The 124056-nt window shown below is 38.5% G+C and overlaps 1 protein-coding gene across 9 annotated transcripts; it reads left to right on the forward strand.

Annotated features, from left to right (window-relative positions):
* The first annotated feature begins 23319 nt into the window (after nucleotides 1–23319).
* Nucleotides 23320–117363, forward strand: tox2 (TOX high mobility group box family member 2). Of its 9 annotated transcripts, none has more exons than XM_056751518.1 (10): nucleotides 23320–23536; nucleotides 62055–62147; nucleotides 71411–71470; nucleotides 84612–84872; nucleotides 99621–99854; nucleotides 102678–102908; nucleotides 107795–107875; nucleotides 110975–111361; nucleotides 112901–113037; nucleotides 115443–117363. In XM_056751518.1, the coding sequence occupies exons 1-10, from the start codon at nucleotides 23489–23491 to the stop codon at nucleotides 115483–115485; spliced, it is 1575 nt and encodes a 524-aa protein (XP_056607496.1). In that variant the 5' UTR covers nucleotides 23320–23488; the 3' UTR covers nucleotides 115486–117363. The 9 variants fall into 9 exon arrangements, with proteins under 9 accessions (XP_056607496.1, XP_056607498.1, XP_056607495.1 ...); XM_056751517.1 differs by lacking the exon at nucleotides 23320–23536 and adding an exon at nucleotides 23984–24417 and having other exon boundaries at nucleotides 84615–84872; XM_056751516.1 differs by lacking the exon at nucleotides 23320–23536 and adding an exon at nucleotides 23985–24417.
* The last annotated feature ends 6693 nt before the right edge of the window (nucleotides 117364–124056 follow it).

The following is a 124056-nucleotide window of genomic DNA, read 5'->3' on the forward strand; positions in this document are numbered from 1 at the left end:
TATTTTTTATTATTGAATTGTTATATATTTGTCCACATAAAACTACTTCAGTTAACCAGACTTTTATTTTGGCAGGTCGTCGGAAGATGCTTATTTTTTAGTGCATGTTTGATAAAATCTTCTGAAATAAACTCAGACATGCAAAACAGGATTCGGCGTCCACAAGTCCGCATCTAGTTATATGAACAACAAATTTCGCAAACTAGACTTAAACTAAATAAAATAGCGGTGCTCCATATCATCACACAGAAACAAGCACAACAACAAACGCACTAATAAAACAAGCCGCTTTTTCATGCACCTGCAAACCGTATTGTGTCATTTCCTGAAACTTAAATTATGAACGAGGAAATAATCACAAATCTTTCATTTTAACTCTTAAACGTTCTCCACCGCTAAATCTTGTGCACGTGACCAAAAACAACAACAGCAGTTGAGTGCTGTTGAAGGCCGTATTATCTAGGACAGCACATCGTGACCTGGATGCCACCGTGGAAGATTCCAGACTTGAATTATTTTCCTTTTCTGTCAATTCATCTTTTTTGAAAGGTAAGATCAAATAGAGGTTTAATAAAGAGGTAAATTGCGATGCTAATGCATGCGTTGTTTTTGTGCTTGGGAACAATGCGGCACAATGGAGCGAATGTGCGAGTTTTCTGTCGAAAATGAAGCCACATGTTTGGATGATTACTGTGGGGAAAAACTGAAAGAGGTTTAATTGTACTGTATACATATGGTAATTATGATGAGAAGGATTCATAAAAGGAAACTGCCTCCCCCGTTTTACTTCACTCCAAGCTGTTTGGTCTCATCGAAATATACCACAATTTCAAATGAGACCGGCGTTTTATATTACGCTAGGCAGGTATTAAAGCCACAAATGTTCTCATGAAACACTAAGTAACCTGGCAAGACGTGAGATATTCTTAAAACCCTGACATTGCAAAGGTGGTCTTGGCTTCTAAACCTCATATTTAGCAATGCAGTGTGTCAAACTGAAACCTGATGGTGGTTCTTCAAAGCCATTTTGACCTTTAAGACACAACTGAAGTTTGCCGTTTGCTAACAGGCTAAACGTTTGCACTTCAATAATCGATCAGTGTTAGCATCATGCTAATAAAGCAGCGCCGGAAAGCCCCGGCCCGTTGGACATATCTGAAGTACAGCCACAGCGAATAAAGGTTAAAATAAACCGTCACATTCATTTAGCATGTTTCACTTCACAAATGAGATAACAGAGACGTTTAACCTGGTTTTCACACTCACGTTAAGCTTCTTTTTTGTTTTTCAGATGAAAAGTGTTAATTATGTATTTGTGGCACGTGGGGTTACTGACCTTTTGATGCTGTTCAACATCAGATTTTCTGATCAAACGATAATATCTGCTGTTGGCGGATCAGTTATCAGAGACGCAGAATTCACGTGTGAACTTGTGACAAACACATCACATAAGTGGGGAAAATAACGGCCCTGTTGTGATTTAGTCAGCCAGCTTATTAACAACATTCAAAAACATTTTGTGAGGTAGCTAAATAATTAGCAATTATTTTAATCTTAATCATTTTAGAGTATTACCATCTAGTAAAATATAGCTACAAAATCGGTGAATGTTACAATGTTTCATTATTAGATTAAAAATTTATATTATTATAATTATCAAATCTTTATGGAGCAATTTTTTTAAAGTTTGTCAAATAGTACATTTTGTGTCAAATTGTAAACTGATGCAAATATCTTCTTGACAATAGACTAATAAAGCCTGTATTTTATCTTTTATTTCAACAAATAAATGAAAATAAAGAGACAATTTTTCTCTATTCCACTATTTCTATTCAAGTTTCCTTTTAGGTGTCGAACAAACCGATAAAAAACTTTTCAAAACAAAGTGCAAACATCTTGTTTTTTGTCGTCTTCCCGTCTGAAAGGGACATTAGCAGAGAATGTGCGTGTAAGAAAATGTCTGTGTGAAATGTGTGTGAAAAACAATCAGGCGTGTAATTTCTCTGTTAGGCCTGAACAACACCGAGGTGTGAAAGAAATGATGCAAAAGAGATCAGAGTTTGTATTTATGTCTGTAAGAGCTGCTCGAGGTGTGACTCGCACATACCAAATCTTTTATATCTTCAGCTTTGTCATTACTCCTTTTTCATTAACTTAGCATAAATTGCAGCCACATGGAATATTCATGCATTTGTCACACATCAGAATTATTTATATAATATATATATTTAATTAATATATATATTAATTTAATAAATATATATCAAATTATATTTTTTTAATTGATTTCTATAAAACGTGTTCTTCTGGCCCAAAGCAAACACATAGAAGCTTTATTTTGGCAAATGTCTCTTTAAAGAAGATTCTATACAGCAACACAATCTGAATTCAGCAAAACATATAAACAATCTATATAGCATGAATTTATGTCATACGGAGGACGGACATGTTGACAATCAGTTGATATTTCCAAGTTGAATTATTTAAATCTAAATAATTTATTTTTAAATCTAAAACATTAGATTTAAATCGTCCAGACCGCCATCGACGCATTTGTACTGTGAAGCTGTTGCAGCGATATGGATTTTAAATAACTCCTGCAGAACTGTAACTAAAGACATTTAAAAGCTGTGCTTTCAGTAAAACTACATTTCCTCTTGAATTAAAAGAGGAAATCCGCGAGATAGCGTCCCTTGCTTTAAATGAAATTAAAACTGCACCCTTTGATGTTTTGCATCCTCTTTTTTTAAACCATGCCCATTTTTTCCTCCTGCTCTTTTCCATGCTTCTCTCTTTGGTTTGTTCCAAATTTCCGAGCGTCTGTGGGTATGTGATACTTCTCTTCAGTACAATACGAGCGGGCAGGGAGGCAGTGTTTCCCATAATCCTCCAATTCATTCAACTCTCACATCATATCATGCAAATGGGGCCTGCTGTCTCACGACCCACAATCCTGTTCCAGCCGCACGCCTGAGCCTCGCGCGATACAACGCATTTATTATGCATGCAATGCACTAGGCTTATGGTAATAAGGTATTAAATTAGTACTGGACATTATTGCTTCACCGGATCATTTCTGTTTCAGAGATTTTTCATAAAAGACGTCGAATGTGAAAGAAAACTGATGAGGGAAATCTTTATTCCTTGACGCCACTGTTTGACATTTCACATGACTGCAGGCAGATATTTTGGGGGGTTTTATGCGTCATGTTTGGACCAACAGTCCCGCCAAAGTTTCTCACTGTTAAATTGATGTGAAAATCAAACTTGTCAGCAAAGACAGCGGCAGATTTTTCCGTGTTAAATGGGTCAGCTCGGCCAAAAATGAAAATGAATTCATCATTTATTCACCCTCGTGTCATTTCTAACCTGTTTGACTGTATCCTTTCTTCAGCATTCTTCCAAATATCTTCTGCAGATAACCAAACAACATTGAACCCCATTGACTACCATTGTACGAACACATATCCACTGACACATTTCTCCAAATATCTTCTTTTGTGTTCCACAGAAGTAAAATTGAAAGAACAATTGCATTTACATCGCATAAATCAAATAAATGATATAGATGGTCTTTCTAGACTTTCGAATTTGATTCTCCACAAAGTACAGATGCAATGCAACTAAAAATGAAATCATTACATTTTTTTGTTAAAAGTTGTAACAAAAGGCTCTTTCTGTCATTGTAGCTACGCAAAGATATTGAATGGCTTTTCTTTTACTCATTGTGTCACACAGAAGCCCAATAAATCATTTGTCATCATGAATATGCAACACATTATTGATCACTGTTTTTTATGAAGGCGACTGACACTGATGCATAAAGAGCACACAATATTAAATATAGTCACATACCATAAGCTCAATGCAGAGCCTCTCAAACCAATTTTTTCTCATCATAATTTTATGACAATCACACAATAACAACAGGAGGAAATCCGTTCCAGCATCCACTGGGAGTCCTGCAGCAGCGGGTAAACAATCATTATAAAAGCAGAAGTTCCTGTGGAACACAAACGCTTGTTTTATAATATAATGCAGCATATTTTCTTTTCTATCGTGCCCACCGTGGCCTTGAACGGAAAGTACAGTTTTACACTCGAACACTTTTAACTTCATACTATACGAGGGAGATTTTAAGGACAGTCGGAGGTGGGTTTTTAGAACAGACCTGAAAAACGTCTCCGTGGTTTTGTGTTCATCGAATGGAAGTCCACTATGTGGGGAAATAACATTCTTCAAAACATCGTCTTTTGTGTTCTGCAGAATAAAGTCATACAGATGACTGTGAATAATCAGTAGTTCTCAAACTGGGGGCCCCAAGATGGTTCCAGGGGGCCACAGATTTTGTGGCGTTTTATGAAATATAGTAATTTATCATCAATTTTGTGCAATCAAACATCAGAAAAATAACACCACCAACCAAAAGAATTGATGTTGCTTCGTACGACTGAATTTGGTTTTGGTTCAACTAAAAATATAAGTTTAAGATTCTAAATCTTTTTTTGGGGGGGCCCCAAAGAAGTGCACTCTACACAGGGGGGCCTTACAACTTAAAAGATGCGAACCACTTCTGTTAATGATTAAAGAAGTTTCATTTAGGGGTGAACTGTCTCTTTAAATAAAAAAATGGAATGACAACGCATCTGATGCATCTTGTTTTCAGGAGTATTTCATAACTCCTGTCACTCAAATTAAACTCTTGAATTAATAATATTTTCATGTCTAATTAATAGTTTTCACCTTGCCAAGAATGGTTTTCTTCCACTACTATTACTAATTGGTCCAATTAATCATGCAGACGATAATTAGCATAGTCAAATGAGACACGCAGCCCCGCATGCTCCGGGGAATCTGCCATGTTTTTTCCTCTTTACCATAGAAATAAAGAATTAGTCAAGGGTGCGGGTAGATGGAATCCCCGGCATTCGCACCATAATACTAATGACCGTGCGCCTTTGTGGCGCGGCGCGTGGGAATGACAGATGCATTCATGCAGAGAACTGGCACGACAATAGAGGGGGGGGAGAATAGCGCTTCTACTGAACCGTGAACAGGAAAATGTAAACAAATCTGAATTTTGACCTTTTTCTGCTCACCAAATTTATCGGATTGCGGAGCATGATCACCATCATTCTCAGATGTTGCTCTTTTTTTCTTTAGGAGAGTAGATGGTGTTCTCAATTGTGTTTGATTTAAGTCTCAAAGTTGTCTCTGATGTTCTCTTTAAACTTCAAGGATATTAAAAGTTGTCTCATTTGTTTCTGTTTTTGGAGGTGTGAAATGAATGTAGATTGTAGAGGTCTAATAATCTGGATTTGAGTAAATCTCATGAGAAATGTTTGAGTTCATATTGAGATCTTCAATAATATTGACGTGACAAATCCAAGCTCAGTTTGAGACACCGTTGACATCTCTTCCAAAACTCTAATGAATTTCCAGATTTCTGACCTATTTTCAGGAGAAATTTCTGAGATGCTGATGAGATTTGAGCTAACGTTTCAATTTGCTCTCATTGATGTCACAGACATTTTTTCTTCTTGTTTGGAAAGCAACAAGATTAAACAGAGATCTAATGGAGATTTTTGTCAACTGAGAGCTCTTAAGTCTCTTGAGTGATGAACGAGCAACTTTTGAGCAATAATTTTCCTCTCAGCTATAAAAGCGGACGTGATGTAACCACAATAATGTTGGCAGAAGTTCAATGAGGTAAGAGGAAGTGTCTCTCTCTCTCTCTCTCTCACTGTGCAGGTGGTTTGAAATGTCACAGAATCAAGAGGCAACCGTTGAAAACACTTCAAAGTCTTATGGTTAACTGTGTTATTTAAAGCAGTTACATACAGCAGATCAAGATGGACAAGTGTGTCTCACTTCAAGCACATGAGGAAATTTATGAAAGCGAAGTTGTTCCGAGCGCTTTCACTTTAATTACTGAGAAAAGGTTGCAGACCTGCAGTTTTCAGTGTAACTGTGAGCATTGGAAAATAGCAAACAGAAATGAACATATAACAGTGAAATGAATAGTGTCAGATCTTTGTTAGTTTGTGTTCTTATGAGTCCTAATGACTATAACCCTCGACTTTCCACAGTTTAACTGGTCTACTTTTCCTTGTAAATATTGCTTTATTGTTGGCACCCAAGACAAAATGTTAAATGCTCTTTCATATGCCAGTCACTTTGGATACTCGTCTGCTGTATAAATTAATGTACATGTACACGTAAAAATTAAAGGACCGGAGGCTTTTATTTAAACTTGGACATTTAGACATTAGTGTTTAAAATACACATGATAAAAATTATATATCCCGGTGTTTATTTGTGACCCTGGATCACAAAACCAGTCTTAAGTAGCACGGGAACATTTTTGGTAAAAGACAAATACAGGGTATGGGTCAAAATTATAGATTTTTCTATTATTCCAAAGATCATCAGGATATTAAGTAGGAGTCTATGGGGTCCACCTGTCTTAGAGTTCCTAAAGCACATAATTCCACAAAGCGGCTCCTGGCGACATGTTGACGTTTGGTGAAGTGACTCGCTCGATATCTTCATAAATTTGAACTTCATTTTTAATAATATTAGCCATACTGTACAGCCTCAACACTCCCTTCCTGCAGGTGGCGCTAAACCGCTGCCATCCGCCACCAAATACTACAAGAAGAAGATTGTGATTGTGTGCAGAGGCTGCACATTTGGCTAATATTATTAAAAATGACGTTCAGTTTTATGAAAACATCAAACGATTCGCTTCACGAAACGTCAACATGTCGCCAGGAGCCGCTTTTTGGAATTATGTGCTTTAGGAACTCCAAAACAGGTGGACCCCATAGACTCCCATTATATGAAGCAGAGAGGGATGCGGATTTACCAAACAATCTTCTTTATGGTTCTACTCAAGAAAACATGTCACATACATCTCGGATGTCCTGAGGGTGAGTAAATAAACGGCAAATTGGAGTTTTTGGCTGAACCATCCCTTTAAGGTCGAAAAACTACAAAGTGTTGCTTCAATGAAGCTGCTCTGTGATCACTAATGAACTGTAAACAGAACCGTGACCCTGAACATTAGAACCCTAATACAAAAGTCCAGATGTTCTGGTCTCCTGTGAAGCTCACGAGATGCTCTTCAGAACATTCAGAGATCCTGCAGGAGAACACGAGTCTTCAGGTGTTGATTCAGCGTCGCTGTATATCTGAAATGATTATTCCGATAATGTAACAGAAACAGAAGTGCACTCGCACTTCACACTCAAATCTAAACATACACTTATTTTCCGTAGCTGAACCGATTTGAACTCAATCCAGCGTGAAGAAATATATAGGCAATTCTTTGTATACTTTCAGTGTCTTGAGTTCAACGATGCACAGAGATCATTTCTGACAGTATATCTGTGAGTTTCTCTCTCCTCGCCGTCTGTGTGAGCTATCAGCAATGCAGGCAATTTAACAAGAACTCCTGTGTATTGATCAAACCGCCGCAAAATAAATAAACTGCCAGACTCGTGCCACTCACAGCTGACAGCTTATGAGAAGCTCGACCTGTTCTCCATGTTACATCTCACAGCCAGAAATGAGACAAGAAATAAAGAAATAAAATCACGCTCGGTTGATTTCAATCTAAAATAAAGCCAGTCTGGATGTCCTCACACTGTTATGAGACTCGTCTTTACGTGACCCCGCGAAACACATCTTGATGATCGTTGAATTAATTGTAGTTATATTCCTTTATCTAAAGGTTATCTTTTGGCTCTGGCCTAAAAAGTTTCATGAGGAATAAAGCAGACACCAATGAGTCTATCGTTGACAAACCGTCAGTTAAGAGTTGAGAGAAGGACGTTTTTGATGAGAAATATCAGAGTTCATATTGACATTGTTACCTGACATGAGACCTTGGAAAATCTGAGAATACTTTGAGACATTGATGAGCAGTGTTGGGCAAGTTACTCTGAAAATGTAATTAATTACTAGCTCAGTGGTTAGAGCATGGCGCTAGCAACGCCAAGGTCATGGGTTCGATCCCAGGGATTGCACATACTCATATACAAATGTACAGTATCATTCAAAAGCATCTGCCAAATGCATCAAAAAGGAAAAATGTAAATGACACATTGAATAGTGTAATAAGATTACGGTACAAATCACATTTTACAAAAATCACTTAATTACTTATTACTCATTACTTTCTATATCCTACATCAACCTTGATTAGTAAAGTGATTCAAGAACAGACATGAAACGCCTCTTAATTCATTGAAACAAATAATATAACATTACATGAAGCAGTATTATTAACTGACCAAAGTATTACAAATTTGAGAATTTTACATTAAAGCACAGATTTTAAACTTAGACTTTGAATTTTGATGTCAATATATTACACACTTATGTAGTTTAATTACTTCAGAAGTAACTGTAATTGATTAAATTACAGAAAAAATTTAAGTAATCCCTTACTTTACTTTTTCAAGGGAAAAGTAGTTATATGACAGTAACTGATTGCTTGGTAACTAATTTCACCAACACTTTTGTTGAGATCTCTTCTGAGTACTTTGACATTGCTGGGTTAAACAGATAAATGTATATGGGTCAAAGACGTTATGATGTCCCCATCAAAATAAATTTACAACAGTGATTTTATGTCCAGAGAAAGATAATTAAATGTAAAAAGTCTACTTTATGGTTTCAATTACATTTTTGGAGAATAAAATGTCAAAATTTGGTTCAAATACGATGTTACATTGTCATTCAGTGTAACACAATATTTATGTACAAATTCAAACAACGTGCTTATTCTGACTTGTACATATTAAAATATATAAAATAATAAGGGAGCATATTTCATTTCATTGTGCATTAAATGAGTAAAAAATTCTTAATGACAAATAGGCAAAACCTAGAATGGTGGCGAATTTTGTAAAATTACAAATAATAAGCATTTGGGGTGAAAGTTATTAGTCTTCTAATGTCATAAATTGATTTTTGTTATAAAAATGCCTGTCAAGATTGTTACACTGAATGGAATTTTATTGTGCGTCTTTTGTAAATCAGGGGAAAATAATTTAATTAATATTACTTATTAATATTAATCTAAATTTACATGTTGATATGAAGTAAACTACATTTCTATGAAAAAGATTTTCATAAAGGGATGGACAGTTCTCCTCATACAAATGCAACCGTCACAGAATGCCTTTTACACGTCAGCTAAACAAAAAATTGCCAAACTTTTTACAGAAATGCTTCTTGATAAATGAAATGATGGAAAATATAACAAGGTAGCAACTTGTAGATGTGAGCTGCTTCTGTCACTGAGCTCGTCTTACTGTAAACTGAGCGTACATCCTCCGGATTCGTCCACTTTTAGACCCTCTATTGAAACTGAATTGAGTTTTTGTAATGTCCAATAAATTAAATAAATGTGGAAATAAATATTTAAAACCTGACTCAGTAAAATACAATTATTTAATTTTGTGTTACGGCCATTAAAACTGAATTTAGGGTATTAAAAGAAAAGAAATTGTTCTGGTGCATTGTCACTGAACGTTTTTTAGTAAAGCAGTTAAATCTTAAAAAAAATATTTTTATCGGCCTAAAAAAGCAACTCACCTTATGCTCTCATCGTGTGAAAATAACAACGTGGATACGTCATTGTTGTGTCAAACAGAAGAACAATGCAGGTTAGTGAATGATGACCAACATTAATGATTGTCCGTCTGATAAATTGACCGAAGCGTGTTGCATCTCACTTCTTCAGACGATCTGTGTGTCCCGCTGTGTACACACCTCTTAGACCTTCAATTCTTTTTTAATTAACTCGCTGATGAAAATTTCCAGAGTAAATCTACACAAACACTGATATAAAGACGCCATCACCACAAGACTAGTCATGTTTTCTTTCCTAATCCCGTCTGTGCATTATATATGACTGTACAAAGCCACACCTTTACAATGCAAATATACCCGATGAAGTCAACATCATTTTGAAATACGTGGCATGCATTGAACAGCGTCCACGTTTATCCAAGCATCACCTGGACGGTGACTTCCCATAAAACTACAAACAGTAATACTAAAATGAACTTGTGTTAAGGTTATCTGGTTCATTTAGCCGTGCTTCTGTTTTATTGCTCATTTCACCGAGAGACGATTAAAGTGCACGTTCGGATCAAGTGTGCAAACAGAAACCTGCAACAAACCTCTAAAAAACCTTCACAACAGAGAGCACGAGCGGCTCTTATGAAAGGATCCTCGGCTCTCCGCGACTCATTTCATTAGACTGAAAGCTTGTTTCACTTTCTCTAATGAAACACTATAAGACTTGTGTGGCACACATCGGCTCGGTTGCCTTTTTTTTTTTAGGTTAAGGAAACAAATGTAATGAAACGAATGCACACGCAGCCCTCTCTACTTCTGCTTCTCTCCCTTTCCTTCCAATCGTTTCACCTTAAATAAGTCCCATCATCTCCATGACAACCCATGCGCCGGCAACACAGAAACATATTAATGTAAAACCATGGCAACGTTTTCCAATTGAATTAAGCAGCACCTGTGCACATTACAGGAGCAGATAAAAGACTGAGGCTGTTACGCACAGCTGTGCCCACACGCCATTATTTTCCAGCAAATGAACATGTTTGTGTTGTTGATATGCACACATGTCCTGCGCTTGTGACCAGAGGACCTTAAAAAAGAAAAATGTCTGTTTCAGATTGTGGTGACTACACGCTGGCAGGTGTTTTACAAGAGTAAAGTGTTGCTCGTGGGGTAAATAATCGCCCCGGGGAGAGAATCTTCTTTATTTACATATACTTTATTTTATATTTCATTTTATATTTTATTTTTAAATTTAATTTCACTTCAATGTTTGTACTTATTGTATGTCTTTTGTTGTATGTTCAACGGTTTGGCAATATTGTAAGAACACGCAATCCAATAAAGTACCTTGAAATTGAGAGAGAAAGAGAGAGAGAGAGAGACAGAGCAAAAGAAAGAGAAATAGAGAAATTAAGAAAAAAAAAGACTTTCATGCTGTGTATGTGTAAATATCTTCTCTATAAACATTCATAACATTAGACCAATGTTTCATAAAATAGATTTTTTTTCCAATTGAAAATATAGCAATAATATTGCTTTATTACACTATTGCATATATTTTTAATGAAGTTGAAATTGCATTGACTTTGGGACATATTTAAAGCATCACCAACAGCCTTTCATTAACATCACAGCCATAAATCATTGTTATTCAAAGGCGGGTATAATTATGGGGCGGGGCATTCTCTTTCTAGAGAGCATTGGATTGGACGTGAGAGAACAGCTGTACAGAACACTGAAGTAGTTGCATAATTTCACAATTTATTACATTCACAAATTGATTTATACATCGACTCAGAAATACTACATATACAGAAATGTTCTCATAGGGGTCTTGGGTTTGATTCCCAGGCAACAGAATAGCCTAATAAAAAATATGATAAGATAAACAGATAGATAGACAGTAAATGGCGTTGCATACACATGTATTCAAAATGCATAAATGTATAAACTTATATAAAAAATATATAAAAAATAAATGTTTTTGCGCTGGTCTCGGCCATTTGAACTCCACTTTTACGAATATTTCAGAAGCAAAACTGCCAACAGATTGTGAGCCCATATGGCTAGACATGTTGAATAAAACTTAAGTTCTAGTGTTAGCGTGACTTCACAAAGTTTGATGTCTCCATTTTGATACAAAAATATACGCATAAAAAAAGAAAAAGCGAAGTGAAAGTTCAATACGCATTTCACACATATTCAACATTCAGCGGCGTTTGCAAACCCCAAATACTGAGTGTTAAACTTTGCACATGACAGAGATATGGCTCACATGTGTAAAAGATGAACCATGAAGCCCGACGTTTAGATCACAGCCGCCACGTTTGCTCCAAACGAACGGAAAACCATTTCAAACTAAAGATCTCAAGCATGCCTTCGTTTCCACTGCAGTGTAATCGCTGTATGTTATGCTCCGCATGCTGAAAAATAACAGCTGTATCTTATGAATATTTATGATAAATATAGCTATGTGTGATAAATATTTAATTGTAGCTCTTTCAGAGGGCTGTTCATTTGTACAGACTAAGAGAGACTCTCTGAACCCATTTAACATCTATAACTGACCAGACACCGTCTCAATCATGTGCAAATCTGTCCGTTTATATAACACGTCTATATCTTATAAATGATAACCTAATCTTTGTTTATCAAATGAAGCTCATTGGCCTCCATCTTAAACTTCAAGATGCTTGATGAAATAATATGGTACTTAGCCACAGCAGGAGAAATCTTCATAGACATCTCATCTGTTTGGCCATTGTTCCATTCTGGCACTGACCCCAAATCTGAAAACGACAAACCACAATGTAGTGGATGAGAGAGAGGATTTCTGAGGGCAAGAGAGAGAGGGAGAGAGAGAGGACCAATGTGGTAACATAGTCATGTGAGATAAAAGGAAAATCCTGTTACGCTCACTAACACACAGCTTACATCAAGAGCTGCGGGAGAAATGGGAAAAATGTACTTCTGATAAAAAAGCCATGTTACTCGTAAAACATTAATGCTTCAATGAAAGCCTGCAACACTTTGTGAACCCCCCCTCTGAATCCATAAGCAGGGGCCGCCCGCATAATGCTGAAAAACATCTCTCTCTCTTCACTTAGAGACACATAAAGAGCTTGATGGCTTTTGTGTATCGTGTTTTTCAAGCTTCACTTTTCCCTTTTGCGGCTGCGTTCTCAGAGTTTATTTTTCTGCAGACTCTCCTCGTATTTTTTTCCTCTTCTTACTTCCTGCCGTGAGGGAGGAAATACCATCCAGCCGTTCAATGCGAAAACAGTTTTTAATGTTCAACACAAAGGCAGGAATCTGCTGGGCTGTTTTCTCACCATAAATTCCTGCACACCTGCTTTATTTCTGGTTCTGATTCAAAGGCGCCTGGCGTAACCTTCGCTTATTTAAGTGTGCCGTGAACTGAGAGTGGCTTATGTAACTTTATTCGAAGGCGAAAATCTGTAAGTCCACTGCGCAGCGCATCTCTCTGTGATGTGACATGCGGTCTGACAGGCTCACTAAAAAGATCATTTTTCTCGCCCGTCAACAGTGCGAGCTGCTTTCTTTGTCAAAGCCGCATTCAGAGCAGATGTGATTAGTAGCGTCGCTCTGTGTTGAAAACATATTTCAGGTATTTTGTCTCAGATGTTTCTTCACATTAAGATGTTGGCGACACAACAGCAAAACAGCTTATGGTACTAAAGCAAAAGAACCTTCCTATGTTTCATTGAAATTAATTGATATTAAATATATAACAGATAACAGTTATATAACAGACAATTTTGTAACACTAGGCCAAATATTGTATTATTGTATAGAAAAGAGCCCTGCGTGATCATTAAGAGGTGTCACAATATATCGCAACCATGCTTATCGAAACCGTGTTAATTCTACAGATATTATAATATCGTAAATAATTCAGCACCCGTTTAAAGTTTTGCTTTAAAAGCCACAATGGTTACAAACTCTCTCTAATCCTTTCATTCACATTTTAACTGTGATTTGTTTGGGACGAAGAACACGGCCACGATAACCGTAAAGTGAAAATATGATATCATGACAGCCCTAGTTTACAAAATACTGTTTAAACACTTAAATTAAGATTCATGTTTCATTCCATTATGATTACTTCACTCTTTAAAGAGTACATGACAAAGGATTTTAAGGTCCGACTTTGGATAATGGAGTGTCCAACAGCACGTTCATGTACATACTACATAGGTGTAAAAACAGTATTATTTCATTATAATAGGTAATCATTCTTACCTTACTTCTTGACTGACTCTCAAATGATTCGTTCCGCGATTCATCGGTCTAATCCCCTCCTTTCCGCTAACCTAGTCTGATGTGATTGGTCTACCGCGAATGAGGTTCACGAGTAAAGTTTTTGCGGGCAGTCCTAGCAAAACATAGGCTATGTAGTGACGTAAATCCGTGTCGAGATGACTTGTTTGCGTGATTCAGAGTCGACTCCCTTTTTTCCAAGCCAATAACCTTGTTATTCATTCACCTTCCGATTTACAACTTGGCAGACTGTTTACTTTCAAACACGGCAACATTACACACTGCATGAAATGTCAATTTCATGATCTCATGTTTTGTACTCTTTAATCAATACAAATATTAGGAATGCAGAATAAATTATCAGCAACATCGGTATCGGCCGATAAATGGTATTTTTCTATGTTATCGGCCGATGATACAATTTAGGCCGATAAATTAAAGATGATAAATCATTCAGCTGCTCACAGTTCAAATACAGTACAGTATTCTTTCTGTCGTGATCATTCACTTACTGCTATTAGCAAAACATGCTACATGTTGATGTAGGTACAGTATTTATGAATGTGTAAAGTATAAGAACAAAAGCATATTGTTTGAATCAGACAGCTGTCTGAATGCGTCTTGAGACCGGTTAGACATGTGGCTATTAATAAAAAAAATCTGGGTTGTTCTGGAAGAACATCTATAATTTGCTTATTAATTAAAAAAGATACCAGAAAAGTTTGAAAGTTAAAGAATCGTTAACTAGTGTAAAGTAGGCTTGGTACATGACTTTCAAGGGGGAAAGAGAACTAATGGTTACCTTGTTTTCTACAGTGAATGTTTTCAAATAAAAGCAGCTGTCCACTTTTTGCCTTTTGTTTCAGTATTAGGGAATTTATTATGAATGTTTCAATACTATATATCGGTTATCGGATTCCAATGTTTAAGAATTATCGGTTATGATTATGATTAAAATGTACATATCGGTGCATCCCTAAAAAAATATAGAAATGTAAACGTATTTATATATAAAAGCAATATACTGCAACGTCATTATTTTCAGAGAATCTTCTGTTCAGCGGTGCTATTAATTTTGAGGTATGTAAAAATACAGCAAACAGCGCGAGATTTGATTTCACTGGTTCTCACAAAGATTTCATCATGGATTGTAGACACATGTGAAAACTTTGGAAGACTAGAAAAACCAAGCATCAGAAAATGTTCAGGCAGGTTACCGGAAAATTTATTAAAATCTAAAACATTGTTTTATATGACAGACTCAACCTGTACAGAAATTACAATAATTATCAAGCCTCAGGTTAAGCCTGCTTACTCACAAGTGCTCAGTAGATGATTAATAACCCGTTTCTCTTTCAGAAATAATTCTTCAGCACATGGAATGGGGTGATGTTGGTTTGTTGGGAAGAGATCTATCCAAGTCACTGTCCTCAGAGAACGCTGTGATGTTTTCATTTTATATTCTTCTAGATGAGCTTTTGAAACATCACAGACACGTTACATAACCCACACAGCATTCTTTCAGACGCGATGAGAGAGGATTCCTTTAATCTATAGTGCTGGATGAGGGAGAGAGATGCTCTTCATTGTTTGTAAATGTGGTTGTTCGTTAACAGCAAATTGAATAAACTTTTGTGAATTATTACAATTTATAATTCAACAGACAAATTGTACTTTGAACAAAACTATGTGTATAAATATACAAAAATGTATAACTGTCCCACATCAGCTGTCTGTCTGTCTAGACTCAAGTATGTTTGAAATTCAGATCGTCTGTGTTGGATGGACCACAGCATTAATTTTATAATTGCTCAGGTGAAATTCCCACAGGAGGACACAACAGGGCGTCTTATTTTGTCTGGATATGTTCTCATCCAGTATATTTTGCTTGTGTTTTAATATCTATGATGGATTCAGATTAAACACGTGCATTAGTTTTTAGTATAGCCAACAGATTTTTTTCTGTATTTTCAGGGCCGAATGAGATTACATTCCTTGTTTTTTGGTAGCCAGAAATCTAATTTAGCTGCAATCCAATCAGAGATATCTGTATTTAATTTGATTGAATCCCAGAGAGGCCGGTGCGTTCTTTTCATAATGCGATTACAAATATCACAATTCTTATTTTCTGTGGATCTCAAAGAAGGTTTACTGGACAAATTTGAAGATGTTGACTGTAAGAGGAATTCATTGGGTCATGGCATGTATTGTCATTTCAACAAAGGCTGGGTCAGATGGTTTTATAGTTTGGGTTTCAGAAAAAGCGCATGATGTACAGAACAGTTTATCTTCAAATCAGATCAGTTGTGGTAACCCTTGCGCACTTGTTACGCACTAACAACCATATAGCAACAATATGCCAATCGCCAACACCACCTTAGCAGCCACAAACATACCCTAGCAACCACTTAGCAACACACATCACTATAGAAACACAACTGCAACTGCTAAGCGACCACTAGCCTAGCAACGTGCTTCAAAAACACCCCAGCAACTGCATAGCAACATGCTAAAAACAACTCTAGAAACACCATAGAAACACCCTGGTAACCAGCACAGCATCAAATATGGTGCGTTCTATAAAAATGTTTTAAAGTAGCTGAAAGTGGATTATTTATTAAGATTTCATGTTGTTTCCAGCTCAACCTTCATCTTCATCTTCCTCCTCGTGTGACCTTTATGGTTTCAGACTGCGTGTTTGGTAAAGGTCAGACTTGTTGTGATTTCTGGATGTGGATTCTGATGCTCAATTGAAAATGCCATGAGAAGCCCCGTAATGTATAAATATTTCTACTATGCTGTCAAAAACGTGGAAAGGCCAAATAATCATGATGAGATTTATGATTTCTTATTAACGCATCTCTATTCTCTTGAAAAAAGTGCAAAACGACAACATGCGTTCATAATGCTTCGAAAGCACATCATCTAAACCACAAGAAGTGAGTTTGAGCCTAAAATGCTGCATTTTACACAACAAAACTAAATGGAAACATGGTGAATGGCAGAAGTGCTATACTCTACTGAAATGCAAATCTAATTCTGCTTTTCCTCGTGAAGTAAACGTGAATTGATTTAAAAGCTACACAAACGCTGATGAACTAATAATAACAATCACACTTCTGCAGCTATTGTTCTTACCAACCGTCTTCGCTGGCTGTGTATTTTCCTCAGGGCTGTTATTGTGAGTACGTTACAATTATGTGTAATTATGACCAGCTCATTATAATGCACCGCAGGGTTACGCGTAAATTGAGATTCAGTCTCTTAGTAAACTTAGTAACCAAATTATGAAGAAGATAATTGTGGAATGTTGCCCAAACATCTCATATCGCATGCGGTGTGAACCATACTTGTGTTACGCTTAAAAACCTGAGAGCTATTGAAAGCTCACATGAAGTTTGTCGATTAAGTCTAGAATTTTATTTATTTAAAGGGGTCATATGACACGGTTAAAACATATATTATTGTTTTAGATGTAATGGAATGTGTATACACGATTTAGGGTCAAAAACGCTGTATTTTCCACATTTTCAACATGAACACCGTTCATGTTTGTATATCCTCTTTGCTCCGCCTCTCTGAAATGAGCAGATTTTTTACAAAGCTCATGGCTCTGAAAAGCACGGTGTGCTAAGATTGGCCAGTTAACCAGTGCGTAGTGATTGGACGAATACTGCAAGTGTGTGACGGAAATGTAACGCCTCTTGCCATATTTGGAACATCAGGTTCCTCTTCAATTGTACTGACAGGTACACCACCTTACTTGTGTATACATTTGGACGGTCTAAGTCAAATCAGACCACCAACTGATGTAGATTTGTGGGGGTGTGGTTACACGAGGCGTTTCAGGCAGGTCTGTGTGAGCATTCACTTTTAGATATTAATTTTTTGATCTAATACATGCGTGAGCAACACTCCAAAGAAACATGTGTTCGCACTCTATGACCCCTTTAAGACTTTCAAGTTTTTAATTAAAAATTCATTATTGTTGGCGCCAAGTGACTCTGCGCTGACATATTGTGCAGTAGCACTTCCGGCGACCTGAGTACAAGTCCTCGTGGTCCTTTCCCGGCTACCGATTCCCTATCTCTCATCCCATAATTTCCTGTCTCACTCTTCACCGTCCTATCCATACAAACTGGCATAAAAAAAAATACTAAATTAAAAATTCCTCATTTTTTTGTCTCACTGACAACTTCTTAATTTAACACTACAATAAAATGCCACAGATGAAAACAACAAGAATTTTTACCTTAAAAATCAATAAATATCGGTGTTATTTCAAAGTGCTGTCAATGCTTTTTCCGACAAGCGGATGTAACGTGACATGTTTTCCAGTCTGGTTTGGTCATGTGATGTTTGCCAAATACCCAATTAAAACTCTTCATAATATTAATGGTAGTATTGAAAGCTTTAAAAACAGTACTTTATACACATGTAGCTGGAGATAGAAAGAGACAGACAAGACAGACAGACAGACAGATGTGCTCCATTTATTCATTTGAAAGACAGGAGGAATATGTTTAAACCAACAGCTAACACTCTCTCTCTCTCTCTCTCTCTCTCTCTCGGGTTGACAGAGTGGATTGTGCTGGAGTCGAGTGTATGAAAGGAAACACAGAAATGACAGAGGGCCTGATGATAACCAAAGTGCTGATCTTAGTCATTCTGCTGGCTTCAAGTCAAGTCTTTTGTTGAGGGAAAATGTTACTCTTCAGCAAGTGAAGTGTACTCGTTTTGATTTTAAAATGTCACAATCATTACGAAGAAGCGCTGCCTGTTCTGACATTTATTATTTATAATGCAAACGTGACGTGATGAGGAGGACCTGATTGAAAACTGTGCTGTGCTGATTTAACGATTTCAAATAAGCAACGCAAACATGAAACAAACTCTCTTCAGCGGCACACGTCTGAAGGCGTTTAGAGTAAATGCACGGCCATCGCTAGATATTTAAATTATTTACAGTAAATACAGTCTTTGCCGATCTCTTCAAAATCACTTGATATTTCTAATATAAATGACACAGGTGAAATCTACATATGCACATTCAAAAACAACGTAAAAGGTTCAAAACCTCAAGTTTATCAAAAGAGAGGATTCTTTTGTTTATTGAGGTGGTTCGTGACGAGAGCTCAACATGACGTGTTCAGCTCGAATAAGCCAGCCGTCTGCTGACACGGTAATCATTTTGACATTTAATAACACTTGTGTAACCTCCTTTATTTATTGGGCCGCGCTCATTATAAGAGAACACGCTTACGGTCTTCTTCCACGCACGTATCAAGTCATACACCAACACGCCAAATCAATGCTAAAGCTTGTGTAATTCACCTAATGTAAAGAACGCAGCGATGGCTGTCTCAATTATTCTCAACGGTTTTTGTGACCTAAATACGGTCTGTTTGTTTTCATGCGAACTGTGAAGAGATGACGTGTTTTTTCCACTGATGTTAATTGGTTAAGTGATTCTCATGAAAACATTTCTGTAAAGAGAAAAAAACTGAAATTATATTGTGCATACAGAAAAATTAAGCGTATTGCAATCTCAACAACGCAATGTTTTATTTAAAGCAGCATTATTGAAAGGCACTCCAACGTTGTTTTTATTTTGTATGAACATAATGAAAATAAGGCTTTTTTATTACAGTAATTAGAATTACTGAGGTCAATCTGCTTTAATGTGCAATCAGTAACGTTTTGGGGTTAAAACACAACAAAAAGTAATTATTATATTATATTATTATTATTATATATCTGTGTTTTATAACAATTTTAAAACTCTCCTCATCTTACCCCAATTTATGACTGTAATAATAATAAAGTTATCATTTGTTTTCCAGGAAATGTCTCAACACATGTAAAGATAAGTATTTGAGCTCAAACAGTGATGGCAAACTTTATATTAAGTACTTTTCAGTATTTAAGGAAAACTATTTTTTTCAAAAATATGTCAATTTTTCATATTCAAATATAATATATTGACATTTCTTTAGTAAACCACGGGGCACTCATGTTCCTGACAGATTTCATGAGATTCAACCAATTACACTGGAGTAAAGTTGTGCTTGTAATTGGTTTCTCATGTGCACCGGCAGCTTATCGATGCTTCATAAATAAAACAAATCTTTGTACAACCAAAGTTTTTGTCCCCGTGCTCTTTGTTGAGCACAAGAGGATGCTGGGAAGGGAAGCACTACACATTCCAATGTTGTGATGCAATGGAATCCCGGAGCCCATTAACCCCTAAACACACACACACTTCATAAAACATGCATGTGCATGCACATAAATGCATAACCGCATATGTTCTCTCTTTCTCTGAATTGTTGCAAGCGTTTACTCCGCATGCCTGTTGAGTTCTCCATCTGTGGCTGTTATTAAACAAGTTACCACCCCAGGACCCTCTAAAACACACTCACACACACTGCATGCGGTACAATAAGCATGTTGACACGCACACAGTCCTGGAGAGACAACAAGTGTCCTACTGCGATGACAATGACAGCTCACTCACAACCCCCCAGCACACACAAACAGGCACCAATGAAAACAAACACACAATCCTCTTCGTAGGGCTATGGGCACGAATACACACGAATGAGTCATTAAAGGGCAGAATGCGCAAATATGCACTTGTGTGCATTAAAAGATCAACTGATTATGTAGAGAAAGCACAATGCAGCTTTGTGGTTAAATTAGCGAGCTCTCGGTAATGTACATTAATTTCTTTTGCCTCTTATAAGGCTTAAGCAGAGAAGTGCGGTTGCCTGTCTCGCTCTCTTTGCTTTATGTGATGTGTCTTTTGTTATGTTTAGCTGTGAAAGCAAACGCAAACTTCATACATCAGATAAATTAATCCGTTTATAAGCTTTGAGCTTGCCACATCAACTTGTGTTAAAAGTAAAATTGCTTAGAAAAAAAATTTAGACAACAGAAAGACGGATAACATGTCACATTGTCACATTATAACACAAAACAATAATAGTAGGTGAATTAATGTAGCGATTCCTAAACGGGTCATAAACAAGTTTAAAATTAAAACAATAATAATTTCAGTTTACATGAACCGAGTCCATGTAATAGTAGATGTGCACACTGCTGGTATCAAAGTAAATACAAGGCCTGATCAAATTAGAACATTGGTTCTCAACCAGGGGCGGCGTCCCCCAAGGGGGGGGTTGCAGAGGTACTGCAGGTGGGGCGCGACGGTTCCCCCAAAACCCCCAACCTTTGAAACTCGATCGCGAATACACAGAGGAACGCGACTGCAAATCGACGGAGAGCAATGTTCTGTCTGAAGCTGCACGCTTGAGCGACCACGCACACTCATTGTAGGTCCTGCACAGTGCAATTTTAGGCTGCGCACAAAAGGTTAATATCTACAAAGTATAAAAACGTCCAGCAATAGCTCCCACTTCATCTTAAGAAACAGGTGGATCATATAAGTTAAGTATATTATGTATTTATAATTATATATCCCCAAAAACAGAGGATGCCTACCTGACGACACATTGAAGCCTCGGACCTCATACCTATATTCTTGACTGCTCCTCTGTCATGCTTAAAGTGTAGGACATGTCTTATTGGGCAATTAAACTGTACTGAAATATTAGGATTATAACACACAGTCCTACTTAACAAATCTGTCTTTCAGACTGTAATTTCAGAATTATCGCAAGTCTATCTCTCTCCCGATGAGATCAGATTGTATGTGAAGGGAGTGGCGTGTAAATAAAGTGCCATTTTATATATTTCTGAACTTGGACGGCTGTTCAAAGCTGTTGACAGTTATCAAATAAGAAAATGCTATTTTGAACAGGCAAATGACACCACGGCGCATCTGTATTATAACGAGCGAATAATCTCTCGCTTGTGTTTGAATCCATGAAAACAAGCACCGTTATTGTGATCTGGCAGTTTAATCTTTTTGGAATAATGCCCAAAACAATACAATTTTGTAATGGTTTTATGCAAAAAGGTAATGGTTCATAATAGTATTTCAATGGAAACCATTCATTTCTGTTTTAATCAGCAGATTTGTTTTGTAATCTGATGTCATGAGATCATCTGTCATATAAAGGTCTTTTCTGCTTCTTTGTATACAGTTTATAAACTATCTTTTAAACATTATCTTATCTATCTTCAATGTACAGTATGCGGGGAGGGCGCCAGTTCTTTAAATGCGTTTACAAGCGACCATGAAAAGGTTAAGAATCACTGAATAAAATCGAACAATACCTTTGAGTTACTGTCATACGTTCATCATTCCTAAATAACTGCATTTGCTTCATATTCTTTGTTAGACCTTTGTTAGATGCTTCTCACAATGCCACAGATTTGCAGTCAATCCCACAATCCACCTTGACAGCAGAATGCTCACAACCCAAAGCATCATCGTCTATCCCACAATCCCATGTTCAATACGCCAGACACTACCCTTCAAAAAACGATTTTAGTTCCGTTTACATGTATTTGTATAGTCCTTTTCACAATACATATCGTTTCAAAGCTGCTTTACACAAAATGGAGAAAATTAAACCATAGGCTAACACAAATAACATCAAATAAAATCCAATGTAATTGACTAGTTAGCATTATAATCAAATATCAACCATGGTTGTGAAAAAGTAGTCATAATTAATCCATGTTGTTTGTGATACAATCTATGGCTACGCAAGTGGTAATCCATCTGCCAAAAATCTTTTACTTTAATAAAACCATGGTTAATAGTCACAAAGCCAATTCCACTTGGAATCAAACTTGTCTCGAATGGTTATAAACCTTCAAACATTTAGCTACAATACACCTGTGTGAACTCCATAAGGATTTACACTCATTGGGAAAACATTCCTATGACTAACAATGACAAAGTTGGCATTCGTTGATGCTGACAGACAAAACTGATCCTAATGTTGTTTATTGGTCCTAATATTGCAAGTTTACACATTGTATATAAAAATGTGTTTACCCAAAAATTGGTCGCCGCCATCTTGGCTTTAAAGCGTCCTTCCTGTGAGGCCGACTAATCGATCTGTCGCAACTTCGAATGTCCGACTTTAAGCGTCTTTTCAGTTGTATTTACAAGTAGATGGTTACATTTGTATCAGTTGTATGAAGTGCACAATTAATTACGAGCAAACCTCTAGCATAATTTCCTAGTAAACAACGTATAACCTGTAAAAATTCCCGCTCATGTCATGTACCACCTGACCGCTACAAAGTCACTAACGCCAGGAGTACGTTAGTGAACCATTGAACTCGTAATATGTCGTTTTAAAAATGTCTTTGTGCAAAATTAATGTGAACTGCATACAATAAAATGCGTTACTATAGAAACGGATCATTCAAAGTCCGAGGATGGGAAAGCACCTAGAATAACGTAACTGTAGAACACGGGTTGTCATCTCGTCATTAAAGTAAATGTGGCGTAAACGCCGCTCATCACGACACACTTGTGTCACTGAAACTGCCGGGGACAGATGGAGCGCGTTATTAAATTTAAGACAACTTTACATCTCATTTGGGATCCGCTGTATGTGCAGCGAACCAGATGTCTTAGCTCACATCCCTCATTCCTCTCACCATCGGCAGAGGTCGCCTGAAATTTGGCATGAACCGGACCTTTATGAGTGAGCGCGCGCACTCGCTGAGAAAACAGGTAAACACTCTGTCACCATTCAAAGCAATGCCACCTCTCTTCACAGACACCGCGATATCTTTATAACAACTACACAGAACAAGCAGTTTTTACTTTATACTTGTTTTTCCAAGTAAAGTTGAAGGGTAGCTATTTATTCTTTCCACATAAACATATCTGACAGCTTTCGGCAGAAACATCACAGCAAAAACACATTTACGATTACACGGAAAGTGTTTTGTTGGCTTGTATACGTACTTATAGGCTACTTGTATAGCCTACTTAAAAATAAAAAGTAGGATTTTAGGTAAATATGTTTTGTATAATAAAGGCAGGTCCACATTCTGAGGTAACTTGCTTCTTAAAACAGACTTAATTTGTTTCCTTTTAGGTGCCCGTAAGGCAATTCATAAGGCTACTCCATACATGTTAAATTAATAAAACGTGTCACAAAAATGCATACTTTGCTGTTTTCGCTAGATAATTAACGTGTTTACAGCGTGCTCGAGCTACTACGCGCGCTCTTACAGTTAATAATTCCCCAAATATCCCGCGAGCATCACTTGTACGGGTTTCTTTCTGGAGGAGAACCGAGGGGAGCGCATTTAGACAGGCTCAACCCCTTTTTCTTTCAGTCGTTCTGTTGCTTTTTGTTTAGGTTAACAATAGAGAGTGAGTGAGTGAGCGAGTGAGTGAGTAGAGAGAGAGAGAGAGAGAGAGAGAGAGAGAGAGAGAGAGAGAGAGAGAACCGAACACAAGCGCAAGCGGCTCTCCATGCCTTCAGTCTAGCGGAGCGGGCGATGGATGTGAGATTTTACCCTGCACCTCCTTCAAGCGTGGGGTCGTGTACATTACCTACCGATACCAGCCTCTCCTCTCTGGACTATTACCACTGCAACAAGGTAAATTACCACACAATGCGCTTTTCTTCTCAGTTTAGTTTCTTTTTCACAGACGGACAACCTGCTTCATTCACTTCAGTATAGTTTAATGCGTTGCAGACCATCGGTTATGCACGGGATGCGCGTGATGTTTTACTTTTCAGTGTATATTCTTGGATTCTGCGAAAGCTCGCTCGTGCATCCCCGAACAGGGCATCACATGGTGCTGATGGTAAAACAACAAGAAACTTAGTTCGGTGTCTTGGGAATCGTGCACTTGCAGCTCCGTAGCTATTGGCACACTTATGTATCAGAAATTCGGTTAAATGTGACATTGCGCCTTTGAAGCATCATGTCGAGCGGACAAAAGTCTATTAAAGACGCGCCGCTCGCTTTTTTCCCGAGGGAAGATGGAGCGCGCTCTCGCACCGTGCGCGAATCATAAGCGCAGGAGCACAAAATTGTCGCATGGCTATGTGAGAAACACAACCCGGTGTATTTTATCGTTGTGTTTGGTTGTGCATTCGGTGCGTAATTGCTTTGTTGACACGGTGGCATCCTTACGTGACGTAATTGCATTTCCACGTGTTACAAGTGAATTAATTAGTTTTTACGCGCGTTAATTATTTATTACCGAAACTCCGCTATGATGTTCTCTGGCAGGGAATAAATAGGTTAGTGCGAGCAAGTGCTTTTGTAGGACAAGGCTGGAATTTAACCAGTAGAGAGCTCATTTTGTTAGGGGTGTAGACCGGACGACTGCGGGCAATGCATTTACTTATAACAATAAGTATTAACATTCACGATAAGCATGTGTGGTTTGTGCAAAGTTGCCATGAAGCTGCAATGGTTCGCAAAGATGTAACTGGTCATGATGCATGAGATGTAGTACGGAGTAAAAATAGGATTTGCATTTAGATTTATCTCCCTGGATATAGTAGATGCGTAATGGACATTTATTTAAAAATGTACGCCGACTCGCGATTTTTCTGTGTTCACTCGTCTTTGGTTGTGTGCGATACAGTGAATTAAAAATAATCCAATCAAATCTGAGCCTTGGTTGCTTTATTATGCAATTTCATTATATTGGACTGTAAAAATATTCAGAATATAAAAATAAATTTAAAAATAATTATTGACTTGTCGTGCAATTATTTTGCAAATTTTTGTTTTTATGGTTTACTTTGTTTGATTGCATTAATGGTTTTTTTGGTCATACCTAGTATAGTAGCTATAAGATATTTTGTGTTGAGGTACTGTATTACTTTATTTAATAACCATTGACGTTTTACCACATACTGATCTACATTCATATGTAAGAACATTTACATTAATTTCGTTTGTCAACTCTACAGTGTAATTTTTCATACTGTAATAATCTCACAAAAGTTGCAGAGTCACTAGCCATCATGTAAAATGGCAATCGAATCATTGGCAATATAATAGTGCAAACATTGGCTAACTGTATTCCGTAAATACACATGATGAAAAACCAAAGAAGCGAAGACATTTTAGTAAAGATATGCCATGCCTGTGATGTAGTTTTAACGTCGGGCTATCATGACGGAGAGTAACTCATAATTTGCTGATGTGTGTTTATAGAAGGTTGTCACAGAGTTAAGCTTGCGGCTCAGAGCATATGGAAAAGATCAGCCGGCAAATGGAGAGCAGAGTAATCCAAGCCAAGTCCATACGTTGAAAAACGATCCTTTGCAAGTGGACATTATGAAACAAAATTTTAGGGGGAAAGCCTGCTCTCCTGCCACAATGGCCCTCTTTATGTGCCCCAGCCTTAATAATGCATGTATTCTCCAACATTCTTGAGAGGCCCCAATCAAAGGTTACGTATGGAGGTCTCGCATTAATATGTAACGTCTGAGAGTTCGTGTAAATGCGCGCGGCGGTTTACAGTGGTGCTCGTGAACCGGAAATGGTTCAGTAAAACAAGGCCATCCATGATAAGTGAATATCATTTCCTGTATATCAAAAATGCGTATGCATGTTTGATCCCTTACCATCCTAGCGTTTGTGCTATCCACTATTATCTTTTATTTTCTATACATTGAGTTGGGGACCATAACCAAATTATTACAACTTTTACACTGGATTACATAAAGACAGTTGTGAGTAAAAGAATAGACTGGACATCGGTGGTTTATTAAATGAGCAGGTCAATCGTTTGAATGCTGTTTTTAATGGCAGAGCTTAGTTTTTATGTGATGCTGAATCCACACCTATAGGTGTCAGTATAAAGTACAGATCATTAAAATACCAGTTCAGAAAAAATATTAACAAACAAAACATTGGCTGTGTTTGCAGTACTTGTTCTAAATGAATTTTCCTAAAAAGTGAGTTTGGGAAACTGAATGCATTATGCAGTGATGGGTACACTGTTATCACACGGCCCCATTACAGTGAAACAGCATGTTTAATTCAGTGATTGCCTTCCAGATTTAATCTAGAGATTATTTGATATCTCAAAATAAACTATGTGCTGTAGAAGCAACCAAAGGATAAGATGTTAACAATCAAAGTGGATATCACATCTGCGAAGCTCGGTTAACACATTGCATTATGGGACAGTAGTTCAGTCACTGGGCTCTGGTTATATTCTGAATCTGCACATTTGGGCAATTTAGTGGGAAAGCTGGATTTTTACGCATATAGAAAATTCGCACTGTTTATAATAGTGTGCTATTTCAAACCCCACCGATAACATAATTAGTGCACACTTAAGGTTGAGAAGAAGACCCAAGAGATAATGTATGACCTTCAGACACACTAAAGTGTTTGTCAATTTTCTGTGTTTGTCATTTTTCTGTCAGCACGTACCTTCCTTTTGTGGAACCTTGTAAAAATACTTTTTTCTGTCTCAACAAATGTGTTAGTTAGTTAGTAGCACATGAGCGTTTCAGCAGCCTTATGCAATTCAGTAGTTAGAATCGCATCAGATTAGGGAAGTGACTTCTATAAGCTGTCACAAGCAGACAGTCGATAATACATTAACCAATGTCATCATGTCGCCCTGCTACAAACCTGACAGATCCATACTGCCAATACAAACACACCCGCCGCTACGCTAGCATCAACACGTCTGAGCAAATCTTTAGCATGTGCGAGTGTTAATGTATTAATTGCATAAATGTGCAGGATTTAGGCCGCAGCATTCTTCTCTCACACTGAAGTTTTCTCTCGAGCGGTGACTCATTCGCACTTTTAGCATACTGAGTCTCTATCTCTGGTTTTCATGAGTGGGTGTATTGTTTGTTAAGCATACGCTCTGTGCATTTCTCTTCTAAAGGGCATCTCTTCATAAATGCATGTTTCACCCAGAGAATATTTGTCGAACGCATTACGGCTTGCGCGTCGCCCCGGGCTCATTTACTGCGTTTAAAATTGAAGTTGGATAGGTTAAGAGAAGATGGACCACTTCCCCCCTCTTCTCCGGCGTTACTGTATGAAAACAGGCAGAGCACAGTTAGCCGTGCTCGACGTGACTCATATGAGTTTTAGAGTGATAGCAAACCACTTTTGACTTCTAGATCAAGAAAATGTATAGCACTCCATGTCGAGAGAGTTCGGTTTTCAATATAGAAATAATCCAATGTGATACGAATCGTAGCATTTGGCAATCTGATGGAACCTGTCGAAGTTATTCAATATATTACTAATACATTTTTACCCGTATTAGATCTTTTCATGATTTTGCGCTAAGATAATTTATTTGTTTGTAAGCAACGCAACCTCAAGGCAGTTTGTTACTTTTTAGCACGGTGGCTAATTTGTATAATTTCATACAACTGTGTTCAATCGGTTTTCACGGCAGTGATGGTTATTTCTAATCATCGTATGTATTTTCTACGATTCACATCGTAAAAATTCCTACGAATGAGCCGTTTCGTAAAACAGTTACGACTTCCCGTGACATCAGATTGGATCTAAGATTCGCAGTTGCACTTCGATGCGAAATCGTGTTTCCGTTTAAAAGAATTCCAAATGAAATCCTATAAAATTAACATTGAATTTCGGCTGTACATCAAAAGAAACAAAGCTTGAGGCATTAAGCGGCAGACACATAACTTATCAGATTCAAGTCGCTGTAATTAAAGGCCTGTTATATATTAGAAGTTGTGTGACTGCAGAAAAGCTCGATTCATTTGGAGAGTTATGATTTAGTCTGTTCAAAGAGTCTCTGTCTCTCTCTGGGTTGCTCTTTGAGCTTCTACATCACTGCTTAAACCGTCTAAAAATAACTTGGAGGCCTAGCAATTACTGGAAATGGGTGCAGAGTGGTACATGTACGAGTACGACTGTCTTTAGCTTAAATAATACTTTAAACTAAACGCACCAGTGGGGCATTCACAGTGTATGCGGTGGAAATTAGAGATTTTCCAAGTAGAAAATTGCACCTATTATTTTTGTGCACGCTGTGTTTATAAAATAGACATCTTTTTGAAGAGTTTCTGCGGTTCTGTGTGTGTGTGTGTTCATATGCACACGTGTAGTATTTTCAGTCATGTAATGCATATCTCGACACGTGGTCTCTGGAGCATGTGATTGGATAGAAAACTGCAGGTGTCTTCTAATTCAACAGTCCGCATACAAGATTTAATTGAGTGCAATTATAAAAAATTATCTTTACTTCATGTCATACATTAACCAGCAAGATCTCACATCTCCACACTCTAAATAAAATGGTTCTTTATAGTGGAGGTTTGCATTCTCGTGGGACCCAATATGGATTCTTGCGGCATGGGATTCATTTTTTTGTTTAAATGACGGTAGCAGTGAGAAACTTGTACTTTGGAAGGGTGCCCACTGATCTGAGGACTGTGTTGTGGATGTGCTGCACACGTGGACCAGTTCTTACTCCGTCTTAAGTTTTATTTGCATGCGTCAGCCCCCAGACATAGTGGGGAGGTCGCCGAGTGCACCTTAGAGAGAACGTTCGTGTTTTTAGAGGGAAGATGGACATCAGGACATTTCCTGCATGGATGTTATTTTGCACGAGGTAGCCATAAGCCAACGGGTTTCATTTATTCATATTTTGAGTGAATGACGGCGCATTTAATGTATTTAATTTATTTTTCTCTGTGACCTTCTTACTACTGTATTGACGTTAAAATGTAAAACGATTTTGTATATTGAGAAGAGGAAAAAAATAACTGATATGTTTAATATATTTTATATTTGTTATCGAGAAATGTAATTGTGAGATCTTAAATGTGAGATCTGGAAACGTGATCTTAATTTAGCAGGATCCGTCGGGTCTGGACGAAAAACCTTCTAAGCAGAAATTTTCAGCAGGAGCAGAATAAAATTTTGCGGGCGGGAGCGGGACCAAAAAACTGTCCCACGCAGATCTCTACTTTATAAAACTATAAGTGGTTCTTGTCAGAGGTATAACCGCTGAAGAACCATACCGTACAGCTTCTGTATAAAGAACCTGTTAAGCCCCTGTATGGTTCTTCAGCGGTTATATAAATTAATTCAAGTGGTCCCAAAGAACCGCAGATGAACCATACAGGGGCTTATCAGGTTCCTTATACGGAAGCGGTGCTATAGGATTCTTCTGCGATTCTATAGAGCACCTCAGTCATCCCAAAGAACCGCTGAAGAACCTCTGAAAAACCAAGATATGGTTCTATATATTGCACTTAAAGTGGTTCCCCTATTGAAACAAGCCAAGAACCACTTTTAGTGCTATAAAGCACCGTTTTTTTTTAGAGCGTAGTTTACATTTACACCCACAGAAAAACATCGACCAAATTACCATTGGTGCGAAATAAAGATCTTTCAGTTTGCATGTAGCCAATGCAGATGGTAATGACGGTACCGCTTTCTGTGTTCTGCATGACTTTCCTCCTTTTTCCTTGACTAATAGAGATTTGTCAGAAAACGAGTTGTCTACACGGGCGGGTTAATTATGCGGAAAGAGTTGTGTGACGCGAGCTGAGCTGTGATCTGTTCTGTCAGGCGGATGCCTTGAGAGAAATTACATTCATTATTTATTTTCATATATCAGGTGTATTTGAATGCTTGACAGTGAAGCACGTACAGGTAAGTCAACATGAACAGGTGTTTGTATAGATCAGAATGTACAGTGGGGTACAAAGGTCGAAGATAACATTTTAGGATTTTGAAGATTAAAACGCACATAAAATAAGGTCAAGTGTGACGAAATGAAAGCACATGTTTTATATAATTGGTACGAAAGGTAAGACGTTCATGCCTTTATTGAAGATCAAGATTCTCTTTGGGACATTCGTCAGATCCTAATGAAGAACAGGATCATGGGGTTTGCTTTATGTTCTTTCAAAGGAATATAGCGGAGAGATTTACACTTTTTGTTAAATAATTAATCGTCTTTCATTGGATTAGAAAAGCAGGACACGGCAACGTTAGTCGTCTCTCTTAATTTGTACAACACTCGTGTCAGGCCAAGATATTCAAATAAAAAAAAACAATTATTGGCAATGCTTTTTCAATGAACAGAACTCTGATGTGGTGAGAGTAAATCACATAGGTGTTATGAAAAGCTCTTTTACCTGGGAACCTGTATCGCTGACATGCGGTTTGAAATGTCTTTGCACACTCTGTGGTGAGCGAGACCTTTTCGATGCATTCAGCGCTGGACTCAAATGAGTCAGAACCAAAGAAGTAAATCACAAAACTTGTGTGCGACACAAGAGTCTTGACGAGTATGAAGTGTGTAGCTTATTAACGTTAAATACTTTAAATAAAGTATGCATTACAGCAATTTTATAATGCGTGACCAAAATTATACGTATTGTAGTTTGTTTATATCACGTGGATCAGCCACCTTGCTCTCCAGATTGGCCTTTGAAAAATATCGGTCGCCCGCTGTGAAATTTCAATATTTCCCCGAATGCTAATAATGACCGTAAAATATTTTTTCACGCACCGAAACGTATGAAAATATTGGGTGACTGTTTTGCCCTTATCCAGTGTTTTATTCTCACCGTGAGATGAGAAAAATTCTGCAGCGCAATCATATTCTCAGGCAGCAATGCAGTGAATGTAGCTGCAGTTCTGTGAAATGCTGTCAGTGGCTGCAGAGGGGGGGACGGGCGCAGCAGCACGCTAATTGGCCTTGGCAGAGAGAGAGAGAGAGAGAGAGAGAGAGAGAGATAGAGATGGAGGTTGAATGCTCCGAATGCATTTGATTCAGTCGTGTAGCCGGTAAATAATGAAGATGCTCATGCTGTATATTTTCCTCCGACATTCTCTGATAGGAGCTTTAAGATATATTGCTGTTTATATATTATAGTCAACTATGTCTGGCATGAAAATGATTGTAATTAACAAAAAAAAAAAACTCTGATATAAGCAGACTTTGTTACCTGCTGTATGAGATTAATCTTGAAATATGCGTTCATAATTCTGAACTTGTGTTGAGAAGTGTGTCTTGAGAATGTGGTTTGGTGCTTTAGAGACTTTTAAAGTTAACATCAAATGAACCCTTTTTTCTTTCTTAAAGGGAAAGTTCACCCAGAAAGGAAAAAGGACCCTCATGTCATTCCAAACCTGTATGTCACAAAAGAAGATATTTTGAAGAACATTGATAAACAAACAACACCGAACCCTATCGACTTCCATTGTACGAGCGCAAAACCGCTAAGACATTTCTCATAATATCTTCTGTTGTGTTTTTCAGAAGAAAAGAGTCGTACGGTTTTGACGGACATGAGGGTGTTCTTTACTACCAAAATAAAACCTTAGATTTTTTATTGGCAAATGATGAAAGGAAAATGTTGTGCACACGCATCACTCAAACATAACAAATCTAACGTTTTGTCAGCATTAGAGCTGAATTAGCCTGCAAATTTCAAAAACATGACCTGAAAGTGATCCCTCGAAAATCAGACCGAGCTTAAAAATGACAAAGACATTAATTCAGACCCCCGACGGGGCTTTAGGGCACTTTGATCAGAACCTGTCAGTTCTTGATGTGGGGCCTGCGTTTCCTACCCGTCAGCACCTTACAGACGCAGCGGTATGCCATGATGCTCTGGTCCACCCGCCACCATGACCCCCCCCTTCAGGATGTGGTGGGCTCGCAGCCCCGAACACATGCTCACGGCAATAGCGACGCATTTCGGCATGTATGGGGCATATTAACGTTAAGGTGATTTGTCACGTCAGTCAACGGTGGGGTGCAAATTTGTCAGGCAATCGTCATTATGGTCTGGAAACCTGAAAATGAGTCACTAGCATGTTCGGACCGTCAGTATGAGAGACAGGAGTTTATCATTCAAGTGCACTTGACGTAGCGCACAATGTTGGGAAGTCAAGTCGGCACCTGTTTAATGAAGTTTATATGTATTTTGACATTTTTAGATGCCCAAATAAAAAAATAGATAACAGTGCCAATATTTTTAATACAACATAAAACATAATGCATGTTACATAGATATTCGACACAAAAAGAATATGTAGACTTTAATTGTTTTTATTTCATTTCCTGTTTATTGTAAACATGGCTGTATGGGAAGATGAAGTCAGATCTGTGAGTTTGAAAAGAACATCTTCCGTAAACAAAGAGTTGAATGTAAATACAACTGTGCTGTTAAACCCCAGAGCTATTAAAAGTGTCTGATTGTTTAATATCCAGCATAAAATGGCTTCTTGTGTAAGTTTGAAATAGGAAACATGTTTGCGGCAGCAAAACCCAACAGGATGGCATCGCAGAGTTCGCGCAGTTTCATCGTCACCCACGTGTGTGCGGTTTCCAGTTTTGCTCTTGAAGCAGTGCTGCACGACAACATCACGTTTGAAATGTGACGCGTGTGGATTTCATTGTGATATTCTTTTTTGGGGGGTGTTTTACTGATTCGTCCATGTTTATATCGGTCAGATGTATGCAGTCGATTTCCTGAGTGAAGTCGGACCGATTTTGTTGACAGACGAGTTAATGAGCAGATCAGACGGATTTCGTTTCAGTTCTTGTTTTATGTCCGCAAATGTTATTTGATCAGAGATCATATCTCCAAAAGAGACGTTTAACGTGATGATGTTGTTAGTGGCCCTTCTGTTGTATATTGTGTTGCAACACCACCCAGATACATTAATAAACGACATGAATCCATTCACTGGGAATCAATTGGTGCTTGTAAAGTAAAATACTTCGCATGTTGGCCGGAAAAGAAGAGTGTTGTTGGCGTGTTTTTGCAGAATGTGCAATACACAGGTCAGGTGTGATTTCATGTTGACTCGATCACATAATAAGTCTATTTTTACTCGTTTCTCATGCAGGACTTGCAGTAGTTTGTTCAGAGGTGATGTGCAGTCCTTCTGAGGGGTTTTTTGAAGGAAGTGTTACATAAATACAATGAAAGCACAGGCTGGTTTTTTCTAGAGGTCTTTACTTCATTGTGGAGCTGTCACCTGGTTTATCTGCGGCTTTCAGAGACCCACAACGTTTTAGTGAAAACATCTGAGTCTCTTTGACATGAGAGCACTTCGTCTGGGTCACTGGATCGTATGATCAGTGTTCGGCAAGTTACTCTGAAACGTAATGAATTACTAGTTACTAATAACATATTCAATACTGTAATTAGATTAATGTTCAAAATAATTATTTATTACTTATTACTTTCTATATCCTAAATCAACCTTGATTAGTTAAGTGATTCAAGGATAGACATGAAACAGCTTTTTTTAATTCGTTCAAATAAATAATAAATAACTATATGACGTATTCTTATTAACTATAAATTTGAGAAAATAACATTTAAGCATGGATTTTAAAGTAAGACTTTTCCACTATTGTACACACATATATTACACACAGTATTTAGTTTGATTACATCAGAAGTAACTGTAATTAAATTACAGAAAAATAAAAGTAATCCCTTACTTTTCTTTTTAAAGGGACAAATTTTAGCATTTAGCAGACGCTTTTATCCCATATAGAATTATATTATACATTTCTTTTGAAATTACTAATTACAGCCAACGCTGGTTATGATCACGAAATGTCTTCTGTCGGGTTTAAGGAGGCCTTCACTACACTTTGCATCACGCCTGGCGACGGCGTTTATATCGTATCTTATTGTGTAAGTAAATGAGTACCATAGTAACGTAACTATTTGTCTGAAAACATAATCCATAGAGAAACCGTCCACAGAACGTCAGTTCGTTTTGATGAAAGATTACAAAAGCAGACATGTTTTTTTCTAAAATAAGACCGTATGAATCAAGTCAATTACGTCATGTGTTTTTTTCATGTGGACTTTAAGGGTCAGCGTGAGATGGGTTTGTGCGAACAGCTATTTTGGGACCATGCAGTGGTCTCTTATCATAACATAAAGTAGCTTGACAGTGTGAAATAGACTCTCATCAAACTCTCCGCTCAGGAAATAAAACATCAGAGAATGAGAGAGATATCATGAGAGAGGGAGAGAGAGAGAGAGAGACAGCGCACGAGAGAGAAAGAGAAAGAGATAGAGAGAGTGAGTGAGAGAGAGAGAGATAGAGAAAGAGGTAGGGAGAGAGATAGAGAGAGAAAGAGAGAGAGAGAGAGAGGTAGAGAGAAAGAGAGAGAGAGAGAGGGAGAGGTAGAGAGAGACAGCGTGAGATAGAGAGAGAGAGAGAGAGAGAGAGAGAGAGGTAGAGAGAAAGAGAGAGAGAGAGAGAGAGGTAGAGAGAGACAGCGTGAGAGAGAGGGAGAGAGAGAGAGAGAGCAGTGCAGCAGAAACACATTTGACGGAAGTTTTATGAGCTGTAAACGCAGGAAACTTTGACAAGGCCTGGAAGCGTGTGATATTGTTTCGGCCCTGATTATCCTCCGGTTTGACAGGGCGATGCAAAGGCCAATTCACCTGAGACTGTGAGTTTAGTGCGAGCCGTCGACGAGAACGCAGAGAATCCGCCTTAGGCCTTACACAATAATCTAAACTGTGACAAACAGTTTTGTTCCTATGAGATATCGTGTTTAATATCTGTCTACTTAATCTTGATCTCCGCACGTCCACGTTGTATATTCCCAAAATGAAAGTCATTGTCATGAAAGAATGATGATGAACGTACAAAATTGTATCATTGTGAAGTGTCAAGTACATTTATGTTCAAAGTTGAATTCTCAGATCTGCAAATGAAACACGAACCTCAATCGGTCCGGTAAGATTTTTCAATGGCGACTCTAAGAGGCGAAAGAACAAGTTTGCCATTTCCATACGTGTTCCACGAGAGGACATGAGATAAATAAATAGAGCAGGAGTACAGCGAAGCGAAAGGAATGTAGCAGCTGTATTGAGAGAGATGGAGAGAGAGAGCTTGCGCAAACACAAGCAGTTGTCTGAGGTTCCTTTGGCTCGTCCTGAGCAAACAGTGTTCGAACTCGCTGGCTTTAAAACAACCCCGCGGCCCCCGAGACGTCTGTTCGCAAACACACGCAAGAAATGCACATTCATGTGAGCCGGCCCAGAACTATCCAGACACCTGAAGAGCATCATCTGAGCTCAGACGACACAGCTTGTCACGGTTTGTTCTCGAATGTTGTTTTAATGTTGTAATGCATTTCATTTAGTGACACGCAACATAGTCATCTTCAGGTGTGCGGGCAGCAGCGATTCGCTCTCCAAATGTGTGAATACAAGTGTCGCACAGCACGAAAGTGAAGTTTGAAGCGTCTGGATGGTTTACAGTAAACGTGATCAGAAAGCCTTCGACCCGTACAGTAAGTGTGAAGCACCGCAGCAGTGAAACTGACAGCTAGACGTGTTCAGTTGACCTCTGACCCAGTCATGTGTTTGTGTAGTTAGCATAGAACGTTTCTTTAGTTCAACAGCGTGTGGTTATTTTTTTCACTTTTTAATAAAGAACTCTATTAGGGTTGAAGGTTTTAACAAAATTTTTGTGTAATAGATTTAATTTATTTTCATAAAAACAGACCCGGCGACATTAATTAGCGTGTTTAAAGTGTGTTGTTGTAATATTTGTTTAACGTAAGTGGGGTCGCTTGCTCAGAAAGAAACACGTGATATGTCAATAATTGACTTATTTGTGCTTTCTCGTTTTTGATGAAAGACAACAATTGATGTCAGTGTGACCCCTTAAGTTTGTGTGTTTGTGTGTGTGTATGTGTGTGTGTACACTGATGTGGAATGTATTGTGTTGTTGCAGTTGAGATAATGTACGAACCTAAAGCAAACAGTGAGATCTCCGTTTCAGCTCCTAATCTTTGACACAAAGACACCTCTCTCTCTCTCTCTCTCTCTCTTTTACTCTCTCTCTTTTACTCTCTCTCTCTCTCTTTTACTCTCTCTATCTCTCTTTTACTCTCTCTCAGTCTCTCTCTCTCTCTCTCTCTCTCTCTCTCTCTCTCTTTTACTCTCTCTCTCTCTCTTTTACTTTCTCTATCTCTCTTTTACTCTCTCTCTCTCTCTCTCTCTCTCTCTCAGTCTCTCTCTCTCGCTCACTGTTTCTCTCTCTCTCTCTCTTTTACTCTCTCTCTTTTACTCTCTCTCTCTCTCTTTTACTCTCTCTATCTCTCTTTTACTCTCTCTCTCTCTCAGTCTCTCTCTCTCTCTCTCTCTCTCTCTCTCTCTCTCTCTCTCTTTTACTCTCTCTCTCTCTCTTTTACTTTCTCTATCTCTCTTTTACTCTCTCTCTCTCTCTCTCTCTCTCTCTCTCAGTCTCTCTCTCTCGCTCACTGTTTCTCTCTCTCTCTCTCTCTCTTTTACTCTCTCTCTCTTTTACTCTCAGTCTCTCTCTTTTTTACTCTCTATCCCTCTCTGCGTGTCAGATTGGAGAAGTGTGTGGGTTGCACATGGTAATCACATATACCATAAAGAAAATATGGCAGAGGAACTGACGTCTGTCTTTATCAATCAGAGCGCATGTTGGAAAAGCGATTCGATATCGTCTCAGTGGTTCTGAGGGAGGTAGGAAGCATTTAGGAATGCTGGAATGAAAGACATTATGGATTATAAAGATTTAATAAGAGCATAAATTTAATTAGCAACAAATAGGGAGTGATTTTGTTGTGTTCAAATGTGTGCGTGTTTGGGTGCCCGTAGGGCAGTTTTATTCATCAGATGTTGTTCTGTCATTGCTCAGAAACTCCAGGGAGCGCTTATGTTTGAGTAATTGGTCTTGTGTTTTTCTCAAAAGTTCAAAACGGACACAGATGTGACAATTGCATACAATAAGTTGGTACAACTATTATATGTATATAAAATGCAGAGCTCAGATCATAAGCTCTGAGAAAAATCTGAATTTCTTATTGAGATTTCTAACAAAAATTGAGTTGATATTGAGATCTTCAGACTTGACAAATCTGAGCTCAGTTTGACAGATTGTTGACATCTTTCTCAAACTCTAATGACAGACACATTTGTGAGATTTCTGGCTCTTTTTCTCAGGAGAAATATCTGAGAGTTGAGTCTAAGTGAGCCCACTCGTTTTAATGTCATTGATGTCTAGGGAAAGAAACTAGATAAGAGATATTAAAGATATCTCATCGATCTTTTATGTCAACTTAGAATCCATGGGCAAACCGGAGCCCAGTTTGAGATATTGTTTAGATCTCCACCGTGATTTTTGTCTTAGTTAATCTTGTTTTTGGGTGATAGATTAAAGAAATGCCTGCTAGTTAAATTGCCTCAGGATGAAGGCCCGGGGCTGGTATAAATTGACTCCGTGTGTGTGTGTTTGATTTTTAATCGTTTAGTCGTTCTAATTGGCTGCAGATTTTGGGGCGGGATGTCCAAACCTCCTCCGCTTTGCATCACATATACTCATCATACATTATTCTCCCGCAGGTCTATGTTTAAAACCGTCAGATTTCACTCAAGAACAAAGGGCTCCAGGGCTGTACGTTAGCATCAGTCTCTTCCAATCTAACGCTGTGCCGCTTACTGTAACTGCAGGACTTTAGAAGCTGTCGGCAGCATGTCCGCAATTATTTCAAACCGCAGGGACTTGCGGCGTAAAAGCCCCACACGGTTTGGTTTCTTCGCAGACATTTCATTTAGCAGCGTTTTCCTGAACCTCTGACCCGCCATGAAAACGAGATAAACTGTTTGTTTTTCCAGACGCGGTTACAGCGCGGGGTAAACTTCAAATTAAAAGCGCCAAGTGAAAATGGCATCCTCGCAGCTGGTCTCAACCGGGTCCTCCTTCAGACAGCTTTTGGCAGACTGTCGCTAAACATGCCGACGTCTTTTTAACAGTTTTATAATTACGTTTTTAAAGGCGGTAAATCTGGCGGAGCCAGAAGACGCTTTGGGTTCGTAGCAACCGGGCTTGTTTGGAGTCTTCGGATGAACTTAAAAAGACATTTATTTTGTGATTATTCACGATTGCTTTTAATTAGTTGGTCTGCTGTCAGGCGAGATTAGGAAATGGAGGGGGAGGCGTAACCACGCGACATAAATTCACAGATTATGGAGACGCTCCTATTTTAGGAGATTTTTTTAGTGCGACACCGCCGTATGTCGTTTGATGGTATGTTTATATTCCAGCTGGCTAAACGCCAACATGCATACCTGAAAACCACACAGCGAGAGAGAGAGAGAGAGAGAGAGAGAGAGAGAGTTTATTTTTTTAATATACCTGCGGGTGAAAGTGCAGCTGAATATTTGCATCGCTGCATTCCAGTTAGGAGTTTTTAAATGAGTTTTGTGACGGTCTCACCTCCTCCTTCATCTTGACATTTCAAAGGATCGAGGCGTTCGGATCTCTGAGTCTCTTCTTACTGTAATCTTTCTATTCCCTTTTTTATCCGCGCTATTGATATTGTGGTCGGGTTATAAACTCTTAATGAGGCCGAGATCTTTACAGTGCCAGACTTCTGCTGGAAACTTTGAAGTAAGCTTGTAAAAAAAAAGTAATGCTTAGTGATTCTATACTCGACCAATCGAATAATCAAAATATTGTTTGATCGATCAGCCGGTTATTCACTACATGACCAGTGGTTGTCATCGCAAATAAAATGTATTTTTATTGAAACTCAGTCCTTATGTAATGTTTGTGATCTTTCATTGAGTTTTGTTGAGTTTGATCGGACGGACCCCGTCCCACCGTCCCAGAAAAATCAGTCTCCAATATGTTGAGACGCCGTGTTAAGATGATTTTGTCGGGTGTGCTGTAGCTCTCTGGGGTTATATCACAGAATGAGCAAACGTGACTCATCTCAACCACAGAAAACCCAATGAGAGACATGTGCAAATAAACACAGATCCTTTTTTTAGTGACGGAGAGGCCCCACGTTCCACGGATGAATGGAAAGGGCCGGTTCGGTTCTAAAAACAAGAGCCCGGCGGCCGTATCTCTGTTTTCAGAAAGACCTCAGGAATTTTAAGAGGCAAACGCGGCTCTCAACTCCGCAGCGGTATGTTGTGAAATACTGTTTCTTTGTCTCCATCATTCTAAGTCTGTTGGTTTGTTTTAGACGGTCTGTGCGTCATGTGACAACATCTCAGGAATTGAAGGTATTTGTACGTATAATATTTACAATGGACACCGCAACCGTGCGTACGACTTCAAACCATTTTAAACAAATGAAACTGGACATTTTTATAGAATATTGAATTTAAATGACAAATGTGTTTAATTAAACATGTTTAATAGCATAACATTCATTTAGTCCCATTAACACATTTTCTCATTGTAATGACTTTATTGTGTTACACTGTGGCATCTGTTATATGTGATAATTACATTTATACATTCAAAGAGTGCAAATGAGTTTACTGTTATTAGTCCCATTTGCATTTCATTTATAAATAAATCTGCCAATCTCTGACAAACTTTTTTCTTCATTCACAGACAAATGATTGCAATTGAATATCTGAATTGAATGTACAGTAATCCTATTGGATTTCTTAACAAGCGATACTTTACAGGGATTTTAGCAACTCTGATCTGTAATGATTTGTTCATCTCTTACATACATAAAAGTTATTATGTTTTGGAAGCTGTCGGCACATTGGTATTGTAAGTTTCAGTACGCAAACCTACATAAACGTATGTGCACACTTTATATACAATGCCTGCAAAATGCAGATGTAGTTGTAGAGTTTCTTTACTCAAAAAATGTGTGTCCTACAAAAATGTCAAATGAACTCACCTACAGTCATTACTCTGACCGTACCAATAAAAGAACCTGGAAATACAAAAATCAAGCCATTATAATCGTACATGAGCACAATCCTTGGAGCAAAAAAAGTTTTATTAAATCTATTTGATTTGAACATTTTATGAAGGAAAATGCACGATGCTAGAGTGTTGCTTTTGGTTGCTAGGATGACTTTTAGCATGTTGCTAGCATGCTGTAATTGGTTGGCAGGGTGTGACCTCTTGTGTCTGACATTCTGGTTCCTAAATAATAGTTAACACAACTTAATAATAACACAAAAGAAGATATTTTGAGAATGTTGATAATCAAACAACACAGAATCTCAGTGAGATTGTCGTATGGACACAAAACCACTGTGACATCTCTAAATATATCTTCTTTTGTGTACAACATAAGTAAAAGTCACATACAGGTTTTGAACAACATGAATGTGAATAAACTATGACAGAATTTTCATTTCTGGGTGTACTGGCCCTTTAAATCATCAGGTTTGGGTTAGAAATACACTGATGTTCTTCTTGTACATGTAACTTTAACATCTTCATGGCTTGTGTGCCGTAGAAACAATCGTTCACATGAGTTTGCTGGCACTGACTTTCTCTGCATCTGGTGTTTAAAACATAGTGGGGTATTGTGGGTAAACAGTATATAACCTTTGTCCGTCCTCATGTTTTACACACGCATTGGGACCAGCGGATGATGTATTATGAGGCATTGATATTGTCCCTCTCTGCGTTTTTCTTTATGAAAACGTTCCTGGGTTTCAAAGCAGCCCTCTTCTGAAATACCGTGCTAAATCAGACATGAAAAGCAGCTTACAGCGCCTGTCTTTCACGCACAGAACAGTTATTCAGAAAGGGTGCCGTGTTCTTCGACATAGAGAGAAATGAGAGGAAGATAAAATGAAGAGAAGCCATAATGCGCTACAGTGGATGTATGCCAGCGCCCAGAGGGCATGTGTGGGGCGAAGCTTTCATGTACCTCGAAAACACACCGAGAACTCACAATAATATCTGTGTTTACGGCATTGAAAATAAAACTTCATTTACTCGCTTCAACCCAAAGGACTTTCTTTGGCTCGAAGATGTTTCGCTGAATGTTCACCTGCTACGACGAATGCAAACGGCGACCAGAAAGGACAAAAAGAATCGCAAAAGAAGCATAATAATAATGATAATAATGACTATTATCTGGAGTGTTTTCGCTCGATGTCGAATGTTTTAGACGGCATTGTGTGGAAATTAAGATTTCTTAGGGTGGCATTGTTGTGTGTCGATTAAGGTACATCAAGGACAGTGAGATAGAAAGAGAGAGGTATAAATATGAGGATGGACAGATGGAGAGAGATAACAAAGCGCTATAAAGGAAAGACAGTGTTCAGGACGGATACAGAGAATGTGGGATTAGAGCCGGAACAGCTGGTGTACCAAAGCCAGGCTACCAAACCCTTCAACAATCCACTGCGGCCATCATAAGCTCCGCTCCATCACACGCACAGATGTGAGCTCATGTGACCTTCGTCTACTAACAATATCTGTGTTTCCAGCATCACCCGTCTCATTAAACACATCGGATGTGTTCCGATATCAAACCTGCTCATTGGTTAAAGCACAATTTAGCCAATGGGCCATTACTCACACTGTACTCACACATTATTCACACTGTATATCTGCAATTGCTAATTGCACTTCTGGTTAGACCTAAACTACATTTCGTTACACTGTACCTGTATATGTGAAATGACAATAAAGTTGAATCTAATCTAATCTAATCTAATTACGATTTATACGGGATCACATGGTTCATGTTGATGGAATTGTTTGTTATTTGGATGGTTTTAACTATATTTGTTTGCATAAAAGAATTTATGTTCTTTAAAAGTAGCCAGGACAGTTGGAGTCTTGCTGCAGGTGGCAGTCTTTAAAACCCTTCAAATTTAAGAGATTTGCTGCGTCCACATCATAACAATAACAATACAGATACATAGGAGCGGTATCTTCAGGATGATCTTCACAACGTTTTTTTTCCAACTCATGAATGATAAAATGTTTGACAGCCAATCGAAATGAAAAACTGAGCATGCAAGCTCACAAAAAACTAAACATTTTAATCAGTGAGGGAAATAAACACAGCCACAGAAAAACGTAAGAGACCATTTAAAAGAAAAACAAAACAATATTTTATTTAATAATGTATAGATTGGTGTTTAGGTACGATTATCATTTTTGGTTCATTTTGTGAACTGTTGACAACATCTCTCCCAAATTTCAAATAAAAATGCTCTTTATTTGCACTCATTTGTGGAACTAGTTAAAATACTACAACGGTGCGATGTTTGCAGGTCTTGAATTTTTCAAAGAAAACAAGTTTATTTTCACGTTTAAAAACACAATTTGAATGTTTTGACATGTATTTTAGGATCAGTTCAAAAATGAATTGGCCTGTATGATGGAAAATGCCTGTTTCTTATCTGACTTGTCATTCTATAGACCTTTCAATAGTACATAACAAAGGATTTTAAGGTCCTACTTTGGTTTATGTAGTGTCCAACAGCACGTTTATGTACATAGGTGTAAAAACACTATTATTTCATTATAATAGGCAGTTATTCTTTCCGCTAGCCCAGTCTGATGTGATTGGTCAGATAGTCTAGTCTGCTGTGATTGGTCTACCGTGAATGAGGCTCACGAGCTACAGTGTTTAGGGGAGAAGAGTGAAGTTTTCGCGGGCGGTCCTAGCAAACGTAGGCGGGGACTATATGTAGTGATGTTAATCCGTGGTGGTTCGTGACTCTGACTAGTGACGACACGTTTGCGTGATTCAGAGTCGACTCCCTTTTTCCAAGCCTATAACTTTCTTATTCATTCACATTCGGACTTACAACTTGGCAGACTGCTTACTTTCAAACACGGCAACATAACACACAGATGAAATGTCATTCATGATCTCATGTTATGTACTCTTTAACATTGCTGTTGAGTGACTTGACGTCAATCCTTTGGTTTATTTCTGTTGAAATTCAACCAACAACGGACTGGAATGGTCACAACACATTCATAACATTATGTGTGGCTGTGTATTATTATTCACTTAAAGTTAAAATTTTATGAAATAATAATACTTTCATCTTCTGTGTGACGAATGGATCTAGTCATGTCAGGTGCATTGGTTGTATTCTGCATACTAAATTTTGTCTAGTGAAGCACTGTAGGTCATCCAGGTGTGCATGCATGGATACGGTAAAGCTGTACACAATTTACATAGTAACTACCTTATATAGTCGTACCACAGGGTGGGAGATGATGCTAAAACACCCCCACGTTCTAATTAGTGCTGCATTTCATGAACTGTATATATATTCATACTTTTATCTTCTCTTTTCTTTCTCATTTCCTAACATTTATAATTGTGTGCTGTGTTTGTCTCAGAGAGCACAAACTTTTTGTATTTCTCTGATTGAATAGCATCAAGAAAAAGAGTTCAACTAAACCCCCCCACAACACAACTCAAAGAGCAACGAAAAAATCAGAATAAATGTTCTGTGTCAACGTTGATTTTTACTTTCTGACATATGTACCGGTTTCAAAAACCACACGCCTGAGCGCCGCGAGCTCAGTAAAACATACCCGGAGGCTATCTGATCATTCAGTAGATCTGGAGGCAAACCCCAACAACAAGCGTTTAGCGTTCTGCGAGTTCACATCTCGTTCTTCAGGGACTATTATCAACACCAGGCGACGCCGGCAGCTGCAGGAGCCGGTCTTTACAAATACAATGAGTTATTTTAGCAATCCCGCGTGATTAGATACGATAATTCCGGATAAATCGTTTAGTGAATTTGCACATTTTCTTTTATTAAGTCAATTAATTATACGCAACCTGAAACGGCGCGCGGCCTGATTCGATTGTATTCGCCGAGCGCTCCAGCGACCGCAAATTTGATTTATTTAGTCGCTTGGAATCCGATTACATTCCTGGAGGAAACCAGAGCAAGATGCCAGCTCGCGGGAGCGAGTGACGTCTTAATTCGAAGCCACTTTGAAGCCTGAATGTTTTGAGTTTTTAAACGGAGCGGTCTCAACAAAGTGACAGCTTCACCTCTGCTTATCCACGAGACGAGATCGCCAACCGTCTGCTTTGCCTTTCTAACACAGCTTCCGTCTTTGTTCTACACTTTGAACAAGTAAACAACTGTGAGAAAATGTTTACAGACTAAACATCCATAGACTACACATCAGGGTATGGTCTGGCATGTTATGTTGTTTTTGATCATCGAGTTTATACATACAGAGGCTTTTAAATTCCTTGATCTTATTTAAATCAACAACATGCATGTAATGAAGAACGTCTGCAACCCCAGAATGCATTTCAGCCACGCCTACTCGCTCGATGTTGAGGTAGATACTTCGGCTCGATTACACCTGCTTACACAATACACAATCTGTTCATCTCTCTTTACTTTGACCTGGAGAGACTCGACAACAAATACCGCATTTGTTGTATAACCATTTTGCACCAAATAATATATTTCGAGGACATAACATGGACGTAGATCCTTTTTTGAGTGGTTTTAGCGTGGTGATTTGAGGTAAATGGAATCCCTTTGGTTATGTTTCGTAAGAATACCATGGTTTGTTGGACATGCTAATTTTAGAGGACATCATGCAAAATAAATATGGTTATCAGTCATTTTTATCTCATGCTGTTATTGTACGAAAGAGAAATACAAAGGAGAAGTTTTATAACACATTTTATTTGGAAATGCTTTTAGAAGAGGAATGTACTTATTTGTTTTTTTTGTCATTGACATATTTTGAAGAGTGCAGGAGGAGAGAGAGAGAGAGAGAGAGAGAGAGAGAGGGCAGAATGCGGCCGTATGCTTCACCGAACCCATAATTCCTGTTTTGATTATTTTTTTCTGCTTGAATGGTGGATGAATGATTGGACATGAATTTTTCGGACGGACGTCTCTCTCTCTCACTCTCTCACTCATTCTCTCTCACTCTCCCTGTCTCTCTCTCTTTTTTTTAAAAAAGACCCTTACAAAATCTCTTGTTGGGAAAGAGCACAGGTTTTTGTGATGATGTGTTTTTTCTTAAAACGGGGAGATTGGGCGGGACAAATCACGTTTTTAAATAGTTTCGTTTACATCACAGCTTTGCACATCATTGTTTTACCCATCATTTAGACTCAAATGGTTTTACTTCTTTCCTTTAGCAGGATCAAAATTAAGGCCACGTTTACACGATGAAAAACAGAAAAGTTTTTCCTTTGCGTTTTTGAAAAGTTTCACGTACACATGACAGCGTTATCAAACCTTTCTGCACTTACACGGATCCAGTAAAGCGGATAAAAACTATGCAATATGCATGCCAGGCCAGTGGATGGCGATGTTGTGGTGTAAGGAACATGCCTCGGTCAAAAGTGCTTTTAAAACCGTTGGTCAACGTATATGTGTGTTTAAATTCTGGCAAATGCAAACAATGTTTCTCCGCTGATCTTAATGGTGCAGAAAATCCACATTTTGCTGGGAAAACGTTAATACATAGTCGAGCAGCGAGAGCTCACAGTACGGGAAGCCGCCATATTGTTTTGGCTATAATCCTGCTTAATACGCATGCACGTGACGTCAACGGAAAGTTCTGTTTACATGGAAACAAAAAAGGCAGCGTTTTCAAGACGCATCATTTTTTTGACGTTTTCAGTTAAAACCCGGTCTCGTGTAAACGGCACCTAAATTTCATGTTTCAGATTTAGGTTTAGGTTTATGTGTGCTCAAGTGATGATAAGATTAGGAAGTGTGTATTTGTGCTGCTTGTTTGTGTGTGTGTTTTCATGCAGTTGTGTGTATATACTTATACTTTTCTTTTCGAAGCAATCCAGATGTCTGTACACAGAGTGTGCTCTTGTGTGTGTGTGTGTGTGTGTGTGTGTGTTGACTGGCCCCTAAATGGGTCACTCAGCCTGTATCACCCGTCAAACACACAATGACCCCAGTGTTCTACTCTTATAAGACCTCACCAGGTGGCTCTCTCCACAAACCACAGACAAATAATAACAGTAACGCGCACACAGATGAGCTCACATATGATAGCGGTCGACTGATATGTCAATAACATCATTGCTACTTTTATATTATTGACATCTGTAACTCTTCCATTTGGCCAATTCGTGACAATATTTGTCACTATAAAGGCATCTGAGTGATCTTTTATTTCTTTAGGTAAAATCATTTTATGTAAATATATGTGTTTTTTATTGTGAATAAACTGTAGAGATATCACACCTATCATTGGCCACCCTGCTCTGTAGATATCGGTGTCGGCCTTTGAAGAACCCATATCAGTCGAACGCCATTATGCACCAACATACTGTAGACACAGACCCGAGGGACCTCGGGCAGACACAAAAGACGCGACCTCCAGATCTTCGAAAGAGCTTTTGATGAGCAGATTAAATACGCGCCGGCGGTCAATGGAGAAGTAGAGTAAGAGCTTCCGTTTTGTGTTTTATGTCCTTCGGTGAAAAATAGATTCAACTCTCAATTCCCCAAACGTGATTTCCTGCCCAACGTGTGGCGTGGCGTTATTCATTATTAACTCGCATTTCAAATCATCTTGTGTTTCTATTGACTTTTGCTGTTTGTGACCTGCTCTGTGCGGTGAGACCGATGACTGGCTGTGAACGGAGAGCGTAAAATGATATCAGACACAGAATAATAGAGACAGCAAGGTTTCTGATGGTTCTTACATCTCCCACCAAAAGCTGTGATGGTTTTAATAGCCATTGTAGACCGTGTTAAATGAATTTACTTTCCTACCTAGGCTTTTAAGACATGAATGTGTTCCATCTGCTCGAATGATGAAACGCTCCGGCGCTAATGAAACCATCTCAGTTGTGAATCTCAACGCTGGCCGGTGACCCACGACCATTCAGTAAGCCGACCGCTGAATTCTTATTCATACACCACCAAACAATCTCTTATTTCCACAAAAATACCACAGACACACTTCACTGGAGGCGACAATGTGCATTTAGAGAACTGTTATTGGGAATGAACGCTTGGTTGTGAAATATTACTGTATTAGAGTCGACAGGGTGGTGCAATGCGCTTAAAAAAGCTGCTTCGATGCCATTGAAGAACCTTTTGGTTCCATAAAGAACTTTTAACATCTGAGGAACTGCAGATTATAAAAAAGTAAGAAAGAGATTGTTCTTTGTGCGCCAAAATTGGTTCTTCTATGGCATCGATGTGAACAACCTTTTAAGCACCTTTATTTATAAATCAATTTGTTAAGGTCGGTTCTTTTGGAACGTTCCATCTTGGGTGTACAAAAAACAACTGGGATTCTTAAAAGAAGTGTTTGGGCCCCATTTTAACGATCTAAGGGCATGGTGGTGTAAAAGGTAGTCCTCACTCTCTTACTGAGTCATGGGTAAACCAATCAGAGTTTCATCTCCCATTCCCTTTAAGAGCCATTTGCGCTCATTTCATGGCGGATTCACTATTTACATAAGAGCAGACACTTTTCCAGAAAGAAATGCGTCTGCTCTTGCGTGAGGTTAAAGCGCGCACGCAGACCATCTACAGGACAAGCCGGATTTTTATCTTTATGTCCACAATAATAATCTTTTACATTGCAATCCAATTATTTGTAATATTTGGCATTTGTGTGCCGCTGTGCGTCCCTCTTTGTGTAATAAGAAGATTGTATGCGCGGTGTGCACCGTCCGTAGGTGCATAATAATAATGCATTCTTTTAAATAACTTTAAAAATATTGCGCTGTTTATGAGGTTTCAATTGGTCAATGGCGCAGTCCAATTCAGTTGCATCAAAATAGCAACACGCCAACAAATGGGCGCACAAATGGGCGCAAATGCATTTGCTATTATAACAAAGCGCCGAATGACATGGAAATGAAAACTGCTTCGGGCAGAGACTAGCTAAAAGCCCTTGCGTCACGCCTGCCGCTGCATTGCGCTAATTGTACTCTATGATAGGGCCCTTAGCCTGTTATGTGTACTTATTTGTTGAGCAGATCTGTTTACTTCAATTAATCCTCTTTACGTCTTGTATATATCAAAATCAAGTAAATGTCATTTCACGACGCGATCTGGACATGCACAACATTTCCTGAGTGACTCCTCAGCACCTTTGGTTTAGTCAGGGTGCCGTTGGCTTGGCACAGGTTATAACCCTTTAAAACAACACGGTAGCAGCATTTGTGAATGGCAGGAAGCGCTTGTGTGTGTGGAGGAAAAAGCTGTGGAGGGTATGGGTAAAGAGAGGGGTAAAAATAGGGCATCGGGCAGGAAACTAGTAAACTGTGGCCTCTTGGAGGAATGCGTTCTGGCGCATTGAGATAAGAGGTTAACCCTCTCCTCCCCCGCCCCCGCATCCACCCCCCCCCGAACATGCATATATACACACATACATGTCTAACAATCCTTCTGAACTACTATTGTATCACCAGTAAATTGAACAATGTTTACGGCTGAATTCGACAAAATATCATGTCGTGTTTTTGTTTTGGTTATGATGCACCGAACATGACCGGTGACATTTAATTTTTGTGTTTTGCCACAAATCTCCAAGAAAATACCTGTAAGCTGTTTTAGCATACCGCTGGGTTCCCGAAAGTATTCACCTAAAACATGATTATTCTGTCATCATTTATTTCCCCTCGTGTGATTATAAATCTGTATGTGACTCTTTCTTCTACAAAACACAAAATAAGATATTTTGAAGAATGTTGTTAAGCATGAACCCCATTGACATCCATTGTATGAACAAAAAAAAACCACCAAGACATTTCTCAAAATATCTTCTTTTGTGTTCCAACAGTAGTCGCATACAGATTTACAATCACACAAGGGGAAATAAATGATGACAGAATTATGTTTGGCTTGAACTATCTCTTTAAGGTTTTCGTGCATGTATAAACATGTCAGTCAATCACAGCAATGGCTAAAAATAAGACTATTTAAATTTATTCAAATTTACTATAAAAATGTATTTGATATTTTGTACCCATGATGTGTAGTTCAGAGCTTAAACTGAAGCTCAGCTTTGAGAAGAACTTAAGAAGGTTTGTCAAAAACACACAAGCAGAGCGCGAGTCAAGATCCAACGAATGACTTCTTTAGTCGAAAATATATTATTATTAAACTTTCATTTCTTTTAACTGTGATCCCTTGTGTGTTTTTTTGTGTGTGTTTTAATCAAACCCTTATTTACTGCTGTAGTTTGCCTTTTGTGCTAAATCATTTTGTCTCACAAATGCCTTTAACGTTTAGTGTTTGGTCCATCTTGCACCACAAACTTGATTTGTGTGTGTGCACCCGAGAGTTTGTTAAATGCAAAAATCTCTCTCTGACATCAGTTTTGGCCACTAGTATTTATATACACACTTATATACATGTTCAGGTAGATATTTAAGCAGAAGCTGGGCATCTGTTTGCTGTTGCACACGCGTGTGTGTGAGTGTGAACCCTGTGACCCTCTTATCTTCTCATCTCAACTGTATTTTTGTGTGGCGAGGGCCGAGCGCGCCACACTTCTCCGGCGTTTGGGTCTGGAAATGGGAAATGAATGTTGATGTTGCGTTGTGTGAAAAATGGGAAGCCAAACCTTCTTTTATCAGACGGTTATCTGATAAGAGACACTGAAGTCGAACCTGCTTTCTTTTATGAGGAGGAAAGTCAATCATTTACTAAACCACAACCAGCGTATCTTGTTTTCTTGTCCGCGTGTTACACTAATGAAACGCTTCACTGTAGTTTCCTTCAACGTTTTTCCCCCCTGCCTGACCCAACAATCCACACCCGATGTGACACACCGTTCAGTAGTGGCGTCATCGGTGTAAACACTTGAGAGATGCTATCGCGCCTCGCTTCTAATTCATTTACGCAGCAGCTTGTTGGGTTTTAATTTGTGGGCGGGTGTAATTCTGTCATGTTTGTGGCGATATTATTATGTGCTAATAGACTGTAGCGCTAGAGTCCCGCGGGGCAGGACGACCGCAGACATCTGGCTCTCTCTCCTCCGTATCCCTCGTTACACTCGCCGTCCTCGGACTTTATTTTACTGTAAAATCTGCTGTCCATGTGTGTCTCTGCCGCTTTACCTCTGTGTGGTGATAGGCCCTGCGGCACGCCATTACTGGGCTAATGAGGGCTGTCTGCAGCCGGGGAGAGAGAGCGCTAGACAGACACGCTAACCAACACTGACACACTCATTATACAACTGGCAACCACTGAATGAAGGACTCTCTCTCTCCCGACTTCCAACCTCCGGGTTGCCGAAACTATACGTTGTTGATAAACTCTTTGCTTAATTTTCGTTGCTTACGGTGAACGACAGCCCGAGGCCTTGATATCACGAACAACCGCAAACAAGTTGTGTCGCGTAAGCCCACCCTGAGGCGAACCTTTATTGGCTGTCACAAGACACAGATGTATGTGCGGGTGTATGTACAAGTGACATTTCATCCCAAAGTCAAAAGAAATTGTAAGGAAACGAGATCTCTTTTGTCTTAGTTATTTCTCCTACACGTCAGTGCGATTAGATGGAGAGCAAATGAAAACGTTGTCTTAAAGTCCCAGTGAAATAAAAAATGACAATTATTTTGTTCATGAAATATTTCAGCATTTATAGCAAATATCTCATTATTGTGGGTAATTTTATTTTTAAAAATTTGTGTACCCTCATAATCTCCAGTTAAAATCTGACAATGCACCTCCGCCCTGAAATGACTATCCATCTCAAATGAGGTCGTTAAACGGCTTGGGCGGAGCATCTGTTAACTCCTCCCCTTCAACTGTTAGTCTGCTGCCAGATTTATTTCAAAATGCAAAAGCTGTTTTTATTATAATTTTATCAATTTGCAGTGAAAAACGGAAGCCACGCCCACTAGTTTCCTCCTTTGAAACTCCTTTTCACTCGGAAATGTGAAGTAAAAACTATGGCAACTTCCGGTTCACAGGGACTTTAAGTCTCATCTGCGTCTCAGATATTTCTCCTGTGAAAATAAGTCAGAAATTTCACAATTTTTCAACGATTACAGTTCACTGTAAAGAATTACACAGATATCAACTTTAGAAAATGATGGGAACAATATTATAATATTTATTTAAGGCGTAATTTTAAACTACCTAAATTATTTAAGAACATGTCGAAAGAAATACTAATTTGAGCATTGGAGTTAACATCTTGATCTTTTTTAAATTCAGTTTAGCATTTATTATCGTTATACAACATATATGTACAAGTAAGCTATCTCAGTATTAGCATTAGCACCATGAGTGAAAAAACACTCATCATGAGTTCTTCCGAACAGTGGTTACAAAGAAACTCAACAGAAACAAAAATACAAACAGAATCTCTTCTAAATCTCAAAGACAACTGAACAATAAACTATAAGTCCTTAATTTAATTTATATGCATAAAATAGCACTTGTCACAAAAATGACTCTCCTAATGCTGTCGCATGCAAAGCATGCTGGGAACTCTAATTTCACTGCTCAGTTACTGAAATTAACTAAATTGATTAATTTAGTCCCACCACAAAATATTTAATAAAGATCCTTTATACAAGTTTATGTGGGTCGAACATGATCAAATTAAATTAGTTTCACTCAATAATTTGTGCATTTATAATCCGAGATTTTAAAATAATTTAAATATTGGTTGAAAAAACAACACAATTGTATCAAGTAAAGTTTACTCAAGTAATTTCATGAAATCTACTACGGCACTGCATAATTTTTCACTGTGTATTATTTGTTTCTGTTGTCAGGAGAAACATCTAAGACCAATTCGATACTTAAAGACACATCTAAATGCAACATCCGAGCAATAACATTTTTCTCTCCACGTTCTGTAAAGTGGTGCACCTGAGATACACAAAACACCACGCGAGTTGTGTTGTCGCTTGGACTTCCTCTTGAAAGGTAAACACTACATTACCGGTTAATTGAGCTGCCAGATATCCTCGCCAATCAGAGCGCAGGACGGTTGCCACGGTGAACAAAACAGGGAAAGAGGGAGCGTAAATGAGTGCAGGGTGGGATATGAAGAGAAAACAATGGACGCTGGGCATCCGGCCAGAGAAACAAGCAGAAACTGATACCATACTGGCAGAGTTTATCACTGGGGAAGGTGGAACAGTCCTGGCTGATATTTTACACGACGCTCCTTGATCAGTTGATAGAAATACACAGATGTGTCTGTAAAATATTACATTAGTCAATTGAATCTCATGTTTAGGCCATTGGCTATATAGGCTTTATATAAATCACTCTGAGGTTATAACTATGCTTTGTATTATATTGTCGTTGCATCAAATTACAAAAAAACTCTTAACGCTAATGCGAGGGTGTTTCTTATAAATCTACGTATAAATTTGTTATCGTTCTCTCTTTTGATTGCAGTTATCAGATTCTTTCTATTTTTTTCATTTTGTTGAATGTAGTAAAAAGCATATCGTCATGTTTTTCTTTAGCTATTTTGAGCAAACGAGAATGCAAAAGATGTATTTGTGGTAGTCTCGCATTCACCTCTATAGAAGTTTACTCAACTTATTTGACTTACGCTGCTGAGAAAACCGTAAACGTGAAAAAGGTCCGTACAACGGTGCTCATTTTCTAGGGGTCCTTTCTACAAAAACACAAAAATTAAAAGTTGTTTACATATTTCATCTTTCTTCCAAATGTCAAGATTTTTCGTTTATTTATTCAGGTATTGCACACAAAGTTTACGATGACGATGACTTTCAAATGCACTAAACTACAGTATTTTGATATATACTGTGGTACAGAATTGTATATAAACATTCTGTTGAATTTTTAATGGTACTTTAAAGAATAGCATGGTATTACCACGGTAACATGTCAGAATACCATGTTTATGTGATTGTGTTATGAAGGGAGTCATCAATACACATGTAGACACACACTCACTGCATTCGGTGTGTAGTTGCTGACGCGAGACCCCCGACAACAGCTGCCAGGGTTTTGTTACCTGTAACACAAACCACTGCATGTTGTATCACTTACAGCCATTTTGCATTAGCGGACCCTGTGTTTGTGTGTGTGTGTGTTAATACACATGGTAGTGAAATTTTCCCCCCAGCAACTGGAATGTGAGGCATTACCAGGACCCCCCCATCAGATAAAGACAGTCTCTGTATTGTGTGCTAACACACACACATATGCACACATAAATCATTCCTTTGAAGTGTATGTTAATGACTATGTGGTACCACAACAGAGCATTTACATACTGTCTCCAAACAACACGAGCCATTATGCCTTTACAACTCCTAAACTATATAAACACCACTGCGGTTTTATTCCAGAAGTTAACAAGCTCCCTAGCTAGACTGCATTTGTTGACGTTTAAGACCCATGTGCAGAGGTCCTTATTTCCGTGAGGATGCTGACTTCGGAGGAAGTGCTCTATGTAGACAGCAGGGCAGGCAGTTGTGTTAATATGCTGTTGGAATTACTGTCTGGTGCTTTGTTGCGACCACAATATCTAGTGTGCACTTTCAATATCACAGAGCGTTAGCTGTCGCTATCTCTGCGGTGCACCGGCATCAAAAACAATGAATCATGTTTTCAGCAGATATGAGCCATCTCCCACACTGCACAAAACGCCAGCGACACCTGTTTCTCAGTGAAAACTGACCCCGGATCAGGGCTAAATAACTTGTGGAGATGTTCTGCTCTTAGTTTATGTAATTGCATTACTCATAAAGTAAACACACGGCTGCCAGATCCGTCTCGAGCCGGAGCTGTTAAACGTTTATTTTTAGAGAATTAATTCTCTTGCGCCACGGCTTTATGAACGTTATTTGGCTCCTGTAAGCAACTCTGCGGTTCGTTTCTCTTGAGCGCGATGAATATGAGTTTTCTAAACTATTTGACCTATAATATACAGTATATCTCACACATGAGAGTTTTCTTTCATATGTACCACCTGCTATATATGTCCGATGTATTCGTTGAAACGAGTTAAAATTAACTTGTACGTTTTGATGCAAGTGTGTTTGCGCCCACATTTGAATTGAATCCAAATTAGATTATTCTTAATTGGTTATAGTATTCGTTTATGTTGTATGTGTGCACATGTGTGTTTGTGTGTTATGTCGCACATTTTTTCAATACATGTTGATCTTTCTGTCAGCATGGACGTTAATTTACGGTGTTGTTCAACTCGAGACATCTGCTGTGGAAAATAAACCCCATGAGTTCATTACACACACACACACACACATACACACACACACACACACACTGAGATCATACAGTAAGAGGTCTAATACTTTCAGGCTAAAAGTGTCACCAGCTATGTCGCCAGTCTAAGTCTTTGGCTACTATAATAAATGTCTGACATGTTATAAAGGTATTAGAGATTCTGATGGAGATAGGTTTCAGCTATTTTTGCATTTACAGGCTTTCTACACAATCTATCACTATAATTCAAATTAAAAGTCCTTACATGTGATTTCAGTTTTTAGTCACCTCCAATAATAGACAATGTGTTTGTGCAGGGTGTTTTGTGGATTTTTTTAGTTTGTTGTTGTGATGTTGTAAAAGTTTAAAGTGTGAATGTTCTATGATATTCTGATCTTTAGGTTCATCTGTATTTGTCAGTGGGACTTTTATCCCCCACCAATTGAAAACTGTAAGTCTTGTCAATTAGAAAATGAATGCCGTCCTCTTCTTAACAAGTCTTATCTGTAGCACAAACAGTTTGTAAATGCTTACGCCAACTTGTTTTGGGTTTAAATATTCAGCTCAGTTTGATAGGGGAGATGAATCGATATATCGGCAAATAATCAGTAGTTTAAAAACAGGGCCGATATATCCTGTCAATCAACAGAGGACAGGAAAATTTGTATTTAGAAAATGTTAAGAAACATCACCAGTTTGATATTCAATATTAATTGATAACAGTTTAAAATGTTAAGAGACATATTAATTTAATCTTGAGAATCGGTATCGGCAGATATTATGCAGAATAATCGGTATCGGTGGAGAAATTAAATATGGGTGCATCTTTTTTGATAGCAGTTTATAAATAAGTAGGTATAAAAAACGTTCTTTGCACGAATACACTCATAGAAATAAAGGTGCTAAAATGGTTCAAGATACCTTTTGGAACCATACTGTCGGACAAAAGATCTTTAGGAACCACTGTTTTCAATAGTGTAGTGTTTTTATCTCATAATATTGTTTTTCTTCCGGTAAAGGTTCTGTGATGACATCACACTGTAAAACAGAACTCTTAAGTTCTAATTGAGACCTTGATTTTTGTGTTTGGACAGAATAAAGGATAATAATTTTCAGCAGTCTGTTATCTGTCTGATTCAATCCAAAGGAGTTTGTTCTAACTTGGGAAAACAATGTTTTCGCTATTTGGCTTCTTTCAAACTACGCAGCGTCTCAAATGTGTGTTTGGCAGGAGTATTTGGACGGCTGTTCTCTGGAAACAGCACTTTTGATTTAGACGGCGAGCAGATGGTTGTGAGGAGATTGCTTTCATGTTAAGAAATTACTTTCCTTCTTTTGTGTGGCCTGCAAACGGAAGATTATTTTAATGCAAGTGTTCTTTGTGTTGCTAGCGTGCAGGGGAGGGTGATGTAACAGCAGAGAGTCGAGAGCCATTGGTTCGAGGAACACGTTCGGAAATGTAACGAGGAAAACTCAACATGCGTCGCCTTCTTCCGAAACGTTTCTCCTGATAAATAGAGACAAAAATAGACCTTTTTGATTTAACCTTATCACAAACAAATTAGAAATATCTCAGTTTGCGAGCGTCTTTGTCATTGTGTAAAACCAAAATGGTGATAGACAGTCAGAATGCATTTTCGTTTTCAATAATGTGAACAGTAATTTGTGACATGACTTTGTCAGAAACGTGAGATGAGAAACCGCCTCTCATTGGCCGATTGAAGTGTTAGTGTTGTTGAGTTCTTGAAATGAAAGTAACATGATTGGCTTGATACTTTCAATCTGAGTGTGTGTGTGAGATCGACGGGGAACGAAACGCATCTCCAAGCCGTTTGCAAGTGCAGAAAGAGATCTCAAATGATCACATGTTATCCTGCGTTCACTTCTTCAGTGTACGTCATTGAAATCAAAACACCTTAGCAACCAGAGCATCACCCTGACAACCGCCATACGAAGATTGATATTTTCATAATCTACTAGTAATAAATGCCGGTAAATGGACGGCGAGAGGTTTGTAAGAACATAGTTTCTTAAGAGAATTAATGAGACGATCCGTCACATCACTTCACAACTTCATCACGAATGCTGAACTCTAAACACTGTATGTGTGTGTCCACACCCCATTATCACACTTAAAATGTGACACATTGAACAAGTTTAGATTCACAAATGAATAAATTAATAGGAATTGGGATCAGAGGTTATTTTTCACATTCAGTTATTTTAAATACTTTTTTTACTGTAAAACTCACAAAAGGTTTACTTCATTTGTATGCTTTGTCTCTCTATCGCCATCTCTGTTTGAAACATAACATTGCAGGTTACTTGTGTGTTACGTTGTGTGTTGAACTCATATGATGTGACATTTCCAACGAAAAAATACCCCAAAGCACGTTTCAACACCTTCAGTTATGCACTTGCCATATAATTGTTTTTCGTCCATTTTTAACCAATGAAGTGACCGAGCTGTTTCGGTTTCTGTAGCTCAGGTGGAGCCTTGCATTCACAGGGCAGAAGTCACGGGCACACGTGCTGATAAAATGTTTAGCTTGAATGCAGTGTTCAGTTTGGCGACTTGTTCACTGCTAAGTGCATAAATGTGCTTTGTCCTCATTTGGTTTGCGTGTGAATGTGTGTGATAGAGACTTTAGAGAAGCTGTAGTGTTGTAGGGCAGGTGTTCTCTTCACTACCCCCATTTTGCTGTGTTATCCTAATTTGAGAACCCTGACACACACACACACACAGTATAACAATTGTCCCTATTTCCATAATAAGCAAGAGTCTGAGGCGGATGTGAAGAGAAATCTAACAATTACTCGAAAAGACGTGTGTGAAGGACGGATCTGTTTTTTCTCTCTTTATTAATTACTGCTGTGTGTTATCTTTGTGTTCATTTTAATCGTGATTTACCCTCAAACAGACAGAAAAGTACATTTACAGAACACTTCTCTTAAATGACAGAATACTCTCTCTATACTCTGTCAACCCCTTTGAGATCTTTAAAGGGACATTCTCCCCAAAATGAAAACTCTTTCATTATTTGTTCCCCATCATGTGATGTCAAAGCCGAGTTTCTTTCTTCTACGGAACTCAAAAGAAGAATATTTTGAGGAACATTGATAATCAAACAATACTGAACCCCATATTTCATGACATGGACTCAAAACCACCATTTCTCAAAATATCTTCTTTTGTTTTTCACTGAAGAGAGAGTCATAGACAGATTTAAAACCACGCTATGAAAAACGATGTCAGAATTTTTGGACTGTCCCCAATATACAAACCTCTGTCACCATTTACTCACCCGTTTGTCATCTCAAACCTGTACGACTTTCTTACCTCCGCAGACACACAAGAAGATATTTTGACAGATGTCAAATTCACTTGCAAATTCTCTTGCGTTGGTTTTGTGTCCCCTCAATAGAAGTGAATGGGGGCCAGTGCTGTTCCGCTTACCAACTTTCTTCAAAATATCTTCTTTTGGGTTCAGCGGAAAAAAAGAAAGTCATTCATGTGTGAAATGACAAGATGGAGTGGAAATTATGACAGAATTTTCATTTTTGAGTCAACGATCCCTTTAAGTCTAAGCTATATCATATTATTTCTCAGTAGGAATCATATCTGCGTTTCTGCTATTAATTTGAGTGTCTAAATACCTGACTTTTGTTTATCAATTTGTTGTGTTTTTTCATTTAAGCACTTTTTTTCTTCAATTTGAGTGCCACACAGAACTTAATGTATGCCCTTATGTTCTCATTTTTTAATCCGATCACAGTTGTCTGATTGATTGTGAGGATTTAGAATGGTGCTACATTTTCAGTTTGGGGTCTCTCCCTCTCTCTCTCACTCTCTCTATCTCTCCCCCTATCTCCCCCTCGCTCTCACTCTCTCTATCTCTCCCCCTATCTCTCTCTCTCTCTCTCTCTCACTCTCTCTATCTCTCCCCCTCTCTCTCCCTCTCTCTCTCACTCTCTCTATCTCTCTCACTCACTCTCTTTCTCTCTCTCTCTCTCTCCCTCTCTCTCTCTCTCTCTCTCTCTCTATCTCTCCTTCACACACTCTCTCTCTCTCTCTCTCTCTCTCATCAGAATGTTAAACAATCACATTAAAGCTTGCACGTGTACACACACTCTCTCTCTGTATGGCATTTATTGCTTCAATCTCTTACCACCCAGTATTTTATACTATATTTAATATTACTAAGTACACTCCTCCTGCGGACGGGCAGGACGCAGAGCCTGAAATAGCACATTTCCATCTCTCTTCATGCTTTTCAGGCCATAATTGCAACTTAATCTCTTGCCCTATGCAATTTGCATTGTAATAATATCCAAAATTCAAAACGTAGTAATGGTGTTGCGGTTTAAGAGACATTTGCATGTAGCAGCTGCTGCTTTAATGCAGATTGTTTTGTGCGTTTGTTTGTTTTTAAACACATTCTCTCTTACAATTCAGCTTATTTATGACTTTGGGCAACTTGTTAAAGCAAAAAGTTGACAGAATATCAGCGGTTTTTAATCAGTAGGTCCTCACAGCATATCATGTGTGTTTGTATTGCAGAACGCTGCGGGACAAATATAATTTATATATTTGTTTAGGTAAGGGAAATCGAGTAATGGGATTGGCTTATGGGAGGCAAAATTATAAAAAAAAAATCTTTGTGTTGATTTTAACGGGATTTCTTTTAATTCGAATCAAATGTCGCGCTTCATCTCGGCACTGTTTGGTTTGGTATTTATTTGAAGTATTTGTGAGAATGTTTGCGTCTGTTTGTTTCTGTCGTGTAAGAAACCCCAAAACAGGAACTGGAAGCTAATGTGTCATTCTTGTGCCAACTGCTAAATATGTCACTTTTTTATTCAATCACTCTCGCTTCACTTCAAACCGTCCACGAGTGAATTTCTTTTATAAAAGTAAGCAGTTAATAAACTTCCAGTCAAACCACAATCATTGTGATACTGTACGTCTGCTCGGTCAGCACGTTCCCCTTGAGTCGCCCACGGTTTACAGTAAAGTTTGCTGTAAAGAGCACATCAATTACGGACACGTGCACAGGGTAACAGGAAAACACAATGTGCAGGAAACTCCGAGATGTGTGTCTGAGTTTAGCTGCGACACAGAGAGACACAAATCAGAGAAAACGCACGACAACTTCAGTAAGAGCCGGTAGACTCGTGAGATATCTGTCCTGTAGATTCACCTGATTCTCTCTCTTTGTATCGTTGTAAAACTTCTGCACATCGTCTGTCATCAAATTCACACATCATCTCTGAAGATACGAAGTCTAGATTAGAGTTTTTCATACGCCGTTTTCAGATGTTCACTAAAAAGAAAAATGTGATGCTGTGGAAGAACACATGAGCCTTGCTAAGTATTGCTGAATTTACAAATATTTAAACAAATTAAGAAATAAACATAAGCACTATTGCAGGTGTATTTTCGAGTTTGCATGATTCATTTTCTGATCGTATTATTTCAGGTGAACATCGACCCTTCTGGTCCGATTAAAGTTGTATTCTGATCGTGTTGATTCTGGTGTTTACGTGAAGGGTTTTCAGTTAGATTGAGTCGTCAATCGGACCATGAGCAGATTATTTGGTTGCATGTAAATGTACAGTACCAGTCAAAAGGTTGGAAACAGATTTTTTCTACCTTTTCGACAAATAGTAATAATAAAAATGTATATTAATGTTGTGACTAAAAGCACCTAAAGTAAATCAAAACGGTGCTACCGCTTGAGTAGAATTAGCAAAATCATTCTCTTGTCATATTATCATTGAGCTTCTTGAGGTCTCACCCTCACCCTAAAGAGTTTCCGGTCTAATATTGGCTGCGTTCTCTTCATTTTTTGGTCATCCATTTGTAAAATATACCTTAAAAAAATTGATATGTGAACACGAATATGTTTTTATCTGCAATGTAATTTTAGACATTTAAGCACACACCTACAGATCGAAAGGTTTTTAAGATTATTAGGAACATTTTAGTCAAGCTTTTGAGGGAAACTGTACCTAATAAGCTTTCCTGTAGCTCGGTGGTTAGAGCTTAACGCTATCAACGCTAAGATCATGAGTTTGATCCCAGGGATTGCATATACTCAGAAACAAATGTTTAGTATAATGCAATGTAAGTCGCTTCGGATAAAAGCGTCTGTGAATGCATAAATGGAAATGTGATAAACTATCAATATATCATCATGTTACAGCAGAAAATGACGTCATGTGTGACACTGGATCACAAAACCAGTCTTAAGTAGCACGGGAACATTTTTAGTAAAAGACAAAAATATATTCTATGGGTCAAAATTATAGATTTTTCTTTTATGCCAAAAATCATTAGGATATTAAGTAAAGATCATGTTCCATGAAGATATTTTGTGAATTTCCTAACTTAAATATATCAAACTTTATTTTTGTGAGTGGATGGCCTGCCAAAGTGCCTCTGAATAACAACTTCAAAGGCAATTTTCTCAATATTTAGTTTTTTTGCACTCTCAGATTCATGAGTTTTAAACGGTTGTATCTCTGCGAGTTATTGTTTAACAACTCGTACATTAATTATGATCATAATGAAAAATTTACCCATATGACTTCTTTTGTTGTGCAGGGTCACATATGTTTTACAACTCATGATGATTTATTTTCTTTTGAGAAGAACTTAAGGGTAAAAGTTAGAACTTGTTTTTTGTACCTGCTGCTGGATGTTTACTTAATAAGTAAAAAAGTACTGTGTGTGTGTGTGTGTAGGTGCGTTTGTGTGCGTTCGTGTGTGCATGTGTGTGTGCATGTGTGTGTCCATGTGTGTGTGTTTTTGGCACAACGTCTTGTGTGAATCATTAGATGCTGGATTGCTCTGATTCCCAAACCCTGACTGCCAAATCTCCTGCGGGGAGTGTTTCCTCCGACAGGTCTCACACACTGAGCCGGAGCAGGGAGACTCACACACACACACACATGTGTACAAACAGTGGGATCAGGCCAGCGTGACTGACTGAAATCAGTTGAGATGTCATTACACCTGCTGTGCTCAATATGTTAATAGTCCTGTTTTAAGATAAACATCACTGTCGCTCGTTGGTTAACTTTGGAGATTCCAACAAACCTCTGACCTCAAGTGTTAAACCAGAATACAGTAAACAACCCCGTCTACACAAACATTTCCTCAACTCAATATTTCTGTCATGTTGATTTGAGATTTGTTGTTATTTGCGATGATGTTGCGGAACGGTTCGAACGGTTGCTTGTGTTTCCAAAACTGAAGTTTGGTCTGTTTTCTCTCGTCTTCTAAATCTGTGTTTCTGTCCATCTCTACAGAACAGATACAGTGTAGCAGATCGAGGTGTTAGGCTGTACAGCACTTTACCTGTGAGAGGCCACCCCGAGGGGAAACGACTGCCCTCTGTAGGGGTGAGAACAATCCCATCATACTCTCACGTCACATCAAATGACAGAACATTCAAACTGTGTGTCAGATCAAATCGAAACAAAGTACTTCATAGACTTTATATGCGTTACATTTCACTTTTTATCAACTTTATTCCATGTACGAGCTTAGATTCAGCAATCCCATAATGCATTCTGATTATATGAAAGATTCATGCACTTCTGCTTCAGAATTTAGCAAAAAGTCCAGTCTTATAATGCATCTGTTCTTGCTTTCTGAATAAGAAACAAGGATTTGTAAGGATCTCTCTCTCTGTCTCTGTCTCTCTCGCTCTTTCCCTCTCTCTCTCTCTCTCTCTCTCTCTCTCTCTCTCTCTCTCTCTCTCAAGATTCAAGATTCAAAGGAGCTTTATTGGCATGATGTAAAGAAAATTTACATTGTCAAAGCACAAGATTAAATATAAACATGCAGAAATACAGATTAAGGTAAAAAATAAGATAGAATAAAATTAAAAGTCTATAAGTAAAAATATATATATACACATCTCAATATAAACAGAAAAAGAGTTTTAATTAAAGTTCTCAATGAGGGTGACAGTGTCAGTTTGTGTGTGTTGTCCTGTCAGTGTTGTGTTGTGTTGTGCTGGTTGTTCTTTGGTCGTGGCAGGACTTGACATATCTTGCAGCCAGGTTTGAGCTTCTTGAGTTTTCTCTCTCTCTCTCACTCTCTCTCTCTCTCTCTCTGACTCTGTCTCTCTCTTTCTCTCTCTCGCTCTTTCCCTCTCTCTCTCTCTCTCTCTCTCTCTCTCTCTCTTTCTCTCTCTCGCTCTTTCCCTCTCTCTCTCTCTCTCTCTCTCTCACTCTCTCTTTCTCTCTCTCTTTCCCCCTCTCTCTCTCTCTCTCTCTCTCTCTCTCTGTCTCTCTCTCGCTCTCCCCTTCTCTCTCTCTCCCTCCCTCTCTCCCTCTCTCTCTCCCTCTCTCTCCCTCTCTCTCCAACTGCGTACAAATAGTGCAAGCATGTAAACAAACGAAAATAAAGATAATTAAAGTAATAAAATAAAATAAATTGTGATGTATGTAGTGCAAAAAAGTGGCTTATAATATATGAAGGGTTTGGTTCCAAGATGAGATAATCATGTTTTTTATTATGTTTTCATGTTTTTACTGTGTTGGTTTGCTGAATGTTTTCAGTTGTTACGGCTTAAATCAAAACAAACCATGAATTTGAACATTTTTAACATCAGAGTTACTTCATTTTGCAACCAAACTCTTCATATGTAAATATGTGAAAACAGAAATAAAGTTTAATGTAAACAAAGATTTACTGAAGCAAAATATACATTTAAGTAGCAGAATAAAGTAATATACTGTAATATAATGTAAAGCACATATGTGGAATACATCATCTCTCTCTCACTAGCACCCCCTGTTATCTGAGTGTGTCTGTCTGTCTTTGGTGGTTTTGTGGTTCTCAAAGTATCACATGATGAACTGAGAGTCCATGCACCCCGATACATCCCCATGGGGCCACACTTCACACCCACCAATACCTCGCTCACACACACACATGTACACGCACAAACACACACACACACAACACGCTACAAGATGAGCTGATGATATCAGATGGTAAAATACAATGGTGTAGAATGTCACTTCAGTTATTACCACACTTATTCTGGTACTTTTTGGTTCGTCGGTATCTGTTCACGTGGCTATTTCTGTTTTATTGTCTCACGTCAGACTGCATTTCTGGAAACCATAACGCGTCTGTTCGTGAAGCAGCTTTAGAGTTCGCACATGAATTCAATGAAAGTCATTGACAAAATCACGATATATTTTAGCAGATGCCAACATTTAGTGTTTGTCAAGCACAGTGTAGTAATGAGGATGAATGTAAATACACACGACAGACATCAGATTATTTCTGTGCACATGCACACAGGGTTTTGCAGATGAGCAGTCACTGGTTTTGTCTGCACACAACTATTGTTTGCACTGGTGCAAGTGTTCAAACACGCAAACACATCAGGATGACTCACTAACAAATATGAGCACGTTTGACTCACAATTACCCAAGTTTCCTTTCTCGCTTTCCGTTGCTTGAAAGGACGTTTTTGTTAAACAAAGCAAAATAACAGTGAATCACTGAAACCTCTTGAAGTAACTTTCAAACTGTAAGTTTTGTTTTGAGTTTATCTACTTAACACATAAAGTGAAAATTGATGTGCGTTACATATACCAGTGTGAAAGTGTGATGTATATGAAGCTGAGTTTGGATGTGAGAGACACACATCGCATCTTGAACTTGTCAGGAAGACAAATGAATTGCATATTTAAAACGTTGTTGGGATTAGCATCAGCTAATACGACACACAATTTAGTAAGAATGGCTTTGAATGTATAATATCGTTGTAAGGAGATTGCGATTCTGCAGGAAAGGACCCGATGCATTTGATAAACGTGCGTATTCCATTATTCTCCAGTTAGTTCGAGTTCTTCTCGACGCTTTCGCAAATTAAACCAGAGAAAAGCATATTTTTTACAATGCCCAGGATTCTGACAAACCGTCTAAAAAAAGACGTGAAAAAAAAACCTCCGGCTGAGTTTTCCGGATGCGCGCGTACATTTACATATGAATGGTTTTAAAATTATCTGCCTTATATCGAGCGTCTCCTCAGCAGTCTTTAAGAAGTCTAACCAAACCGTGGCATGATGGTTGAGCTCAGAAGAACCACTTTAACAGCTCTGAGAGGAAACGTGCCGTTTCTCCTCGGCCCCGTGCGTCAGGTGTTGCGGTGAGGGGAAAGAACGAGGTTTTGCCTCTTTGTTCGCTATCTTTATATCTCCACACACAGGGTTCAGTTAAAAGTTGGTTCAGTTAAACATCCGCTCAGTTTGCTAAAATAACCCCCCCCGCACTCACACACACCCACCCGCCCTCACCTTTCAGCTTCCTCTGGAGGTGAACAACACTGACACACAAACACACACATGTTCAGGTTTATTACTCTTTAAAACCACCAGTTTTTCTTTCATTCTCTAGCCATCAGTGTGTGTTTCTCTCCTTTTTTTGTTTGCATGAAGGTCTTGACTTTTACATTTGTATTTTGGCCACGGTGACCTCGTTCCCACCCACGGGAATATGTTATTGCTCAAATGTTTCTCATTCTGAACTAGGCATGGGCCGGTATGAGATTTTGGCGATATTATAACCTTAATCGAAAAGTGTCACGGTTTCATGGTGTTGCTGTTAAAACGCTAAAATGTGTTTTTCCAAGTATCTGCGTATACAAAAACAACTATTCAACTGGACACAATATATTTCAATTTGAACCAACATTTAGAACATGTGTGTCGGGAAAAAATAATGCCTTAAAATGAAAATATTCTTTCAAAAAGTATATCAACAAAAGTCTCAACAATCAAAACTCATGAATATGAGAGTGCGAAAAAAACAAATCTTGAGAAAATTGTCTTTGAAGTTGTTAATGTGAGGCACTGTAGCAGGCCATCCACTCACAAAAATAGTGTTTTTATATATTTAAGGTAAGAAAATCACAAAATATCTTCATGGAACATGATCTTTACTTTATATCCAATATAATATGTTATTTTGACCATTACAAAGTATTTTTGTCTTTTACTAAAAATGTTCTCATGCTACTTAAGACTGGTTTTGTGATCCAGTGTCACATATTTAATAGACATAAACATCAAATATTGAATTACATGATTTAATTATTAATGTTCTGTAAACACAGCTCATACCTTAGAAACGGTATCAACCTTAACTCTTTTAAACCTCGTATTCCTTGAAACTGGTATTCGTCCCATGCCTATTCCGAACCCATGAGACTTGATGGAAATTTTAGCTCCGGTCTCCAGTTTTATCTATAATTAAGTGTTGTTTCTGAGAGACAATTGCAATCTCTTTTTCTTCGCTATGGCACACGTGATGCTATCGCCGTGGTAACGGCGCATGTCAAACACACAGCGCGTCTGGCGACGCTAAAGCCTCAGAGGAGATGGTGATGTGAACCGCAAACTAGCCGTGTCAATCGAAGGAGTTTTTAAAATGCGTTCTGAACTTTCTAATCCGAGTGTGCAGTCTCGTGCATTTGGAAGTCCCAACGGTGTAAACTGCTTTTAAGGGTTTTATTAAACTGACACATCTTGTTTTAATAGATACCTTCAAGTTAATATAAAGTGATGATTCGATTAACTTTGATACTGTGATGTTTATTTGAATAACAACGAGAAAGAAGTTCAAAATGAAAGAAATGAAAGTCATTGTAGAAAGATGGAAGGTTTACATTTCTTTATTTGGTAACGTAAAAAACACAATCTAAATACTTTTTTAATCTTTATATCTCAGCTTCACGCACCTGTTTGAATCCCTTCAGACCTTGTTTAAAAATAAAACAAACAGTGTGAGCTTTTGAAATGCATCACCTGAGCTGCAAATAAGAATGAAATCATCTTCACACATTTTAATCCAGTTCAAGAACATGAAAGGGATTAGCCAATCAGAATAAGAAGACCACAGGGAGGGCGGGGCTTCACTTTCAGACGCTCAGATGTGCAGCAAAGCTCTCCACGTGTTATTTTTATATATTTTTATTATCCAATTTTACAGACCATCATGTGAAATAAACATTGAGCTTTTTCGCCGTTTGCCGACTCCATTTCTGATGAAAATGTTTGATATTGATGCTTCAGATTATCATGAATAGACATCATCATATGTTCTCATTCACTGATCTGTGTAGTGTTTGAGCGACACACAGACATTACGTTGTGTGTTTGTGTGCATTATCATCTGGCACGTTGTATATTTAATCCTCGCTCGTTTGTGACGCGCCGCTCGTCTTCCTCCGCTGTAAATCTGACAGATTCCCACTTTCTCCTTTTCCCTTTATTTCTTCTTCTCGTTTTCTTTGCGGCCTGATTTGGAGAGACTCGCATAGTCAATTACGTTGGAGTTTGAGAGATGGAGCGCGCTGGAGTTGCCTTATTTTTGTATGATATTAATATTTCATAAGTGCCATTCTCTGCTGAATATCAGAGAGCGAGAGAGAGAGAGAGAGAGAGCCTATTAGATTCAGCAGTGCTGGAATATTATTCATTCTCCAGAGAGCGGGCGAACATCTTCCATCATTACTCCTGCCGTTACGGATTTCTGTCGGAATGTATCGTGGGTTCAGGGTGACAACTGAACTGTTTGAAATGTTCGGTCTTTGTGTGCCCGGCGAGTGTGTTTGTAGCCAGATTGTAGTGTGAGCGTAACAGCTGGATTCACCAATAAGCATTCAGGAATTGAATTGCGATATATATATTATATAATGTAAATAGTTTAAGAACGGTTTAGTTTTGCGTTAGCCAAAGTTGTATGTTTGATTCTCAGAGAACACACATACTGATTGCTTAAATGCATTGTAAGTTCCCTCGGATGAAAATGTCTCACGCATAAATGTCAATATATTGAGCTGGGACTCCAATTGGATCATTTTCAATGTTGTTGTTGTTTGGCAAAAATATGCACCACAATTATATGAATTCAAACTACTCACCTCTTAGTTCATTGTATTTTGTTAAAGCTAAGCTTTTGTTCAAATGTTAGACAATTTAACCCTTTAAAATCACCGTAAAGGGGTATTGTTGGGGTAACTTCCTACATTTCTAAGACAAGCTAAACAAAAGTCACCGTGTTGTTTAACAAGTGTAAACACTCCAATTGTTTATTTGTAATATTTTTATGGGTATTGCAATTTAGTGAACATTCAAAATGGTAATTTTATCATATTGGAACCGGCAGCGCTTTATAAAAGCAATAAGCATCTTAAAGTCCCAGTGAAATAAAAAATGGCGAATCCTATTTTTTCATGAAATCTTGCAGCATTGATTGTAAATAGCTTACCAATGTGGGTCATTCTTTTTAAATTCATGTGCCCTCATGATCCTCAGTTAAAATCCGAAAATTAATTTCTGTCCTCTAGTGACTTCCATGTCAAATGACGTATGTAAGACGGCTTGGGCGGAGCATCTGTTAACTCCTCCCCTTTAACTGTGAGTCTGCTCCCATTTCCATTACAAAGTGCGACGGCTGTTGTTATACATCCAATCAATTTGCAGTGAAAAAGCAAGCCACGCCCATTATTTTTTCTCATTCTTAATTCCGTCTCACTCGGTAATGCGTCAGAATACGGAAGTAAAAACGATCCGGTTAACGACGAATTTAAGGTTGCGCATTTCTGATTTTACATTCAAGCTTTTGTGGCATATTGCTAAGTTTGTATCATGTTTACGACTTTTAAAAAATGGTAACACTTATCAGTCTTTTCTTATGCAAATTCAGTCGATTTCTTTAGTGAAAAGAAACACACATGCATTGTTGTACACAACACAACACAACACTGATATATTCATGTAGTCTGCCGGTTTCTCTGAAATTCAAATGTAAAAGAGTCTCTGTCTCTTACTGCCATCTATTAGTGCACTCTAAATATTCCATGAGCTTTGGATATGACTGTGTATGTGTGTGTTTGTATTATTTTATTTCCAGTCTTTCTTGTTTATTGCTGCCACACATGACCTACTTCCAGCCCTCCGTATTCGGCGCGGATCACTCAGACGTGCCCTTCATCTCCACTCTCGTCCCCGCAGAACAATTACATGGCAAAAGGGCCCAAATGGAGATGTTTGCACTAAATAACACGTGTGTAATTAAGCACTAATGAGCTCTTGTCACTATGGAATGTGCAATTAGACACTTAATAGAAACGCCTGGTGTGGCAGACGGATGGAGAGAGAGAGAGAGGGATGGGCTTTAAACGGTGTACTGTACATAGTACATCTGTAATAGAATACACACTGTACTGCATACTCTATCCCATAATGCATTGTGCTCATCTTGACCGTTCTGTCGTGTGTGACGAGTGAACCGGAAGTAATCCTGACATCATTTTCACATTATGGATGTGAAGAATTGAACAGCAGGACGTTTTTTCATCAGATCGTCTGAATTCTCGTGTAATAGAAACAACACTTGAGCTTCATTAAAATCTTTATGGACCGATAAGATAAACATCTGCCAAACATCAGGTCACGCAGAGGAGCAAATTAATAGTTCATTTCACAATATTGAATAAGCAGAGCAAAAAGGTCATGGGTTTGAATGTTTATTCACCTGAAAGCGTAAATACTGATGTTCAGTGTCTATTTTCAGCTGAAATTGATCTGAAACTGAAGGTGTTTGTTGATGATAAAATATATACTTAAGAGTTAATGACAGTCTGTGAAAACATTTAAAGACACACACATTAAAAGCACGCACATAGAAAATAAAATATCTCTTTGTGAACATTACCATGGTAACCATAGTTCCATAGCGTTGTGTGTTAATGATCAAAACTTTGTTAAATCAAATACAATTACGTGACAAGAAAAGTGACCAAAGATATTTGGTCTTATTTTATGAATAAATAATTTTATCTTAAAAACAAGCTAAATATTCTGTCCATGGGGTGAGTAAAAGAAACTTGAAAATGGTACTTGAAGTTTCTTTTTCTCACCAGCTGGACAGATTTTTTGTCTTGTTCTTATCATAAACCTGCTTTATTCTTACATTCTTTTTCATAAAACAAGACCAAATATCTTGGTTCTCTTTTCTTGTCAAGTAATTGTGTAATGATTTAAGAAGTTTTAGATAGTTTCACTAGAAACAAGACAAAAATACGAAGTAAGAATGTCATTTTTTGCTACTAAAACCATAACGGCCAATTCACATTTTGCGTCTTTTCCGCGCACATATTCGTTATTTTAAATGAATATTGATAATCTTGTCTGTGGTCACTGGTATATTGTGACTCCTCTACATGTTAAAAGTATGATTACCATGGTAAGTGAAAGACATCAAGTAAATGTTGGATGTCTGTTGGTTTAGTATTCATGTTGTCTGGAATAAAAATGTGGCACTTTTTGTTTAAAAATGTGATTGAAAATATCAGGTCACATCGTGAATTGCAGTATATTGTACAATACTACATGCATTTTGTGTGTGTGTGTGTGTGCACAAAGGGGATGTTGAAATAAATATGATTGCAGATAAGAGGAAAAAAATCTTCCATTATAACCCCCCCCACACACACACACACAGCCAAATAATGTAATTTGTGTAGATGTCTATCGTTTGCTTTTGGATATATTTGCATGTTAATTAGGAGGCGCTGTTAGAAATGTGCGTTCAATTCTGCAAGACCATAAGGAAAATGATCATAGCTGTGTGTGTGTTTGTGTGTGTGGGCGCATATGTTTGTGCTCTAATAATGTTTTATTGTTGCTGCAGTTTGCAATATAGAATATATAAATGCATGATGGCCGTTTAGCTCTGTTGTGACTCCCTCTCTCTCTCTCTCTCTCTCTCTCTCACACACAAACACACACACAAGCGCATATACGTACATATAATATATGTACGTGTGTGTGTGTGTGTGTGGAGGTGCGGTGACCCCATCAGCTGTTTGAATTATGTGTCATGATGTATCGCAGCCCAACATCATGCATGATCACATTCTCTCATGAAGAGATGAAAACTCTTGTTTTTTGCTCATTTAGTGTCATGTGTGTGTTCTCTAAGCGTGACAGGTTTAATAAAATGTTTCTTTCTGCGTTGTGATTCTTCAGAGTCGCTTTTTATGCTTTACATTCTCAGGAAATTGTGTTCACACCGTTTCACTATTTGACTGCCATCAGAGCCTAATAAAGAAAGAGATCGTCTCTTGTATGAAGCTCTGTATGTTCCTTCATGCCGCTGAGGGTTTTGGGGGGGCGGCGGCCATCTTGCCGGTGATGTCACGTGTGTTGCAGGTTATCATGCGATAGTGATTCAACTTACGAAACTGAGTCATTTATGTCACAGTCACCACAGTCACAGCGCTGCACTTTTTCTCGACCTCTCTGCTCTATTTTAAAATCCTCTACCCACCTTTCACATCATATCGAAACCAGCTCTGTTTTTATTTTGCTTCATTCCCGGAAGAAACTTCTCTTTCATTTCTCAAACATTTCTCTAAGACATAGTAAGACGGTATAAAAATAAAAGGTGTATGTTAGGCAGGTTTTGTGTGATAGTTCAGTGATGTCTAGGTGGGGTTTGGTGTCTCTCACGCTCTTGACAGCTTTGACTCAATTGTTCTTTTTCTCTTTTCGTCTGATATGCAAATGATTTTCCTTTATCTCAGCTGTCTGACCAATCAAACTTTAATCTTCTTTCTGTCTGCCCACAGTTTGATGGTGAAAATATGTACATGAGTGACAACAACCAGGAGTTTCTCTCCCCGAGTCAGGTAAGAGACCACCCAACATCACAACCTGATGTTTCAAAGGGTTTTGTCTGCTTCTCTTGACCTCTTTTGCTTTTATTCTGAGAGATCCACTTCTGTTTAGACCAATGGGGCTATTTATATACAGAGAGACACATATGTAGCTGAGAATATGTATTTGGATGGAATTGAAATGTTGATCTTCACATGAGAAACATCAGCGTGACTTCATATTTTTGTAAGTGAGGGATGCGTTGTTCTCATTTAAACATCATGTGCTTGGTGTGAAAGATGTTTTTTTTCATTATGAGATGTTTATTAATCTGAGTCTTCAAGACATATAGATGAATTGAGTCAATCGTTTATTCAACTATTCTGTAAACATTCCAAAGACATTCTGAGAGAAACTAGCAGAGGAGAAGACAAATATTCTCTCGGCGTGAGATAATGAACAAATATATCGCTTATAGAAACTATACCACAGGAAAGACCAGTAGACTAAACTTAGAGGAATCTGATAACATCACCTCTTTCTCTCTCTCTCTCTCTCTCTCTCTCTATAAGTATCTATTTATACATCTCAATGTAAACAGAAAAAGAGCAAAGTATAAATCTCTCTCTCTCGCCATCTATTAAATTTTCAAATAGCTTTATTTGCATCACATACTTAAGTGCATATTGCCAAATCATTTCACAATAACAAAAAACTTGACGTTAGTGCGGATGTGTTCGCTCGGTCCCTTTGAGTTTGTGGCACATATATATTTATATGATGTGCTACTGAAGAGGCAGTGCGTCTCTCTTTCATTTTTTGTTGTTTACTCACAGACTCATATTTGTCATCTGTCTGCCAATCTTGTTCGCTTGACCAAGTTTATGCAAGTTCAGACTATTCTGACTTACACTATAGCGTTCCTGTATCTCAGTGGTATGAGCATGGACTAACAACGCCAAGGTCGTGGGTTTGATCCCAGGGGATTACACATACTTAGAAACAAATGTATAGGATAAAACTGCCAAATGCATAGATGTAAATGAAACACTGTAACACACAATATTTGCACACACACACACACTTTTTGAGAATGACTTTGTGTTTTATTAGCGCAAAAACAAAAATAAGCAGAAGAATATTGCGTTCTTTTTTTGTTTTTATCCTTGAACAAACATTATTGAGGTAGTCTCAACAGTTAAGACCGCATTATATATTTTTGGTTCTTTAATCATCAGTAAACTGTATTTAAAAAATGTAGGCAATGTGGTCCATTGAACAATCAATCACTTGAGTTGTTTTGCATGTTGCATGCTTTGACACATTTACATTTTTATACAAAATTGTATTCATACCAACAGAATACCGCAAAATGTGTAATGTCACGGTTGTGTATTATATCAGAAATCTGTCAAATGCCAGACATCAGGACTCAGTCCATCTCACACCGGCTCTGTTCTCAGATCAGACGCCCGACGGCTCCCAGGAGCCTTAACATTCACGTTGACTGAACTGTCCTCTGGTGACCTTTGACCTCGTCTGATTGTAGGGTAGAGATCGTCTCCGCTTGGCCCCTAACGAGCCCTCTGTGTGTTCGGGGTCACGGAGGATCGCCACGGTAACCACCGTGAACAAAAGAGTCTGGAGTCCATCGAGGGGCGACCTCCAGCCGACTGAACCGATCGATAGCGGGCGAACAAGAGCGGAAAAAATAGAAGACAGGGAGAGAGAGAGAGAGAGAGAGAAAGAGAGAGAAAGAAAGAGAGGGCTGAATGGAGCTGAGAACGAGCGAGACAGATCCAGAAAGAGAGAGAGAGAGAGAGAGAGAGAGAGAGAGGGCTGAATGGAGCTGAGAACGAGCGAGACAGATCCAGTGAGAGAGAGAGAGAGAGAGAGAGATCCAGTGAGAGAGAGAGAGAGAGAGAGAGAGGGGGCTGAATGGAGCTGAGAACGAGCGAGACAGATCCAGAGAGAGAGAGAGAGAGAGAGAGAGAGAGAGAGAGAGAGAGAGAAAGTTGATTGATTAGAAAGAACCCCTCAATGCTTCTGTCTGTCTGTCCTGTTGAATTTTTATTTATTCCACGTGAATAGACGCAAGAGTACAACGTCTTATTAAAGTTAGTTAAAAGAATAGTTCATCAAAATATAAAAATTCTCTTATAATTTACTCACCATCATGTCACCGTGACATGTAAATCACTTTATTCTTCAACAGAACACATTTTTTTCAATATATAAATTATAGGCAAAGTAAAATAACAAATTAATTCTGAACAAATTTGAAATCTTTTCTTCATTAGTATGCCGAAGCTTCCTCATCCGCTGTGTCAGTTTACTCGTGGCTCTGAGATTCACCTCGACGGCATCGTGCAGCACAAATGTTTTCTTTACATTTGCATCATTGGCATAAGAGAAGAGCTGGAAATGTCTCTAATGCACTCGCTGTTTGAGGATGCAGAAGACGTCGCGGTCAAGATTATAATCTCACAATTAGAGTAACAAGGTTTTATTGATTGCTTCCCAGAGCTTCGCTTGCCAAGTAGGCCTGTGATCGGAGGAACAGGAGAAGAGAGGAAAACTTGGCTGTCTATCTGATACTTCAGTAGAGAGATTGTGCTCTTCACGGGTGACGTGATCGGGGCGAGAGAACTGAGAGAATTTCACTCGAGGCGCTTCGTGTTCCGATTAAAAAAATCATCTATCGGAAAATCTATTTAGGATTAAAAGTAACGACAGAACTGTGAGATGGTGTGACGAGTTTTAGTCTTCTTTAAAACGCTAGCTGTCTCCTCTCTTCATTTTGATCTGCCCCACAGGCAGTGGTTTTTATCACTGACTTAAAAATCATAAACTACATATATTGTCAGTTTAGCCCTTGTTTCATTGAAGTATCAACTTCGTCTCAGATGTTTCTCCTGAAATTGGGGATAACTGAAAATTCTTTAATATTGGAAGCCGATACCCGATATATTGGCCGGTATACAGTACCTTAATATTAATATAAAATTCCCTAAGACTGAAACAAACGTCAAAAAGGGGACAACTGCTTCACCCTAGAAAACAAGGTAACCATTAGTTCTCTTTCCCCCCTGAAAATCATGTACCAGGCCTACTTCACACAAGTTAATGATTCTTTAACATTCAAACTTAACTGGTGTATTTAATAAAGAAATTATAGATGTTCTTCCAGAACAAAGGTTCTCAATAGCACAGAAAGCAGAAAGCATTCATGCAGCAGCCTGATTTAAACTATATACTACTGCTTTTGTTCCTGTAATTTACACATTCATAAATACTTTATCTGTTTTGTAATGTTTTGATAATAACAATAATTAAATAATCCGGACAGTAGGAGAGTACTGTACTGTATTTTAACTGCGAGATGTGTGCAGATGAAGTAGTTTAACCAGAGAAAATGATTTAGGATTTATCAGCTCTAATATATCGGCATCAATTTTATTATATATTTTATTTCTCTTTTCATTTGGGATGCATGATAAATTATCAGCCATATCGGTATCGGCCGATAGATTGACATTTTTTATATTATCGGTATCAGCCGATACCGATATAGTCGATACCAATATGGCCGATAATTTATCGTGCATCCCTAATAAAAAGAGGAACAAATGAAAGTTGAAACACACAAAGAGTGTGAAGGTGTAAAATGAATGTAGATTGTAGATGTAAAATGATCTGGATCTGATGAGAAATGAGTTCATATTGAGATCTTCAATAATATTGACTTTTGATTGCAGACTTGTCAAACAGTTGCCATCTCTTCTCAAACTCTAATGACAGAGACATTTGTCAGATTTCTGACTCATTTTCTCAGGAGAAATATCTGAGACACAGATTAGACTTGAACTAAAGTTCCCGTTTGCTCTCCATTTGATCTAGATGATTTTTTTTATTTATGCGGCGCTTTTCACACTGTGCATTGTTCCAAAGCAGCTTTACAGGAGAAAATAAGAAAAACAGAAAAACACAGAAAAAGGTCAAGCATGGTGTTTGTAGAACAAGCAAGATCATTCTAATTAATAATAAATAATATCAGCAGTTTCCCAGTGAGCAAACTAACACGTTCCTGTGGCGAGGAACCCAAACTCCAATGAGAAGTAAATGGAGAAAAAAACCTTGAGAAACCAGTCTCATAGAGCGTTTCCCACCAATCGCGCTACTCACGCTTAATTGGACGCTTGAACATTTTGAGTTTACTGGCTTCATTCGCGTGTGAAATTCACTTCACAACAGACGTGAATTTGCATCATGGGAGGGGCTTCTGCAAGGCGGTTCTTGTCTAGTATGTGTTTATATATATGTATATAGCTCCATTTGGGTAAAGACCGTTTTTACAATTTACCAGATTGTCCGACCTCCTCACTCACTTTCTTCCATTCAAGATCCTTTCTATTCATGTTTCGATAAAAGTAAGATGTATCGCACATCTCCAGGTATCCACATACAGCAACAATGATTTTGTCCTCCATTGTTGTTTCGGATTTCTGCCTCCGCTCGCTACGTCATAATAACGTCACTACTAGAGCAAGCTCCTGATTGGTTAACGTGGCAGATTTTTTTCCGCAGTATGTCCTATCGCGTCTTTGAATTGACTTTACATTTAAATCACTCACGCTTAACGCTTCATTCACGTTTGGTGGGAACACACAGTAAGACCTCTGACGTGTCATAGCCGCACCCAGTGACTTTGATTAAAAGTAAATGAGTAAATGCTTATGAAAAATAGGAGGGGCTTATTAGTTGCGATTTAGGAAATTAAATGCGTGGAAAACTGTTTAGGTCTAAATCAGTTTTATTTTGTGATCGATAACAGAGGAATGTTATAAACTGTTATGGCATATTGTCAATAAGTGCAGCTATAACTTCAAACTGCTGTCATGTGATGTAAGATTAGCATTAAATACTAAGTATTGAAAATTTAGCATTAATGTGACAAGTACTCCGTCTTCGCTCTAGTTTAATCGAGGAGAAATAATTGATACATTTTTTTGAATGATCGTAGAGTAAACTTCTTCTACGTTATATTTGAACGTCTCTGATTGGACTTGCTTAAGGACTGGCTTGTGATTGGCTGCGATAGGAGATCTTGTACCATTGGTTAATTTTCACTGTGAACCGTCCGTATGAAGCGCGTGTGTGCGTGCCACTCTCCCTGCTGTTCTGAATTACGGCTGAGTACATTACCGTGATTTACAACTTCCTCCTGCTGTTTAGATTGAAGAGAGAGAGAGAGCGAGATAGAGCGAGCTCGCCCGTTCGCCCTGCCCCCACGCCCCGCTCCTACCCCAGATCCTTTGTGAAATGAAAACAAAGCGCGGGCCTGCCAAAATATTTCTATAGACGATTGCTGAGCAAGCAGAGAGTCAGTCAGGAGACAAAAGGCGAGAGTGATCGCTGGCCGACCAGACTTGATGCCACAGCAAAACTCTCATGCTGTCCCAGAAGCCTCTGCTCATTGGGTGAGTCTCATCCGGCTCACATTTCACCCGAGAATCAAACGGCAAGTGCAGAAAAATATTTTGACATAAATGAAACAAAGCCTGTTGAAGCACAGTCTTGTATATTAATACATTTATATTTATTTGTAAACAGGGGCTGCTTCTAGTTTATGAGAAAACAGATATTTATATTTGCATATTTATCTTTTCCAGTTGATTTGGGGGGCAGAAATATGAGCTGGACATGTTTTCATGAGATTCACCGCATCTGTTTAGAATATTTCTCGGACGCAAGCAAATGTTTGTTTAAGAGAGTGCGGTTGCCAGATCCTCCGTCTCACTCTCATCTATGTTGTAATTGAAAGTGATGCGTGTTTGTGTGTGAACTGTATTAGCCCTCACATCTAACTTTTTCATTTATGTTCATGTTGTTGTGTTTAATATAAATTAGCTCTTCGGTTAGTATGAAAAAATTAGAAATTTTCATTAAATCTTGCCATTGCTTTTAAGGGAATTGCTTGTTTCTGTCATACAAGGTCAAATGATGACATAACAGATTTTGTGCAGAAGCTTGGTCACAATAGTTTTTTTTTTTTAAAGCGCTATACAAATAAATGTGACTTGTATTGAATATAGTAAACCATTGTGTTGAGTTCTCGTGAATGTTTGCGTCGGCCTGCGCTCCTTTGTTTCTTTGTAAATTTGACAGATGACTTTTAAACACAGTTTTGTTTTGTAGAAGGCTGTTGTTGTGTTAAGCTGCGTCACTACTTGTATTGTTGAATATGAAGACGCTGAAATAATTGATCAGCTTGTTTTTAGAAGTGAAATAAGATTGTCTCAACAAACACACAACTTTAATTCTTGATCTGCGGATGTAATGCCGTGCAGCCGGTGTTGTGTTTACTGTAGACTGTAACAGTCTGACCGTTCATGCTGTTCATATGATTGTTTTTATATAATAATCTCAGCGTGATTCTGTATTTGTGTGTGTAGCTTAATTCTTAGTTTTTCAAATGTGATGATGAAACTCTGTGCGAAATGAGACCGAAGCACTATATACAAAGGGCAAAAAAACATAACAAACAATTTATTTGAATTAGCCCTGTCTATGTTGTTGTTTATTTTAATGTTGATTTAAATAGGCATAATAATAATAAACTATTTTTGAAAGAATAAAATCTCATAAGACTGACATGCGCCCTGCGATGGGTTGGCACTCCATCCAGGGTGTATCCTGCCTTGATGCCCGATGACTCCTGAGATAGGCACAGGCTCCCCGTGACGCGAGGTAGTTCGGATAAGCGGTAGAAAATGGAATGGAATGAAAAGACTGACATGCTTAGTCAGAAGTAACACAAAGTGTAGAGAAATAACATTGCTAGCATATATAATATAAAGCGTATTAATATTAGAACTATGAAACGCATTTGATTTTGTATATATAATGCCATTGTATCAAATCAATTATTAAATAATAAAATAAATAAATAATAGTATTATGAATCAAATGCATTTATTATATTAAGTATTAAGAAGGTTGTATGTGATGTGTTTGCTGCTGTTTGCTTGTATTGTATTTTGAGTTTGACTTGTTTTCTAAGAACCATCAGTTTGTGTGTTCTCTATGTTAGTCATTTGTTTAACTCACTTTCTCAAAAGGTACGTGATCGTTAAAGGCACTTATGTGTTTCCAGCACTTTGTGTTAATAATGTCATGTCTGTGAATGCCTATTTTCATCATTAGTTTCATCTCTCTGATATCTGCTCAGTGTGTTTGTGTGTCTCTTCCGGTCCAGTGTGCAGTTATAATGACCCGCCGATGTCATCCAGCTCAAACTAACTGCAACGAGAGAGAGAGAGAATCATCCGACTATTTATAGCTTGCATATGAATCATATGTGTGTTTCTGATAATGACATGGAATATGTACATATTTACTGTGACGTCGTGTGGACCTGACTGATTTGTTATTTATCAAGACTCCCTCTCGCAAATGACTCTTTACTTTAAAGTCCCCGTGAAATGGAAGTTGCGATCGTGTTTACTTCCGTATTCTGACGATCTCCGAGTGAAAAATGTGGGCGTGGCTTGTGTTTTCCCCCTGCGATGTGATTAGATGTATCCATTGCATTTTGAAATGGAACTGGGAGCAGACTGAAAGTTGAAGGGGAGGAGTTAACAGATGCCCCGCCCATTCCATCTAATTTAGGTCATTTAAGATGACTGGGCATTTTCAGATTTTAACTGAAGATTTTGAGGGCACATGAATTTTAAAAAGAAAAAGACCAACATTTTTAAGCTATTTACTAAATATTAAAAAGAAAAAGTAGGAATTGTTATTTTTAAATTAACTGGGACAATTTGTGCTGCCTTGGTTTTGACACAATTTGAGACATGACGGATAGATGGATGGATGAATTGATGGATAGATGGACAGATACATAGATGGATTGGCGGATAGACAGACAGACAGAAAAGATAGATAGATAGACAGACAGACAGACAGACATATATACACACAGATAGTTTGATCGACAATCAGACGGACACACATAGGCAGGCAGACAGACACACAAAGGTAGACAGACACACACACATAGGCAGACAGACAGACACACAGGCACGCACACGCATACACACACAGACAGACACACAGGCAGACAGATACACACACACACATACACACGTAGGAAGACAGTCACACACATAGTCACGCACACACAAAGGCAGGCAGACACTCACACACACACACATAGGCAGACAGACACACACACACGCACACACATAGGCACACACACACACACACACACATAGGCAGACAGTCAGACACATAGTCACGCACACACAAAGACAGACAGACACACCCACACACAGGCAGGCAGACACTCACACACACACACACACACACACATAGGCAGACAGTCACACACACATAGACACGCACACACATAGGCAGACAGTCACACACACATAGACACGCACACACACAGGCAGGCAGACACATACATAGGCAGACAGACAGATAGATTGACAGACAGATGTGTGTGTGTGTGTGTGTGTGTGTGGAGATGCCGATGGTGAGATACAAAAGGCCTCAGAAAGTCTGATTTTTCTGGACCAGACATTTCTTTTAAGTGCTATTGAACTGTAGAAAATCGACTCTATGTAACTCTGGTGCAGATTTGTGAATATTTCAAGCTGTAAATTGGCTCGGCTGGAGCATATGGTGTTTGAATGAACACATTGAAGGTTAAATGTTTCTTCTCGTCCACATGCTCTCAGTATAATGTGGACTGCAGCAGATGGCGTGTAGGCTGAACATTCACTTTATTTATGGGTGAATACGACTGCGCGCGCGTGCGACTGTCGCAATTAGCTTTCATTTAGCTGTTTATTTATTAATTATCGCTAGATGCCGACGACCATAATCCCATCCACGCTCCGAGCGCTGGAATCTGCACTGATTTACAGCCAATGTTGTGTACACACGTCTAAATAAAGACTTGGATTTTTTTAAATTAAAGTTAATTTTAGCTGTGATTTTAAATTTTCAGACGGAAATGTGTGTGGTGCTTGTGTCAAAACTCATCCGAGCGCTGTTCATCAGGGTACACTTCTATTTACTGACAGCGGTGTGTTTGAGAAATTGGTAATGGTGGTGTGTCTGTCATCCAAATAAAAACAGATGACGCTCCAAAACATTGTGTTTGATAGACCGACCATCCTCACGCACACAGAGATGTGAATCAGATAAATGTGTGTCTTTGAGTTTACGGGGGATGTTTTTAGGTTAGAACTCATAGACATCAATCACGAGTGTTGCTTTAGGGTCTATAGATAAGTGCTTATTAGAAAAATCTGTCATTACGTCTTTAAACACACACTGCCTGGCTACACGAAAACTTTGAGAGTTTTATTATGTTCACCTGAGTAAGTGTTCCTCCGAGACACATCACTAATTCAGAAATATGATTTTATATAACAGCTAGAACCCTGCAGAAGGCACTGCTTATTTTAGATTTCATAGATGTGAATATTAATTTAACGTTTACAGCAATCTGTCTTCTGTCTATAGAGTATCACAGGACAGAAGAAACGTATATCATCTCAGAGGAAAGTTTTATTACTCAACGGAGTGCATCAAACTAGTCTCAGATGTTTCTCCTTTGAATTGTTTGAGAGAAATAAAAAGAGATTGAAATATTTGAAAGACGTGAAGAGTACAGGGGTGTAAAACGAATGTAGATTGTGGAGGTAAAACAATGTGGATTTGGGTCAATTTGATTCAATAAAGTTGACTTTGGATTTCAGACCTGAACAATCTTTTTGGAGTAAATGTAGTTGTGAATGACATCTGTTGTGTTAAGACTGAATCTCGTTCGCTCATATGTTCGGGTTTTTAATCAGCCTGATGGTGTACAATAGCTTTAGACTCGTGCCAATTATAGTTGGTCGTCTTCCCGGGCATAAAGCCCTCTTCTCTCTTGCATTATTTCATCACTTATGCAAACTATCCGTTTATCTGTTTATAAAAGCAGAAGGCGTTTGAGTTTGATACGATCGCGTGCGTACAGTGAGCCGGCTGTTCAGTCGGCAAACCAGATCCAAATGTTTTCTGCATCCCGAGTACACGTCGTAAATATTCCCGGCCGCTGGTTTCAAAGTGGCGTCGCTCTTCAGTTAATGAAAGCTACAAATTGAAACTCTCAAACTCAATACAAGCGCCATCTTGCATTCAAATTGAGTTCTAATATCCTTGAAAACTGGACGGAGAGAGATGGTAAAAGACGGAAGTGATGCTGAAGTCATTGTGTTTTCTGACCGCTTGTCTCATAACGGACGCACACTGTTTTGAGTTTTGAAATGTCTGAATGAAATGTGTAAAACACACAATTGCATTCCTGCAGTCAGCCGGATGAATTATGGATTTTCAACTGGCGAGGTCCTTGAGATTTACATTTTATCGTCAAGGACATTCTGCTACTTTTAAGACAAGCGTCTCATACCCATACAGACCTACAGAATGAATTGTTTTATACGTTTTGTCCTGAACATCAGCTGGATGCAGGAGTTTAAATGCACGTTTGAGTTTGTAGCATTTTGAGTTCAGTTTATAAAATGATCTGGATTTGGGTAAATATGATGAGAAATGTTTGAGATCATATTGAGAGCTTCAATAATTTTGACTTTTGATTGCAGGCTTGACCAATCTGAGCTCAGTTTGACACATTGTGCAAATGCAACTATATTGACGGACATTTGTAAGATTTCTGACTTAGAAATATCTAAAACACGAATAAGACATTGATGTCCATGTTACATGTTGAAGAACCACAGCGTTAGCATGATTTTACCATGATTGATTGTCACATCTACTGATACTGTCCAGCATTATTTCTGTTAAGAGGTTTTAATATAGTTTCCATACTTTAAAGGTGAATCTGTAGTTGTGGCTCTAGTAGACAATTCTCCGGAGGATTCTGCGTCTCTCTCTTCACACAATACCCCGCTCTCCCCAGTGTTTACAACACTCTATTTAGTTTCCTTCCAACAATTATGAGGGAAATTGAATTTCAGGAAATGTTCATTTTCACATCTATTAACGCAGACAATAACAGGGACCCTGCAGCCAACAAAGACATCAGTCTTCAAAGAGACCTTCAACTATATAGAAGATTAATATCCAACCCCAGCAGCACAACGACATGTCAGAGCAAATCACATCACTGGACAAAATACCTTTTGAATATGTGTGAGATTTGGCCAAGGAACAGTAAAAACATAACCTTAGATGTAGTTCATTTAAAATATTCTCACTTTGTCAAAGTGGAGCTGCTTGTAGGTAAAATATGAATGATACATTATGTCTCAATTCTTTCTCAAATGTAATAACAGGAGATTGTAAATAAAGGGAAAACGTCTATATTGATGCAGTTCGCTCTATATCTTTCTTTTAACTAAGAAAAGCAGGAGCAATCTCCTTTTAGAATGATGTCTCAGTAATATCTCAGTTGTTTCTCCAAAGCTGCAATGAGATCAGAAAGGTGAAAATGCATTGCATATAATAACTCCTTTCTTTGCCACAGAGTGGCTGTTTTTAGCTTAAATAAGAATTTGACAATGTTTTAGAATGAGATCTCATTATTGTCTCAATTGTTTCTCCAAAGTTGCAATAAGATTAGGAGGTAATCAAAGGGAGAACTTTTACCTAGATGCATTGCACCTTATATCTCTTTACATGGCAAAAGTGTGGCTGCTTTAACTTAGAAAAACAGGAGTAATCTCGTTTTAAAATGAATTCTCATCAACTTCTCAGTTGTTTCTCAAGAGCTACAGTAAGATTAGAAGGCGATCAAATGCATTGTTTTCATATTTTCTCACTTTGCCACTGTGTAGTTGATTATTGCTATAAAGTCACATGCACACCTCATTAAAAAAATCATGAATCAGGTCTCATTCATATCTCAATTGTTTCTCAAGAGCTACAGTAAGATTGAAAGGTGAAATAATTAAGATTATTTGAAGTTTGAGTCTCTTGCTTATCATATTTTTCTTCAGAGAATCAGCCCTCAGTGATTTTCGTGTATTTTCACCAGACAGAGAAATCTCCACAACGTCTCAAAATGTGCTCATCAGTGAAACTAAGCGGAGAGCAAATAGAAATCTGTGTCAATCTTACCCCTTTCTTTTTGACTCATGAGAAAAAGACACCAGTGATCTCGCATGCGTCTGTTCAATTTAGATGTGTAGAAGAGATCTCAACAATGTCTCAAACTGTGCTCACAACCGCTGTCAAAAGTCAAAGAGATTCGTGTACGGTCTCTTTCTCAAAATACGGTTTAGCGTTTTAGCCTTGCGGAGAACACCAGACAGGTGATATATTTAGTAGATCTTTGTGATTTGAGTAATGCACAGCAACGAGGTGAAATCCGACGTCCCACAATGCTTTTCTGTCCTCTTCCACGGCCGCGTATGTGCTGAAAGTGTTTGTTTGCAAGATAAATGGCCGTTCTCCAGGCGAAGATGACAGGCAACACAAAGATGATATTGAATTGATTTCTGAAATGTTGCAGAACGGACTGTTTGATGTATACGGGCAGACATGAATCATAAAAATTCTATTAAAAAACCTCTTGAATGCTTGACAGCAGAATATTATTTCTGATGATTAATTTGAGTCGGTCATTATGGGGGAGCTCCAGTCAAATCGCCTCCCACAAAATTGCTTCTCGTTCCCTCTTGAATACCTCAGCACTCTCTCTCTCTCTCTCTCTCTCTCTCCTGACTGTAACGTTACATGTTTCTTCTATCGAGTTAGATTGACACGGCTGTTGAAAATGGGAAAACATGTGAGGTTTAACTTTGTAGTCATAAACATGTCTTTCGCTTCCAAAAGTTGATTGTGATAATTCTCTATTCCACCAACTTTCCTGCGATATCAAATCCAAAATCGTAATTTGCCAACTGACACGTTTCCAAAAAAAGTGATTCACGCTTGTTTAACCGCATAATAATGATGTAATTGCTTTTACGTCTCTGTTCGCAAAAGTAATCAGTGTGATGTTTGCTAGGACGACCATTCTAAATACCTTAGCAACCTCATAGCAACGCTATGGCAACAGCCCTGACATCATGGCAGGCCCCCTTCACATTACCATCATAAAATGTTTCAATCTAATTATTCTCTCTGTCTCTGTGTGTGTGTGTGCAGCAGAATTACTCAGGACAGGGAGGAGGAACTGGTAATGGAGGTGGGGGAGGCGACGAGGATTATGAGATCCCCCCTATAACCCCTCCCAATCACCCCGAGCCGCATCTACTGCACCTGATGGACCCCGAATCCAGTTACCTGTGTCACTCTCTCCCCCACAACGGCCTGATCAACCCGTACTCCTACCCTGAGCTGCCTGCTCTCATGATGTCCAACATGCTCGCCCAGGATGGACACCTGCTCTCCAGCCAAATGCCCTCGGTGAGTCCCGTGCTAAAACTCTATTTGACTTCATGTTTTTACTTTTGTGGACATCTACTACATGTTGCCGTATAAGAAACCTTGTTTTGGTCAAAAACTGTGTGCTTTAATTATGGAGGAGGAAATCCCAGAATGCACTGCAGTGAACTAGACAAACGAGTGAGGTTGATAGTAAACTTTGTCTTATTCGGCCAGTATTTGTGTGTGTCGTATTATTCGTGCTTTAAAGGCGAAACAGTAGCAAGTTTCTCATCAGTTAATGTTGTAATTTTGCCGACATTATGGCGAACGGCAATAGCGTTAAATCTGAAATCAGATCTTAGATTTGTCTCAAATCAGTCCAGGCCTGGATGATGTGAATTATCAGATGTTTGGCTCTTGGCCTTTTCTAAAGCCGCCATATTGACGGTTTCGTTTTTATTGTTTATTTTCTAAGTAGAATGTTTATATCTAGAGTTGATATGTTATATGTCCCAGGGTTTTACGTTCAGGATGAAAAAATATTTCTCTTTTTCCGGGCAAACTTTCTTACCACATGCTGTTGGTCAGCAGTATTTTCTCTAGTATTTGCGGAGGTTAAATTGTATGTCAGTAGTGAAGACCACAGGCTCCGGTGAGAGGTCAGAGTGGTTTTCATTAGTTACTTTATTGATGTTTTTACACAACTGGCTCCTTCGGTTTGCAAAAACAGCGCCGTGCGTGTCTGCTCCTACGACAAAAAGTGTTTTTGTAAAACTGTGCATTTATGAGCTGTGTAAATGAGAATATGTGTTTTTTGTTCGCTCTACTTTTTATGACCTTTGCCAACATCTGCGTTTGATTAAATTATAGCTAACAGATTGTGTCTGTTTGTTTTGATCAAGCCCGATAAAAGAGAAATTGGCTCAACCCACGGCACAAGGATATTTGTAATAAAAATATAAGTATAACGGGACCACAAGCATAGTGTACGTGCGTATAGCGTGTTGGGCTTATGGTCGCATTTCCGGCTTTATTGTAAACAGAATCTTTTGCTTCTGAAATGAGTGTCCGGGATCCAGGGGTCATTGCATACATATATGTATTCCATCTCCAGAAGAGAGGAGAAAAAGCCATTAGGTTTCATCTTGCTTGTTGAGCGGAGAGGCTGAGGAGATCTTTTTTCATTAGAGTGCTGTCGAGCGTCACACTGTCAGAGAGACGAGGGGAGAGAGAAACACGGGAGAAGCCAGAGACTGATCGAGCAGAGATGGAGAAGAGAAGCAGTTCAACATGTGGATTGACTGAACGCAGCAGTAGGATAAAGAGAAGAACTGCTCTGAATCCAAGAGCTTTGTTAAGAATTTAGAGAGCGTGTACCGCATCACAAACAACACTTGTGTCTCCATAACTGCATTTTTACTCCCGGCCTCCTCAGACGTTTCTGATGATGGATTTATTTGTGCATTTAATGCAAAAGAAGCTGTGGGTTATCCCGCTTATACCACGGTCATTTGCCAAGTTAAAGCTGTTATTAATGTTTACAGTGCAAGGGGGTAGTTGCACAAGATGGTGCAGGTGACCACAGACCAATTTACGGTCGTATAACACTATTGAGTTGATTTGGCTTAACTAAGTGCTCAGCAATGATAAATGAAAAACCACAAGAAGAATGAAGTAAGATGATATCAGACACTTCACACTACGGATGGGCATGGAGTTATTTCTGAGTTCTCTAAAGACTTTTTCAGTCCTTGTCAAGTTAAAAATAGTTATTTAAAATGCATTCAAAAGACTTTAAAATACATCTCCCTTGTGTTCAGTATGAGTTTGAATGTGTGTGTGTTTACCTTTTATCCTCTCGAAACAGTAGAACATCATTACGTCCTCAAAGTCGACATGTGCAGTGTTGGAAATTCATGTCTTAGGCCGTGATCATACTTGACTTGTTGACAATGGCACTTTTTAATTTAGATTTTTAAGTTACCCTTCTCGACCAATCACGTTCCTCCCATGTTGTTATGGAAACAACAGGTCTCTGTCATTGGTTAGCTTTGTAAAAGGTGCTTGACGGAGGGCGTTTTTTTCCAACTTTTTTCAAAACCTCAAAAAACGCTCTGAGCTGCAGAAAAAGATGCTGGCGTTTAAAAAAGCCATCAGGACTTTTTTTAAAACACAGTTCACTCCATAGGATTATAGTGTTACACAGAAGCTAGCAACTTCAAAAAAAGAAGTCAAATGTGAACACAGCCTAACAGTGTTTTTACACAAACGTGTTCTAACATTCAAAGCATGCAATGATTATGTTTTTAGTCGCGTTTGAGTACTTAACTCCATTTAGTGATTTGGCATGTTGAGATGCATTGAAAGCATATGGCCATTAGTTAACCGTCCTGAAGTTTATTCAGATGAGAGGATCAGATCTACAGGAACATGATCTCTTTCTCTTGATCTTCACTATCCACTGGACTCATTAATGTACCGCTGTCACGGCTCTTTACTGTACAACAGATGCTGTATATTTAATAGCCACCATATAAGAGATTTTATCTGTTCAACTTCACTTCACTGTACGACTTCTCGAAAACAAAGAAACAGATAGAACCAAGTAAGTGAGTTGAAAGCTAATGTCGGAGTATAACACTGTTAATGATTTGGGCGAGTTTGGGTTTCATTATTGAAATGTCACAATTTCAAGGGCAATCGGCGTGTGAGAAAATAATGTCATTAGCATAAGAATTTCTCTCTGAAACAAACATTTGTGCGAGGACAGATTAAACCAGTCCTTGAGTTTGTGCACGCTGTGTAATACAGAGTCACATATTCAACGTTTGGCCATTTTGAGATTTATTTTCCCCAAAGTTCCACAAATGTGACCAATATATGACTATAATGATTTCATAGATATGCAGCGCATCATTTGTGATGTTGTAAATTGTAAAAAAGGATAAAATGAGAAAGGAATGCAGTTTTTACACCACGCTGTTGCATGCACTCGGTAGTGTACACTCTGTGGGCACCTGGGCCTGCCAATGTAGTATTCTGGTAGATTCATCAGTGCCTGAATGAACCGGACTGCGGTCACGAGTGAAGCAGAAATAGCCGGAAGATGATGGCCTGCCCAAACTCTGAGGCTATTTGCAGACGTCAGGCCCGCGACCAGCTTTAATCAAATGTATTTTTCTTGAATTCCACCCAAGTTTTCAATACAAACGCCCACAGAACGGGTTTACGGCGTCCGTCGAGTTTGACGCGGCCGTTTCTTTGAGAAATACGAAAGCGCGAACGGAGCGGCGCGTCGATGCATCAAAATGAAGCGAAAGATATTTGCATCACGGCACAATTCAAGGATTACATTTGTAGCGGAAATGCTTTATGGAACTATTAATATCTTTTATTTTCTTTCTCTCCATCGCAGTTCAAAGAGCGTAATAGAATGCATTTCCTGCGAGGAATATTACACCGGTGATTGATGGATGTGGCGAAAAACAGGGGAAAACATTCAGCTGTTCAATAGGCCCTGTGAAATCTGGCCGGGGAAAAAGGCCGAGAGCGGGAGAGAGAGAACCCCTCTGGTTTTTAAACAGCTTTCTTTTCACCTTTGCGATTATTTATTTTCAAATAGTCCTTCAGGGTAATGTACCATTTTCTTATTTCACAGCGCTATTTCCCATAAATGAGAGGAAAGTGCGATAAATCAAGAGGCAAACACAGACTCGCCCAAAAGCTTGGAGGAGCGCTAAAGATTTATGTAACACATTCATGTTTCCTACTTCTTCTTTTAGTGCTGCGCTGTGAAAGGCGGCCTAATAAAAGCCCCTATTAATATGTCCTGTTGCCTAGCAACCGCAGGCAGCGAGTAATAGCATTCCGTGGAAAAATAGATGACCGGGCCGATAAGGAAAAATTCAATTCTTTTATTATCTCTCGGGAGAAGGTGCCTTATTTCCTTCTGCGCAATATGATATGAGAGCCGGCTTGTATATTAAGAAATGTTTTAAAGAAATAGAAGTTATTTTCCGATTTCATTATAGCCAGAAATGGGGGGAATCAGGGCCGTTTTTTTTCTTTTCGCTCATGACGTCCATTAGATTTGAGCTTTCACACTTTTAATTTGGTTCTTTTGCATTTATAGTTATGTACTCTCGGCCGGTGTGGTTGATGACAGTTTTAATACATCCCTTGTTCTGTAGGCGATAGCTGGTCATATACGGCCAAAACTGCAGATGCATAATATAAATAAAATATAAAATATGATGTGTGTGGACGAAGATACTCTGTATTTCCATTTCAGTTCAGTATTTTTCCATTTCCCCGCTATGAATTGCATTAAAATAAATAATAATAAAAACTGTAGAAGAAATTCCCCATTAGGAATCATCAGCTGGTTCTTCTGTTTGTTTATTGTTTATTTTTTAATTTAAAAGAGAGCTAGTTTTCATTGGTAGTCCCTTTGCCAGATGTTATCAGGCCAAGAAACTAAAAACAAAAAAACAAATCCAGTTAATAATAGATGAAGGATATATATAAATACTGAATATATATCATAATATTACAAAAAGAATTTTCACATTTTTGATGAAGCCATTATACTTAAACGAATGAAATAATGTGCACTCCCTGATGAATTGTGGGATGGTATTCCACTGATGTGATGCTTAAATGACCAAAAGACGTTTTCCTATTTACCATTAAAACCATTACAGAATTCCTATATAATCTTCCAAACCTTTATAAATTTCTCACCAAGTAAGATATTTGGAAGAATGTCAGTAACCAAAGAGCTCTCATCCCCCATCGGCTCCCATAGTATTTATTTTCCCTACCATGGCAGTTAATGGGGGATGAGATCTGTTTGGTTACTGACATTCTTCCAAATATCTTACTTGGTGAGAAATGTATAAAGGTTTGGAGGGTGAGTAAATGATGACAGAATTTTCATTTTTGGGTGAATTATCCCTTTAATGGTTTTCTGTTGGTTTCTTATCCACCAGATAATATCCCACCAACACAAAACCCGAAGAGACCATTACAGTTTCCATTCAAACCAACACAATTCCAGTTATAACCATTAAATCACAGCTTTGGTCATGCTTTCTATAGTTTTCTCCAGAAGGGAGATAAAAAAACTTGACAAACACGAACATGAAACAGATAAATGCATAAATATGCATAAACAGATGACCTCTTTTAACTCACATTTCAAAAGAAATGACCTTGTTTCTATGCAAGAAACACTCTTTTTTTCATCCAAATATGAGTTGAGCAATTGCGCGACAGGTTTATGCCGTCGTCAGCGTTATTGTTTTGTTCTTTTTTAATCGTTGTCTTCTTATTGTTTACTGGGAACAAACAGCCGTGTTGGAAAGGACATTAGTTGTTGCTTGGAAACAAAGTGATTAGATTTGAAGTCGGCATATCTATAGTATATCCACAATGTTCTTATCAGAGCCGAGGAGAAACAGAAAGAGACGCAGTGAAGGAGAGAGAGCGAGAGAGGCGTCTGTCTGATACAGCACTAACTGCGGCTGATAAAGGCCTGTTTTATGTATCTCATTTTGTCACCGGCTTCTATATCTTATCAAAGCTTGAAATCGCGCCCATATTCCAGTGCACTGTATCTGGACGCGCATCATCTGAGTGAGGCTCAATCCCAGCTCCGGACCAGACGATGGAGAGGAGTGCGAGGATGCTGTACATGGTACCTCGAGGTACCTTGTTATTGCTCAAAGGTGGCTCAAGAGATCTCCTTTATATCTTATTTATGCATCAGTTTTGTTTTTTCTACGGGAACGATAAGAAAATGTCATTGCTCAGATGTTGTTCTTTCGTAGCTCAGGAGATTGAGTTGTGCTTCATTGAAAAATAAGCTTGGGCTCAGATGTTTTCCTAAAATGCTTGAAGAGAAATAAAAAGAGAAGCACATGAAGAGTTTGGAGCTGATAAAACGAAACGGATTGTCGAGGTCAAATAATCTGTATTTGAGTAAATGTGATGAGGAATGTTTGAGATCATATTGAGATCTTCAATAATATTGACTTTAGTTTGCAGACTTGACAAATCTCAGCTCAGTTTGACTCATTGTTGACATCTCCGACATTTGTGAGATTTCTGACTCTCTTTTTGTGAGGAGAAATATCTGAGACACAGATGAGACTTAAACTTTCTATTTAATCTCACTGATTTCTAAAATAACTGAGTTGTGAAGAAGATCTCACTTGCGAGTTTTCTTATGGATACATAAAGAAAAATTTGATTGGAATGTTATTTTAAAATTTAAAATACAGTATATCCTCAGTATACATATATTTAGTTCCAAAATGAGATAACTCATGTTTTTCATTATTATCATTTTTTGTGTGTTTTTTAGTTTTTTTTGTTATAATGGCTTAAATCAAAACAAACCAACTGCACTTTGATTGATATTAATTGGAATGCACAAGAAAAAAACATGTCTTTTGAAAATAAAAGTTATTTCACTTTGGAACCAAACTCTTCATATATATATATATACAGTGTGTTTTTGTTTGCGTGCGTGCGTGTGCATAGTTTAGGGATGCACGATAAGTTATTGGCCATGTCTTTTTTAATGTTATCGGCCGATAATACAATGTATGCCAATATATTAAGGCTGATAATGTGTTCTGTCTTGAGATGTGTCAGACATGTGGCTATTAAAAAAAAAATCTGGAAGAACATCTATCATTTCTTTATCAAATACACCAGAAAAGTTTGAAGGTTAAAGGTTAACTAGTATAAAGTAGGCTTGGTACATGATTTTCAGGGGGGAAGAGAACAAACGGTTACCTTGTTTTCTACGGTGAATGTCTTCATAATAAAAGTAGTTGTCCACTTTTTGACTTTTGTTTCAGTATTAGTGAATTTCATATTAATATTTAGAGACTGTATATCGGCCTACATATCGGTTATCAGCTTCCAATATTAAAGAATGATCAGTTATCGACCAAAACATATCGGTGCATCCCTAGTATAATACAAATAAAAATAGTGTATCATTTACATAAACCAATAAACACAATAAAATCTAAAGAGGAAATATTCCAATTTTGGCGTTCCTGAAAGCCACTTTTAATATTTGTATCCATCCCGACCTTCGTCGTCTGATCCGGCAACTTACTTACAAGTGAATCACTCAGCAACGACTCAAAGTCTCCGGACAGATCTGAGCTAGCAGCGGTTTGTGTTCTCTTTCTGAAAGCCTCTGTCATGAACACGTGGCGAGCATGTGTGAAATGTTAACACACTTACTAATCATCCTTAAATGAAGCTAATTGTTGCCTCGACGCCCTGCAGAGCGTTCTGTGTGTGTGCACGTGTGGGTGTCTGACGGCAGGCTTCCTTTCTCATTAGCTGTGGAAGGAATCTTCTGTGTTTCTGTCTCTTCCATGTGTTGGTACGAGCGTCTCTCTTCTTCTAAAGTCATTCCAGAGCTGTCATGTCAAACGTTCACAGGCGCTCGGCTGAAACAAGAGAGTGAAGGAGATGAGGCTGGAATTACAAGCTCTGTTTCCATCCCTACATAGACTGCTGCCTTTAAAGGGTACACGTTTTTAAAGTTGCTTTAGGTATCATAGTTTCATAGTTTATGTTCCGAATGAAATCATATTGCATTTGAAGCAGTGAATAATCTCAGTAATGTTATTCGTTATATTCCACGAACCTTTTGAGGGACTATGACGATTGTTAACATACTGGTCTCTTTGGTTTTTCTTGCTCTCGTTATAAAATCTCTTCGCTGTGTGGAGAAATCATATTCAATACATGAAAGTCAGTTTGTTGTTAGGGCCAATGCGCGCTGCCAAAATCTGTGTGTGATGGGTTTGTGTTTGAAATGAGCGTATGAACGGGATCGTGGCATAAGTGAAGCTGCAGAAGGAGTCTTTTGGAGGTCTCTGGCTGTTTTCTCTAGAGACCGCTCGCTCCGGATCTCTGCTTCTCTCTGATTTACATTCATGTTAATTGAAATGGAATATAACGCAATAAAACTGTCCCAGCCATGAAATAAAGATCCACTCAAATCATTTCACTGGTGGACTAGTACTACGGTCTCCAGCGTCCATGTTGCTAAAGACCCATTAAGATCTGCATTGGAGTTTGTGTGGGAGCCGGGGGGTTTTAACCTCACAATTGCAATTTTTTGCCCACATGAAAAATACTTCAGTATACGATAGCATTAATTCATTAACCATAGTAAGACACCTAGATTGTGGTTTTTTAACCTTAAGGTAAAAAATGCATAAAGCATATGGTGTAATGCACAACTATGTTAATATAAACCAGCATCTCTCAAGCGCAAGTTTTCTTTTGTTTTTGTACTTTTTTTACTAGTACATTTACTTTAATAAAGGTAAAATAATATACTGTATTTTATTCATGTGGGCATATAGTAGTTGATATTTGTTAATCAGACTTTTATTTTGACTTTTTTTTGTGGATGTTTGACAGTTGCTTTTCTCAAATGAAGCAATGTTGTAACCTCTCAGAGCACCTCTGGAGATGTGTCTGTATCCCCATATAGTGAGATTAACAGTTACATATTAAAACCGCATCTGAATCAATACTGATGTCATTTAAAAGCACAAATTGACTAGCTGTTCAGTGATATTTTCTGATTAAGAAGTTCTTAATTTGAAAGATTCCGCGTTGTATATGACACTCGATCACAAAACCAGTCTTTTAAGTAAAAGACAGAAATATATTATATGGGTCAAAATTATCGATTTTTTAAATCTATAAAAACGTTGTTTTTGTGAGCGGATGTCCTGCCACAGAGCCACTGATTAAACTTCAAATGCGATTTTCTTATTATTTTGATTTTTTAAATGATTGTAACTCAGACAGATATTGTGTCCTATCCTAAAAACTCGACTTGAAAATTGACCCATAAGACTGGTTTTGTTGTGCAGGGTCACATTTATCAAATTCCATTTTAATGCCTGAAGATGTTCAGAAGATAATGTTTTATACGTCACTACAGTAATACAAATCTGCATTTGTCATGAGTTTCTAGTTAATCTGCTCAATGTTGATTGTAGAGCTTTAGTTTTTTGAGAAGTTGAGGAGAAATGTAACAGATATGTAGAATTATGATGCGATTGTAAATCTGTACGTGACTCTTTCTTCTGTGGAAAACAAATATAAAAAATATTAAAAAATATTAAAAAAAAATATATTTTGAGAAATGTATCCGTGGTTTTGTGTTCATACAATGGAAGTCGATGGGGTTCAGTGTTTTTCGGCTATCGACATTCTTCAAAATATCTTCTCTTATGTTCTGCGGAAGAAAGAAAGTCACACAGGTTTGGAATGACACGAGGGCCAATAAATGACATTTTTGGGTGAACTATCCCTATAGGACTTTTCCTACTGTCTCAAACAAAAGTCTCTCTTTAGTCTCTTAGAACAGTTTTTTTTTAATGAAGCGTTTGCATCAGCAGTTATCTGCGCGTGAGTCCGAGTGTGTGAATGAAACCGTGACGCTGTGATACGATGCGTCGAGGTGTTGGTTCAAACACCGTCTTTCATTCACACACGTGCTCGGTCTCTGAGACGAACCTCGCACGCGTCTTCTGGGATGCCGGCTTCCGTTTGCTTACAGATTTAAGCAGCGCTTGATTTATAAATTGGCCCCCTTATTAGCACTCGGAGCGGCGTTATAAATGACCCCCGTGGGCACGCCGCCATTCAGAGCGGCGGAGATGAAGTGCCGAAGGAAGAGGGAGGTGAACGTCAGCGCCGGGTTTTCATGTTCTGCCCTCAAGGAGAACAAGGAGTCGCAGCGAGGGCAAGCCGCGATGAGACTCCCCCACCCTCGGCCCGTCGTGTTTACAGCGAGAGATCAGTCTCTCCAGCGCTCGGCTAATTAAAGCTGCCGTTGCCGCGAGCCTGCCGGGATAATGTTCTATTATTATAGTCATTTGTTTCAATTAACCGCTCTGTGATTTTACAATAGCAACTGTGAACCTGCGCAGAGTGAGCCATCACTCCCAACAAGACGTCTATGATCGGAGCTCGAGAGAGAGTCTACCCATGATGCCTGGCGTCAGGATTTCACATCGCACGCTATCAGCTCTGTTTATCGTGTAAATAAATGACACAGGGTGAAATATTAATACTACCCGTAATAAAGAGTTTCCATTAGAGCTCCACTTAATCTCTAAAAGAAATCATTGAGATGCTAAAGAGATCTAAGGCGACTTTTATGCTTTATCTGAAATGCAGTATTATAGCCCAAATAATTGTCACGTCCACCTGTGTGACGGTTTGACATAATTCAAGTATACGTTTCGACAGCAATTTCACATCTCCACAGGGTTTACTGTACTGATAATACATGATAATTCATGTAAAATGCTGTTATAGGTTTTGGATCGTATCGCAGAACTTTTTAAATGTCAGATTTTTCCTCAGAACTATTTCAATCACCCGAAAGTCACATTATGCCGTGACAGAAACACAATTCACTCCAGAAGGAAATTATACATTGGATTTATCTATTACTGCATTGAATGGCATGCTATGAAAGCCGGCGCCATGCATACGTTGTGAATTTCAATTGCGAACATTAGAAACATTATTCTGGCTAATAGTTATAGACCGGTTTGGACTACAGGGGATTCGAGGAGGATGTTTAGTGTGGACTTTTACTTTGTACAAAGAAATCAAGTTTTAATGCTTATATTAGTGACGGAGGGACCCTTTTAAATAAATCCAGGCAATGCAAAGTCAATGCATGTTGTGATACAGCGGGTGTATGTCGGGAGAGCCGGAGCGGGACATTGTGGCAAAATAAAATGCTTGATGAGCCCTTACAGGGAAAAATATAAATTCTCTCATTGTTTATTCTCCCTCATGTGGTTGTAAACCTTTCTTACTTTCTCTTCAGTGGAACTCCAAAGAAGATATTTTGAGAAATGTCTGGGGGGGTTTTATGTTGACACAATTGAAGTCGATGGGGTTCCGTGTTTTCCGGCTATCAACATTCTTCATAATATCTTCTTTTGTGTTTTGCAGAAGAAAGAAATGAAATGAGGATCAATAAAGGATAAAGGAATTTTCTTTTTGGGTGAACTGTCCCTTTAAAGCTATATATATATACAGTATATGTATCTGAGTATTGACATAACGGTTGACGGTCTATAGAATATTAATGAGCAGTCAGCTGTGGTTTAGAAAGTGAATAATGGCCAATATGAAGGTAATAAATCAAACTGGGATATATGAACAGACACATGTTTTACAGATGCATTCATATTATTTTATCATTTATAGGTAAATAATCTTAATGAACATAAAGGCTTGGAAACTAAAGCGTTGTAATATTTACTGTGATACAAACGGTATATTAGAATCTGTACCGGCTGACACATCTTTACAGTTTCACAGTATATACACCATCCTACCGCCCACCCCAGACACCCCCCCATCAAGTATTATATCATTTAGCAATTAGCATACAGTACCTATGGCAACCACTAACCTTTGTGAGACTCTTTATGATGTTTATACAGCCATCCAGTCTGCTTTATATAGCCTCTCTCTCTCTCTCTCTCTCTCTCTCTCTCTATCTCTGTCTGTCTCTCTCTCTCTCTCTCTCTCTCTCTCTATCTCTGTCTGTCTCTCTCTCTCTCTCTCTTCTCTCTCTCTCTCTCTCTCTCTCTCTCTCTCTCTCTCTCTCTCTCTCTCTCTCTCTCTCTCTCTCTCTCTCTCCCTCTCCCTCTCTCTCTCTCTGTCCGTCTCTCTCTCTCTCTCTCTCTCTCTCTCTCTCTCTCTCCCTCTCTCTCTCTCCCTCCCTCTCTCTCTCTCTCTCTCTCTCTCTCCTCTGTCCGTCTCTCTCTCTCTCTCTGTCTCTCTCTCTCCCTCTCTCTCTCTCTCTCTCTCTCTCTCTCTCTCTCTCTCTCCCTCTCTCTCTCTCTCTCCCTCCCTCTCTCTCTCTCTCTCTCTCCCTCCCTCCCTCTCTCTCTCTCTCCCTGTCTCTCTCTCTGTCTCTCTCTCTCTTTCTGTTCAGCTTTCTTCAATCTCAGCTCTCTGTATTTCTCATTGATCGATTTCTCTCTCTCTCTCTCTCTCTCTCTCTCTCTCTCTCTCTCTCTCTCTTTCTCTCTCTCTCTCTCTCTCTCTCTCTCTCTGCTCTCCAGCATGGAGGTTTCTGCAAACAGACGGCATTAAAAACAAATATTCGATATGTCATCTAAATGTGCAGTAAGCAGGGCGTAGACGATATATTGTTTGTTTAACGATTCACGCCGACCGCTTCGTCTAAATTGACAGTAAGGAGTGAGGCCGTATGCCGAAGGTGCTCGTCTTTATTATTTTGATTATAAGCGTGACTCCAAATAAATTGAAAGCAAATGTGGTTTGCAATAACAGGACCGGGCACGCTCTCACCAAACGCTGGTTCGTTTACCGATTTGTTCGCTCAGAAATTGCTTATTTAATGTGAAATATGAGAAGAACGCCATTATTGTGTGAGAGTAAAAGAGAGGCGCCGTACAGTCTTACAAAACTATACTGTCAGATAACAGTGAGAATGTTTGCTTTGTCTCAGTATTCTTGTGTTTTCTCTTGGTTTTTGTGTGCATGTATTCACATTGTTGACTGCTACTCTACGCTCTTTTCTCTCGCTGTAAACTTGCTAGTCCGTCTAGCAAGAAATGAAGCAATAATTCAAGTCAACGCTATTGAAATGATATTCAGAATTTAAAGCATGATGAGGGCACTGCGATGCCGGTTTGGAAACAAATATCATAAATAATTCAGAGAAAGAGAGGGAGAGAGAGAGAGAGACTAGACTGTGATAGATTGGTAGTTTTCACATGTGACTATGGCGATCGGGTTTGTCCCAACAACAAGTCTGATCGTGAAAATCTTCTCCAGACGTATGCTTTTCAGGCACACGTCTCTTGTCTTTTCTGTGTCGTCGAGAAGAAATTCAGTTCTCTGAGATTTAAGAACAGGGTGATGCTCTCGGCCGGCAGTGGTTGCTATGGAAATGGGGTTGCCGTCGCTATGATAGGCCATTCATGTTTGATTAATTGGTTTTTCAATGCTTCTTGGTTTGTGAAAGCCCTTAAAGAGCAACTCCACGGAAAATGGAAAATTAATGGATTCTCTGTCGCGCGCTCTCCAACATTAAAGCCGTTCTGCCGCATTTGAACATTGAACTAATGGCGTCGCTGAAATTTGATTCGAGGTGGGAGGCAGGTTGGGTTTCGGCTGCTTTTGGGGGGGGGGGGTGTTGCGATTCACAAACAAAAGACCTGTACTGTACAGTACTTCCTATACGTTAATGTTCCACCGTCAACGTTTTTAAACCTTATCTGTTAGCCTGTCTTCAGAGGTTAATTAGCCCGATTACACGCTCTCGCTAACATCATGAGCGCTATGCTAATGTTTACCGCCGGACCGTTCCGACTTCATGAATCATTTGAATGTTTGAATGTTGAATGTAATGTTTAATTCCGCCGGTGAATGATGCACGCTGCTAATAAACGCTAGTTCATCAGCTTTTTTCCGCTCTCTATTTCTTTCGGTTTGATTTGTGCTTGCCTAAGTATTCCTATTTATGTGTAAATGAATAGATCCGTCGACATCCGCTCGCGTCTCCTGATGAGATGCTTTTTGAACAGCGGCAGTGAAAACGAAACACGGTGAAATATTGAAATATAAGAGTTACAGACACTTCAGTTCGGGGGTTTAGAGAATTTTGGGCTTTAAGAGAAACGTGAAACGCAGGTTTAGGAAATTAGCTGTGCTTGATTTGATCTGAAACGTAGCGTTATTTATTTTTATTTTATTTAAATGTCTGAGTAGACTAAGTTTTTATTTGTAATTTTTCGTATTGATTTCTAGAGGCAAAGGAAGAGAGATTTCATATTTGATTACTTGGTTATATTATTATATATTTGTGTACATCATTTCTTCACCTGTGTGAAGGTGTCATGTGGTTGATCTACTGTTCTCGACTGCGGTTGATTCTGGATTGTACCGGGTCGAATACCGATGGCTTTGTGGCTTTTTGAAGACGCTTTGATATTCATGCAGAAAGACGTGTGGTTGATGACTTACTGTAACTGGATGCTTATCAAGATCTCACACTAATCTGTTCGTCATGTAAGTCAGTTATGAGAGCATCGAGGACGCTGTCATGACCCCGGGGTGCTACTTCAATGACGCTTTTCAATCGGTGGACGCTTTATAGTTAGAAGATGTGTTTTACTTGAAGATTGATTGAAATGTACAATGGTTCAGAATCAGAACAGAGACACATAGTAAAAGGGGTTCATGGGATTTAATTATAAAAAAGCATTAATTGATAAAGAGCTAGTTTCTTAAAGGGATAGTTCACTAAAAAATCATCATGTCAAACCTGTATGAGTTTCTTTCTTCTGCAGAACACAAAAGAAGATATTTTGAAGAATGTTTATAACCAAACAACATCGAACTCTATTGACTTTCATTGTATGACGACAAAGCCATTCCTCAAAATATCTTCTTTTGTCTTGAACTGAAGAAAGAGTCACACACCGATTGTCAACAAGGAGAAGATAAATAAATTTTGTTTTTGGGTGAACTATCTCTTTAAAAAAAATGTAAAAACAATAACTTTGTTCTGTCAATTTGTGTTTTTGTACTGTCGCTTCAAGGGGTGAAAGAAGAAACTAGCATCTTTCCACCACAAATAACACATACAAACTAAACTGGGCTCAATTGGTCATTTATTTTCAAAATCACGCCTAGTAAAATTTGGTCTTCTTCTCTCACCCTTAGATGCCGGCGTTTACGGGGCAGTCTGGCGGTTATTACCCCCGCGCACACCACAGCCCCATGATAAACACATCCGCCCGGATACTGCCCCATCCCATGAGCGCCCTCTCACAACTCAGCTCTCAGATTGGTCAAGCCTCCTATACCCACGGTTCCCCATCGTCATCAGGAAGTCAGTCAGCCACGCCCTCTCCCTCAAGCACCGCCCAGGAAGAAGAAGCAAAGTACCACGCAAAGGTACAGGAAATAGAGCTGTTTTCCTGTAAGGTTGACGTTTGAAGGAGTTAGTGTCATGTGACTGTAGACTAGAGCGCAACTGACGACGTTTATTGGTTACAAATGTCAAACATATTTTAAAGCTGCAGTCCGTAAGTTATTGATTTGTTTGAAAATACAGAAAAATCAGGTATCGAGCAAGTACATACCTTTGATAAGTTGAGCTGTCAGGTGTGAGTTTGCGCTTAATGTCAAGTTATTGGACACGTTAAGAAAATTACTATGAAAAGTAACCTGCAGTTTTGTGTTTCAAACAGAGATGGCGATAGGGAGTTACTAAACATACCAATATAAATTAGTATATAATATAAACTGTATAAATGAGAATATATACACATATAAGATATATTTCTATTATATGAATTAAAAAAATACACACACATGTTTTGTCATTTGTATTGTTTTAATGAATAAGCGAAAATATCTCAAGGATAATTTCTGGACTGTTGCTAAATGCTTTCTCGTGATAGATTTTCTGTATGCCTCAATGCTGTTTACAAATCTCTGCATTTTAACTTCACAAACTGACGTCTTTTGTTCGCAGCTATTTGTTGCCAAAGACTCTCTCTCTCGCTCTCTCTCTCTCTCTCAGTTCATTTTCATTGTCCCAGAAAAGCAATTACTTCTGCTTGTCTGTCATCCTCTGCTTTTATTGAAAGTGTCAGTTTGAATTTAATTTGAATGTTGCGTGTTACGCGCGGGCAGCTCGAAATCCCTCATTATCGCGCCGCCGCATGCTTAATTGGATTGAAGAATACAAAGAGTGAATTAACTTACATGATGTTTAAATTGCATTGTTCTGCAGCCGGCTTACGGACCGTCCGGCATAATATAACGCTGAGTCCGGCGCAATCATAACCAGCGACGGCTAGATTTATAACGCTCCTGTTCCAGTCTTAATAAGTGAGAAGTGCTGCAGTCAGACGGGTTTGCTGCTTCTGTCCGGCTGGAATTGAATAATAACGCTCCGTGAATAATAGGAACGGTTAGCACATTTCACAAGCATTTCGTTCGGCTCGTAAACAGGCAGTACATTCAGAGATTTGTGTGTTCGTGCGAGTTCAATGCACAAGTGTGTATTTATAGAATTACTTTTCAAGTTCATTTTTTCCTTTGGAACGCTCATGGAGCGCATGTGTGTGTTTACACTTAATGAAATACATTTCTTGTATGTACTTTGAATGTAAAGTACATTTAGTGCCTAATTTCCAATCCATCTCCGGAGAGTGTTGCTGATCTTGAGGTGTTTGTGTAGGATATGTGTTGTATATGCAGCGCTGTACGCACACGTGTGAATGTGTGCGGTTTAATGCAAACGCCAGCGTGTCTGAGATTTAATTGGATCCATGAGTCTTTAGCTGGAAAACATGCAGCTGTGCTCATTGTATGTGTTACGCATGTGAGAGCCACATTACACAAAAACACAAAAATATCTTTATATTTACGGACTTCTCTACGAGAGTAAAGGCCAAAATTCATCTGTCGGTTGTAGAGATGCAGACTGTTTTATTCTCTAAACGTCTTCTTCTTTTGTCCTCTGAAGGACGGCAGTGATGTTCAACCTGATCATACAGTAAACCGCATGTAAAATAAAACAGAGATTTGGAGATGCAGCATCAGCGGACATGTCATCTCTTTTCAAATGAGTTTTGTTTTGAGCGAGAGCAGAACGCTGTTATCTAACTACAGAGTTCTGCCCTAGAAACCTCTTTCACTCTTCATCCGTCCTGTTCTTTCCAAACATGTTTTTCTTCCTCTGTCTCATTCTGTCTCTCTTCATATGCTCATTTTGACTCATTTCGGTCATTTAAAAAGAGAAAGGTTTTAGATGAAGAAGCGTGCTTCGGACGTGTGATGATACAGAAGTGATTCAGACGGGATCTGCCGGACTCTCTGCATTGAGAAATCAATTTGAGCGCTGTGTTTTTCAGCTTTGGAGAGAGTCCACCAACTGTCAGAGCCGATTACGTGGTCACTGCTTGACTGAGAGCGATGTGAAATTCAGTGCGTCCCATTTGTATTGCATTGCGTTTGCAGATAAAACTTCCATTTGCATAGGCAAACATGCACCTAGAAGAGCGGTGCATTCTGGGATACAGCAGATTCCAGGAAATCACTTCACCCAAAAATGAAAATTCTGTCATCATTTACTCACCTTTGAGTTGTTCCAAATGTGTATAAATGTCTTTGTTCTGATGAACACAGAGAAAGATCTTTGGAAGAATGCTAATAAGCAAACAGCTCTAAACACCCATTGACTCCATAGTGGGAAAAAAAATGTTATCATTTGTTTTGTTCTGTTGAACAAAAAAGAAGATATTTTGAAGAATGTAGGACAGTAAACAGTTCTGGGGAACTTTTGACTACCATTGTTTTTTCCTCTACTATGGTACATAGCAGGTACTCTTTTTTGGGTGAAGTATCCCTTTAAGACATTTAGAAATTGCCTAAATAACTCATACATAAATTCAAGACTTTGCGTTTCAAATGTGAAACCGATTTGTGTTTTTAGGATGTGTGTGATCAAGCTAAAACCAGATTGACATATATCATGTATTTGATACCATTAAAGCTATGTTTTATCTGTGAAGATGACATTTGTTTTTTGTGTATGAATTCAAATCCGCTATCCTCACACTAACTGTGTGTCTCAAATCATGTATACTTACGGTACACGCTTCTCTATCTACTGTAAGAAATTTGTTATATTTTTTATATTAATTTTTTTCACGTGCACGTATTCCATGTAGAATGCAAACCGTGACACTCTCTCTTTCCCTTCAGCTCACGGGCGAGAAGAGGCCTTCCTCTGACATGATGAAGCCCAAACCCAAACCTCAGAAGAAGAAGAAGAAGAAGGATCCGAACGAGCCGCAGAAGCCCGTCTCGGCGTACGCGCTGTTCTTCAGGGATACTCAGGCTGCTATTAAAGGCTCAAACCCCAACGCCACCTTTGGAGACGTCTCCAAGATCGTGGCATCCATGTGGGACAGTCTCGGAGAAGAACAGAAACAAGTGAGTTTAACCTCCTGCTGTCAGGAACATGCTCAGTGTTTGCTCTTCTGTAGCTCTGGAGACCGACTGGAGTTCAGCGGTTTGTTGAAGCATCTTTGGGTTTCTCTCTGATGTTTTATTATGCTTTAAAGGACTAACACACTACTGATATGACAGGGCTAGACAGATAGAACAGACATGTAGACAGATCGACAAACAGACAGACAGAGAAATTACATAGAAAAAGACAAAAAGAAGCGACAGACGAACAACAGATAAACAGACATAAAGAGATATCGACATATAGACAGAGATATAGACAGATGGATAAACAAAGAGAGACAGACAGATAGATACAGAGGTAGAGAGACAGACAGAACACCAGATAGATGGATCAAAAACAGACAAACAGATGTAAAAAAAGACAGACATATGAATAAACAAATAGACAGAGAGACAGACAGAACAAACAAATAGAGACAGAGGTAGATAGACAGACAGAACACCAGACAGACAGACCGACATAATAAACAAATAGAGACAGACAGATAGATTCAGAGGTAGAGAGACGGACAGAATATCAGACAGATGGACGAATGAACAGACAGACGGATAAACAAAGACAGACAGATAGATAGATAGATAGATAGATAGACAGACAGACAGACAGACAGACAGACAGATAGACAGACAGACAGACAGACAGACAGACAGACAGACAGACAGACAGACAGACAGACAGACAGACAGATAGATAGATAGATAGATAGATAGATAGATAGATAGATAGATAGATAGATAGATAGATAGATAGATAGATAGACAGACAAATAAATAAACAGACAGACGGATAAAAAGACAGAGAGACAGACAGGTAGATGCATGAATAGACAAACAAATACAGCAGACAAGCAGAGAGACAGACAGAACACCAGACAGACCGGCTGATATTCACAGAATTTGAGACTCGTTTTTTCTGCTTTTCACTGAACATTATACATTTTGTTTTTGTGTGAATGAGAATATGTCTGTGTGCGTGTGTGTGTGTGCAAGTGAGAGTGTGTTTGTAATGAGGTTTGTGTAAACCGCTGTGTGTGTCTGTGTGTGTGCGTGTGTGTGTGTGTGATGGTGGCTGTATTTTTAGAATATCCTCCATAACACACGCCTGCTATTGCATGTCAAATAAGAGCCACCTGCCTCCATGACAGAGTACAGCTCGCTCACCCCTTCACCACCTGATATTCTCTCTCTCTCTCTCTCTGCTGTGTCCTTTTATTTGCAGTTAATTTTTGCCTGCTTCACTCTCTCCTCTTCACCATGAATCTTCATTTTGCCGCTGACACCCTTGAATGTGAATTCCTCATTTCCAGACCTCTTTTTATTTATATCTGTTGCCTGGTGATTCGATCATGCTCAGAATACGAGATTAGCCATCACCCAGCGCCCTTCAATTCCCCCTCAAGGACATCTGCTCTGCCAAATGTTATTGTTTGTGCATTTTAACCCTCCGTCCTCTGGAAGATTTCGAGAAACGTCCATCTTTTGTTTGTTTTGGTAAAAAATTATTTATTTCTTGAGTTGTTTTTGTTTTTTTTGTAGAATAATAAAGTTCGTCCTCGGGGAGTAGAGTCTGTTTATCTTCATCAGGGAAAGGTTTCTTAGAGAGAATATCTCGTATCGGATGGAGATTTTGAGTTGAATTAATAGTATGTGACTCACATCTGGATTCATCTCTCAGAGGTGTTTTAATTAGATATTAACGCTGGTTATGTCATCGTTTCATGACGTCATCGTCTGAACATAACTACATCATCATGATCCTAACTGTTCCAAACAATAGGCACAAAAATGATTGTGTAAAAATGGTCGTTATAAAAAATGACTTTGAAATTTGTACACTCTTACATCTGCAATAATTTTCAGTTTGATGACAAATTTATTACATTTTTTATAGCTTTTATTATATTTCTTGCGATATTTCTTGTAATATTTAGACCAATATTCCATTAGATTTCTGAAATGTTTTAATATTTTAAGTCAACTATAATAATCTTGCTCTGGGGTGTATGAGCACTATTGTTCATCCAAAAATGTAAGAACGATAGCGAAACATTACAGTTCAAGGGTCTACGGAGCGCATTACTGGCCGTGGAGAAAAGCCGTTCTGATAGGGCCATTAGTGAATGATTGATAGATTTCTGCTCCAATAGATGACTGTCATTCCTGTTAGCGATGACCCTGAGCCGTCACTCATATCAGTGATGAATATGTGAAATGATGTAGAACCGCGCAGACAGAATGGGCGTCGCAGGTAATAACCCGCCATTCTCTTAACATTTATTTACTGGTTAACGAACCGTTAGAATTCAGTCACACATGGTATTTGAAGATAAGTTTCTTGTGGTTTCAGCAATATAACGTTACGTTTACGATGTTATAATAGTTGTGTGTGTTTGTGTAATAATATAACCATTATTTCATATTTAATTTAAATGAATATTAATTCCCATTATTGTATATTAATTGTATTTAATTATATTACAACTTCTCAACAGTTATAGATTGTTTGCGGAGGTCTACCGGAAGTTAACTTTGGGCCACATAACATTGTAGTTGGTGAAATGTCAATATTGACTCGAAGATCCGCCACTTACGAGAGAAACCACGAAGTCTTTGGAACCCACATTTTCCTCTCGGTTCCCCATGTCAGCAGGTTTCCCACGTTAGTGTTTGCAGTAATTAACAGGTTATCAAACACGAACATTTCATTAAGGTACAATTACACTCAATTCAGCAGGGGGGCGACCGCCATGTCGTGATTAAGATTAGCAACACATGCTCTTTGGCACCAACACGCCTGTTACGTCTAATTCATAGCGCTCGCCTCTCTCTCTCTCTGACGGCTTCAATTGCTAATGAATCCGCTCACTTTGGAATAATTAGAAATCCTTAGGCACGGTAATTTATTTAAAAGCCGCTGTCTTTAGGGCCACTCATTAGTGAGGTTAAATTAATTTGAAACTAAAGCTGCCGGGCTCTCGCTGGGAGTTCATTACCACGAAAAGTCACGGCACCTCGTTCAATAGTTAACCTCCATCACAATGCAAACTCACATTTGCTGACAGCGTTGGCGTTTATTGTTGCCGGTGGAGTCGATTGGGAATGTTTGGTGTGTAGTTTGGGTTTGTATGGATGTGTATTTAAGTATTAAGGACACCATTGAAAATTCTGTGATTTTTTTTATTCTCCCTCGTCTTGTTGTTAATCTGTATGTGACTCTTTCTTAAGTGGAACACAAAGAAGATCTTTTGGCAAACATCTTTTGTTTTCATATAATGGAAGTCAATGATGTTCAATGTTGTTTGGTTATCATTGTCTTTAGATGATGTTCTTTTGTTTTGTGAAGTAGAAGTGTAAGTTTGAAATAGCATGAGAATTATTAAATTATGTGCAAATTTAAATTGTTGGTGAATGTTGCTCTTTAACAGCTCTGGAGAGTTTAGGAGCGATATTTGTCTTCGTGTTTAAAACCATCATCCTAGAAATTTAAATATATTAGACACAGTTCAAATTGAACAATACGATAATGTAGATAGGTTATTTGGTCTTGGCAGCGGTGTTTGGTCAAGGAGAAATGTTTGAGCAAAAATTGAGATTTCTCTCAGGTTTGGTTATATACCCCCGTTTGAAATGATCTCACCACCACCTACGAGACAGAATCAAGATGTTAAAAACATCTCATTTGTGATTTAGATTTCTGCAAGATCAGAACCAGATTTCATTTTTTTCCTCCAGTTTCTTCATTCGCACTTGAACGCCGTTGCCTCGGTGTGCCTGGAAGCAGCGTGTCGCATTTCTCCACCAATTTAAAGCATGTTTCCCATCATCAGCTGAAATCATTCTGATGTCCGACCCAGTTTCAGAGGGAATCGGCTGCACTTGTTGCCAGAAACCGCAATTCTGGGACAGTGAAATGATTGACAAGCAATTACATTAGCCTATGTCACAGCTGAGCGTTTCATTCACTTTGTTTCCATAGGATGCATTCCTCACTAAATTCTGTCTTCGTTTCAATTCCGTCCTCCATCCTTTCCATCCTCCTTATCCCGTTCCCTTTTGTGTCGTGTCCTTGATGTGGGATATACTGCCATAAATGTATGAGTCTCGCTTCAATAGAAACCCAAAATGGATGCTCTGTGTATGTAGTTACTTCAGTTACTATATGAGATGTGGGCATGCTGCTAAATTTGGCTCATCGTCCTATAAGAAACAGAAATGTCAGATCAGATCTCTTTAACATTATCCTCTATTCTCCTGGACAATGTTGAGATGCAAAAGAGAGCAATTGGTAAAAAGTCTCATCCATGTCTCAGATATTTCTCAGATAGTTTGAGAAGAGATCTCAACAATGTCAGCTATCAAAAGTCAATATTATTGAAGATCTCAACTCAACCATTTCTCATCAAATCCAGATTATTTGACCTCTACAATCTACATTCATTTACACCTCCAAACTCTTGATGTTTTCGACAATTACGCAAATTCAGAAGAAACATCAGAGACTGAGTTGATACAAAGCGCTAGCAACGCCAAGGTCATGGGTTCGATCCCAGGGATGGCACGTACTCTGATGCAAATGCATAGAATAATGCAATGTACGTTGCTTTGGATTAAAGCGTCTACCAAATACGTAAATGTGAAATGTAAATGTAATGAAACACAACAGAGAACTCCATCAAACTCTAAAAGCATTTGGGAATGTATTGTACACGTATACGCTGTGTTTCTGACTTTAAATATGTTGCTTGAGGTTTTAAGTTGACTCGAGACAGGTACACAGATAAGGTTAAGTGTTTGCAGCAGAGTGTTTGCGTCTTTAATCGCTGTTGTGTTTTTTCCCCTCGCAGGCATATAAGAGGAAAACAGAAGCGGCCAAGAAGGAGTACCTGAAGGCCCTGGCAGCGTACCGAGCCAGCCTGGTTTCCAAGGTAACTGGACGGGTTCACGTCTGTGATATCTTTGGGTCAGCAGTAATGTTGGAGGGGTAAACATGAGACTACGATCTCAGAACGGTCTCATGGGAAGAGCTATCAACACAAAGTGTGTGCGTTCACTCAAAATTGTAAAGCAAATATTTACTCATACGTATAAACCTTCAAGCACCAAAAATGTAAAGCATTAGTCTACGTCCAAAGATATGACGGGGATTAATCATTTATTATTTTTGGATAAAAAATGTATTTACTCAAACCGAAAGCACTTGAAGTATTGATGGTATAGTTGACATACTATTGTACACGTCTCTTAAACTAAAACATCATTAGGTCAAAACCTTGTTGTTACGGATGACATTTATCTCCGTCATATTTCAGCGGCCGTTCCGTTGTTGATCTAATCTGTAAGATTGCAGAGCCCGCCTGCTTTTTATGCGATTACGCATGTGCGATCCGTAAATCGATAGCGAATTTCTGAAAGGCGTTTGACAGATTTAAATCAGCACAATCTGTCGTTTCATTGCATACGTTCATCTGCATAATAAACCGCACCGATTTCAAACCGCTAATTTTACATTCATTGTTTCGCTTTTCAAAAACGCAAATTGCATTTTCATGCTAAATACTCTCTCTCCTTCTCCATACCTCTCCATCTCGGCTCCTTGGACCAAAACAAGAGCGTTGATTAAGCCGTGAATACAGTATTCATCAACCTCAGAGTCTTTTATTAAACGCCTTTCTCGTCATTCATTGCGTATAATTAAATATTTCGTGGAAATCGGGTTTTGGCAGATGCTGTGATTGATGTGTGCGTATTGAAAAGGAAGAAAATATGATAGAGAAAAGTGTTCCTCTACAGCTTGAAACACATACTTATGAAAGCAGAGCGACTCTTTTGAACCGTAAATGAGTTTTATTTCTTGTATTTATTTTTGCTCTTGGAGGGGTGAGACTGAAGTTTGTGTGTTTAATCTTGTTTTCAGCGTGCACCTGCTGACGGTTTGTAGCATGATTGTTTTATCATTATGTGAAAGAAGTTTAATCACTTTTGGATAATGAAAAATGAACTCGACTACCGAACAACATGCATAGAAGTGCACTGGAAACCACTTAGGACGTCATAGCAACATTACAGTATAGCAACCTTTATACAACCACTGAAAACGCCTTGGCAACACCATGGCTAGGTGTTTAAAACTATAAGAACGTCTTAGCAACAGCATAGCAATGTTTTAGACTGCTGAGAATAGCCTAGCAACAGCATAGCAATGTTTTTAAAACCACTAAGAAAACCATAGCAACAGCATAGAAATGTGTTCAAACCACTTAGGATGTCATGTCAATATCATAGTGACATGTTTTAAACTACTGAGAACACCCTAGTAACAGCATAGCAACAAACTGTTTAAAAAAAACAGCGAGAACACCTTAGCAACAGCATAGCAATGTGTTTTAAACTGCTGAGAATGTCTAAGCAACAGCATAGCAACGTGTTTAAAATGAATGTAAATACCTTAGCAACGGCATGGCAACGTGCTTAAAACTAATGAAATGTCTTAGCAACAGCATAGCAAAGCAACAAACTCGCTGCATCGAAATGGCATACTGTGACTGTACTGTATTTAAATAAGTACCATCATATCGCCATTAAAACAGCACGTTCTACATATGAGTGTACATTTCTGACATATTGCGTCCGCCATGTTTTATGGTCGTGTGACCCATATTCTCTTTGACCTATGTATACTAACAACAACCTACACTTGAGCGTTGATAAAAACATAATTTAGTCACGTCAGCCTTTAAGTTTTCCGCTATATTTATTTGATTTACTTTAGAAATTTTACCGTTGCTCAGCTCCCCTGGCTCATGGGATGCACACTCACTAATCTCGGCGGAAATAGTAGACCATCCGGATATTTCTCGCCTTATGTTTTTTGCATACTGAGTTTTCGGACATGACTCATGAGGCATTTACGCCTACTATATAGGATGGAAGTTGGCGATTTCGGACGCAGGAAATGTATTTAAAACCACCGAGAATGCCTTAGCAACATGTTTTGAACTAGCGAGAATGCCTTGGCAACAAAATAGCAACGTGTTTGAAAGCTTTGAGGATGTCTTAGTGACAGCATAGCAACCACCCATGAGACCCTAGCAACAGGCGTTGGCAGTGAAGTTTTTCAAGAGAGGGAGAATGCTGAGAGTTTCTCCAGACAATGTAAAACAGTTTTGTGCTGTTGTTTCGAGGTTTTCTGATGTATGAGGTGTGTCACGACGTGTGTTTTAGAAGCGCTGCTCAAGGTTTTAAAGTAAATGATGTTCATGTTCTGGACATCCTCCATGTGCACTTGTTTAATGTAAAAGAGAAATGTTTGAAAAGCAGATGTTCTTTCATAAACACACAGCGACTCGCTCGTTCTCCGCTCATCTTCATCCTCGTGTTCAATGCTGATGGATCTTCAGCTGGATGTATATGAGACACGAGTTTGACGCTGATGAACTCGACTGGCTTTCCGTCGCGCGTGACATTTGACAAACATATTGCCATTTACAACGTGTGCGTCCCTACACAGCCGTATTGAAACAATACGTCGCTATAAACGCTCTCTCTTGATTTGACAAACCACAGAAAGATGTGTTTGTGCCATAACTAAGATTCAAATGTTCCATCTCACAGTCCTTTTTTCTCAAACGTTTCTCTTTATGGAAGGAAAGGAAACAGACACAAACTACTCAGTTGTTGCGGAGATGTACTTTTACTCAGAGATCGCTCTTTCATAGGACTTCTTAATTGTGTTTCAATTTGTTTTAACTTTTGTTGGATAATACGAAATGGCTGAGAGTGTGATTGTTAAAACACATGATTAAATGAATGTAGATTACTAGTGAATTAATTTAGAAGGAGAAATATTTGAGGTCATATTGAGATCTTTAACAGCATTGACTTCGATTGACAGACTTGACAAATCGAGACATTTGTGAGATTTCTGACTCTCTCATGAGAAATATCCGAGACACACATGAGACTCCGTTAAGAAATATTTGAGGTATTAATCTTGTCAAAAATTCTCTCTCTCTTTGATCTTTTAGAGCTACAATGATCCAGTGGAGAGTAAAAGCGGTCAGTCCGGTCAGCCCTCGTCTCACATGATGGCCCCCAACGCTTCCCTGTACAGCGTCCCGCCGCAGCCCTCCTCCCCGTACCTGGGCCCCACCCCCTTCCCCCTCTCAGACCTCCAGAGTTACGCCGCAGGGGCTCCCAGACACGGCCTGCCCCGGTCGGCCATGCTGCCCTCGCTCAGTGCCTCCCCCCCGGCGTCCTTTCAGATCAGCCCCCCTCTCCACCAGCAGCTCTCCCTGCACCAGGGCTCCCTCCTCAACCAGCCAATCCGCATGCAACAGGTCCAGTCGCAGCCAATCATCTCTCACCAGATGGGTCTCCAGGCTCCGCTCCACTCCCCACCCCCAGGACAGCAGGTTAGTGTGCATGATGGTCAACGCCACATGTGCTGGATTCACGCCGCACTACACTGACTGTTTCTAGAGTACGTGTGAATGTTCTGCATGCGTTTAGGCGCTGAACGGCGTTTTTTTGGGGACATTCTGTGAAAACCTTGTGATATGTTTTTCTTTACGTTGTGTACATTTCGGGACTTTTTTAGAAAACGAAAGGGTTCCATCGCACCGGTATACTTTCACACCCTCCTACACTCCATCAAGAGCCCTGCGTTGAGCACACCAGCGGTTTTGCCAATGTATTGCTTTCTCAAAAGAGCAGTAAATCGCTTTCCCGCTCATTCTCCTTCACAAGAACTCAATTTCTCAAAAGAATGCAGAGAGGAACTTATAATCGCAAGGCGGCGAAATGTGCATAATATGCAATAACAATTATAAGCAATGAAAGCAAGTTAAAAAGTGACAATTAATCACGGTTGTTGAGTACAGAAAATTTTGTATTATTAAAATTGTTATTGAATGCATAAAATGTCTTCTGACCCAAGTTCACAAGGGTGTTATAATAATGATTTATACAAAAAATGTCAACTGTTGTCAACTTGTAAAGAAAAACGTGTAAAGTAACCTGCGATTCGGTTTCAACAGAGATGGCGATAGAGAGTCAAAAGTAATGCGTTGCATCTTAAAAAATGTATATCGTGTAATTATTACGTGTAATTATATTGTAGTTTTAATTAAAAAAAAGTCATAAGCATATTTCTGAATTAAAAAACTTGACGGCACTAGTTGAAATAAACATGCATGAGGTCACGTGACAAATATTAATTACTGCACACTTAAGATTTGAAAAAGTACACCGTATGCTTTGCGTACTCTGCAGTTTGCATTGATAAGCACACACGTATTGCATTCAAAAATGACTCTAGAAACATTTCTCATTGCATACTTTATGGAGTATACTGCAAAGTGAACCGTATGCAGTAAAGCAGTATACAATACTTCACCGCGGTTATCTTGATCACAAACAACTTCCTTATTTTTACCAAAGCTTTCTTTAATCTGGAAAACGTCCAGACAAACGCAGTATGTCATTTGTTATTCTTTAGTTTTAAGGATGATTTGATATTAATAGCAGTGTTCACAATCTTACAGTAGTTGTGAGGGTTTTCAGTGTTAAATTAACTTGACAACGGTAAATGAAGGATGGGTCGTGGCACGCGAGCTGTTTGCGGCCGGGGTGTGCGGCTAAATGAGCCGAAGTGAGAAGCGGGGTGGAGGATGTGTTGTTTTAAAGGTGTGATCTCCACCAGAAGACATGTTGTGTGTGAAGGCGATTGAAAGAGGTTTTGATTTCCAAACCACCATTAGTGTTTAGCACCTTTCTGCAGCGTTGCAATATAGCGTCACAACTGTGACAAGAAGTCCAACAAAGAGCAAATTATGTTTACTTGTAAACAAGACAGTTGACACTTTGTTCAATGTCATTTTGTGTACTTGTGAACGATGAGGTCACATGCACTTGAGTTTGTGTCTAATCTTTGTGTATTTTCTCTCTTTCAGGGATTTTCTCACTTACAGTCCGAGTATCAGAAAAGTGTGGGGGGATCTCAGTCTCCAGGGGCTCAGAACCCGGGGGGTCAGAACCAGGAGTGGGACGGCGAATATTGCAACCGGGAATGCGGTGGAAACCACTGCAGGTAAAACTGTGAGTGTGTGTGTTGCTATGCTAACATGTGTTGGGTTTGTCCCGTGAGACGTCTGTCACAGTAACAGGACCTCATGAGGATGTGGGGTTTCATAGCTGTGTCATGAATATTTCATTGTGTATTATAGCAGTGCATTCAAAACAAAAATCATACAATAAAAACACAGAACAGTTCAGCTAAATATGAATAATGATTTCACTTGCGTTTATGGTTTAAACCTGTACGACTTTCTTCTTTCTGTTGTGAGGCGCACATGACGAGACGCAGTATATGAAATAATGTTCACACTGCGCTTATAAGAACAAAGGCGAGTAGTTTTAGAAGATGCCAAGATCGAAGATAAAACAAAAACACCCTTAAAGTATTGAAACAAGGGGTGTCACAACATGCCGGTATTAAATATATGTGTGGTATTGAAATCATGTTAAATATTGTTAATAATTTAGCAAAATAATCTCTCTTCCTTACTGCACACATATTTTTTTGTGTGATTTATTGGCTAAAAAAAGTTAATGATAGACGTATTTATTTGTATAAAATACAAAATGTAGAAAATTGAAGGAAAAAAAATATTCAATAGATGTTGCGATAATATTGTTAAATTGAATCTGATGTCGTAACAGCCCTAATTGTAGCAGTATTTCACACAACGTGTCTCAAGATTAGTGGTGGGCATAGATTATTTTTTTTAATCTAGATTAATCTAGATTAAAATGGCTCATTTGAATTCTGCCGAAGGCATTCAGAATATGTGTGCTACCCAAATAATGACTAAAAGTAAGTCTTAGAGAACGGGTTTCTCAAGCCAGGTGGCGCATTAGACCAGGGTCTCATCTCCTGTTTCCAAAATGCATCACAAACTGCTTGAGAAAGCTGTTCTACTATGATAATTTGTGATGAAAATTAAATTATGTTCAATAAGATGTACTTGTGTTACTTCCGCAATAGCTAAGGGATGCTTTGCGTTTAGGTGGTACTTGAGACTGGAAGAGCTCCTACAGTACATTTACATTTAGTCATTTAGCAGACGCTTTTATACAAAGCGACTTACAAAGAGTGAGGGAGCAACAAGCGATATGTCATACAGGAGCCATAATACATTAGATCTCAATACAAAGTTACTGGTTTCAACTAAAGCTAGACCAGTACCTGTTGAGAGAAAGTGTTTTTTTTTAAACCAATTACGCATTGCACAAGGTGCAAACAACCTTAGTCTTGTCGATGTTTCTATTGGGAAGCTTCTTAAAAATGAATATTCCCTGAAGCAAACCCGGCGGCTTCATAGCTGCATCCATGTTAGCACGTCACGTTTGATGCGGTAATTTCACAGTAACGTTATGTTGTGTTCAGACCAAACGCGAATGGCGTGTCAAGAGCGAGTGATTTATATGTTAATGCAAAGAGGCAATAGACCTACTTGCTGCGCGAATCGCGCGAATTACGGTTATGATGAGGCGGCTTCCGCGAATGACGCGAATCACGCGAGTTGAAAAATCTCGTTCTCGCCCCGTACAGTGCAGTTAAGCTGGTATACATCCGCGCTTAAATATCAAGGTGAAAATCATCATAGCTTGCGTAGTATAGACCCAGCTGCCAACCCAACTTTGAGAATAGATTAACGGCGACATTTTTTTTATCGCGAGATAATAGTCTCACTGCGCCGTTAACGGCCCACCACTACTCAAGATATTTACACATGGTCTAGTAAACTCTTTAGACTTTGCAAACAGTACCTTTTAAATAATATATGAGTCTAAAATATATCATTAATTAAAAAAAAATGTGAGGAACAAACAAAAATTTCAACCAGATTTAAAACTATGCATCATGTAGTTCACCCGTGTCATGTGACTGTTCGCAAAGCACCAATTATTATTATTTATTATTATTAAGTTATTTTTGGTCAGAAAGGGACCACAGACCATAAACTCTGCGTACTGAAGAGTTATCGTTTTTTATTCTAGTTTTATTAGTATTTTAAATGAGCTTTAAATTGATATTTTTGGTTTTCATGTTAACTTTAGTTTAATTTCATGCGCTTTCGTCATTTAATTGTTGATATGTAATTTTTTTAAACCAGGTGTACAGCCGTATATATTTTGAAACAATGATGTCATCACCCCAGCACGTAAACTTTGCGCAGATGTACGCATGCTCTACATCTTCTTCGGCATTTTATTGTATCTCTGCGCCACATCCTGATTTGGAGTGTATACTATGTCGTTTCGTTTGTACGCAGATATTTCTTGAGACGACACCGCAAAAAGGAAAAAAAAGGATCGGATAGGAAAGCTCTGCGTAGATTGAATGAGTAAAGGATAACATTTTAGGTGAACTGTTGCTATACAAAAAAAAACGTTACTTGACGATTGTGTGTTTGTGTTTTGTCTTCGCAGTGGCAGTATGATAGGCAGGGACAAGCCACTCTACCTCACTTGAAGAAAAACAAGGAGACCAGATGAACCAACACCAGGGAGTCCCACCAACCCACCTCTCCACCACTCCTCCCAGACACCATCAGTTTAACCTCAGTGTCATTTTTCATTCGTTTTTAGAGGGATGCGTGTGTGTGTGCGTGTGTGTGTGTGTGTGTGTGTGCGTTCTGAAGACTACTAGCGATTCTTTCATTTTTGCCAAGCACTTAAAATGTACAGGCCTCTCTGTCAGAGACTCATCCTGTCTCTGAATACAGCTAAAAGAAAAACACACACAAAAAAAACGTGTATATAAGAAAAACAAATGGAAAAAATATCAAAGTACCATTAAACCGGCCCTCAGGGCACATGAGCTTTAATGAAAACATGAGGACAAACTCTCCTCAGTCTCAGTTACTTCTCTTTCTCGTCTCATTATTTTTCCGTTGCTCTTTTATTTATTTCCCGCTTGCGACATTGCGCTTTTTTGTCTAAGTAACGCTCTTCAGAGGGCGATGTGTTAATGCTCACCTGATGCTCTGTGAATTTTAGTAGGAAGGGCGGAAAATAGAGGAGAAATAAGTCAACTTCTTTTGTAATTGAAAGGCCGGTGTTGGTCTTTACTGCTCTGTCACAGTGTGATTGTAAATATCACTTTTTGGGGGGTCAGATTTGGAAGATGAAGTCCAGATATTTTTTCTTCTTTATTATGACTTAAAACTCATTGATTTGTATTTGAAATGGTATTTTGTGAATGCGTGCGAGGGTGAATGTGTTTGCGTGTTGTGTAGATGAGCGGCCTGTGGTATCAGAAGAGCGTTTCCACACGTACACAATCTTGCATTAAAATCCGTGCGCGTTGGTGCCAGAGAATAAAGAATGGACGGATGACCGAAGCCATGACAAACCACATGACCCGGCTCTCCGTTTAGGATCATCAGACGTTTTCCCGAGAATGTTCGAGAACAAAATTTTGAATGAATTAGATCAGTTTTTTAAATAAAATTTATTTTACTCTCAGGTTTTAATGGCGATAGATATAAGCGTAATCCCTCGAAAGGCACCGCCACATTAAGGCCTAAAACACACTAGCGCCATGCTAGGGCTAATCGTGTCATGCTTTTTGTCAGTCCTCAAGGGGGCGACCTTCACATGTCTGCGTCAATGGATAGTATTTTAGTTCAACTAACTTTAGCTACCTTGCACATCGACATTCTCTTCAAACTGATCTGACGCGACGTCGAGCACACACAATATCTCAGTACTTCTGTCGAACTCCGGGTCATTTCTTTTGTCTTGACTGACGTTAAATCCACCGAGATTTAAATGGGAACGATGACGTTCTCCATGTGAGATTTTACAGCACACAGTAAAGCAACAACAGTGGGTCTATAGTTTTCTAGTAGCTTTTGCTAGATGTTCTATTGTGTTGATTTCATCTTTTGAGTTTTGTGGGGAAAACCGAAATACATTCGATCATGTAGTCAAATGTTTTATTTGAATCTTTTTTCTACTGTAGCATACGATTTTTAGTTGAATAAACAAGGAAACTTTCGAAGACATTTCAGTTGTGCACAAACCTGCCAGTTGTAGTTATTTTATTTGTAAAGTCAGCCATGATAATTCTTTTTAAAAATGTTATCAGCGAGTTGCCCATCGGTTAATATTTAATAATGTTTAACAGGTTTCTATTTATGAACAAAACAAGATCGGGTTTGCTTATAACTACAATATTTGAATTCTATTGTTTTTTTTTCCTTTTTGTTGTTGAAGATGACGAAGACAATTGCTATTTTTTATTTACCTTTTGAACGCTGGTTTTTCTTTCATTGCCAGCCAGGTCATTTTTGTGTCACTATGCCTTTTTGTTTCTTTTTGTCCGTAATAAAAATGTTAAATGAGAGAGTCGTGGTCGTGTTTTTATTGATGTCAATTCGAAGAATTTAGTCCTGGATGTGTGTCAGCCTGACCTCACATCGCACGTTTTTTCTTGTTCTTTCTCGCATTTATTTCATTTCTCAAATGATTCCTTTTTCACAAGCAGTTCACAAGGAAAGCTATACAGTAAAAGTGCCTCGCTTCGCTCCATTTGTATGTTTAATTCATATCGTGGAAGGCGTTTCTGCCAGCGTTGAATTGGCAAATAGATCATTATTGAACAATTGGAAAACTGAAGCTGCCAGAACGTGCAATGACACACATTATGGGGAACCTGGGTTATACATTCTTAATGAAACACACCATGATGGATAGAAAGGTATTGTTGTAGTGCGTGTGCGAGCGTGCATATGTGTGTTTTACAATCAAGCAACATACAAGTTGTGAAACAGATGCTAACGCCTGAATCCTAAAATCTTCACACTGTTTCTCTAAATAAGACCCAGTGAACCTCACAGATGTCTCCTGATGTGATCTTCCTTCCTCACAGTGTACTCACACATACTAAAGTCTCTCATCAAAAGATCTCAATATGAATACGAACATATTTCACCGATGACCAGATCCTTTCCAAACACATCAGCTCTTTTCCTGCTGTATATATAAAATGAGCAATAAAATGTCATGATGCATCTTTTCCCTTCTTCCTTATGTGAAGTTTTCATGTAGTGCTGCATCACACTTTATTATAAAATGATAGCTTCTGTGATGTCCATCAGAGACCCAAGTTGTCCAGTTTAAGGTTTTCTATTTTTCAGACCAGACCAGCTTTGTGTGTGAAGTAAAAAATCAGATTTCTTTCAAAGTATTTTAACTGAAAAAGAGGCCTGAACAGTTTTCCATCACGCTCGGCTCAGATTAATGGACGTGAAGAAGTGAACGCCGGCCTGCAATGGCAAAGCAAGGAGACAGTTTATGACCTGCTACACGGAAACTTTCCACTAGTGCGGTTGAAGCTTTGCGGTACAACGTGCGCTGAACAGACTTTGACAGGAGCTTTTTTCTTTCAGTTTCTTGTCATTTTCTGTCCCTTTGATGTGTTGCATGTAACGTTTCTACCACTGTTTCCATGTCAACATTTTTAGCTAATGAGACCACAAGTGTTACTGGCCTGAGGTTCTTTAACAGGGAGGTTAGTTCAGCTCTTTCCTCCTTTTGTCTGAGACTGGTCTTTTGTTACAGGAGAGAGAGAGAGAGAGAGAGAGAGAGAGAGAGAGAGAGAGAGAGAGAGAGAGAGAGAGAGGAAACGTGGGCGGATTTGACAAGAAAACAGTTTCCGTTTTTGTCTTTTATAACAGTTTTGCCTTTTTTTCTTTTTTAATGCCTTTTTGTTTGAAATGTTCATGTTCTGCAGAATGAAAAGTTTAAGTAAAGAGAATTGCATAAACCACACCAAACATCCTGTTTTTAGAACTTTAGACATTTTTCATCATTTAAAAGTGTGTTTTTTTTACATTATGTTTCATCAGTCGCATCCCTTTCATTACCATATTAGACATTTTTATTTCTTGTTCATTCACGTTATTCTTAAAAAAATGTGCCGCATTATTTTTCATACAATCAAATTGGCTGTCTGTCATTTCAACTTTTCCAAATCATGAAAATTAAAAACTTATTTTGATGAGTTTATGTAAAAATATAATCACATCATTTTAACATTGTTATATAATATATAAATGCACAAATACAGTTGTGATGCAAAAAAACTTAAGCTTTTGCTTGAAATTGTCATTAAAACAAAATTCTTCTTTCTTTTGATTTTGTGGATGAACTCTTTTGGTCTTTTTGGGGGAATAGATTCATAACAGAGGACATGTTGTCTGTGTTTTTTAAGGATCTTGTCATCATGAATAATGTGGGTGTGAATGATATGAAACAGAGCTGTCATCAAGTTCATTTCTGCACTATCTATCAGTCCTTGTTCTCCAGCTGAATTTACTGTAACATCAGTTTCACATCTCAATGTCCAGATTGTGGCGCTGATAACGATTTCCCCTGCACGAGAGCAAGGCCGTGAAACCTGTTGACTTATTCTTCATGGTCATACCGTTGGCTTTCACCTGCCCACATGTACCCAGAGAAACCACCAGTGCGGCTGTCCTCGTAACGAAATAACAGACGCCTTCCAGAGAACGTTGACTCTGTGATATCTGAAGAGTGAGTCAAACCTCCAACGCAAAGCTGCGTCCCACAGTTTGTCACAACGTCCTAAAGCCAACTTCAAAGGTTAAAGAGGTCAGTCACATGGAGGAGCGTGTGAATTTCACACACGGCAGATCTGGAATCAGATGTGTGCGCTTATAAAACATATTTAAAAGATGATTGCTTTGAAGAAAAACGTTTCATGCAGCGTGCAAAATGTTATCGAAGATAAACAGGAAATGGTTTTTGAGAAACAGGATGTTATTAAGTGTTACTTATGATTTTGGCACCTGCAAGTGACGTCACTCAGAAAGACATTTAACTTGTTTATCAAATTGAATTTTAAAGTAACACTAAAGAAATGAGCTTATATTAGCTTTAAAGCTGTGAGTTTTGCATCTATGACATCATCTGTTTAAAACACAACATTTCATCTTATATTTTACAATCTTATTTTTTCATTGTGGTAGAGAAATTGCATCAAACTTCCCAAAAAATCATTAAACATATATTTCATTATTATAAATTAACATTTGTTAATCACGGCATTTTTTTGTATTAGCTTAAATATGTTTTTTTTTATTTCTTACAAAATAAGCTTTACTGAAAATGTGCAAATTAGGAGTCATGTTTTTGCATTATTTTAATCTGTGCTAGATTTAGATTTAGATAACAAACTAGAAATTTTGAATCTTAGAATTTATATTCTCAGTATTCACAGTGTTCGCCTGTCAGAGTCAAAAAACAATAAAAAAAAGTTTTGACACAAAGAAAGCAGACACGTGAGGAATAATGTACAGGCAGCTGGTTGTTATCGCAGAAATAATCCCTGACAGAGTGTTCAGATGTTGTATCACACTGAAGGGGTTTATTTCTCGATAACAGCCGGTTGCTTGTACATTATCAAACTTATTATACATGAGAAAAAAACTGGATCTAAATTGTGAATTTGAGATTTTTATCAGCTCAATTTTATTAGCTCATTTATACGAATGCTTCCGCGAGGAAAAGCCGTTTACTTTCGGTTTAAGGTTAGAAATGAAATGTTCAACATTTGAACAGCCAATTTGGTTTGATCGTTTATAAATATAATGTCATATATGTTATTAAAATAAATACTTATATACATTTTTGTGTAATATACAAAACTGTACCTGTAAAAATGATTTGCAGCATCCGGGTTACCGTGTGTTGTTAGTTTTGAGCGGTTGTTATCTAGGAATAACGAACTTGCAATTGGTGCGACCGACCAATCAGAATCAAGCATTTCATCGAGCAATGTAATAAGACCAAATAAAGTTTGAAACAAAATGACAGAATTTTCATTTTCGGTTGAACTCTCTAGTCAGATTTCCTCTTTAAGAGAACATTAGTTTAGCCTGAACAACTGAAAGTACACATACTGCATTTACATTAGTCATTTAGCAGACACTTTTATCCAAAGTGACTTACAAATGAGGAAAAACAAAAGACAACAAAATACAGAAGTGCAGAAAAACTGGTCTCATATATCCCAGCACAGTCGGCCTATCCAAAGCCAAATCGTTGTTTTGTTTTTTGATAGAAAGAGAAGAAAAGAGATAGAAGTCAGAACTAATCGGTCAGGTGCTGACGGAAGAGATTCTTAAAGATGGACACAGAATCTGCTGATCTTGTAGATCATTCCACAGACGTGGATCAGATCCAGAGTAGCTATGCGATAGTGATTTCTTTCCCTTTTTGGGATGGCACAAGACGTGGTTTGTTTACAGAGAGAAGCGATCTGGAGGGTACATACATCTGCATTAGTGAGTGAAGATAAGAGGGGGCCGAACCAATAAATAAAAATCCTAATGTAATTTAATCTCTCTCCTGAAGGAAAAATCCTGTTTCTTCTGCTTGAGCTCTTTCAAACAATGTGATCATTAAATGAAGCGTTGAATGTTTCTACAGACGACTCATCGATGTTATCTTCATATATTCAGTGTTGAGTGTTAGAGAAGCTGCATCAACGAATCACAACACACACAATGTTATTCAGGTTGACGGTGGAGAGTTTCACAACAGTGAATTCAACACATATTCAGCAGTTGATGTGAGTTTACTTCTTTATGTAGACAAACACTTCCTGTTTTAATAGGAAATGCATCAACACAGGAAAGAAAAGTACACTTGTCAAAACACTTCGCGGGGTCTTTAACATCGATGAGGAGAGGTCATGGTGTGTCTACACAAAAATACATAACATGAACAGAAACACAAAATCACACACGCAGAGAGAGAATAAATACAGGAGTTCAGCTTTTGTATCTGACTCTGTTCTTGCGAGTTAAGACTGAAAATCTCGATATATATATGAACCCCTTCATATCAAACAAGAGAGAGAGAGTGAGTGAGAGAGTGAGTGAGATGAGCGAAGGTGAAACGGAGAGATGAAGATGAAGTATTTTTGGAAGCTTGATGTAAACCAGCCGCTTTAATACAACCTTGTTGCTCTTCCAATCTCTCTCTCTCTCACTCACTCTCTCTCTCTTTCTCTACCTCTCTCTCACTCTCTCTCTCTCTGCTCTCTCTCTCCTCTCTCTCTCTCACTCACTCACTCTCCTTCTCTGTCTCTCTCTCTCTCTCTCTCTCACTCTCTCTCTCTCTCTCTCTCTCTCTCTCTCTCTCTCTCACTCACTCACTCTCCTTCTCTGTCTCTCTCTCTCTCTCTCTCTCTCTCTCTCTCTCACTCTCTCTCTCTCTCTCACTCACGCACTCTCTTTCTCTCTCTTTCTCTCTCTCTGTCTCTCTCTCGCTCTCTCTCTCCTCTCTCTCTCTCTCTCTCTCTCTCTCTCTCAATTTCAAGGTACTTTACTCTCTCTCTCTCTCTCTCTCTCTCTCTCTCTCTTTCTCTCTCACTTTCAAGGTACCTTACTCTTTCTTTCTCTCTCTCTCTCTCTCTCTCTCTCTTTCTCTCTCTCTCTCCGGCCTCTGAAACAAGAATTTCCAATCTCGCTCTCATCCAGATTACTCAGAATTCTGTTCACAGTCTCTCTCTCCTCCACTTATAACAGCCTACTTTAAAATTCATAACTACATTTGCCCGAATAAAAGCAGCTAAGATGGAATATTTCCAGGAAGCTTACTTGTGCAAAAATACAATTGGCCCTGGCATATTTAATAACCCCGACCTGCCTCTTTAGTACAGAGAGTCATAATAACAATCATAAAAAGAGTGGGGGAAAGAAATTCATGTCGTGGTATGAAATGACTACCCATAATTCCTGCCTGCGGCGCCCGTGCACACCGGGAAGGAGAAACTGCTTCTCTTAAAAACGGTTTGTCGCTCTTTTACAAGATGCACCTAATGTACAAACTTACAGGCGGTTTGTGAATGCGATGAGCTAGATTCCTTTAGATCTCTTCCACACAAACGTTTGTGCTCAAATGTTGTTGTGTGAAATAGTTAGTGGGGAAATAAATTGACGCACAATAGACTGTCGTACAATGACACCCGTTTTCAGAACATATTTTATCTTGTGTATTAAACCCCCTCTTTCCTTCCCTCCTCATTCTATTGTGTGTGTGTTCATGAGAGAGCATTATGGGACGTCCTGAGTTGAATTAGGTCACTTCTTCAATCTAAGCTCTGCTTCTCTCACACCCAACAGTTCATCTGCACTTCACCACAGAGACACAGCGCCCCCTATCGACTCCACACTTGTGTGCCGATGTCTTCTACACTTAAAAATGAAGGATGTTAAAGGTTCTTAATGGAGCCATTCATCCTGACAGAGAACCTTTAAGAAGCATTTATTTTTCAGACTGTATCCGACTCACACACTACACACATGCAACGTCTTTTTTAGATCATATATTACATGATAATGACGTCCAGGACTAAGAATCATCACGACCTATAGTCAAGACAGTCAATTACAATCATTTTGTCGCATTATGATATCTTAAAAATGTGAAATTGAATGTAGAGAACAAAAATTTTCAATAAAATACCAAAAGTTTTCCCTTTAAAAAGTAAGGGATTACTCTTATTTTTTTTGTAATTTAATTACAGTTACTTCTGATGTAATTTAACTAAATATGCTTTAAAAATAATTCTTACATTTGTATACTTTGTTCATTTAATAAGAATAATTTGTAGTTATTTATTATTTATTTGAATGAATTAAAAGAGCAGTTTCATGTCTATCCTTGAATCACTTAACTAATCAAGGCTGATGTAGGATATAGAAAGTCATGAAATTCTTTTTGGAGAGAGTAATTTGTACATTAATCTAATTACACTATTGAATATGTCATTGGTAACTAGTAATTTATTACTTTTTCAGAGTAATTTACCCAACAGACCTGTGTCTTGTGAGTAGTTCTTCCTCCAGAAGGGTTTAGACAGTACAGAAAACTCAAACCTTCAATGAATCACATACAAATAACAGAATCATTTGCACAAGACATTTGAATACGAGTTGCAATTACAAAAATCCTAATTTTCAAATAACAGAATCTTATCCTGTAGCCTACAAGAGCTTTTTGTATT

Source organism: Triplophysa dalaica, chromosome 6 (genome assembly GCF_015846415.1).
Source record: "Triplophysa dalaica isolate WHDGS20190420 chromosome 6, ASM1584641v1, whole genome shotgun sequence".
NCBI classification, from domain to species: Eukaryota; Metazoa; Chordata; class Actinopteri; order Cypriniformes; family Nemacheilidae; genus Triplophysa; species Triplophysa dalaica.

Excerpts from the sequence above, each read along its gene's own strand:
- tox2 (XM_056751516.1), top strand. The coding sequence starts at position 24,316 with ATGGATGTGAGATTTTACCCTGCACCTCCTTCAAGCGTGGGGTCGTGT. Across the intron at positions 62,148-71,410 it reads AACGACTGCCCTCTGTAGGG|TTTGATGGTGAAAATATGTA; the intron begins GTGAGAACAATC and ends GTCTGCCCACAG. Across the intron at positions 71,471-84,611 it reads AGTTTCTCTCCCCGAGTCAG|CAGAATTACTCAGGACAGGG; the intron begins GTAAGAGACCAC and ends GTGTGTGTGCAG.